Source organism: Rhinolophus sinicus, chromosome 16, assembly GCF_057876585.1.
Source record: "Rhinolophus sinicus isolate RSI-liver-muscle chromosome 16, RSI-T2T, whole genome shotgun sequence".
Taxonomy (NCBI): Eukaryota; Metazoa; Chordata; class Mammalia; order Chiroptera; family Rhinolophidae; genus Rhinolophus; species Rhinolophus sinicus.
The window spans coordinates 45,370,789-45,486,712 of record NC_142516.1 but is presented as its reverse complement, the minus strand read 5'-3'; the positions used below and the strand labels follow the sequence as shown (position 1 = coordinate 45,486,712).

General features: G+C 39.5%; 1 protein-coding gene and 1 pseudogene across 1 annotated transcript; both read left to right on the top strand.

The window, feature by feature from the left end:
* The first annotated feature begins 337 nt into the window (after nucleotides 1–337).
* GDA (guanine deaminase) lies at nucleotides 338–68,268 on the top strand. The gene is made up of 14 exons (XM_019736678.3): nucleotides 338–615; nucleotides 29,122–29,210; nucleotides 34,227–34,398; nucleotides 40,534–40,621; nucleotides 42,972–43,077; nucleotides 44,517–44,544; nucleotides 45,704–45,811; nucleotides 48,112–48,219; nucleotides 49,833–49,930; nucleotides 52,249–52,316; nucleotides 58,760–58,906; nucleotides 62,056–62,186; nucleotides 63,349–63,376; nucleotides 64,238–68,268. The coding sequence occupies exons 1-14, from the start codon at nucleotides 493–495 to the stop codon at nucleotides 64,306–64,308; spliced, it is 1,365 nt and encodes a 454-aa protein (XP_019592237.2). The 5' UTR covers nucleotides 338–492; the 3' UTR covers nucleotides 64,309–68,268.
* LOC109449904 (THO complex subunit 5 homolog pseudogene) lies at nucleotides 9,455–13,262 on the top strand (annotated as a pseudogene).
* Nucleotides 68,269–115,924: the final 47,656 nt, after the last annotated feature.

The window sequence follows — 115,924 nt, the reverse complement described above, 5'->3', positions numbered from 1 at the left end:
GCAGATGTGATTCTAGGTAGGGCAACCAAAGGAAGGTGGAGGAGGTTGGGGGACAGAGAGCAAAAGAAAATGTAGTGACTTATTCAAGGTACAGGACTGGCATCCTGAATCCTCCCGTTTCTTCCTTCATCTCCCGCCCCCTGGGTGGGTGACAGCCACCAAGGGTTAAAAGAACCGCAACGTGTGCGGTGACTGGAAACTCAAAGAGTTAACACACAATCAAAACTAACGCAGGGGAGGAGAGAAACACCACACCCCACAAGAGCGCGGAGCCAACTCCCGAGAGAGAAATTCTATTGGCGTCGAGGAGCAGGGAGCCAGCCCCTGGGCGCGGCTTGCAGGGGGCAGGCGGTCGTTGAGGGAAGCGGAAGCAAGACTAGGCTGGAACCGGTGGCAGCTCCGCAGTCTCCCGCTCCCCGGTCACCCTCTCCGCGTCTCCTCCCAGTGCGCCTGGCTCGGCCCGCGGACTCCGCGCTGCACTTCGCCGCTGACATGTGTGCCGCCCCGATGCCACCCCTGGCGCACATCTTCCGAGGGACGTTCATCCACTCCACCTGGACCTGCCCCATGGAGGTGCTGCGGGATCACCTCCTCGGCGTGAGCGAAAGCGGCAAAGTAAGCGGTCGGGCGGTGGGGCGCACCCCGACCCGCGGGCAGACAGGTGGTAGGAATCCCGTGAGGTGCGCTGCGGAGCCAGGAGTTCGCTCCGTGCGGCGCGAGCGCCGCGGCTCCGGAGTTGAACTTGAGTGTTTGGCTCTTGCGGGATGTCAGAAAAATTCTGGCGCTAGGTTCGTGAGCTGGCCATGAAGTAACGTGCTCCCAGCAGCTGGGAGCCTTGGAGTACGCACATGGGTTGGACGGCCCTTCAGGCTGCAGTGGAAGGGGGAGCAAAGCTATACCCTAGCGAATCTTAAAGAGGTCATTAATAAACCAGAACCTGACTTCATTCATCTTCGTATCTCCGGAACCTGGCACAGTGCCTGACACAGGCTAGGCGCTACGTACACTTATTGTGAAAGAAATAACAGAAGAGAGGTCATTTGATCAGTATTTTTTTAGCCCTGTCAGTGCATAGAATAAGGAAAGAACTGAATTCATTCACCTGATCATTTAACAGACAATATACTTATGATTCAGACTACTTGTAATACTAGAAAGGATAATAGATATTATCCATCCCCCGCCCCACCACACACCGATAGCCCTTTGCATCAAAGCAAGCAGTTCCGTTTTGTGGTTCAACATGTCTTCTATGGGTGTATCTTCTATACTTCCTTTTTTCCAAAATTCAAGACTTCTATAAACGACATGGGTAACTTGATGTCTAATATTTACTATTCCATAACACACCAGTAGTAACTGTATCAGCAGTGGCCTGGCCAATTTGACAAGTAAAAGCTTTTCCCCAGCAGTTTGGTTAGCAAAAGTACAAGTGTTGGGATTTGTCAGCTTAAAGATACTACTCCTGACTAAAGATTCTTCCGAGTCAGTGACGGTTTTGAATCAGGACTCTTACATTTGGGAATAACTAAACCCCTGTTTTTTTACGGCACTTAAAAAAAATATTCTCTCTGTGCATACTCAGGGAGCCTGCTGTTGTGTTTCCAAGGTGATGGAATTCTCAGAGCTCCCCCAAATGGGAAGACTCCCGTAAACCCTGAGACGATGAATTGTTGCCTTATGTACCTGACCCCCAAGTTTCAGGGAACCCTTATCACTCAGAGCAAGTCTCAAGAGGCAAAGGAACAGAGACTGTTAACGGGAAAGATTAGAGGTGTTTGCCTAATCACAAGGCGCTGTTAAACTCTTAGGATTCTTTTTAAAAATTAATTCCCCATATCCAGAATTTTAGTTGGTAAGCTAGCAGACAAGGGAGTGGGTTTGAGGACTGGCTTTCACCAGTGACGACGAATAAGAAAAGGAAGTAATTTATCGAGAAAATTACCTTTTTTGGGTGTTGTACAGAAGAAGAATAAGAGTGTCCCAAACATGTAATTAGTAGTTGAGTCAGGAAGTCTATTCGTAACGAAGGAACATACTGAAGTTATAAATTTAGAAAAATGCCATTTCCCCACAAGAGAAAATTAACTAGGAATTGACTACAAAGGTGAGTTAATCAAGTGGCTTAGATTTATGGTATAAAAATGCTCTAATCAGTGAGTTGGTAACTGCCTCCTGCTCTCTTCCTAGGTGCAAGGCAGTTGATTTCTGCCTGTGTGTAAAGGGAGGGCACGTCATATACAGAGTGTGCCAAAAAAATGTATACACATTTTGAGAGATGTTATGTATATAGCGGTAGTTCGCCATAGTCAGAAGTGTCTGGACGCTGATGGTAACCACTTTGAGCACCTCTTGTAATGGCAGAAGTCAAACGTGACTATATATATTATTACAATTTTCATACAGTTTTTTCCTTTCTTAAAATGTGTGTACATTTTTTTGGCACCCTCTGTATATATCAAGACTTGATTTCCCTCATTTGCCTCTCCTTTAAAGTTATTGGGATAAACATTTAAAAATTTTCAGAACTCTAAACAGAAAATTATATCCCCATGAAATAAATATGAAGAATCATCATGATCTTTACATTTTTACTGAGCTTCTGAAGCTGTTCTCAAACGTTGGGATGAATCATAAACATCTCAGGGTGCTTGTCAAAATGTCAGTTCCTGGGCATCATCCTCAGAGAATCTGAATCCATAGGCCTGGAGTGGGCCCCAAGCAAGTGGCGTTCTAACAAAGGTCCCAGGAGATCCTGATGTAGGTAGTGGGTGGGTTACATGTTGGGTAACCACAGCATATAGGCTGTTTGATGGAACCAGTTGTGGGGGGATCTGCGGTGCTCAGTTCTCCATTACAAGCCCAGGTCTGGGGTAGCGTCTCCGAGAGGGGTCATGACCTCCTCTGTCCTTTTCCCTCTCCCTTCTAGACCTCGTTCCTCATTTCATACGACTTCATTTAGGCCCAGAGAATGGTAATAACTGACCACTTTTGATTCATTAATTAAAGCTCATTCAAAATTAGGTTAATTAAAAAAATTCTCTAGTCAACATTTTAGCATTGGGCATTTTTAATTCAGAGTTAGTTTTTCTACTCAAGGAGCATGGAGCTTTTCAAAAGAAAGATGCCAGCCTGTATAATTCACCTGCAGATATTTAATTCATGTTGAGACAGTGTGTGCTCAAATATTACTCAATTACCTGATTCTTCCCATATGCAACAGAGTCAGGTTGACTTTAGAGATACATAAAGATGCCCAGCATCTCTTACTGCACAGTTACATAGAAGCAAGAGTGAGGAAGAGAATCATTTTAGTGCCCTGGTGTGGCAGGAGAAAGTCCTATGGAGAAACAGAGACCTGGGTTCAAGTGTGGTCTCTACCATTGACCAGCTCGAGACCATGGACAAGACACTTAATCTTTTTGAGCCTCAATTTCCTCATCTATAGAATCAGATTTCCTTTTCTAAGTATTAAATGAGATAACGTATGCAAATGCCTGGCACTTAGTAGATACTTAACACATGCGTGTTTATTGTCTTTTTTCCCTCTGCCCCTAGCAAATGCTTTACCTGTTGCTCACTGCAGAGTTTTTTGTACATTTCCACATGCTGACAGCCACTCCGGCCAGCTGGAAGAGAAGGAAGGCATGGCCTGGGACGAACTATGTGGGAAGGGGGACCTCTGCCGTGCAGCCTCATTGCTCTTGTCATTGACCCACTGGGTCACAAAGATGCATCTGGGAAGAAAGATCGAAAGAACATTTGCTGCCAGGTTGGCTAGCTGCCAGGTTGGCTAGCACATTATTTTCAATATCTTTTTTACTCTTCACAGTGTCATTATTCCCACTTACAGTTGGAGAAGTTGAGAGTTGAGAAATCATGCATCCAGACACGGTGGTGTAGCTGGATTTTGAACTTACATGGACCAAGCCCATGTTCTTTTCCCTATGACAGGCTACTCCCTGAGGCACAGCCCCTGACCTCAGAGAACCTGCACGGTTAGCAAGAGAGTTTAGACTTGCAACTGTAATAAAAGTAGATTGATCCTGAGCCAAAGCCTGGGCTCATTGTTGGAGATACACTGATGAACAAAACATGCAAATTCTGCCCTGTCCTTGTGAGGTTGTACATTACAGAATCTGCTGTAACTGATTAGAACTTCAACTAATCTGGAGGTGGGGAGAAGGCTCTCCTGAATGTGAAGTGACATTTAAATTGTAATCTGAAGGATGAATAGAAGTGAAGTAGGTAAGGCAGGTAGGATTGGAGGTGGGGAAGAGTCTTCTAGGTAGAGGGAACCGTCTGTGCAAAGCCCTGGGGTAGGAAGGAATGAAAGCATCAAGGTTATTAGAGACCAAAGTTCTAGAAGAAGGATAATACCAGGTATGACTGGGGAAGTAGGCAGGGCAAGATCTTGGAGGAGGGCATAGGGAGTGGGGGGAGGAAATGTGCCATGACAAAATTTTGCATTTTTAAAAGATCATACTATATTCAGTCCAAACAGTGTGTTGGAGAGGAGCTGAGTGCATCAGGCAAGGAGATGCGATAGAAGCCTATTGCAATAGTTGAGGTGGAATGGATTGTGGTTTAGAAGAGAGAAGTAGTGTAGTGTATCAATTAAGAAGTTGTCGTGCAGGGAGTCACGCAGTGGGTCTCTGGTCCCGCTCCCCACATAAGAACGCAGGATATGGCGAGGCCAAAAAGGAACACCCATGGAGCCACAGGTAGGGGAGTCATACCACTATAGTCTCACTGGAGGCTGGATCCACACGACCTGCAACCTGCTGTCCGCTTCTCTGCCTGCCAACCAACCGACTTGCTAGCTGCATTCCGCCGTGCTAACTGCAATCGGCTCTTGCTAGCTCAGTCACCATCTTCTTGGTAGCCCCCATTTGCTACTAGCGTAGCCACAGCAGTTATATTAGTGCCCAATGGCTCACTGGTTACAGCTGACGGCCAACTAGCCACAGCTGATGGCCATCCAATCACAGTTGATGGCCATTTACTACCTGAGCCAGCACCTTTCCACCTGAGGCTGAGAGCCTGGAAACTGCACTCCTGGCTCGTCCCCGCAGATGTGAACTCTTAAGAGTGCCTGTATCACTTACAACCTATGTAAATTTGATCAACTTACTTAATTCTATTTCCAGATTTCCTCATGTGTAAAATAATTACCAGAGTCTACCTCATAGGGTTGTTAAAAGGATTAAATGAGTTATAATTGTAAAGTGCATAGATTAATGCCTTGCATGTAGCACATGCCTGATAAACATCAGCAGTTATTATCTGCAATGGAGATGGAGAGAGGTAGACAGAATCAGCAGCTATTTAGGTCAAGTCAACTGTATTTGATGACAGGGTTAGAGAGATGTTTGTGAATGGATTAAATAGTATGGTGGAATACAGATTGGTGGTGATAGGAAAAACTTGATGAAGGAAGCCAAAATTGAGCTGGCCATTAAAGAACACATAGGACTTGGACATGCAGAAAAGGGTTAAATAGCTCTGGAGAAGGGAATTAGTCTATGTTCTTTAATTCCCCAACTGCTGGGAGGAGCAAGAGTTATATTTCCCCCGAGACTGCATCATCATCTTGCCTTGCCAGGAGTTCTCAGTCTAAATCACAAATCTGAGTGGTTCTGTATCATCCTTTCCTTCTGCTTGGGCAGGTGAAACCCATCTTCCTGCCAAGCTCAAGACCTCAGAATATCCCGTGACCTTGAAGAGGGACTTTGGGCTAAGCCATCCCTCCTGAGGCTGCAGAATCAGAACTTTGCTTTCACTAGAAGCATATGTTAATGCCACGTTTTTATCTTGTAAATTCCTGTTTTCTGGAAGGCTAACTGCTTTGTTCAAAATGCTCTTGGCCAACGGTGTTGTTTACACACTCAATAGCTATAACCCCTCCCTCCTTGTTAACACATCTGAATTTGATCAGCCTGTATTGTACTTGGCTCGTGGATACAGCATGGTGTAAGCCAGTCATGGTGATCGGAATCCCATTTACCAGATACAACTTTTCCCTTCATTTTATCTAACAGTGGCCAGTGCTGACTTTCTGGCATGCAGGATGTCAGCTTGGAGGCTTCTTGGAAATGTTTTCCTCCCTAATCTGTAGACAGAGATATGGGAAGAGAAGTCCTTTCTCTTTTGGATGTTCTCATGTGAGGAGTGGAGCTGCTGCTATCACTGTTTGAGACTATGAGGAAAAAAAGTTAAGAGGATTTCAGGGACACCAACCTAGTCCCTCTTTGAGAGTCACTGAATACATACTGAATAACATCATTGAAAACTTACAGTAACTATCACTGGAACTGCCTACTCCCTTCAGACTTCTTTTGAGAGATAATGTAATAGTATCTGTATTGTCTACACCTCTGTTATTTGCAGCCCAGGGTATCTCTAACTATTACATTGCTTTTGCAAAGAATTTTATTGTTTTTCAAAGGACTGCCAGCTGCCTTCTCCTTTTTCCATTTCTGTCTATTCCTTATTGGCAAAAAATGTCAGTGTCTTTTCAGACACCGTATCAGTAGTCAGACCCAGCCAGTTTTCCTCTGGCATGCCTTTGTGCCCACCCCTTTCCATTGCCTTTGGCTCTGTGCAGCTGTTCATTATCTTCTTCTTTTTTTTTTTTTTAATTAGAATGTATTGGGGTGACAATGGGTAGCAAAATTACATAGGTTTCAAGTGTACAATTCTGTAATACATCATCTGTATATCACGTTATGTTTTCACCATCCAGAGTCAGTTCTCCTTCTATCACCATATATTTGACCCTGTTGACTCTCATCTACCACCCTCCCTCCCCATTTACCCTCTGGTAACCTCTAAACTATTGTCTGTGTCTATGAGTTTTTGTTTCTTTATTTGGTTGTCTTGTTCCTTTGTTGCTTTCATTTTGTATACCACATATCAGTGAAGTCATATGGTTCGCGACTTTTTCTGTCTGACTTATTTCACTTAGCATAATAATCTCAAGATCCATCCATGTTGTTGCAAGTGGTACTATTTCATCTTTTCTTATGTGAGAGCAGTATTTCATTGTGTATATATGAGCATACAACATCTTCTTTATCCAATCATCTATCGAAGGACACTGGTTATTTCCATGTCGTGGCCACCATAAATAAAGCTTCAATGAATATCAGAGTACATATATCTTTACAGATAAATATTTTCATATTTTTGGGCTATATACCCAGGAGAGGGATTGCTGGGTCATGTGGTAATTCTATGCGTAATTTTTTGAGGAACCTACACGCTGCCTTCCATAGCGGCTGCACCAGTCTGCATGCCCACCAACAGTGTATGAGGGTTCCTTTTTCTCCACGGCCCCTCCAACACCTATTACTATTTGTTCTTGTTCATTATCTTTTGCCTAAAACATTTCAGGAGCCTCCTAACTGTTTGCTCTCCCCCATCCTAATATCTCCTCCACGTTACTGAAAGTTACTTTTTTGGAGTAGGGGTGCTATTATGTGTCTCCTCTTTTGCAACCACCTATGGCTCTCTGTTGCCTCTAAGGTCCAAATGCCCCGGGAACACATTCTAGTCTTGACATTGGCCCCAGTCTCCTTTTCTAATACATCCTCCTGCTCCATCCTTCTCTCTGGCAAATGGAAGTAAGATGACCATGACTGGTTTATCACCACGAGGTACCCATGAGCTGAAGGCTGTCTATCCATGCCAATTTTTCACTGTTTCCCAGAACATCATGACTTTTTATGCCTCCGCTTTGTTGGTGCCAATCTCTCAGCCTGGGATAGTCCTCCTTTTATATCCCCTTTTCTACTCTGCCTTGCTCAAAAGGAAATCTTGCTCTTCCTTCAAGGCCTAGGTCTGATGTCCCCTTTTCCCCAAAGGCTTCCCTGCCCATCATCCCCCAGTGAGAATAATTACCCTTTGTTCTCTCATAAAATGTTGCGCATCCTATATTCAAACTGTCCACATACTTGGACAACTTTCCTAACGTATCTGAGCCTTGGCAGTCTCATTTATAAAATTTGGGCATCAATAGCACCCTGAAGGAGTTGGAGGCAGATGAGATAGTGTGTGTAAAGCACTTGGCACATAGTAATTGCTCAATAAGTATTGGCCATTGCTATTATTTTTCTTTTGCTGAAGTAATGATTTCATATTTGCCTTTGATTATAGGTGGCTTTATAGATGTTCTCATTCACTGAATTGATTTAAAATTCTTTGACAAATGGGAGGACAACTAGAGAGAAGGTGACAGTTGTTGTCACACTATGTGTCAACCAGACTTTTTGTATACCGACAACGCTGAGATGAGACATCTCCTTCATCATCCCTGCTTTATAAATGAGGAAATGGAGGCTCAGAGAGTTATCTGACTTGGCCGTAGTCCCAGCGAGTAACTGGCAAAGCCAAGATTCATACGCGTGCCTCTCTAATTTCCAAGGTCTCCTGTCACGAAGGCCGAAATTCTCTCATCCTTATTGCCCCTCCACATTGTCTTACACATTGTCTCCACATTGTCAAAGCGAGTGGTCAGGAAAGTATGTTGAATGTAATGTATGATACAAAGACATTCATTTGTGATGTGAAAAATAAAGACCTTTCCAACTCCAGGAAGATTTTTTTAAAAGCATGATTAGACTTATTTACTGAGGCTTTGAAGCAACATTGCTGGACGTTGCTGGCCTTCTGTTTGTGTAATGCGGTCTATTAATTCCTGGAATTTGTTGGCAGTCCTGACTGATTTGGTGCTGTGGCTGTGGGGTGGCCTTGGTGCTGGTGTACGAGTCCGTATGTGCCACAGGCTGGCTGCCTGACGATGCACCGATGGACAGTGTGTCTTAGAGGCCTATGGCATGTCCACTCACGATCTTATGATTTAGGGATAAAGACCAGGTGGGCTTCCCTCACCTGCAAGAGGAGAAATCTAAGTGGTCATATATTTACAACCCACCTTTCTGTAGAAAAGATAGAAAGTAGCTCCAGAGGGCACGGACAAGTAATAATGTTTCTATATATTTAAAGGGAGAGGAAAGAGTCAGTTGTTGACATAAAATGAAGCTAAAAATTAGATTTAAAATGCATCATGAAACAACCCGTACTCTCACTGGCCTCTGACTTTCCTAGGTGCCAGCTGGTAAAGGGATATGTGTTACCTGGTTGGCAATATCTGTACTAAAAGCAGTTGCTCGGGAGAAGCATGTCTGTTCTTGATGCTGAGTTCAGAGCGCAATTTCTCCTAGGTGGACATTGTCTGAAAAATACACTTAATAACTTTACTACACAACGCAGAGTTGTGTAACGTTGCCTCTCTTGAGCACCTTTACTTGAGCTGGAGACTTGACAAAAAAGGAGTCCATGTATCTACACTGTAGGGCTGAGGCCGTGGGGAGGGGCCATGGGACGTAGTCTAAGTTCTCAGGTCTTGGCTCATCTGAAGTGACCTGGATATAGACTTTAGGATGTCAGAGGGGTGACAGGACCACATGTCCTCCAGGCATGCCTCCGAAGAATGGGCCTTTGGATGGAGTTTTGATGAACACCAAAGGACAGGAGCCTGAGTCCTCCTTGGCAAAAGCCTGCGGTGCCACAGTTTTGTGTTGCCAGTAAAATGCAGAAGCACGTGCCTGTACTGATAACCAAGCTTTGTGGATATTGAGGACCCTAACAGAAAACTATTCAGTACTTTTCAATCCTTTTACACTGATGAGAAGGACTCTCCTCTTCTTAGAAGATTTGCCAGTTTTAAACCTGCATGTCTTGTCTTCCGTTTCGCTTGTGCTCAAGCTCATTCTTTGAGGCTCACCTGAAGGAAGAGCTCCAAAATCCCTTTACTACCTCCCTACCCCAAAGTGACCTCTCCCTCCTATAAATCTCTTTATTGTATGTTCTTCTTATAGACTACTTACATACATTTGCTTACCATGTAGCAGATTTGTATATATTTTCGTTCAAATTGATTATAAGTTTCTATTCACATGACGTAAGAAGAAGAAAAGTAGAAAATAGTTACTACTTCTTAGAAAGCCCAGGATGTTGCAATTAATATTATGTCCTCAATAAATATTAAATGAAATAATGTTCTGAAAAATTATAGAAACTGTTGCACAATTTGTCTTAATCTTTGCTGAGAAAATTTTTAAAACCAATTTGTATGTTCTTTAGAAAGCAAAATGTTGCATGTAATTTAATCTTGTCTCAAAGGGGGTTTTATTACACAAAATACAGATATTTAGAAGGGGTTAGTTATGTTGATTAAATCTACTATGGTTTGAAAATGATGTTACTTTTAAGAGGTTTTTGTTTTATGTCAAAACAGGAATTGGAGATTACTTCCTTTTTTGTATTCTGCTACCTGTACAATGCCTTTAATGATTCATTCTGCAAATAATGACTACCAACCATATACTCTGTCTTTAATATACTAAAGGAATAGGTTTTGTAGCCAGCGATGAGGTCACAAGCACTACATCATTCCATCCACAGTGAATTACGGATTTACCAGTTAAAGCCAAATGCTCAGTGTCGCAGGGTAAAGGGTTGTACCCCATTAGTGGGTATGATTATAAGGAACACAAAGCTCAGAGAAATTATTAGTGGCTTGCCCAGCGCTGTCCAGCTAGGAAGGAATGGAGGTGGGATTTGAATCCAGATTATTTCCTCTCCAGCATTTCTTATCTCTCCAGGTTGGATTTAAAGTCCCATTACCCTTTCAGCCACCTGAGCACTTAACTCTCTCAGCCCTGTCTCCTTCCTTGCTGTGCCTTTGATCCTAAACAACAAAGCCATCTTCATGCTGCAGCCAAGTCGGAGATTTTCTGCTGTGTCCTATTAGTCGCCTCCTGGTTCCTTCCCCCTTGAAACTGTGCCATCTCTTTCTTGATCTTGTCCTTCAGTCCCATTCAATGTACTCTCGTCAATAAAGCTATTTTTACATCTCGGTTCTCAGCACCCATAAAACTCAAAGTCTGGAAGTACTCCCAATCGACAGCCTTCCTACAACCTCAAATAATGCAACAGTGATGGCTCTTAAACTAATTTAATCAATATGTGTGTATCTGAATTTACAAAACTGATTAAGAGAGGATACATGTGTACTTTACAAAAGAGTTAGTGAGAGATGGTTTTTACAGACTGATAGAGATAAATTCAATAGGGACTTCAGATTTCTCTTAATCCTGTTTTTTTCTTTAATTAGTCATCCATCCCCACTTTCTCCTGCGATTGTTGCAATACCTACATGTGGGTTTTTCTTTGAGGGGGTTCGTAGCTTTCATCAAATCGCAAAAGAGTCAGTGACTTCAAAATGTCAAAAACCTCAGATCATCTAATCTTGCACCTACATTGGACTATTTCATCCTGGTCCATCCTTATGAAACTCCTCTAAACTGACCAGATCGGTTTCTTCATGAAGAGCAGGGGAGGCAAGGATGTGGCAATTGGGACTGAAGACCTGAGGATTCAGAGCTGTGTGCATTTCATGACTCTAAGGAAGCTTACGCAATTAGCCCACATGACGTTGAAGAAAGGAAGAGATCTGACCCACGAAGACAAGCAGAAAGAGAGCTGTCACCTGCAGCTCCAGAACCTTTGTGTGAGAGGTGCACCTGCCGGAGATCACTACGTGTATGGAGTTTAAGTCAAAGCACAAAGAAATTGATCCCGTGAGTGTAGAGAAGTTTTATAAGGAGGCTCCTCCAGATATCAGCAAGGCTGAGGTCACCATGAGAGACCCTCACCAGCAAACCCTTGGGAGCTGAAGCAGCGGAAAAGGCTGGCGGAGAAGTTCTGTGAATGCCTGACCAATAAGGAAAAGATCCTTAAGGAGACTGAGGTGCAGAAGGAGGACCTCATCAGCCTCCAGCCTCACCTCAGCAGCATCATGCAGGCTTCCCTCCTGGTGCAGGAGAACCTGCTGATGCCGTTCGACCAGGGTCGCGAGCAGTGTGAGACAGCAGACATCTGCAGCTGCCCTCTATGTCCAGGCCACTGCATCTGGACAGGCCTGCGATAAGACGCCGTCTGTGGCGATCGAAGGCACTGTGGACATAGCCGAGGCTCTGGTGAAGCCTCCCAAGGATGCCCAAAATGATGAGAGCAACTTGGATGCCGAGGAGGAGCAGACAACCAGACGCTGGCGACTCACGCTGGGAGTTTGGTGGGTGACAAGTGCAAGGAGATGCTGAAGAGGCACCCACTGTCCATCGTGCCGCACCTGACGTGCAAAGATGACTGTGCTTCACTTGACTTTCTACTGTCTCGTGAACCTCAACATCATGACGGTAAAACTCATAGTGACAAGTGCCACGGAGCTGATCACGCACATCGTGCAGGTGACTTGCTGCCTCAGCTCAGTCCTGAGCTGTTTATATCCTGGGGATCATGGAAAGAAAACTGAATCCAGCCAGTCAGTACCCGTTTGATAAAGTTGGCATCTTGACTTTGAGAGACTACGTCCTTGACCTAGGTCACCCTTATTTGTCGGTATAGAAGCTGAGTGGCCTCTACTTCCCCAGAGAACAGCCCCAGCACACGGTGATTGCTGCCCATTCACTGAGTGCCAGCATATGGAGACCCCCACAAAATTGCTGAAGTCTGGGGTGCAGCCCCCTCTGGCCCTCCACAAACAGTTTGTATCCCTGGAACATGGCATTGTACCAGCTGCCAGTGATTGCCAGTCCCTCTTCCCTGCAAAGGTTGTCTCTTGCCTGGTGAAGTGGGTGACGATTGCCCATGAGGATTGTGGGGAGCTTCATTTCACCAAAGACATTGGGGAGGAAGAACTGGCCGGGGTAACCCATCTCTACTACATGACACTCGTGAAAAGGGGTCTTAGCCAAACTCCAGGCTGCCATGGTGCTGAATCCCAGCTACTCCTCTGTCCCAGCTCTGTCTGAACTAGAAAGGGGAGAAAACCAATGGTGAAGCTGACAGTGTTTGGACCATGGAGAGCAAGGTCCTGGTGTGCTACAAGGAGCTGTGTGGCCCCCGGCCCAGTGAACAGCTCTGGACCACCAGCTGCAGAGCCTGTGAATGCTGCTAGACGTCCAACTGGAGACCAAGAGCCACATGGCAGCATGGAGGAGACCGAGGAATTCCCCCAGGGGTCCCAGCAGGAGGAAGCTGTTTAAATATAACCATCCTCAAGGATTCCATCCTCAAGGATTCCTCAGCCACCGCTGATCACCCACTCAGCCTGGTGTTTCCCCTTAGGCCATAGTACTGCTCCTCTGCTTTCTCCTCTGGTTCACACGCAGCTCTTGATAGTCTCCAAAGACGGTTTTTTTTCCATTTTTTATTTCTAGCCTATTAAAGTGTCACCTGACAAAAAAATAAATAATAAAATGCAAATGTACAATTTAGTGTTCCAGAACATGTTTGTAAATCCAAAGGTAAATCCTTTAAACATGAAGTAATCATTTCCTGTTTTTCTGCTAACCCCACCCTTCAGCAACCACTTGTTTGCTTCCTGTCGCTATAAACTGGCCTATTCTGAATGTTTCATATAAACAGAAACGGATAGGTCATTTTTTGTACCTATCTTTTTTCCTTCAGCCTAATGTGGCATGTGTCAGAACTCCATTCCTCGTTATGGATGAATCATGATCCATTGTACAGATAGACTGCATTTTGCTTATCTATTCATTCGTGGATGGACATTTAAACTGTTTCTACCTTTGCCTGTTATCAGTGGTGCTGCTGTGAACATCCATGGACAAGTTTTTAAAGCTGATTCTTTAAAATTTTTTTATGACTCATTATTGCTTAACTCCAGGATAAATCTAGGCCTGAACTTGCTGACTCTTTGTCCAGCCTTCTGTGTTGCTTATGGCTTTGCATCTTTGTCTCTGCCTCTCCTTTACCTTTCATCTATGGGATTAATATCTTTCAAGATGAACTAAGTATCATTTTCTCAATGACTACTGGCATTGCTCCCATCCTTCTGTTGACAGAGCTCCTTTGTGCCCCACTTTCTGCTTGGCACCTCTTTATGGCTCTTTTGTATCTCATGAGTTTCTCCCATAACGTAACTTTGAAGGCCGGTGCTTTGACTTTATCACTTTCATATCCATAACTCCTAGTCCATGGTAGACACTGAGGTGACTACTTGTTGGATAAATGATGCACAAGATAACCAGGCTGGAAAAGTTAACTTTAGGAGTCAGCAAAATGTACAGACAGCTAAAAATATCTTCCAAATAACCAATAATTAGAATAAGAATTCTGGGTTTTTGTTTGTTTGTTTTGTTAAGTCTGGAGCGTAATACAATATATTTGGCTACTGGGAGCTGTTATTAGTTTCATGTCCCAGTGAATAATCAAGAACCTTAGAAAAGTAGATTTTAATTGGAGCTCTGAGACCTCATAAAATTCTCAAACGCCTTTATCTTGGACTATGTGAAAGATGTGGATTAATGTAGATTGTAAAGGTCTGCTTTCTCCCTTTGGTTTTATATTATGGTTGGTTAAGTGTTCACTTCTTCATAAAATGGTAATTTACTTGAAATGTTTTTTGTAAGTTGCTTCTTACAATTTGCAGTCCTGGAACATGGTAGACCCTCCGTAAACAATAGCTCTTACTGTCCATCTCCTATCCCTTGCAGTGCTTAGTGTTTTAGCACAAAATTGGCATGCAGTAAATGCTTCTGAATGGAAGAATGAATAGAATGGACTTCTAATGCTTTGTACACTATTCCTTAGGGGGCACAAGTAGTTCTGCTAGAGTAGATATGAAATAGTTAATCAGCATTCTCAGCTGGTTGTAGCCAATATGTGTGAACGTGCAACATAAGAAGAACGAGCAACATAATGCCTTCCACAGGCCGGGCAGATTTTTTCTTGTGTACTATTTACCCTAGAAGTTGTTTTCTTCCTGCTGTTTGTAGGGTGGTCTCATGCGTGCCCTAACCCTTTTTTTGGAGAGAAGCCACTCCAGGTCACTAGCCCAGTGGGGGCTAGGTGGTATGGCCGTAGTAGCCCTGTGGGGGTCCTGTGCTTGAAGCTCATAAGAACCTGTAATACCAATGAGCACAGACTCCCAGGGGTAAGAGATAAAGGGTGGACAAAAGAGATGCAGGCCTTGCCTTATTTACCCTCGGAGTCAATGATCAGATAAGCATTGGTAAGTATGTAATTTCTAAAAAGGAAAAATGCAGAGTGCTATGGAAGTATGAAACCAGAAGACTTGGCTTATCTTGATGAGCTAAGTGCTATTTGAGCTGAGTCTGAAGGTTAAGCAGAAAAAGAGGAGATGATTGTGCAAAGACATAGCAAAAAGGAGGAACAAGGAACTCATGTGGGGTGTAGAGAAGGATGGAGAAGAGGTGGGGTCGGAAACAGATGAAGCCATAGAGATAAGCAATAGCCAACTCAGCATCTTGGTGGGCCTTTCCGTTTATCCCCAGAGCAATGGGAAGCCAATGAAGGGTGTTGGATAGATCAGATCTGCATTTAAAAAACACATAAGCAATAATTGAAGAGTAGAGAATAGACTGGTGAAGGGCAAGTGTAGTTGCTGGAGGAGATGAGTTAGCAGGCAGTTGTGCTGGACCATGGAAGAGATAGGTAGGTGGTGGTGGAGTTGGAGAGAAGTGGGTATATCTGTGAGACAATAGGAAGGCAAAAATCAATGAAATTTGGAGACTGGTTGGCTATGGAGGGAGAGGGACAGGCTTCTCCTGGGTTTTGGGCTGATACAATTGGATGGATGTGGTGGCCATCACTGAGTTAGAGAACAGAGGAAGAGGCTCCGCCCAGGGAGGACAGACCCAGAGGTCTGTTTTGGTCATGCTGAGTTGAAGTAGCCTTGTGTTATCTATCTGGAGATGTCAAGTAGGTGTTGGCGTGTAGGTCTGGCGCTCAGAGGAGAAATCTGAGTGCAAGATATAAAATGTGGAGTAAGGGTTAAGAAGAGAACAAGAACTAGATTAACTCCAGTGGTTGAGTTTGGAATAAAAGAGGATAAGCAGGCTAAGAAGGGCAACCCGAAGGCCAGAGGAAAACCACAGGCAGGTGGTGTCATAGAACACGAAGGATGGGGGTACATTAAGACGGAGGGAATAGAACAGATGTCACATGTTACTGAGAAGGAGAAGTAAGAGAAATAATACTGGAAAAATGCCCAGTGGGTTCAGCAAATCTGAGATTATTGGAAGACTTATTTTGGTGGAGAGAAAGGGTGGCAGTCAGCTTGGTTTGGATTTTGAAATGGGTGAAAGATAAGGACAAGCAGATAGTGATCATAGGCAACTCTTTTGAGAGAATGTGTAATATATTTATTTATCATATGAGAAAAATAATTAAGTGCCTTCAATAGAAATAAAATACAAATATGTTACATATATTTTATTCCCCCAATTCTTAAGTGTTTTGAGGACTTCTATACAAACATTTACACTTCTAAAATTTATGTAAGCATGCTGAGATTGCCCATTTGCAAATATTTGAGAAGAAGTCAAAGCATTGGCAACATACAGGTTCTAGAATTAGAATTAGTTGCAGCCTTCTTAGTAATAATTTTACTGTTTTATCTCAGAAATACAATTTAGCATTTCAGTGTCACTGTAAATCTTGGTATTTAGTCAGAATAAAGCTCTTCTCGTTTTATGAAGATCATAAAGGGAAGACATAACCTTTCTGTAAATCTAAGATTGTTTTGGCATTAAAACAACTAAAACCAGTAAGACAATAGAACCACGTGTTTTCTGTATTCAAAAATGCAATTTGACTTTAGGGAGTCATTTTTGGATTTCTGTCTTCTCCAAGGGAATTGAGAAAACCTCACCCCCGCCCCGCCTTGCTGGGTGGGTGACTGTACAGCTTTAATCCAGCTGAGAAAAGCAGCATATAAATGACTCACATTAAGAAGGAAAACTATAACCCTTATGTGTATGAATGGAGGGCTGTACAATCATTCTTTTTTTCTTTCTTTGTCTAGACAATCAAGTAGGAAGGAGAAAAACAAGAAGACTTACCCTAGATATGCCATGGGAATTAGAATTAAAAAAAAAACAAAACCAAAAACTGCCATGTAATCTAGACAGGATTGGATGCTTCAAAAATGCCAAATCACTGGGAAGATAGAGTGAGAAGACAGTAAAAGGAAAAGATGTGATAAGTATTACACTGTAAATACACATCAGTTTACATTTTTTCATGTCTTTGGGCTTCCCCATCTTTTTGTTCACACTCTGAGTGCCCTTACTCCTCATTCTCCCCGATATATTCTTTATTCATCAGCTCCTCCAAAAAATAACCTGACTTTTCTAGTCCTCACTAGAAATGTTCTACCTTCTCTGGGTTATCCCAGTTCAGTCTGTAATGCTGATTTGGCCTCGAGAAACATGCCACTGTGCATTGTCCTCAGTTTCCTGTATGCACATAAATTTTATTTCCTCAGCCAGAGAATAAACTCTTGAAAGGCAAGGATTATTTCTTATACATTTATCCAAATCCTTAGCACTTTGGTGGCATACGATGTACATTTAAACAATATGTATTCCCTTGAATTATTAGTTAAAATGCATTATTGAACATGACAAAAAGTAGGCCAAGAGCACATTTTTTTCACATTTACTAATTCTCTCTGTTTTTATTGAGACAGTTGAAAATAGGTGCAGTCATCATGAGTTTCTTCAGCTTGGTTCAGTTAGGCTAAAGACAATTTCCTACATAACCACAAGGCCATTGTCACACGTTAGAAAGTTAACAGGAATTTCCCAATATCCTCTAATGATCCATGTTCAGATTTTCCCAATTGTCCCTAACATGTCTTTTTAGCTTAAAAAAAAAAAAGGCAAACAAACGCAATTCAATCAAGATTCGTGAATTTGTTGTTATGCTTCTTTTGTCTTTCTAAATTTAGGAGTCCCTGCTTTTTTGGCTGTATGTGTTCCAAGAAGCATATATTAAGCAACTTCTGCCAAATCTTGGCCTTTCTCTCCCCAGCCTCTGTATGCAATGATTTGATTGCCATGCATCCTGTTACAGGCCTTTGGCAAGCCAGCACTGGTGTAACTTTCACAGATGAACCTGGAAGCTCTTTTGCCGTTCTGTGGTGTAAGTCTGCATCCTGAAAGCAGCACACGTCCTGCTGCTCAGCATCACATAGCCAGCCCGCAAGCTCAGCGCCTGTCAGCATCGGCACCTCAGCAATGTTTCAGCATTTTTATAAAATGGTATAAAAGTGAAGATGTGCAGCTATCAAAGTATCTTTTTGCAGCTGTGTGTCCAAGGGACCCAGTGGGACGAAGAGAGATGAACTGTAAATCAGACAAACAGAAGGAAGCATAAATATTTTTTCCCTTTAAAATTAGGGACTATAACCTCATACATTATTCTCTGGTTGCCATAAAAATACAACAGGAAAGTCGGGTTTAGATCCCCAGATTTGACTTGTGAATGCTGTGCTCATGAAAACACGTGATTGTCCCTGAGCTCTTGGAATGAACCAATTACAGTAGCTTTGGGGGACATTTGCTTATATTAATTTTAAAGGTAGTTCCTGGTTGGCAAAAATGATTCCCCTGGTGCTGCATAAAAGATTCAGCAAGAAGCAAGGAATATACATAAAGACCAAAAGAAAATAAAAAGCTTTTTGCTGTCTTCATCCATTACAGATCTTTCTTAGACCTTAATTGGATTTCTGTGGAGCTGGACGTACAGGAGATTTTTATAAATTAAATATTGTGAAAAACTATATTAGGCCAGAAGTCAGGATACTTAAACTAGAGAAGGGATTCTATACTCAAAGGACTGTGAGATCGTGGGCTAGTCAGGATCCTTTGTGTGTGTTTCTTCCTCACTCATTTGTGAAGTGAGTGTGGGGATGTAGTCCTCCAGAAAGGATTTTTATTTTCTTCCGTTGGGTGCTAGGGACCACAGGGTCACCGTGGGTGTCAGCTGAGCTTAGTGCTCACGGCTCCTACTTCAGCCTAGAGCTTCTTTTCAGTCTTCCCTTTTAAAAACAAAAACCAAAACAACCTTCCCTTATGTTCTGCAAGGCTACCAAAAAAGTCTTAATGCAGCAAATAGTTGTTTTGTAATTGGAGGGGCCTTTAGCGTGTCTTGCTCACTGTATTTATGGAAGCAGAAATTGCTGACGTTCTTTAATGCTGACACAATGCCAGGCATTCTTTTTGAGCGTTTTACTTATGTTATCTCATTTAATGTGCACCACAGCTTTAGGAGGAAGGTAGTATTTTAATTCTCCTTTTGTAAGTGAGGAAACAGAGGTCCGGTGAGATTAAGTAATGAGTTGCCAATGTTACACAGCTCATAAATGTTGGAACTGGGATTTCAAAAAAAAAACAAAAACAAAAAAAGAATCCATGCACACGATGGGAAATTCCAAGTGCACAAAATGATATATAGTGGCTAGTAAGTCCCTTTCCTTTTGGTGTCCCCTAGACATGACGTTGCCCCTCCCAATAGGGAACCATAGTTACCAGTATTTTCCTAGAGATAGCATACAAAATATACAAGCTAATGTGTGTGTGTGTGTGTGTGTATACACCGTGTTTCCCTGAAACTAAGACCTAGCCGGACAATCAGCTCTAATGTGTCTTTTGGAGAAAAATTAATATAAGACCTCATCTTATTTTAATATAAGAACGGATCTTATGTAATACAATATAAGACTGGGTCTTATGTTAATTTTTGCTTCAAAAGACACATTAGAGCTGATGGTCCGGCTATGTCTTATTTTCGGGGAAACACGGTATATATATATTAGTTTTTCCCCCACAAATGGTAGTACACTAAATGCACTGTTTAATGTTTTGCTATATATATAATATTTCTTGAATCTTTAGTCCATGCCTGGCATGGACTCTCATTACCTCATTTAATCTTCTGAAGAGGGATTAGTTTTATTTTACAGGTGAGAAACTGATCCTTAGAAAATTAAGTAACTTGTCCAAGGATTTTCAGACAGTAAGAAGCAGAGCTCAGAAGCAAAGTCAGGTCTTTATGATTCCTGAGCCTGTACTCTCAGCCCTCAAATGATGCTACCTTTGGCTTTTTAGATAGATCGACACCCTTAGCCCCCCGGTTGGGGTGAGGGTTAGAGTTAGGGCTGGAGTTAGGGTTCACCTTATAATCACCTTATACATCCCTCCTCCCTTGCCTGGATGTGGCCTGCCCCTGTCTATTTTAAGGTTGCTGGCTCCTGAGGGTTAAATGAGGGCACGAAGCTCAGCCCTGCCCAGGTTCTCTGCATTCATATTATCATTTTCATTTGTTCATGGAGCAGTTTTTGTCAATCACTCCAGTTTGAAACTCCCTCTCTCTCTTTTCTTCTTGTTCTGATACTTCCTTCTTTCCAACCTTTCTGCAAACATTTATTTGAGTGCTTTTGTGGGTCTAGCACTCTGTTTGGTGCCAGAAATCCCAAGGTCCAAGAGCATTACTGTCTTTTGAACTTATACTTTAGTGAGGAGACATATGCCCTAACTCAAAATTATAATACAGTGAATTAAGTGCTTGTATGAATTTTGTATGGCTGCTGTCACAAATTACCACAAACTCGAGGGGTTAAAACAACATACACCGGTTCTTTTAAATTTCTGAAGGTCAGAAGTCCGAATCAGTTTCATTGGGCCAAAATAAGGCATCAGCAGGGCCCTGCTCCCTGTGGAAGTGCTAAGGGAATATCTGTTTCTTTGCCTTTTTTCCAGTTTCTAGAGCTACATTCCTTGCACCCATAGTTCGCTCCATCTGCAAAGCCAGCAGCGCAGTATCTTGCTTCAGTGGTCATGTTGCCTTCTGCTTCTTTGTCAAATCTCCCTCTACCTGTTCCTACTAAGGACACTTGTGATTGCATTAGGGCTCAGCCTGGTAATCTAGAATAATCTCCCCATATCAAGAGTCTTAATGTAGCCACATGTGCAAAATCTCTTTTGCCATAGGAGGTAACATTCACAGGTTCCAAGGGCTAGGCACTGGATGTTTTTGGTGGTCGTTATTCAGCCTCCCACGTGGCTGTTGGCAAATACATGCACACATCGCAAAGGAGCATCTTATTTATCCTGAGAGGGCCCGTCACCAGAGGAAGTGACTGACTCACTGAATCCTTAAATAGTGGGTGAGAGTCCGTGTCCATGCCATTACTTCCCAGTCCTGTCTCTCTGACTTTACTTTGCTGCAATTCCTTTCCTGGCTCTTCTCCCCCTTCTAGAAACTTTAAATCAGCCGCAAATCCCAGGCTTCCCTTGTTGGCCCTTCTCACCCCATCTTCTCTTCCCCATATATGTCAGCCTCTCCCATGGGGTGGACATTCACCTCTGCACAGATGGCTCTGGTCTCCATCTCCAGACCTGACCACCCCAGAGCGTTACTCCTATGTCCACACCTGCTTGGGCAGCTGTATCTGCAAGTCCTCCCCCCTTCTCCATCATCCCTCCTCCACACCAACATCTCCTTTGGCATCCATAGTTCTGTTTTGTTGTCCCATTCTCTGATGGAGATGCGTATCTACTTATATATAACCTAACTGTTCCCTGCAGATGCAGTATACACCACGTTGTATGGGTCCTTCCTTAGCATTCTGCCTGCATGCCACTTCTCTCTGCTCCTTTCTGCACTCGCCACTGCCTCCACCCAGGTGAATTATTCAGATCGTTCACTAAGGGTTCTGTCTCTAAACTCTCCTCCCTACATACCTTACAATCATCGCTCCATTAATTTTTCATATCTGACTCTTGTTTAAACGCGTTTAGAGAATAAATTCTAAATTCCTTAGTGTGACACTTGAAGGTTCTCTAGAGTCAGGACCTACATTACATTCATTTTGTCATTCATCCAATATTCGTTAGGCGTCTGTCATGTGCCAGGCAGTGGAAGTATGATAGTAAGTAAAATTAGACATCTCCACCCTGTAGAATTTGCCATCTAATAGTAGAGACAGATATTAATAAAATAATAATTATGAATACATGTGAAATTGCAACTGTAATAAAACAGTAGCTCAGATTTGTGTAATTCCTGTGATGTGTCTGGAACTGTTCTGAGCTTTTTACACATATTATGTCACTTAATCCTCACAATGTGATCATAACTATTATCCCCAATTTACATAAAACAGGCACAGAGAGTTTAAGTAACTTGCCCAAATTCACCCAACTGGAAACAATTTAAGCCAGGCAGCCTGGTTCCAGATTTTGTGCATTTAACACAATGTTGTATTTCCATACAGAAGAAGTGTCTGGTGCTTTGACAACCATTAATTGGGGGTAGGGGTTTGAATGAGGCTGGGGGTGGGGAATTTGAGCTAGTCGGGAAAGGCTTCCTAAGCAAGGACAGCTAAACTGAAATAGGGAAGATGAGTTGAGGCTGATTGGGTAAAAGGAAAGGAAAGGTGTTCCATGCTGAGAGAAAGTCGTGTGTAAAGGCCCAATAGTGGGGAGAGTAAGGTGCTTACGGGGTCTAAAATGGGACCAGTGTGATGCAACAGAGCATGGGAGACGGAGGAACAAGGCATGGGATTAGGCCAAGAAGGGATTAGGAGCCTGTAGACCATGTTACAAACTTTTCTTGACCCTAAATGCAGTGGGAAGCCATTGAGGTTTTAAGCAGTGGGTAAGAAAGTGATGGGACAAAGTTTTCTGGATTTCCCCCTGAATTAATGTGGTCTCATTCTCTAAAGTAGGGACCCTGGATAGGGACTATCTTTGGGAATAATATCATGGGCTCCCGTTTTGGACTTTGAAGTGTCTTCTGAGAAATACAAATGAGATAGCAGGCAAATGTCAAATATATGGATCTGGAGTGCATAGAAGTGTGGGCTGGACCTTTAAGTTTGGGTGAGCAAATTGTGTCATACTGAAGAAAATGGTTCCTTCATTTATAAAGGGTGGGAGGGCTCAGCTCTTGTTTCGCTGACCGTTTGCAACTGAGTGATGAACTTTTTGACGGAATTTTTTCCTGCTAAAGAAATCTTTAAGACCTCTTTGTGAGATCTGCATTACTCTTTTGCAGCAGATTTGAATGCGGGGTGATAATCAGCCAGAGTGGGAGGAATTAATTTTAGATTCCATCTCTACTTTCTGCTTTTTTATAGCAGAATACCATTAGATAATCGTTTATTCTTCAATGATAGGAACTAGTTTTTTGAAATTGTGGTTTGAGTCTATTAAAAGGAAACGGGCAAAAAGAAAACAAAGCTGTGTGAGCAGGCTTCTTAAGATTGCAATGTATCCTCAATGTTCAGATCAAAATGGATTGTATTGGTTAGCTATTGCTGCATAACAAATCACTCCAAAATTCAGGGGCTAAAATTAATTTGTTGCCCTTACAGTTTCTTTGCATCAGGGATTCAGGAACAATTTAGCTGAGTGGCTCAGGCTTACTATATCTCATGAGATGAGACCATCTTATCAAGATATTTGCTAGGACTGCAGTCATCTGAAGGTTTGCCTGGATCTAAAGGATCCACTTAGAACATTCATTCACATGACTGTAAGCTAGTGCTTATGGTTGTTGGTAGCAATCCTTGGTTTCTCCCCATGAGAACTTCTCCTAGGGCTGCTTGAGCATCCTCATGGCACGACTGGAGGCTTCTCCCAGAATAACAACCAAGAGTGAAAGAGCCAAGTGGAAGTTACCCTTCTATGAGCTAGCCTTAGAAGTCGCATAGCATTGTGAACACTTTGTTCCAAGCACATCACTAAGTTGGCCCACCTCAAGGTTGGGGGAGGGAGCTAGATTCCACCTTTTGAATACAGACGTGTTGAAGAATTTGTGGACATATTTTAAAGCCACCACATGGATGTTTGGAATCTGAGCTGTGGATATAGCCTCCCCTCTCACCCTGTGTAGGAATTAATTTCTGTTACAACATCCCTGACAGATGGTCAGCCAGCCTCTGCTTGGCACTTCCAACTATGAGGAGTTCACTACGTTGTGAGTCACTGAGTTCCATTTATGTCAATTGTTCAAAGCTTCTTTTATTCATGAAATTGAAAACTCTATTGCTGAATATTCCGTTATTGAAGCTAGTTCTGCTGCTCTAGAATGGCACTTTTATGTGGTGGCTTTTTCATTATTTGCAACAATGGTAATCTTGACTTCTTTCTTCTTTAGACAAACTCCTGTCAGTTCCATTCAAAATTTCCTCTCAAGTTTTGATTTCAGGGTTTTTCTGCATTCTTTCCTGTAAAACATTTCAGTTCAGTTCATCCCTCCACAACTGAAAATCAACAACTTGTTCTGTACCCCAAGCTAGATCAAAAGGGATATGACAAAGCAGTAATCACTTTGCACAACAGTGTGGGACTGAAAAAAAGGACCCTGACAACTGAAATCATGCAAAGTATAGGCATACCTCCGAGATATTGCAGGTTTGGTTTCAGACCACCTCAATAAAGTGAGCATCCCAATAAAGGGAATTGAAATCTTTTTGTTGGTGAAGGGGCTTGCCTTCAATGTGTAAAAATACAACATCTGTGAAGCCCAACAAAGTGAAGTGCAATAAAATGAGGTATGCTTATAATCTTAAGAGTCAATGGGGAAATTTTTTATTATTCTGAAACATTTAAAAACTTCTGTTAAAACATTCGAAACTTTCAGATCTAAAATGCGTGGTGAAATGAAAAAAAAATAGTGAAACTAGTGTTTATTTAGTATACCATAATTTAAAACATTAGAAACATTGAGAATTAAAGTGTTTTATTTATTTATTTAAAAACTTGAGTATTTTATCCAAGAGTACTTTATCAGACACTGAAGTTAAAGGAAAAATTGTTAAAAGTTATTACAAATTGAAAAACAATCATAAGATAATTCCTCCTAGAAATGCTAGTATGAGCTATTGGTATGGTTTTCAAATTATTCAACTTTAATTTGCATGCATCTTTTTAGGAACCTGCATTAGATTTTGGCAAACTGTGGCCCACAAGTCAAGTCCAGCCCACTGCCTGATTTTATATGGCCAGTTAACTAAGTATGGTATTTACATTTATAAATGGTTGAATAAAAAGAAGAATATGTCTTAACAAATGGCAATTATATAAAATGTAAATTGTTTTCTATAAACAAAGTTTTACTGGAACATAGCTGCGCCCATTTGTGTATATTTTGTCTATGACTGCTTTTGTTTTACAATGACAGAGCTGAGGAATACAACAAAGACAATATGGTCTGCAGAACCTAAAATATGTACTATCTGGCCTTTTGTCAAAGTTTGCTGACCCTTGTTTTATACCATTAGAGAAGCAGTCATAGAAGTCTGGAAGAATCTCTGGGAAGATGGGTTCAAGTCTAGTAGATTCTCCTGGCTTGCCCTGTGACCTTGGACAAGTCACATTACCTGGTCTGTTTCCTCATCTATAAAATGAGAATATTGGACTTGAAGATCTAAGTCCCTCACACTATACTTTGATGCCTTTGTAACATGAATTTGCTCAATTCTACCTTTATAGGCTGACTTTTTTTGTTGTTTAAAGGCAGTCTCACTTCATCTTTCTTTTCCATTAATCTGTTGGAGGTGAATTGAACTCCAACAGATAATATGGCAATTTTCATCTCTGACCAAAAGCTTCAGAAAGCTTGAGACCTCACATATTTATCTGATTTTTATCTCCCATTGCAATGCCTAAGAGTGGATTTTGTTTATGGGTTGTGATATGTTACCTTATTTTGTTGGATGGCCAAGCTATTTCACAATGGCCCAAAGAGCTGTTTACTCTGTTCCATAGCAACAAGTCTCTTGCCCAAATTTGCCATCTGGTGTTTGAAGCCTCTATCTAGCAGAGATTTTTTTTCATTAGCAGACAGTCATTACTCATCTGCTTTTGGCTTTAGTATTCCTGACATTCTGGTTCCTGTTCATCCTAAATAGCCCCAGTTTCAAGTAAGAGAGCACTTGGGAGTCATTTGCTTAACAGAAAGGATTCAGTTTCCTCATTTGGAAAACAAGGGGGTCAGATGAAAAGGTTCCTGCCAGCTGGCACCATCTATGATTGTATGATTTTGTAAAATGTGGTTTTTAATGACTTCTATATGTGCCTGGACAGCCCACCTAGACTGTGGTCTGTGAAGAGGAAGACCGTGGGTCGTAATGGGCCCTCTTGATGGTGAGATGGTGAATGATTGAATAAGGACGCGAAGGCTAAGTAACAGGCTACTAAACAATGAATGGGTTACCAATGAGCTCAAGGAAGAAAGCAAAAGATATCTTGTTGAGACAAATGAAAATGAAAACACAACTACTGTGTTTCCCCGAAAATAAGACCTTATCAGACAATCAGCTCTAATGCATCTTTTGGAGCAAAAATTAACATAAGACCCGGTCTTATTTTACTATAATATAACAGGTCTTATCTAACATAATGTAATATAAGACTAAGTCCTATATTAATTTTTTCCTCCAAAAGACACATTAGAGCTGATTGTCTGGCTAGGTCTTATTTTCAGGGAAACACGGTACATAAAATCTGTGGGACATGGTGAAAGCATTCCTACAAGGGAAATTCATAGCAATATAGGCCTACTTCAAGAAACAAGAAAAATATCAAATAAACAATCTAAACTTACACTTAAAGGAACTATAAAAAGAACAACAAAACGGAACCCAAAGTGAGTAGAAGAAAGGAAATAATAATGATCAGAGCAGAAATAAAGGAATAGAGTCTAAAAAAAAAAAAAGTACGGAAGATCAGTGAAGCCAAGAGCTGGTTCTTTGAAAAGATAAACAAAATTGATAAACCTTTAACAAGACTCATCAACAAAAAAGAGAGAGGACCCAAATAAAGAAAATAAGAAATGAAAGAAGTGACAGCTGATACCACAGGAATACAAAAGATTATAAGAAAATACTATTAGCAATTTTATGCCAACAAATTGGACAATCTGGAAGAAGTAGATAAGTTCCTAGAAACATACAATCTTCCAATGCTGAATCAAGAAGAAAAAGAACATTTTAACTGACCAATTACTATTAATAAAATGGAGTCAGTAATCAAAAAACTCTCCACAAACAAAAATCCTGGACTAGATGGCTTTACAGGTAAATTTTACCAAAACATTCAAAGAAGAATTTATACCTGTTCGTCTCAAACTATTCCAAAAAATTCAAGAGGAGGAAAGACTCCCAAGCTCACTTTACAAGTCAATCATATTGTAATAACTATGTATAGTGCCAAGTGAATACTAGACTAATTGGGGGATCACTTCTTAAATTATATAAATGTCTAAATTCTATGCTGTACACCTGAAACTAATATGAAATAATATTGAATGTCCACTCTAACTGAAAAATAATTTTTTTTTAAACTTCACTCTTTAAAAAAAAAAAAAAAACTTAAAAAAATAAGTGTATCTGATGAAATAAAAATATAGTGATGATATCTACCTTAATCTATTTTTAAAAAATTTTAAACTAGTTCCTCTTTAATGATCTGAATGCGATATAGTCCCCATTTCTTCTTGAATTACTAATTCTATTCCGCTTTCCTTATAGAGTTGTGCTAATGCAGTATAGTTTTACACGTGAAAGTCTTTTATCCATCAACCATTGCAATAAAATTTGTGCCCATAAATTTAAACTTTAAATTTCCTGGGACCATAAGGAAATTTAAAAACATATATTACACATTTTGAAAGGTGATTTGTTAAATGTAGAATTAAAAGGCTGTTTTTCCTCCAACTAGATAATATACCTATGGGTGAGTGTTATTCAGTGTTATTTATCGGTAGAATGAAATAGGAGCACCATCAATCTTTGTCTTATTTTCTTTTTTTTTGTAGATGTAAGTGCTGAGAATCATTTTGACATAAGTCTAGCAGATGAGGGTGGGATGAGTTTTGTTATAGCAATAGCTCTAAATTCTTTGAATTCCTTCTATTTGATAAAAATTATATGTTTATCACCAAAAAGATTGTTAATAATCTGTCAGTGGAAATCAGTTTGGTCTCCTGTAAGTTTTATTGAATGTATAGACCATAGTGCTAAAGATGGTCTATACAGCTAATGTCTTAGGGTGCCATGTACAGATGTTAATTGGAGCACATCTGAGCTTAATGATAGGCTATACCATTTACCATGTGCAGCCCAGAGAAAGGGACAGTTAGTTGCAGTTAGGATTGAATTGAACAGATGTATGTTGACTACAAGACCTAACATTTAACATGTTCTAAGGATGTCTAACTTCTTTACTCAAATGATCATATTTAGACCTCAAAATAATAGCCTTGTGAAGTGTGTACTGGTGTTCCCCCCTGTTTGCAGATGGGGGAACCAGGTCAAGAGAGATTAAGAGACCTATCTGAGGTTTCCCAGCTGTGACCGAGGGGCTTCAGACCTCACAAGTCTAATGCGTGAGATCACTCTGTTTATGTCTCATACACAGTACTAGAAGAATATAGCAGATTTCTAGCATCAGACCATCGACACACCGTGTTTCCCCGAAAATAAGACCTAGCTGGACAATCAGCTCTAATGCGTCTTTGGAGTAAAATAAGACTGGGTCTTATATAATATAATACAATATAATGTAATGTAATGTAATGTAATATAATATAACATAACATAACATAACATAACATAACGTAACACTGGATCTTTATAATATAATATATAATATAATATAATATAATATAATATAATATAATATAATATAATATAATATAATATAATACTGGGTCTTATATTAATTTTTGCTCCAAAAGACGCATTACAGCTGATTGTCCGGCTAGGCCTCATTTTTGGGGAAACACGGTAGTTCATGCTAAGACTCAATTGTCAACCAATTATGGACATTTATATTCAGTGTTAATAAATTGTGCCATGATACACTGCTACCATAGTCTGGACTTGAGTTTCCCATATTTTCAGGAGTGGGGAAGAAAAACATATCAATTCACTATTTTTAATACTACCCTGTATCTTCAAATTAGAATTTTTGAAGTCTTGCTTATATTTATAGAATGGCAGAAAAAGTGGAATATCATGCAGCTTACTTTTTTCGGTAACTAAAAGCAAATCTCTGCCTTTTTTCCTTTAAACTTGATCCATTTGTTATAAAGTACCTTTTAAAATGAACTCAGCTACAGTATAGTCTCTTTAAAAAAAGATTTATATATTCAGTAACAACAAATGACTGACTCATTAACTTGTGATTCTTTTTCCCCCCTTTTCTTTTAAAGATAATGTTTTTAGAAGAAGCATCTCAAGAAGAAAGGCTGGCCAAAGAATTTGGCTTCAAACCATGTGAAATAAGAGAACTGAGCCAACAGTAAGTCATAGCCAAGTTGTTCCCTTTTGCTGGACGCCATTAACTAATCCCAAATGATCAGAAACCTGCCTTGAGAGACAAAGAGCCTTTTAAAAATTTTTAAGTTGTGAGGTGGGAAGGAAGCTGTAAATAGAGAACAAGGAGCTGAAGGACAGAAACTCTGAGCACTAGAGGCTGCCATCATTCATTTCTTTCTTTTGCAAATATTTGTTGAGTTTACTATGTGCAAGAACTGGGATCTGGAGGTGAAAATGGTCTACCAAAATCTTACAGTGTTCATAGCCCCTGGGGAACACAGAGCAGAAACAAGTGCATAGACACATAAGCATGACAGTGATAGATTACGATACCTTCTATAAAGGAAGTAGAGAGGCAGCGTGATAGAGATAAACTGTTGGGAGGAGAGGAGGGAGATTTGGGGAGCAATAACTGACAGCATGTTTAGGGAAGACCTACCTCCAGACGTGCATTTGCGCTGCGATTTTATGTTCATTCAGTCATTTTTAGTATTTGCTCAAAATGTGTTTCCTGGGCCCACTCTCTTAGCCTACTTGATTTTTGTGGAAATGGGAATACGTTTTTTAAGTTCAGATTTTATCTTGTTGCAAAAGTCAATGAATGTTTCCAAAGTCAATGAAACTTCTAAGGTCAATCGAAATAAGTTTCATTCTAAAAACATCTTTATAACCTGGGAAGTGACTTTAAAGAAATGTAGTGAGAAGAACACTGAACTAGGGATTAGAGCCCCTGGTGTGAATTCTCAGGCTACAGCTTTGTGGCTATTACTGTAAAGCAAGCCACTTCCCTTCTTTGACTTGTCTCCTGGCTGTCAGCAAAAGGATCGTCTTTGGTGGTGTGGCCACCTAGTGCCCTGCAATAGATCTGTAAATGGGATTACCCCTGACCTTGAGGCAGAGGGGCTGGCCACAGTCCAGAGAGACGGGGTGACTGGCCATAAAGTTTTTTTGCACTTGCATTTATTCTCACATCTCCTACTCTCTTACTTCTCCCTACTTCTTCTCTGTGGGCTTGGAAGTATGCCTACAGTGGGCACGGAGATGAATCGAGTGATTTGTGCTGTTACTCTCTGCTTCCTCTCGCTAGATTTTCATGAGGATATATGTTGAGGAACAACTGAGATGTATAGTCACCTGCTTGTGTGCCTTGGGGATAAGGGATTAAAAGAAGGCGTGGGAGGTTGGGAGGGAGGGGGAGGATGGTGAAGTGGATGGAGGATGGGGAGAGGGACAAACACATCTGTGGGTCTTCACATCCTTTTGTCCCTCTTTATGAGGCTGCTTTGGGAGTTAAATTCATCAAACAAATGCAGATGCCAAGGGTCCTGTAAGCACTACACACAGAAAAGTGGTAAGGTAAGAAAAAAACTTGCACTTTGGTGGAAGACCGAAGTCTTTGAAGAAAAATCATATTTAAAATGCAAAGTGATTCGTATATCAAACACCTAAGATACGTATAGGCAGGTGAAGTTCTTTAAGTCAGGATTAAAATACCACAGGAGATAATGTCTCCGACTGTCCATTTAACAGATTCAGTGGATTTATGCGTTCAGGCCTATCTCAGCACAATGTGGATTTAAAAAAAAATAATTAAAATAACAACTCTGAGCAGTGCTTTGATAGGCGTGGGTCAGTCTGTAGCCGTGGACCATAGCGATGTTGGCAGGGCTAGGATTAGGGTGAGATGCCTGAGGCATTCACCTTGGGCACAGAATTTAAGGGGTGGTAAGAGGGCAAAAACCTCAGTAATCAAGATAAATAATAGTTTAATGCAATATTTTTAAAAATCAAAATTAATGTAAAAATCCACAATGAACAACATGCCAACATTTTAAATAAACACAGGATGTCGTTGGTTTCACACCCTTGCTTTTTTGCGCAGCAAAGCAGTTGTTTTCAAACAGCTCAGGTCTCCCAGGCCCATGGGATCATTGCAAACCCTGCAGGTCAGGTTAATGAGGGTTGACATTGGTGTGTGAGCAGATTGGGTAACTCAGGCCTCTATAGACGGTCATATGCATTGATTGTATGGCTTGTATTAATGTTTTCCACTTGGTGAGAAGATGGGTGGGTGTTTTGATAAGTGTATATAGGGGCACATATTGCTCTTTTCCTCTGGTTCCCATACAGCCTGACCATCACTGCAAGTTTGGAATGAAGTTGATGGTTTTCATCTGGGGGCAGTGGAGATTTTCTGATGGAATTATGACTGACTAAGTGAAAAGACAAGGGGGAAAGAAAGCAGAAGGAGCGCTTGCTTTTACCTTTTCTGCTTCCGCTTCTAAGCCCCATCTCTGCTTTGCCTCCAGCTTAGTTTCTGATGGCTACAATTTAGCTGTAAGTGAGGTCTTCAGTGGAGAACTGAGTTCTAATCGTGGCTGGATCACTAACAAACAGCACATCTGAAAATGAGCTTGCCAATCCCCGAGTTTCCTTTTGCTCTCTCTCTAAAATGAGTAGTTGGACTCAGTGACTTCTGTCGTGTGCAGTTCTGACAGTCCACACTCTAGCACGTACTGATATCTGTAATAAACTCTGGACTATGATTGTGTGAATGTTTCTATTACTAAGCCTTTTACAATGCTTCCTGTTTCCTAAAAAGGACTATTAGCTTCCCTGAATGAAAGTCACATTTCGGATGCAATAAATTCCCAGTGTGCTGTTGCTTCTGAAGGCTTTATACCCTGAATTTTCTCCTTTCCTTCTTTTACCTCTGCTACCTTCAGAACATGCTTGGGTTTCTCCTACGTGATAAACAAAGCATGACTTTCACTCCCCGCCAACATTACTGTTCCAACTTTCAAATATTTTCAAAGGGAGCCGTCCGTCTTTCTAGTACTTTCTCTAGCACTCAACTTTCACATTCATGGCTCTCTCCTCCCCATCATTGCTTAGAACTGAGAGCTCTCAGGGTCTTTCCTGAAGCCACACATCCTTGACTCTTACAGTTTTTGACATGAGTCACTGTCCTGTATTCCCTGCCTTCATGGCTGTCCTCAACACCTCTCTGTCCTCCTGACAGTAATGGCCTAGATTGGGCGTGACTTTCTCTTCCTCGGTCTTACTCATTAAACAGAGGGGACTGCTCAAGGTTCAGTTTTGTTCTTTCTTCTACAGAAATCCCTGGCACCACCGAGTCCTAGGGTCACCTACACAAAGACTCTCAAATCTGCATCTCATCTCTAGCTCTTCTGTGACCTGTTATCCCACATTTCTGATTGCTTTTTAGAAACTTGGAGGTCACACTTTGACCTCCAAGGTTTAATATGATATCACTCTTCCCTCTACATGGACTTTCCTTCTAAATTCTCTGACTTTATGTCATATGTTCAGCCTCACATGCTCAAAAACTTACTCTCTTTGACTCATTCTTCTCCTTTGCTTCCTAGAGCTAATGAAAGACCAAGTGCTTTCTCTCGTATTCCTACTTATCCTTTCTGTTCCTATCACCGCAATCTTTATTCAAAAATTTCATGCTTGAGAGATTGAAGGGGTCTTCCCACACATGCCGACCACCACCAGATCTTCTAAACCCAAGGTTTAGTATGTCACAGTTCTGCCAAAGAAAATAAAAAACAAAGAAACAAATGTCCTCATGATTCCCTTCTTCTTAGCTACAGAATAACAAATACTTGTTAATTCACTAAATTGAACATTCAAAACCTTTTCAAAAGACCCTTTTTTGTTGTTGTTTTAGGAAACATTTTAATATAGTGAAATGCATAGATCTTAGGTATATATGATAATTTGATAAATTTTGACAAATATATGCCTATGTAACCAACAGACCAACCAAAATATAAAACATTCCTATCATCCTAGGGAGTTCCCTGTATCCCTTCCAGTCAGTTTCCAGCCACCCTCAGGTAGTCACTGTTTGACTTGTATTACATAGATTACTTCTGCCTACTTTTGAATGTCATATAAATGGATAACTCAATATGTTCTCTCTTGTGTCTGGACTTTTCCATTCATCATAATGTCTTTGAGATGCATCCATATTGTTGTGTATAGCAGTGATTCATCTTTTTTCATTTCTGAATAATATTTCATTGTATCAGTATACCACGGTTTATTTATCAACTTCCCTGTGGTGTTTGGATTGTTTCCAATTTGAGGCTCATATGAATAAAGCTGCTATAAACATTCTTGTACAATCCTTTTTGTAACCATGTGGTTTGTTTTACTTGGGTAAATTACTAGGTGTGAAATTGCTCACTAAAACCTTTTATGTTTTGACCAGATCTACCTCCCCTACCTACACACACATGCACACACACACACACACACACACACACACACACACACAGATGCCCTCATTCACCCCTAACCTCCTCAATTAGATTATAATCTCTTTGAGGACAAGAACATGTCTTATTTTTCTTTGGAGTCCCTGTAAAGCTTAGCTGAGTTTCTTAAACATATTAGCTATTTGGGACATATTATTTGATTGAACAATTTAACTACATAAAGAAGTCATACTGCATTCTATTTTATGGTGGAGACAATAAAAGACCCAAGGACTGAAGTATTCTGGAGAGGTCAGTGACTAATAGCTGAGAGGAATCCATATTGCATCCTTCTCTGCTGTGTAATTCCTCAGCACAGCTCTAGAAGACCGGAAGACCTCCCCTCCCATCTTTTTTCTCTGTCTTACAATCCCCAATTGTGAGAACAAAAGTCATGAAACGAAAACATAACTTCACTCCTTTCTTGTGCTATGACTGCCCTTGCCTCTGCCCAACGCTGTGCTTTTTCCTCGCTTTATCATCTGTGGTTAACCTCACACCAGCCATTCCAACTTAGGAGCCATAGCTCTCTTAGCAGAGCTTCATTTTCATTTCTTGATCTCTAAATCATAGGAGAATTGAGTCGTCTGATTGCATCCGCTCTAAACCTATATGGGGTGAACAATTAAATCATTGTTGAGAGAAAACATGATTTAAAAGATATGGGGAATGACTGCAAATGCCATTAAATTCTTTTCCTCTCATCTTAGTGAGTTCTTCATGCCCGGGCTGGTGGATACACACATACATGCCCCTCAGTATTACTTTGCTGGGAGTAACCTAGACCTGCCACTGCTGGAGTGGCTGACCAAGTACACCTTTCCTACAGAACTCAGATTCCAGAACATCGACTTTGCCGAAGAAGTGTACACCAAAGTTGTCGTAAGTATCCTGCGTGTGAGTGAGTGTCGGTGTATTATGTTTGGTCACCTGGAGAAGCGTCCATTTCTCGGGGCAAATTTTAAGTATAAAACAGACAGTCAAGGCTAGGTGGACTATAGAGATTTCTTTAGTTCTTTCGAGTGAGTTTGTGTCCATCTCACCAACACAGCTAGTCACTAGCAAAGAGAGAACTTGAGTTCAAATTCCCAAATCCCCAGTCTGGTGGGCTCTCATGACACTCTTTTACTTTTTGTGTTTTCCTTTACTAAATTTGGGTTTAATGCATATGTGTGTTCCCTTACTCCTGTCAATCCACAATACTGTTCTGGAATCGCTGCCATATGGAATCGCTGTGTAACCTTTGGAACGTTCTGCGACTCATCTTCCCCATCTGTAAAAAAATAGAGAGAATGATAGTATTTGTTTCATAGGATTGTTATGATAATTAAGCAAGTTAATATTTGTGATGTTCTTAGAATAGTGCCTGACACATGATAAGTGCCCCATGTGTTGGCGCTACAAAAATACCCAAAGGCAATTTAAAATGACAGATTATAGTTAGAAGGATGTCACGTTATTTTGGTAGCTTTGCAGGGAGGGGAAATAGGCTGGTCCCCTATTTCAAAGCATTTGGGAATGTGATGAGCATGAACACCACTAGAGCACTGTGGGGCTAGCTCAGTCTTTGGACCTGGCTGTAGTGTGTGCCAACTATATGTTGAAGGCTCTGAAAATGACCTTCCTTCCACTAGCTCAAGAAATCAGTTCCCTTCTTTCTACCCCAACCCTATGCCCAATCCACTCAGCAACCAGACACAGCTTCTGCAGTTGAGAATGAAAGCTGCAAATACCTTCTTAGTATCTGATGACTACTCCGTAGCATTCAACACACTTTATCTGAACATGCCTGCATTTTTGTTGGACCCATTGTTGGTTTTTCTCCTAAAATGAAGACTATGTGATGATGACAATATTATAAGCCTTATATAGTGACCAGTCCCCCTGCCAGGTTCCCTGGTCTTGCATCATTCAAGCCTTGAAGAATAAAAGCAAGTGCTATCATTTATACACTTGCCTCACTTAATTATAAATTCAGTGTAATTGTGGATCTTACACATTTAGCATGCATCCACATAACACCAGAAAATTGAGAAGGACTAAAGCTGTGTATGAAGTTGCTGCTGCATTGCGTTCATGAACCGTGTTAACCACACCACATCTTTTTATCTTCAAAATTTATTTATACCTTGCATTGTTCTAAAAAGGGTTTGAGATATCTTAAAATTGCATAGTATCCAACAGAAGAAAATGAGTCACGAAATCACAGCAAAGGAAAAAAAGGGAAGAGGAAAAATAAAATAAAACCAAGAGGTAAATGTATGCCATGGCGGTCCACACACTTGTTAGATTTGTCACAAATGTGGCTTTAATTATCTAGCAGCTGACCCAGAAAGGGAAATCAACTTTGAAATGTACACTGTGTGTATATTACAAAAATATAACATTTGTTAAGGTAAAGCATATCTGTTTCTCCTACTGAAATTTAAGAAAATTAATCCCAGTATGTTGATATAGTTACATACTATGTTGTCAAAATATATATTGTCAAGGTGCTATCACAAAAAGTCCAGATATGTCTTTTATGTTTTGAGAGAGTACCTAGAACTATGCATCCTTCATTTCATACTCCATAAATAGCATTTCAAATCAGAGATTTAGTTCAGTATTTGATGCCAGTGAATACAAAATAGGTGTTATCCTCGACAAGTATTTGCAGTGCACACATCCCATGTTTCTGATTATGGGCAGGCCCACACACTTTAAGAACTGCATGAGCCGTGGGTATGGTTGACAGCTATTTCAGAAAGTTAAGATTTGTTAACTAGAGCCTGTCTCTAGGCTGAAGACTGCCCAGGGCAATACAAAGGGGTACTAAGGCAGTATCCATGAATAGAACCAAGACATTTTTGTTTTTGATTTTCTCCCTCAGAAAACAGTCCTCCATCTGTATTTCAACATATGGGCAATCAAGACCCCGGAGTTTTGCACCACAGATTTTGACAGTGCTAAGTCAACCTGCAAATGATTTCAAGTTTATATTAGCAAACATCTCCTGTGATTGTTAAAGCAAAAAAATCCCAGTAAATCAATCCTGGACTATCTCCCTTTAAACATTGCAAACTGGGTGAGAGGTACAGTTTTAAATTGGACTCGAATGAACTAAGAAGAGTAGAAAGTTCAGGAATCTCTCTATATATGTATTTTTTCAGTTTTATTTTTTTAAAATAAATGTATTGGGGTGACATTGGCTAATAAAATTATATAGGTTTCAAGTAATTCTGGCATACGTCATCTGTATATATTGTACAGATTATAGTCAAGGTGACTGGAGAGTGAGATTCTTGGTAAGTGTGCCACGACAAACTAACTGTAAATATTCTCTTGCGTAATAGAATGAATATGCTTACTCTATGGGGTTGTCAGAGATTCAGCACATGACTCGAATTCCAAAGTCCTTAAAGGACAAGGTGGAAAGACAGGGAGTAAGGCCACTCTTTCCCCCTACTTTAGTTCATGGAAATTTTCTAATCTATGAAGAGACTGTTGGCTTACTGGTCTTGAAGCTCATTGTCACCTTAAGTTTGGAATCGAATATTGAGCTTAGAAAGTTTGGCCTCAGAATCCTTTTTGTCAAGCCGTGGAAGGCTGAGAAAAGGTTGGGAAATCCAGCCAACAGTTTGATGTTATTCCTGATAGGTTTTGTTATAAATGGGAAAAATACAAAATTGTCCTAAGTGGAAGAGCCCTTTGGAAAGCTTATGAGAAACTAGGGTGGAATAGGGGCCTAGAAAGCCCAAACAGAACATATGAAGAAGGAAAGTAGTTGCATTTTAGATGGCCCATCTAGTAAGATTTTTAAGCATCACTCTTATTTTTGTTTCAATTACGTATGTCACAGACACGTAGCTAGCTGGCTTGTTAAATGGGCTAAACTCAGTGGAAACAAACAAGAGCAGCTGCGGGGGTCTTTTTCTTGCTTTTTTTCCTCCTTTCTTTTTTTTCCTTTGCGGGCTCCCCCTATAACTATAATTTGGGCAGATTCTTGAAATTTCTAGTCTTTCTAGTTTGAAACTGCAGTTTCTCATCCAGAAGAAACTTTTCTGAATGAGAACCTTTTCTCCCATGACTCAGAGGACAGACCTCTGTCAGTGTCTGCGTAGCACCTCCGTGTTCTCGTTGATAAATAACCAGAATTTTCCATTTTGATTTCATCTTCAAGGCCAGATTTTAGAAACGGGTTTTAAAAGTTTGAGAATTTAGAAAATGTTCAATTACGCTTTTGTTTTCATTTTGAGTTTCATTTTATTCCAGTTAGTAGATGTAACTTCTGTGATTATTTTTCTTGGGAATTAGTTCAGTCTGTTACTTTATGACCTAAAAAAAGGTTAATGTTTCTGTACATTTTTAAAAAGATTGTGTTTTCTCTGTCAGTGTGACTTTTTTATATCTCTATTAGATTAAGTTGTTAAAAGTGTTAAACAAGTCTTCTATCATTTTCCTCTATGTTCTCCCATATGACAAGACAAGAAACTTACATGCTCTTCATTTCTTTATGATATAACCCCGCCTCCATGGTCTATGTTATATTATCTGAGGTTTTAGTTCCAATTTATTTTTTTCAACATCTATGCTTAATGTAAAATAAGTTTTAACTTTTAAATTTAATATTTTAAAACTAATTTAATTTCATTTTGTTATTTTTCAACATCTGCACTTAATTTAGCAATGAACTTTACTTTTTCTTTTGTTGTTTGGGTTCCCTGCCTTCCTTTTGGATTCATTTTTCATTTTCTTGGAATATAGCCTCTGATAATCCTTTTCAGTAAAGCAAGTGATAAACAGTCCACATCCTTGAATTACCAAAAGTGGTTTTACTTTGTTCTGACTCTTGAATGATGCACTTTCTCTGTAGAGAGAATTCTATTTGGAACGATTTGCCTATAAGCATCGGATGTGCTAATGTCAATCTGATTCCCATTTTGGCAATTTGCTGGTCTTTAAGATTTTCTCTTCATTCTTGATGGTCTGAAGTTTCCCTTAGAGATCTGTTTTTCCAGTTCATTCTCTTTAATATGTAGTCCATTCAATATGAGAACTCCTGTCTTTCTTCCATTCTGGGAAATTTATTTCTCTCTCTTTCCTTTGAGTATATTCTTCTCTCCATTCTGCTTTTTCTTTTGGCAACTTCTATTAGAAAAATGTTAAAACTTCTGTATATACTTTTGTATTATATTCTTAAAGAATGTCATGGCCCATTTTGCAAGTCATTAATTCACTCTTACTGTTATAATAGCCTCTTCCTCTTTCAAGGATATAATACTTTATCTTATTCTTTTAAGGATACTAATTTTAGTTCATTTTATGTCATTTGTTGCTTAGTAATTCTGCTTCCTCAGGTGTTCATTCAATAAATATTTACTAAGCACACACCAGGATCTGGGCATTTCTGTAGTAGCCAGAGGTTGAATTCAAGGTGTCTGTGATGGTGTTGGCTTTTCTTCCGGACTTGTGATTCTGAGGCTGAGCTCATCCTTGCTCATAGCTGACTGGCTCTGATCATCTTCTTTCATCAACCAGGTATATGTTATTTCATGTGCCAAGTGTCTTAAAATTGGAAAAGATTGACATAAAAGTCCAGATTTTCCAAGTATCTGGGCATCTGAGACTGACACCACTGGGCTGTCATTTGATTTTTGCGACGATTGGATGAAGCAGAGTAGAGGCTGCTGTCTGAGACAGGGCATGTTCTTCCCCATTATTAACATTTAAAGTGTTTTCTTTTTCCCCTGAAGGTTTTTCTTTTAATTTATCCTACAACCTTTCTATTGACTTCCAAATTTCACTTGTAAAATTTTTACTGTTGAAGAACTCTTGTTCTCGATTTTCATAACATTCTGTTCTTGTTTTGTGGATGTGATATCTTCTTTTATTTCTTTGAGAATGTTCATCATAGTTTTCAGTTTTTACTTGTGATTCCTTCTGATCCTACAGATTGCCTGTTTCTTCTAAGATTTTTTTTTTCCAGGCTTTTTCTTCCCTGTTCTCCTTTTCATAGCAGCTGTCCTCCAGTGTCTGTCAAACCTTGAACATACGTAAGAGTGATGCTCTGAGTTGCCATTTGGAAGATCTGGGTTAGGATAGCACTTGTTGACTGGTGAACTTCATCACAGGATGAACAACAATGCAGTGAATAGCCTTTTCAGTTTCCTGCATGTCATTGTGAGGATATCTTTCTTCTAGAGCTATTCCTCTTTTCTAGCAAATAGTCATTCGGTCCTGCCAGGAGTGGTGGGAATAGTACATGTGGCATTCTTGGCAAGATTACCTGGGGGGCCTGGAGGTGAGCCTAATTTTTTTTTTAAATCACTTATTTTCAGCCTATGCCTCACCTTGTCCTTTGGGGCTTGTGTCCTCTAACTACTCTCCAGTTTCTACAAAGAGTAAATCCCTCCTGCAAGGAACAGGTTAGGGGTGGTTGATTGAGACAATTCCCAGTTAACAACCACTTGCTTCTCTCTCTCTAAGTTGCTTTCAGGTTCTCATCCATATTCTCTGTCTTCCAAAGAGATGTTGAAATGTTTCTGCTATTCATGTCTCTTCTCATGATCTTCTTGTTGGTTAATAAATTTTGTACTCCTTTACTGTTATTTTAGTGGAAATTTGCTAAGGAGATAGATACATGTGTGACCAATCTGCCAGGTTGAACTAGAAATCTGGTTGAATAAATTTACCCTGTTATGGATAGAAAAATCTCATTTATTCACTCCCAGATGCAATAAAGTTTGCATATTCTTAAACAAACTTAAAACATAAGAAATTAATTAGTACCACATTTTATGAATTCTGTAACAGAGAACGGTATGAATCTAGGATATCAAAAATACCAATTTCTCTAGCTCACCTTTTTGGGATATCAATACTTTTGCCATTTACCTTAACTGTATTTCATATCAAGATGGCATACCTTTAAATAAAAACATTTTAAAATTGAAAGCTAGAATTCTATTTTCATCTTTCTATGCCACGTGACATTCTGGGCACATGTGACCCGTGGTTTTTGTGATTTATTTTTAGAGGCGAACACTAAAGAATGGAACAACCACAGCTTGTTACTTTGGAACAATTCACACTGATGCATCTCTGCTCCTTGCGGAAATTACAGGTGAGGAGATGAAAGCATGATTTGTGGGCACATCAAGCAAAGCCAGCCAGACCATGTCTGAAAGTGACTTATGCTTGTGGGTGGTCCTGCTTTTTAATTGTTAGAATTTGAGCATTGCATTTCTTGCAAGTAATTAGGTGTCTGTGTATTACTGTGGCCCTGAATGTTTTTATTGTTTAAGTAATTTGATTATTTACTTACGATTTTTGGTTCTAGAATGTGCGAGTTTGAATTTTATGTATTAATTTAGGGCTTTGGGGAGCAAATTTAATAATTCTAGTTATGGCAACAGTTTATGATAATCAACAGACATATCTTAGCTGTTGATTAGACTCAGGGCACGGAGCTATATGCTGGGAACACAATGAAACAGAACATACCTCTACCCTTGAGGATCCAGACAGGACTAATTGATTGATAACTACACACATTGATTAATAACGTTAGGAACAGCTGTAGTGCTTTTTCTAAGATATCTGATGTTGTGCAGAGCACTCTACATGGATTAGCTCAGCTCAGCTGCAGACAGCCTTCTGAGGGAGTTATCAACGTCCTTGTGTTACAGATGGATAAAGTGATGCTCAGAGAGGTTATATAACATGCATCAATCACACAGCTGGTAAGCAGCACTGGGTCTTGATTGAGGTTGATGATTCTAAAACTTGTACCCAACAGAGTGCCGAGCACAGGGCAGGTGCTCAGTAAATGCTGTTGGCTGATGTGCTGACACTATACTTACTGACAAAGGTAGTTTATGCCAATAGGCCTGAACAGTGATGCTGACAATAACTGTTGCCGTTTTTGGAGGAGACAGTGAGGACCCCGAGCTGGATCATCTGGAAAGACTTCATGGAAGGAATCTTTAAACTGGGCTTGGAAGGGAAGATAAAATGGAGAGAGAGGAAAATGTCCTTCAGGCAGGGGACATGACATGGACAGAGGGTGGGGATAGGAATGTCCACGGCAGACACAGGAAGCAGGGAAGCGAGTAGCTGAAGCTGGAGGACAGGACGCATTGCATGGTGGGTTGAGAGAGGAGGGTAGGCAGAAGGGATGGTTCAAATTGTGGAGAGATTTGAATATGCATCCAAAACTCAAAAAACGCTTTGAGCCATATGAGGTATGTGATGAAGGTGGTGTTTTAAAGAAGAATAATCTGATGGCCAGTTACTAAAATGAATTACAGGGAAAGAGAGAGGTAGAAACACTCCTGAAAGATTCTTATGACACAGGTAGAGACATTGGAAAAAAAGCATTAACGTGGCCCAGTGTAGATTCAACTTTCTAGCTGTAATAGCATTCCTGTAGCACCTTTAAGGAAAACTAGGTTTCTTTAGTGCTGAGCTGATAATAGGACTAAATAAAATTCTTCACCGATAATAATATTGGTGTTGCTACAGTTAAAAATAATATTGATATTGCTTCAGTTAAGAATAAGTATCTGTTCTAAGCTTTATGTGCCAGACACTTTACATACATTACTGGATATATTTCTCGTGACCCTGCATATACATAGCAGAGAACACTGGGAACATACAGGTTATACAGGTTTTGACCTTAAACAAATAATATCCACCATCCTAGAAGTAATCAGAGAAATAAGGAGTCCAATCCAACCGAGTTTGTCGAACTCCAGGGCCCATTTTCTTATCATTAGACTATGCTACTTCTTCTGTAGAACAGAGGAAGAGTATCGAGAGGGACTCCATCCATGGGACAGTGGTAGAGTAGGAGACAGCAGGGAGATTATGAGTTGTGGAAAAGATGAGAAGAAAGAAAGAGAAGAAACAAGGCGTAGCTATGTCGTGGTGTAATAGAGTGTTTCCCCGGGACTCAGGCTGTCCCCTCTCTTTCCAAGTGATAAAAAGGATAGTTATGACTTGAGTGAAAATATAGACAAATTGTATAAGCAAAGGGAAAAGCTGAATAGTAAGTAAACAACACCTGAATGTTACCTGGCCAGCCTAGGAGTTAGGATGGGGGAGGTAGTGGTTGAAATGATGGATGGAAGAATATTCACTACTGTGTTTCCCTGAAAATAAGACATAACTAGAAAATAAGCCCTGGCATGATTTTTCAGGATGACATTCCCTGAACATAAACCCTAATGCGTCTTTTGGAGCAAAACTTAATATAAGACCCGGTCTTATTTTCGGGGAAACATGGTACTTAGAGAACTTAGCGGCGTTTCATTGTTACTGTTCTTAAGTGGTGTGATGATGGATGACCTTTCACATTCTCATTTATGTTTTCATAATGATTTTAATTAAACATGTTTTGAAAAGGCTCAGAAAAGGTACTGTGTGAGAAAGAAATATGACTTTAGATTCTTTTTGTGTCTGCCTCACAGATAAATTTGGGCAGCGGGCATTTGTGGGCAAAGTGTGCATGGATTTGAATAACACGGTTCCAGAATACAAGGAAACCACTGAGGAATCAATCGAGGAAACAGAGAGGTATGTTTGTCTTGATTTGTCTTGTGGGCGGTCCCTCTGCTGCACTGATGGGCTTAGAGATGGAGAGAGGTTCATCTCTAAACTAGGTGAGATGAACATATGTCACTTTGTGGGTGTGCCCAACTTTGTGAAATTAATCTGGTCCTAAAAAAAAAAAAAATGTACGTCAACATTATTTTTATATATCAAATTACATTTTTAAAGCTTCTGGGAACTTGTTATAGGAGTCCTAGGGTAAACCCCTTTGTAAAATGGTGGACTCTTTCTTGAAGTAAATGATTTACCCTAACCCTCTCCTTTATTATAGATCTGAGCTTCTCCAGATCTATAGATTGTACTTGCTTTATGTATATGTGGCCTGCTCATTAAATTACAGTTAACTCTTGTACAACCTGGGTTGGACCTTTTCATCTCACGTTGGGGTATTCTACTGATCCTATAAGTATTTTTTCCTACGTTTCTTTAATGGCTTTTCCATGGTGCCTGAAGGATTTGACAAGGAATTGTGTTGTATGTAACTCAACATCCAAAAGATATACATAGAAGAAATTTCTTTAGATTTAAATCTTCCTCAAGACCAAACATATCCTGATGCAAATTTTAGAAGTCCGTCTTTTCTTTAGTCCCCAGGTCTCCTTCACCTTAAGTGTGTCCTCTGAAAAGGGTGGCTTAGGGGCTGCTGTGTGCTCCCAGACAGAAGGAATCATGCACCTTCCCCTCAGCAGTGACCGTCTGCTCAACTTTTCTACTAATTTGTGTGTGTGGTCAGAGTAAACCTTAATTTACATTTGATTCTGAAACAAAGAAATACCAGAAGGCAGGAAGCTATAGCTAGCACATACTTCCAGCCAGGGCAGAATTAGCTGTTTCCTAGGCCATAGAGACAGCACCAACCTTACAGGTAGAATTGGTAAGATCACCAACACTTTCACAGCCACCACTGGCCTCTTCCTTCTGCCTCACTCCAGCATGCGGGCCTAGTGGGACTCTGCCTTTGGAAATAAGTGATGGGCTTGTGTGAACAAGTAGCTTCCACTTTAGGGAAATTAGGAGCAGAGAGCCCCATGGCTTCTAAACCCCTCCAGGTGCACAGACCAGGACTCAGGAGCATAACATATTGCAATATTCCCCCAAACGGAGCTTAAGCTTGAGTGCTGTGGGAACACTGGTAGCTTAAGTTAGGTGATGTTAGATGACAGCTGATGTTAGATGACAACATCTCATTGCCCTGTGATTTTGCACTCCATCTCTCTGGCTGCAAATGAGAAAGCAGAGTAATTACTACTTGTTAATCTTTAATTAGTGGTGGTGAAACATGTGCAGTGTTAGCAATGTTTGCATGGAAAATAGGACATGGAAGGATCATGTTTTCACCCTTTCAAAATTTTTATTTGAAAATGCCTAAATTTTCTAACTTCCCATTTGTTGCTTTATTTCAGATTTGTGTCAGAAATGCTCAAAAAGAACGTAAGTAAACTTATTGCCCACTTGTTTTTGGATTGCCTTTGTCTTAGTTGTAGGGTTTGGTATTAAGGTGTTTGGTGGAGATTAATCTGTGTACATTTGGCTTATTCCATGCACGCAGAAGTATTTTCCTAGACCCTTAAATTGTTTTCGCAGTGGACCCGTCACCTCGGCTCAATGAGGTCAGGCATTTTTTGCTTTCGCAGTGGTTTTCTCTTCCCCTCCTCTGGGACCTTCTAATTTCACAGGACTGGTCTCTGGGGAGTTGGGGCAGGGCTTCATGGCTGTGACAATTGGTGGCAATTGGAAATTGAGGCACAGTTTGTTGGCTACGTTAATATTGGCTCCCACCTCTTGTACTCCCTGATCTGGTATAACACACAGGTGCTGTCCAGCCCTGATACCCCTGCCACGGGCTGCTTTGGTCCGTAAATGTGTGCCTGTCACATGGCCTGCAGGCACTCAACCAGCCCTGGGGTTGGTGAGCCTGTGGAGGCGGTGCTGTTTCCTGCCCCCATCCCCAGCAGGCTGCTTTGTGGCTCCATGATACAATCTCTTAGATTGGCAAGCCAAACCCTTCCCTTGCCATCTTTTGAGATCTGATCAGAAACCATAGGAAACCTCAGAATTTCTTTCAATCTAACTTGGGAGACCTAGGTGGAACATTCTGGATCCTTATTCTTACCATCCATTTATGAATTCTTTTTTCCTGCTTTGCCCTTCACCTTGGATGATGTCAGGGCAAATTTTTCAACTTAACAGTTCTCATGGCCAGCATACTTCCCCAAGATCTAGAAAGTGGAATAGGCCACCACCACACTTGTAGTCTGCCCAGCACTCTCCTTTAAAGTTTCTTGTTCTGCCTCTCAATTCTCTTCATAAAGGTCACTCGTCTGCGCCTTCATGTGGTTGTGCAGCAGGGAATGTCTATCATTTGGGATAAGATCTTCTTCTACTGAACTTGGTGCTGTAGAACATACTCTCCTTTATCCTCAGCCATGAGCCGTGTCCATGAAACCCAGCACTTCTACCCAGTCTTGGAAAGGGGGACTGTCCCCAAAAATGAAGATATAAAATCATCTTGTATGAAATGCTTTTTGGGATATGCTGTATATTCATGATACCCATAGCTTCCTTCTCAACTGGTTTTTATTATTTCCAGTATTCTAGAGTGAAGCCCATAGTGACACCACGTTTTGCCCTTTCCTGCTCTGAGACTTTGTTGGGCGAACTTGGAAACATCGCGAAGACCAATGATTTGCACATTCAGGTGGGTGTTTTTCTCCTGTTTCTGCCACTGTCCAGACCTGCAAGACTTCACGGTACCCTAATCTCCAATTCTTCTACTGAGATCTCCTAGTGGTATAGCTTCATGGGCCACGGAGGGCTCTTACAGACGTCATCTAAATCCAGTTCATTTGTTTTTTCAGTAAGAAACCTAATGTTCTTTTTACTCTCAATTGTCTCTGATCAGGTTTGAAGAGATCAGGACAACATAAGTAACCAAAGCAAGATCAATGACAGACTGGTTTACCTCTTCTCCGTAGGATATATGTAATGCGTTTCTTTCCTACTTCTCTTTTATTTGATATTTGCTCAGCCTTCTAGTCCTTCATTTTTGAAGGAACCACCTATTATTTGAAAAGCAATAAGAACTTAATTTCCACTTGAAAAAATGCATTTAAAAGCCCTTTTGTTCTGAGTTTCTTAATTTAAAATCAGGAACAAAAAAGGTATATCTTACTTTGTCATCATGCAGTTGCAATTTAGGGATGAAACACTTTTTAAAGCTTCCAGCTGCGTTAAAATTGGGAGTTGGAGGCTCCCCTCCCCCATCCAAGCTTCATTACATACTGCACTAAGATCTTCCCTCTGAAGTGTTGACTATCTTATAACAAAGGGCAAGTCAGGGGAAGGACAACACATTGATTGTTTATCATTTGTAGGGTGGAGGCTGTTTTTGTTTTTAAGATTTCTCTTTTAGGGCTCATTAACTGTTCTCATCTTTCCCCACTTTGTTTACTTTCTTTCTTTCTTTGCAGTCTCTGATATTTAAATTTTTGATTCAATCCCACACAATTGTAGGGGAGGAAAAAGTTTTCCTCTGCCTTCTTAGGGTCCCTGTCTGGGTCTGAAAATGAAACTGACTTAGGGCGGGCACCTCTCACGTGTGGGTTTTATGATCTGTTTCAGGAGAGGAAGGAGAGGTAATGTTAGAGTGACCTTCCTGGTTCTGTCATTTTCTCAAACTCCTTCAGCTTAGTATGGCATATATTTAATATGCCAAGATGCCATATTTTGGGATAGTGTGTCCTGAACCTCATCAACACACAACAAAATCAAGCATAATCCTTGCTGTGGATGTGTGTATGTGTGTATTTACCCAAATTTATCAAAATGACTTAATCATCTGGGTTTTCTTTCTTCTCTTCTGATGCCCATGCATTTCTTCAGTGGTCTAGGATTTCCTCAAGGCCAGGGATAGAGCTCATCCTGTAGGTGGAACACTCGTTTTTAGAACATTGCTATTTTTTCTTTTATTTATGCATACTCTACCTCATGGGCAGAGGGAACCAGCGTTGCCATTTTTGGAAGTGGTAACTTGCTCGTGAGTTACTTCCCATAATATATATTCACCACCAGTTGGTCTGAAATGATTTTTATTTTAGGCGAGGGATTGGTGTGGTTACACTTAAAGTGCTGTGTCTCAAAAACACTTTATGCCCTCTCACCTTTCGTGGTGCTCTGGAGAAAAATTCGTGTGGGGGCCAGGCCTCACTTGTTTTGCTTGAATGTGGATTCCTATGGGCTCTTTCTTGGTGACTGCAGGGTTGTCTTGCTCAGTTATTTTCCAACTGTTTTCTGCAGAAGAACTCATTCTGGAAGGCAAAAAGGGGGACAGAATGGGGACAAGGTCCCAGAGTCCCAACTCTACTTCCTTCTGAGAGGCAGCTGGATTTCTATGAATTTTTATCAGAATAACATTTCCAAAGTTAAAATAATTTGGAAAATCACTCATCTAGTCCAATCTTTTTATTTGAGAGAGAAGCAAATGGAGCCCCAAAGGAAAGAACTAACTTGTCCTAAGACACCTAAGTAGGGTCAGAACTTGAGCTAAAATTCAGCTCTCTTTGTTCAAATTCCAATTTTCTTATGAGTGACCCATGCTATTTGTTCTTTTGATGGCCACTGAACTCTTTTCTTAAACAACCACCAAAGGAGGTAGGTGGTCATAAATAGCTAGACTCTTAAGTCTTCAAGGAATACTGTTTGTTTTTGTTTCTTCTTGCTATAGTTTGGAATTTGAAAAGACTTTTTTTGGAAGAACATTATATGGGTAAAATATTACATGTTTGTGTAATTACCTACTCATAGTTTCTTTGTCATATATATGTTATATACATGATACAGAATTGTTTTAAATAAGGCACATGTACAATCTTCATTGTCTTTCTATGTGGTGCCTCACACAGGCAAGTAGAAACCATCCATATCATTTGGGGGTAGGAAGTATAATTTCTAATGGTATTTTACATTAAAAACTTGAAAATATTATTTCTTTTCTTGCAGAGTCATGTAAGTGAAACTCTTGATGAAATTGAATCTGTGAAAAAGTTACACCCTGGTTATAAACACTATACAGATGTGTATGATAAAAACAATCTTCTGACAAATAAGGTAAATTGCATATCATGACATAACCTGTGTGAAGCAGGGCATATATCTAAATGTGAAAATCTCAGTAGGACTCTTCAGACCTCTATGACAGGTGCATTCCCCAAACTAGAGTAAAGCTCCAAGTGTGCAGGTGAGTATGTGTACATTGCAAAAAAATGCGCCTGAAGTTTCATCCCAGTAAATACATCGAAAAGCTTCATTGCGAGTGCGAAAGTCATTTGGTCCAGGACATATTGAAGTGTCTATTAAAATGTAAATGTGCTTTCCTTTGAGTTAGCAGATCATTTCTAAGGATCCATTCTGTAAGGAATGTGAATAGGAATGTTAATAATATACAAAAGTTAAAACATGGCTATCGTGAGGGATTTTTAGATTATAGAACATCCATAATCAGAATTTTATCCAACATTTACAAAGAATGAGCTATTCTTCCTGAGGGAAAAAGCAGCAGGGTTTTTCACTTTTTATTTTTAAACACTCTTAAGATTGCTTTTTAAAAAAATGAGTATGTGTTATTTTTATAATTAAATAATTTTTAGTTAATTAAAATTAATGTGAGTGTGGAGAGACCTCATTAGAAAAATATACTCCTTGGCCTTCAATGAAATGTACAAACAGCATGGAGAATTGAACGACTGCAGCCAGTGAATTCTTAGTGGCAATGTGAATGGAGATGTGAATATGATTAATTTGAAAGGTTAATATTCTGCATAAATCTTGTAAACCTTCATCTTCCTCCTCCATTACATGTATTTCCATATGATTAATAAATTAACCTTCAATTTGCATGTTAATTTCATTTGCACAGAGGTAAGGAAAATTGTATTTTAATAATAATTCTGTGGCCACTGAACCATGCCCCCCAAGGGAGAAAGGAGGGACAAACAGTTCTGAAAAAGTCTTATTCAGGAAAACCCACAAATATTACCAAGACTGAAAAGTAAGAGAAGTCTCTGTTGTGCGCAGTTGCCTGCCTTCTTGGATCAGTTTTACCTTTTGAATGTGTGCTTATAAGATATTACATTTCCTACTTTTAATGAAAATGTAAATATAGGTGATGAAATAACTAAAGTGTATTTGGTTATATGTACCAAAAGCATTGCTTCCTATAGGTAGCTAGGAGCAGAAATAAAGAACAGCTCTTTCCAGGATCATTTCCATAGCTTCTGTGTTCTGAGAAAGGAAAGCTGACTTCTAGAAAGTTCTGATTAGAATAGGAACAGGTACAACCCCACCAGTTGCTCACTAGACTTAGAAAAGAAAGTAACTTGGTTATTTTCTAAAGTGGAGCTGAAGGAATCAATATGTTCAAACTGGATGGATATCCTGTGTTGTAGATCACCTGTACCAACCCTCCTTACTTTATAGATGAAAACAAGAAAGAGCCAAGATGCACAAATTTGCTGAGACTTTTGTGATCCAATTTTTTTACAGGCCTTTTTGAGATGTGACTTGTAAAGAGTGATTGATACAGACATGTAATCATAAATGTTCTTGTGAAGATGCTAACAGACAAGTCACAGCTTCTATCTGTACCTATAATGTCTCGTGAATGAAGACTAATGTAAACATTTGTAAGTGGTAAACTCCATATAGGACTCTCTTCTCTTCAGACAGTGATGGCGCATGGCTGCTATCTTTCCGCAGAAGAACTGGATATATTCAGGGACCGAGGAGCATCGATCTCGCATTGTCCCAATTCTAACCTATCGTAAGTCGGCAATAATTGATTGATAGGTTATGAACGTCTGAGTTGCAAATTAGCAGAAAACAAATACCTTTGTTTTCTCAATCATTCCTCCAGTATCTCTCTTCTATAGTTATGTTTGATTGGGATGGGAACCAGATAGACAGAGGTGCACGTGTGCTGTAATGGGGAGAAAGAGAGCACGTAACAGGACATTTTTTGCAGAGCATGCATTTGAAGACAGCCACATCTCTTAAAATTTCTGAGTTTGCACAAAACAGGAAATTAGAAATACGATAGAAAGAGTTCAAAACCAAGAGCATTCAGAATTTACAGCTAAGGACTGAAAGGGCACGTAAGTCAGCCAGGTATTCCAAGGAGAGGCTGCTGACTTCCCATTACTCTGTGTTATACACACACTGGAAACGTACAAACTAGTAGAAATGGTGTAGTGCTACTGGAAGAAAACACCCTACAGTATATGTCACACTGCTGGATCTGACAGGAAGTCAGCTCACGTGGAAGGGACCTTGTCCTCTGGTAGCTCACCAGAAAGCCAAAGGTTTATTTATGATTGGTTCTTAACATTTTGAATGGTAATATATCCATAAGTAAATCAGGTGAAAGTTATGGCTTGTATCTTCAGAAATAAATCCAAAAATATAAAAATGCTGCATCTAATTTCAGGGAATCCATAGGTCCCATGATGCTAGGTTAAGGATCCATGCTCCAGGACTAGATACAGAAAGGAGCTTTCATTTCTGGTGCTGGTCAACCCAGAGTAGCGCTCCTACCTCTTAGAAGTAGGTTGGGATGGATTGTTTACATATTCATCCAACAGATTTATTTAGCTTGCTAGATTTTAGGGTTTGTTTGAGGGTTACTTTGTGTTCTCTTGTTTTGAGTTCTTGCACAAACAGATCATAAGACAAGGATTGACATACAAGTAGTTTATTTGGGAGGTGATCTCAGGAAACACCTTAAACGGGGTGAGACAGAGAAGGGAAGGACGTCAAGAATGCATCATTAGCCAAGGTACCACTGTGGGCTCCTGGAATTTAATCCTTTGGGAAAATTCAGGGAGCCAGTGTATGAAGCAGACCTCAACGTCATCCTGCCCAAGGGGTGGAGAGCAGGGATAGTTACATCCAAACACCCATCAGTTATTGGAGGATTGCTGGGTGGGGGTGAAGAGGCATCGATTCCCTGGAGCTCCCGACCTTCCCCAAACAAGGACAGAGCAGGCTATAGCAGCTGAAGAGAGCCCCAGGCAAAGAAGTGGAAGTCCTGGAAGTTAGAGTACAGGGACTTTGTGAATGAGAAAGTGATGTGTTAGTGGCAGTATGGGAAAGGCACAAGAGTCTCGGCGATTTGTTTCTGGAGTGTTTTAAGAGTTTCCAGAGGCTTCTAGTTTTTCGGACAGGTTGGTCACACATGACCAGGGATCTTGCCTATGTACAGCTTAGCGACCTTATTATAGTCTAATGGCCAGGTAGGGGAAGGATTTAACATCCCTTCAATTAGTTCTGTAACATCTAAATTAAAACATGATCCAGTTTTGCAAATTGAGGGTTGAAGTTAAATTTATTTATGGATATATTTCTGTTTAAATGGTCATTGCTACTCTTTCTTTAACAACTTAGAGAGCTTTACTGCATGTATGTTGGGGCATTGAAAATTATAGTTATGTGCATCTTGGAGCAGACCTCTTTGATCTTTGCATCTTTTCAGGATTGCTTTAGTTTTGTTTCTTTAGAAAGGGGGCACATCTGTTAAGCTCAGGGTCACGAGGTCTAGAATTCAGCTCAGGAACCATCTCTCCCAGTGGCAGCTGTCCTCAATGGCAGTGTTTGAACTCAGGCCTTCACTCACCAGTCTGCACCCCCGTTTCCTGTTATACCCCCCTTTTTGGATCTTGCACATTGCTAGTCATTCAAGGTAACAGATGGTTCCAAATTGAGTGGAAAGGCAATGCTTTATAATTTCTACTTCCTAACATAGAAGGATGGATTGGTTAAAAATATATTAAAAACTGGGAAGACTTTTACCAGATTTAATTTCTTCATTAATTTTTCCTTACACATGACCCCCTGCTTCTTCTTCTTGCTCGTGCTTCTTTATATCCTGCTAAGATTAACCTTAGCCCCAGGACTCAAGTTCCTTTATGATCCCTTTTTACTGCAGGACTTAGATGATCTGATTGGGCTGATGTGTTTGTGGCAGCATAAGAGCCGATGTGAAAGGAAACCCCATGTCAGTGACATCACCATCATTACTGTTAGCGTCCTTCTCTTGTTGGAACCACTCGGTCTCCTTGTTCTGACCATTTTCTCTCTCAACAGGCTCTGCAGCGGCTTTCTCAATGTGCTGGAAGTCCTGAAACATGAAGTGAAAATAGGGCTGGGTACAGGTTAGTAGTTTGCCATTTGGAGCTATAGCAAAGTGACTGATTAAGTGCATCACTTTTAATGTGACTAATTTTCAGATTCCAGTTCTATGTTAAAAAAAAATGTTTGGTTTTATTATCTGGTAGTAATATCTTGAGCTAATAAAATGGTGGGTTTGGAAGCCATAGGAAGATGTATGTAAAGGAAGACATTTTGATGTCACTAACTTCCTGAAAGCTTTTACTCACATTTATAGTTCAGACTAGACTATAACAGATAAGCCCTTCTAAAGTGTTTTAGAGATTCTTTTTAAAAAGGCCTTGATTTTTTCCCCTCTTTTGTTTTATCCTGGCTAGGCTTTAATAGTTTGGATTTGTATCTTTGTAGTTCTCGATAACGGTGTGATCACAAATACTGTCTCAAAAGAAAATGATCTGACCTTGCTGTAGTGAACACAAATTTCATCTATGCCGGCATTGAGAACTCTGAGTTATGTTGAGAACTTGCTCTGCTTTTAAGCAGCGTTAACAAAATGAGATTCCATTCCCATGGGCAGTCTGATATTTGCTAGGCTGAAGGACATTCTTTGTGGCTGGTGAATTAGTGATGTCTCTTTTGTCACAGTACATTTTAATTGTTTTTCCTGAGTGTGTGCCATGCTACTCACTTGGAAAGTGTGCGTCAGGCCCAAATATCTGGGCATATCCGCTGTGAGTCTGTGTGAATGAACTAAAAAAACAAAAAGTGGTTGTGAGTCACAAGGACTCATTTTTGGTTCTTGATGCATTTGTCTTCCTGATATTTAAGAGCATCAGGATGTTTGCATGTTGACTGATGGTTTTCATCATTTTCTGCAAGTCACCGTTACTTTTATACCGAGGAATTCACTGATAAGATACACAATTACACAATAATACAAAAAGATTTATTAATGTCTTTAAAATAGGTGTAATACTTGGATATGGACACAGGTATTAAGGCTGAAAACCAGTTATTTCACCTCCCCAGAAAAGCATTATTAGAAAAGAAAAAATGGCCAAGAGGTTTTATTACACACTTTAGTCAATTAATGAAAAATTTAGCAGACATGCAAAAATCAGATAGGTATTCTTTCCAAACTTTCTAGTTTGGGCTCTGTGATTTAAATGCATCACATGACTTCCAGTTCTTGACTTTGGGTTGTATAGCCATGACCAAAAACAATTACTTAAAGCTCTGTCACTTAACTAGCTGTAAGATGTTGAACAAATTAATTTTCTAAGGCTTCATTTCCTAATTTCGGTAACAACAACAATTATGACAATGTCTATCTTGCAAGCTTGTTTTGAGGCTCAAATGGAAAAAAAAATCCATATGAAGTAGTTAGCACATACTTGGTACATTGTATTAGTCGATAAAAATTGGCTTAACAGAGAAAGAGCAATGTTGGTTTATTGACCAAAAGTTTGATTCAATGTGGTGTATTTGCTTATTAAGTTGGACAATGCTGTTGAACTTTACATAGTCTCTGTCGCAGTAGCTACCCTATGCTCCACTATTTCTTAAACATTACTTTTGTGTATCAACTTGTCCTTTACTTATGGACTTTAGAAAATTATTTAACCTGATGCTATGGACAGAGAGTACGTCCAAGAGTGGGTCATTTATCATATCTATAATGAGTGTAGGTGGATCTGGACTTGCTCAAGTGTTAGATAGGGGAAACCCACACAGAGCTTAACACAAATATTGCAGAACAAGAGAAAGCGGTCTCATAAAGTATAAAAAGATGAGCACATTTCTGCAAGCGATCTTCTTCAGGATCCAGAAGAAAAGTTCAGAAAATGACCATCACCCTTGGAGTACAAGAAGACATGGCACTTTGAAAAGACCACAAGTTGTGATGGAAAAGGAAATTTTTCAAATGAGAGGAGGACTGAGAAAAGAACAAACAAACAAACAAGAAGCAGCATGTAGATTATCATTCACAACTGGATGGAGGGTAAATGCTACAACCACTTTGGAGAACTGTTTGGCAGTTTCTTCTAAAGTTAAATATACGTGTAAAAATGAACCAGAAATTCCATTTTGGGGTATATGTACCCTAGAGACATGAACACTTATGTTTGTTTGCAACAAGAGTTGTGCAGGGAAGTTTATACCAGCTTTATTCATAACAGTCCCCCGCCCTCAAAGGCTCTCCTCCAATTTAAGGCAAACCCCAAAATACCCTGAGGTGTGTTCTGTATTCTCTCCCTCTTCCAGTATCTTAATAAATTAATTACTTGGGCCACTGACTCCCCTTCACCATTCATTGTTATCTCCTCCCTACTGGATTATTCCTGTCAGCATATAAATAAATATTCTCTAGTATCTTCGGATCTCTTAAGCAAAGGAATGAAAAAACATATCTCTCTTAATCACACACTTGCTCTGGTTCCTGTCCCACCTTTCTACATCCCTACACAGCAAAACTGCTTCGAAGAATGGGTACCCACACTGCTACCACTTTGTAGGCACTTTTCCATTCCTCCACCCACTTCAGGTAGGCTTCTCGCCTCACCCTCCATGGTAACTATCCTTGACCTTTTTCCCCTGGGCTTTTAACCACTGTGATCTCGTCTGCTGCCAGCTCCAAAGGACACCAGTCTGATCTTATATTGGACTTCTGAGCAGTATTTGCCATGCTTGACTACTCTGTCCTTTGTCCAAACAGTCTTATCTTGGATTCAGTGAAACCACACTGTTCTCATTTCCCTTCTTCCTGTTGCCAGCCCTTCTTTCTCTTCTCGGAAGGCCCTTTCTCCTCTCCTTGGCCATTCAAAAGCTCTCCTCAGGGCTCAGTCCTGGGCTCTCTCCTCTTTTTACTTTATCCTGTTCTTAGGAGACTTCATCCTCAACCTTGGCTTCACATGATTACGTGTTGCAGATGACTCAGCTCTCCAGCTCAGACTCCTCTTTGAATTCCAAACCTGCATTTGCAATTGCTTCGTTTCTCCCTCCTCTTTGTCCCCTCCTCACAGAAACTCCGAAGTTCGTTATACCCCCAAACACATTTAAGCCTGGTTCTCTTAAATGGCTCTCCTTTTCAAGAGAATTCAGTTTCTCAAAGTAGAAATTTGGCCATTGTCTTTGGGGCCCTCTGTGGCCTTACCTCTCCCCCATGTCTAAGTGAGTACAACGCCCAATCTCATGACTTCTTACTATTGCCTGAATATATCCTCTTTCTCTCTGTCAGCCACTACCAGCCGATGGAAGCTGCCATTGTTGCTTGCCTAAATTCCTGCACTAGCTACCTAATTGGTCTCATATTCATCCTCGGCCCTTCTAATTCTGGCTTCTCTTTTCCAAAGAATCACAGTGAAAATCCAACCATTTTACCCCCTCCTGCTTACCACCCTTCAGTGGGATTTTGAGGATGCAAACCTCCTTACAAGGACAACAAAGCCCTGCAAGGTGTGATGCCGTCCACCTCCCAGTTTCATCTCCCACTACTTTCTCCTCCCCACACTGGCTATCTTTAAATGCCCTCTGGGTCATCCTCCCTTCTACCAAAGGACCTTTGTGTATCCTGCCCCTCTGCCTGGAATACCCTTTATGCCTGTCTGTGCATTGCTGAGTTCTTCTCATTCCCGTGTTAGGTTAAGTGTCATTGTCTTAAAGAGGTCTTTTCTGACCATCCCGTCTAAAGAGGCTTCCCACCTCCATCTACTCTGTCGCTAACCGAACACAGTTTAGAGTTAATGTTGGTTTTTTTTATGTCTCTTTTCTTTCTCCACCACTATATAGTTAGCTCCTATGGAGCCCATAAGTTCTATTTATGAGTGTTTAAATGAATCAGGCACAGAGAAGGCTCGGTAAATGACGGTTGATGAATGAATACATAAGAAATGAACACACATATAAAATAATTTCCTTTTATCTTTTCATTGCCCTCTGGCTCAAGTTTTTACTCCTGTCTGGTTTGTTTGTCCTTATGTTGACTCTGGTAAGCAAATGATAGTGCCATTCTTTTTCATGCTGGTAGAGGGGCACAGAGTTGGGGATAGATTTTCTGGGAAAATGCATCCAATTTTTCTCCACCATTCCCCCATGCAGCTTCTACCCTTTGGTCCTCATTTCCCCAGCATTTATGTTACTTAATTGGATTTTTTCAGCAACTGTTAAGATAGATGATGTTATTCCTGTTTTCTGAGAAAATTGAGGTTTACAAGTACTAAGTAACTGACCAAATGTCAACAAAGCAAAAAAGCTCCAGATCCACAGTTTAAAACTAGGTCAGTAAAACATGACATTCGTTATTTCTTTTTTGACTCCATCGCAATGCCTCTTGTTATATGCTAAAGTAGGGATTCTCCCTGCTTTAAATGTGTTGCAGAGGCAAGAGAAGCCACTGAGGCAGGGCAGGGATCAGGAAGTTACTATCACAATGGAAATCCCTGGAAGAAAAGCTTGACTAAATACCACGGGATGTGTGGTCCAGGGGTCATTCTTTGATCTGCACGATATTGTTCCTTTGTTGGCAGTTACTTTATTAACATGACAACTGAGAGAATATAGGATGATTAAATCATCATTTAAGGCAGCAATATAATAAGACAGCTCAAAAATTTCTCAACAAATTTCATAGCATTGCTTCCTAATCTATTCTTACTCTTTCTACGTGGATAGTTTTGATGAGATATTGAGAAAAATACTACTTTCTGTCATATTTTACAAAACCTGTTATTATAACTCGAGTATTTAAATCTTCCGTATTCACATGATCCTAATGGCATTGCTTTTGTTTTTCTGTTTCTTTCCAGTGTTTATGCACAAACTTTTAAATATATATTCAATTTTTACATGTTTCCATACCATATAGTGATAACATTTTCATTTTGCCTATATATTTCACATTTTCTTTGTTCAGGCAATAAAGAAACGGCAGTGGACAAAGTATTTTCCCAAATCCAAAGTGTTATTCCCAAATCTTATTTGTTTTCTTAGTTTGATGCTATGGTAAAAGAAGGTTTACTAGATGATTACTAAAATGGCCTAGTAACTTAAGTAGATGTAATAAAACTGGTTAAGGAAGTGGATGATCTTAACTGTTCTGGTTAAAGGAAAGCATTTTCTGAAAAAAATTTCATGCAAGTTTATCTAAGGACATGCAAGATAGTTGAACATAAAATTGAACTGCAATCTAGCATTATTACTTAATAAGCTATTATTATTACTTTTGCAATATATGTAGGCACTTAGAATTATGTATCTACTTAGAAATGATAGAAAGAATCCTTGAAGTATAAAGTGTATTTTTTTGGCTATACTTTTCCTCTAGTAAAACATGGTAACTTACTTGACATTTATTTATACAAACTCATTTAATAACTCCTATATTTGTTCTTGTCAATGGTAATATGTCAATTTAAGGATTATGAGGGACATCATTTTTTAAATGATTAAAAATCTCATTCCTCATCTGATGATGCTAACATACATATAAAACTGTCTACATCAGCATTGCTCATTTATTGTAATTATTTTCCAGAATGTATCAGTTCATTCTAAAATATCTTTCTCTAAAATTGTCATAAAGAAGTGCCTTTTTAATTCCCAAAGTTCCCATCTGAATTAAAATAGAGGTACGACAGATTTTTAGAGCATAGAACTGTGAGCTTATTTTAAATTTCATATTATGTTATCTAAATTATCTTTAGAACTAGGCAGGCATATTTGACCAATTTCCGTGAAAGTTTAGGGAATATTCAGAGATAATAGTTTCTTCTCTTAACTTTATTAACCATTTATGCATACTGTACTGGGTTGAACTGCGTACCCCCCTCACCCCCAAAAGATGTCTACCTATAATATGTAAATATGACCTTATTTTGAATAAAGGTCTTTGCAGATATAATTAAGGTAAGGATCTCAAGATGAAATCATTCTCAATTAGTGTGGGTCCAAAATCCAATGATGAATTTCTGATAAGAGACATACAATGAGAGACACATAAAGACCCAGAGTGAAGAAGGCCATTTGAAGATGGAGGCAGATATTTGAGTTCTACGCCACAAGCCAAGGAACACCAGGAGCCACTAGAAAATAGAAGAAGTGAGAAAAGAGCCTTTCCCTAGAGCCTTTATAGGGATCGTGGCTCTGCCAACACTTGAAGACTTCTGCCTCCAAAGCTCTGAGAGATTAAATTTCTGCTGTTTTAAGCCACAGATTTTTTGGTAATTTCTTGCAGCAGCACTAGGAAACTAGTACAGGTGTACATTTGATACTAACTGCAGGTTTTGAATTTCTGTAAATGTTAGTCTGTGTCTATTCTATGTTTATCGATAAGATCTTTTCTCTGAAGTATATTAAAGACTAAATATTTGTCACTAAAAAAAACAACAAAAAACGCAAACACACACACACAAGAAAACGCCAACCTTATATACTTAATATTCCATTTATCTCATAAGGTTACTGTTTGTCTTTGTTTTATCTACCATAGATGTGGCTGGTGGTTATTCATCTTCCATGTTTGATGCAATCAGAAAAGCAGTGATGGTTTCCAATATCCTTGCAATAAATAAGATAAATACAAAAAGCCTCACCCTCAAAGAGGTCTTCAGACTAGCTACTCTTGGAGGCAGCCAAGGTAATAACCATTTTACTTCTCTCTCTAACAATGTACAACCATACCAATCTGTGTCTTTGGGTGCAGTATAAAGGTATATGTTAGTGGCATCAGCAGGCATCCAAGATTTTGTTGCATCTCACATGGCATACCCCAAACTTAGCAAGTCAAGTACATGTTCATGCATGTAGTGGAGGCATCATTCTTTCAGCAAGCTCTCTGTCTTTGGCACAAGAGATGTTCAATATAGAATTATCATATTAATTGTTTTAATGGGTATTTGCATTGGTCACACACATGACAAGTTTTTTAAAATAATCAGTTTTCCATTGAGTCAAGTAACACGCTCTCTATTGGCCTGAGTCATGATGATGGTGATGATGATGATAATAAAAGTAATAGCCAAGACTTACTGAGTTCTTACCACGTGATAGGCACTATGCAACATACTTTACGTATGTTGTTATTCACAACCACCGTTATTAATTCCTTTTTACCAATATGGTACCTGAGGGAGGCTTACATAGCTGTCAAGATATAGAGTGCCCTGAAATCAGAAAATCTGTTGCCAGCATACAAGTTCTTACCCTTCCACTGTGATACCTTCCTATCTGAATCCCAGCTTAGACTATGCATTTTGTTTATATATTTAAGTACACTAATTATCCAAGTCTCTTTAAACGGAGAAAGATATAAAAACATAGTTGGTTGATATGCAAATATTGTTCATGAGCTTTCCCCAGTTCTCACATGTAACTGTATTTTTATGGAAAAAATAGAAATTGGTAATTGTATTGCTTTCAGTCACTTTAGTATTGTGGTATAATCTGGATGGATGATAGTGAACATAGCATGAACCCTTAGGTAGCCAGTGAGAAATAAAAATATAGATACGGAGACAGATATCGATATATACCTAGATTTATGATGGATACCTGAGTCTTAGAAATGGAGGATGATGGAGACCAAGAGTAACCTGGGAAGAGAAACTTCCTGGCTCTTCTTTGAATATTTTAGGCTATGATGAATACCGTAAAGAACCTTGTAAGAAAAACAAGTAGAGATCATGCTCTTTGCATTTCCCTAAGCCTTAGGATTTCATTTAAAGTTTCTCATTTTAAGTCACTCATTCTTTTAACAAGTATGACATTCCCCATCCCCATCCCCACTGAGTTTGTGCATCTGAGTCCAAGCATTTGGCCAACCATCTTATTTTCAAGGTGCAAATGAGTTGTATTTAAATAGTGTTTTTTTACTGTTGTTGTTTTTTATTCTAGACTCTCTCTGAGTTGCTTCATCCTGTGGCTGATCAAGCTGGCAAGGGGTGCTTACCAAATCATTGCTACCTTGCTGTGTAGCTTTCAAATCTATTTTCTGGGCCTCTGGGCTTACTGTTATGGAATTTCTTCTCCTTAACTTGTGTCTCTACAAGAGTCTGAGTGCAATGAGATGGATGGATCCCTGTTTGAAGTGTGGCATCTTCCTGGCTTGCCACACTTCATGTTCGACATGTGCATAAACCACCTTCACAGAGCCAACGTTTGCTCCAAAGGCAGCAAAACTGTATTCCCTGAAATGCATTGGAGTTGCTTACCAGCTCAGCTGGATCCTCTTTGCAATAATCTGAATTTAGATCAATTTACAAATTCACTAAAAGTAATTGTGTCTTTTTTGGTGAGTTTATGCCTGAACTCTCCAGGTTCTATTATAACAAATTGCTCCATTAGTTTATATATATTATCAAACTCTGGCAAATGAACCTGGTTATCTGGCCTATTAAACACACAATTTTATGTTGAATACAGTAATTAAAAACTCATATCTGTCATGCTTTTTTGTCGAGGGCAAAAAGAAGTAGAGTGTAATCGGTGAAGGAGGAGAGAATTTCCAGTGATTTTCTATTACATTCAATCCTTCCCCACACAATTAGTAGAAGTCACCCAACTGCTTTTAACACTTCTAATTATTTTTGCACCCATCTTCCTGTAAGAATTATTTCGCTGGAAAGGCTTTCTTTTCTGAGAATAAAAGAGTTACCCTTTAAATAACCTTCTAAGAATAAGTGGGATTTCTAAGTCAAGGCTTAGAGCATTGTCAAAAGAGTTCTGGATATCCATACATAAAAATATAATATACCAGATATTGTCTAACAGGGATATGCAATCCAATATTTTCACATTGGACTATATCCTGGCAGCAAAAGAACAAAACAAACACATGTAACAATTCAAATAAATAATGCTGCATTCCAGTTTACTCTCCCTTTTATGCATGCTTCCATTTACTTCCTTGGTCGTGTACACTTTACTCAAATTACAGGCTTTAAGGAGCTTTACATTTAACACCCTCATTGACCAGGGAAGCCAACCACCCCCTTCTTTTGAAACTCAACCATAAAAATGAAAGATGTTCTTTCTCGGCATCCAATATTCATGGAACATCAATTCTGTCTATGAGATGGATCGAGTCAATGGACGTTATTGACCTATGCCCTGTTTTAGAAAACCATTCTTCTCTGACTACCAGAAAGTCTTTGAGGTTACAAAGAAATAGGTCTGCTTTCAAAAGGATTGGGACTAGTTATGAGGATCTATTTATTTTCCAAAGTAATTCTTTTTCTATTCAAAAGATTTAAACTAAGGAACATACGATGGATATATACCTGCATTGGCAAATATGCAAAAGGGTAATTATTTTATTTACTCAAGGTTCATTTCTCTGCCATGAAAATAGATCTCGTCAGCTATTTCATAGAACAAGAAGAACAAAAAGGGCAAGAAAAGGACTTGGAGTGTTGAGGGGAGAATAGGAGGCGAAAAGAAGAATGATATGTCAATTGTCATGTTTCTCAGAGGGATGAACGAAAATCATAGACCAGCTGGACTGTGAAGTATACACTGATAGAACTGAAATAGAGACACCATCAGAATTATGGTCTCAGTGATAAAGGGAACTTTTTATTCTCAGATTTTGCTTTCCCTGTACTTTCTCACTTTCTATAAGTTGAAGTCTTATAACCTGTTGGAATGAGAGAGCTTTTCTGCTTCACTATTAAAATACTAATTTTTTTCTAGTGACGTGTTGACTGATTCTGTCCTTGCAAACTGGGACATATGCATGGTCTGATGGCTTGAAATACTGACTGTTTATTAATTTATTCCACCCTGTAGCCCTGGGGCTGGATAAAGAGATTGGAAACTTTGAAGTGGGCAAGGAATTTGATGCCCTCTTGATCAACCCCAAAGCATCCGACTCTCCCATTGACCTGTTTTGTGGGGATTTTGTTGGTGATATTTCTGAGGTAAGTAAAAGAAAGTTAATCAAAAGGGATTTATTTCATGAAGTAGTCATAATAGCTTCCCTGTAGAAAAAAAATAGAAATTCAGACATTTTAATGGAATGAAGGAGAATCTTAAAAGGAAAGCTAGGTTCTTTAAGTTATTATAATTTCATGACAATAATGTGAGCAATAATGGTACTAACAAAATACTTGTATTTTTACTATATTTGTATATTTGAATGTATTTGCTTATAAGAAGCCATAATAGAGCTAGCATTTATTGAATACACTTGCTATGTGTTAGGTGGCCTGGCATTAAGCACTTTCATACGCATCATTTTTGTTTAATCATCAAAACTATCCTTATGAGAGGTGGGTGCTGTTGATATTGCCATGTAATTTATCGGTCAGTGGAGCTTAAGGAAGGTTAAATGATTCACCTAAGGACTCATGGCTAGTGATTACTAATTAGTAGACAGAATTGGGATTTCAGCCCCGGACTTTCTGACTTCCAGAGTCTGGGCTCTTGACCACAATGTTACACTGATTTCCTTAATTATAGGAAAATGAGTTTTAATACTTTATTCTTATTATAAAATGATTTCCTACATATAAAATAAATTGGTTCTTCTTACTTTAATAATAATTCTTTATAAGATGTTGAGCTTTTCTAAAGAAATTAATTACCATTTATAAATTGATCCACTTGTGAAAGTAAATGTGATACTAACTATAACATATTGAAGTTTTCTAGAAGAAAGATCCTGGATTATTTGAAGTTGATACCATTTATTTTTATATTATTTATTCTTTTCCTCCTGTATTAGGGTGAATTTCTGGGAATAGAGCTCATTCCCATTCATCCAGTCATTTTTCTTATATTATACACCTCATAAAATATTTGAATTATTTTATTAAATTAATTTATTTAATTTATATGACACTTTTACTTCTAAAGATTTCAAGGTTGTATACCAAGAACTTTCAGGCAATAGATAATAATTTGTTATTAGCCAGTATTTTTTTAAGCAAAAGACCATTTCTTTTTCATTAATAAAAGTAGATTTTGCCATTGAGAAATGAATTTATATTTCTGGGTTTGCCAACCACTATTGGCTATGAATTTACTTTCCTAAATGCATAAAATATTCTTTCTTATTATTACCTTTATTTTCCATTTTAGGCTATTATCCAGAAGTTCCTCTATGTAGGTAGGTAGAAATATATTTCCTGTGCTAAATAAAATCTTCGTTGTCTCTTTCTTGGGTAGGGCTCTCTGCATTTATGATATCATATATTAAACCCTGTGTATGCTCATTTGCCTTGATTTTTTTTTTTTTTTTTTTTTTTTTTTTTTGCATTCCTCAGCATGGAGCACATTTGTGGCACAATATTTAAAGGCACTATTTGAAGCGTGCATGCTTCTCTAGAACATCAGTCATAAATCCTAAACTGAGGAATGGCAGGCCAAGGGGAAGAGATCCTCGTGTCTCTTCCTCCAACACTCATTCTCTGCCCCCCAGCCTGTCCTACCATGTTGTACTTGTGATAAGTATGTGGTGGAGTCTTGCCACACATGCTTTTTCATGTATTCACTGAGTGAGAGAAGTAAATAATGCAGAAGGTTCTACTCTGCCTCCCACTCCGTTAACTGAGCTCTGAGTCCTGAGTGAACTTGAGATGGGAGAGACACATGTGGTATTTCTTGTGGAGCTCAGTTCTTTCTGGCCCTTCATCGCACCTTGCTGACTGTGTTTCTGGGGTGTAAAGATAAGCATCTCCTTTACCATAGGAATTGGAAATGCAAACCACTCACTTCAGCTGAAAGGCCAGTAATGGAGGATTGACTCAACTTTATGTGACTTCTGCCTTAAGTACAGAATTCAGACCCCAATTCTCAAACGTGATGCAGGATCTTCTATTTACCGTATCTCCCTGTCCAGATGATTAACAATCTGAGAGAACAAAGGCACACTTAGAAGTGTGCTTTGCTTTTAACTCTCTCCCAGTAGCAATTAAAATACTTACTGACACACAGCATTTTATGAATGATTCTCTGATTGTTCTTTCAGGAGATGACCGAAATATTGAGGAGGTGTATGTGGGCGGAAAGCAAGTGGTTCCCTTTTCAAGCTCAGTCTAAGGCCTTGAGCATCTACGAGTTCTCCTGGGATAACGTGGTTCTGCATCTCCCTTGTGCCCAGGTGGAGTTAGAAAGTCGAAATAGTACCTTGTTCTTGGGATGATTCTCTTTCTGTGTCTAGTTACAGTATTCACTTGACAAATCGAAGGAAGTTACGCTAATTCGCAACTCTCTGGTTAGGAGGATTCAAAATTTCTCCCTTTTGAGCTGTTCAGATTTACTTTTAGCTCAAACATAAGGGAATGTTATTTCTAGTGGTGTTCTCATTGAGATTTAAGTCAAATCTATTTCATATTTGGAAATGTGGAGAGAAAAGATATTCCTATGAGGTCAGATATTTTTGAGCTAATAAATGTGCAAATTGGAAATGGAAAATGAACCAGTGAATATCTTTTTATGAAGGAGAAAAAGTTAGACTATGAACAAACACTGAAAATCACTTCAGTTTGTGCTTGAAAACTATATACGGAGCATATTAATTTAGAAAGAGAACTTGTTGAGTTTTAAAACATGTTTCTAGATTGACTTTGTGTTCTGAAAATTTGCACTTAATGGAATTTGCATTTCAGAGATGTGTTATTGTTGTGCTTTGCCGTCTTTGGGGATGAATTGTCAGAAATTGAATGCCACTTTCTTTCTTACTATAGCTTTCTGCTTCAAAGTGTTTCACAGAAGTTGGGTATTAAAGAATTAAATTCTCTTAGGAATATTATTCACATAACTACATGGCATAAATAGTTGCATTTTTGTGTATTTTAAATCACCTTAGTATATAACCGTGTGATGCTATTATTGCTTCAGTTTTATTAGAAGAGAAACAAATTCCATACTCCACTGTTGTGTAGACTGAAGTCTTCATAAAATTGGGGCAAATGCTGGGCATTCAGGAGCTGTCAATACTAAAAGGAAGGGTTTCATTGCAGTGACCTGTTCTCCCCAAGAACCCATAGTCGCTGGAAATTTCATACTCCAATATCAATCTGTTAGAACTTTAAAGTTGAAGGACAAAACCTATTAAGAGAAATATTAAAAAATCTTTAAACCCTATATATTGAAAGCACTCTATTTTTCAATTTTATCCTATTGTCCTATTAATTCCTAATGATTTCAGGATATTAGAATTTTGCTATAATGAAAAATATATAGATATCCCACTTACTGTTTATATTAATAAGACTTAATCTATACTAGACATCTAGGAATATTAAAGCAGAATATTTTTATGCTTCCTAACTAATTAGTATTATTTCCCAAAACCTAGAATAAAAAACAAATTATAACTATGGTAAATCCTTAAGCAGTATTGATGCAAATGTTATTTCAATACTATATTTTTCTTGTTTAATTTCAAATACTATAATCTAACAAGGAAAAGGAATAGATTTTCTTAATATAACACTCATGTTTAGGGCTTAGGTGTGACTCATTATTACCTTATAGTAGAGAACTTTATGTTACATGGCTAACTCATATTTACAGAACTAAGAACAAACTTCTTGTACTATAAATTTTACTCTCATATAGTCATACTAATTGAGCAGTAATTTATCCAGTTGTGTTGTTTTTTTGTCCCCTGGAGGAAACACTTTTAGATTGGGTTTGATTGTGTATACACTAGAACTAAAGATAGAACACATTTTTGGTCTTATTTTTTTAAAAAATGACAAGAGTTTTTTAGGATATTAAGTAACTCAATAAATCCAATTTCTAGTCTCAGTAGTTGTTTTTGCAGAATTCCTAGTTCTTGATCCATGTCAAAGATCTCCGCCAAATTTCTCCCCATTTTTCTATAGTGCTGGCGAGTGTTTTCTGCCCTATGTCCCAATCCGTGCCAAAGAAACATGGTTACCTGGTGTCTAGCCCACATGAGTGGGCTTAAGAGTCTGGATGAGATGTACAAAATCCACTGATAGGCAATAGCTGTTCCCAGCCTTTGCAAGATCCTGCATTTTACCTTAATGGTGTACACTTTGATGTTGAACATCAGTTTCCACTTAGACTTAGGACTCATAGGCAGTAAATATAAATAAGTGTGGCATCAGAAGCAGGAAGAACGGCCATATACAACCACTCTGTCAAACTACGGTTAGCCTTGATGGTAGGTTAAGACCTGAATATCTTTTCTAGTAAAAATAAAATGTGTTGAAATGTCTCCATGTGCTTTGATCTCCCTGCATCACTTAGAACTTAAGTGCTGTATTTCTCCAAGTGCTGTGTTCCTGAATGTTGCATATGCTTTCTGCAGTACTGCAGGTATTAGCCATACATGTAACCAGATGTTCTGCACTTTGAGACATTGCCATGGCCTAATGCTGGTTGTCTTTTTGATTGTGGAGAGGCAGTATTCCAAGCTAACCCAATTTGTCATCTTGTGTTTGAGCATTTTGCTCTCTGACAGGAAAGAAGGAATGAAAACTTTTTATCAGCTCCCTCACCCCACCTTGTACTATTTGCCTCAGGTTTCATGGCATTTTTAATGAAATACACGTTAGCAGGTAACAACGTATTCAGTAGGATTGATGCATACATTTAAAAAATATTTTTGCAATCGGAACACAAAAGCAGGCCAATCAGCTAAGGTGAATTTAGTTTTCAAAAGAGAGTGAAACATGGCATTAAGGCATGAGAGACTGTCCTAGTTATCCTAAACTGAGACCAAGGAGACCCTGCTCCCTTATTTATTCTCCCAGATTTTTCTCTGATTTAATTCTCGAAGGTTTTAGTGTCCAAAAGAATATCTTGGAACAAGCTTTCTTCATGACAGGTGGAGGGGAGGTCTTACTAAGTTAATATTGTTAGCATTGAACCTCATTGACTCTCTTTTGTATTTCCATGAGAATACTGTGTGGTAAAGAAAGGAAAGCAGTGGGAAAACACTCCTGTTATGTTTAGCTGACTTTGAAGTATGCCCTTGAATATCCCTGTTGGCAGCTACAGCTGAGATGTCAGAGAGGAAACAATGGGTACGAGATCCAACAATATATTTTGTGTCTTCACTCCCGTCAAGACTCTTCCTATTTTTAAGTTTTTCATCTCAGAACCAGACATATGGAAAGCCTAAAAGGCAAGCTGGAAGGCATGTTGGATCAGTGCTACCTTGTGCTTTATACATGGAAGATACCCAGAATCGCATGCTTCTGTAGCCTACTGAACGTCTTTTCATTGTTGTCCATTTTTTATAGTTGATAATGATGCCAGAAACATTCACATGTTTAAAAAGTGTGTTCTGAATGATTAAAAGGTGGACTAAGAAATGTGTCATGGGCAATGTCGTGAGATAATTTTTAAATAGTGTGGATTGTTGTGAACTTTTAAGATTTGTTTTTTCTGAAGGCTTAAAGGAGAAGTTTGCAATTTCGATCTCTCTAGCCAGTTTAGGTATGACTTTGAACCCTGACACATTTTAATGTCTCTAAAAGAAGCATGGAAAGAAGTGCACAAATGAACGGACACTATTAGGAAACCCTAGCATTGGTCCCCATACATGTTTTCATGCCCAGCCCCTCCTGCCTTTTTCTCCCACAGCCCTGAATGGGAGAGATCAAGTGTTGAGGAGTTTGTTTGTAACTCTAGTCGAAATTTAGTGAAATGTAAAAGTTGAACAAGCCAATGACGACAACTAAATACAGATGCCATGATGGCTTTCCTCGGGGAAGTGACTGAGGTTCAAGTGACTGACTACCAGATGTTATGTGGCAGTAATCGTCCTGTTTTCCCACTCGAAAGCCTGTCAGAAAGCATTCTTATTGAAAACCACCTTACATTGTGGTTAAACTCCTGATTGCTGCTCTGAAAAATGTGTGTGTGTGTGTGTGTGTGTGTGTGTGTGTGTGTGTGTGTGTGTGTGTGTTCATGGGGACATTGTTTTCTCAATATTTGTATGATTTGCTTATTGTTCAGGTGCCAAGTGAGCTCCTTTGTGCTTTAGACAAAAATAAATGAGATTTTGTGTTTACATCATTTTTGTTGTTGTGAATTCTATCAGTTTGATAGAAGGGGGATTAGTCTTACAATGCTGTTCTTTTAACATGAATTTAAAAAAAACAGAATAGAATATTTAGCTGTGGACCAACATGTATCTTCCATCCTATGATAGTCACTATATATAGCTTTTAAAAATTAAGCTATAGTGTTCAGCCCTTTACAATCAGATTGCTATCAATTTTGATGTTAGCATAGCTAATATTATACACACACACACACACACACACACACACACACACACACACACATACTTTAAGCCACAAACCAGAGTGAGAAGTATACTTTACCATCAAGAATTAGTTCACATGGGGGCCAGCCTGGTGGCTCAGGCGGTTAGAGCTCCATGCTCCTAACTCCGAAGGCTGCCGGTTCGATTCCCACATGGGCCAGTGGGCTCTCAACCACAAGGTTACCAGTTCAATTCCTCGAGTCCCACAAGGGATAATGCAACTAAGATTGAACAAGGCACCTTGAGCTGAGCTGCCACTGAGCTCCCAGATGGCTCAGATGGCTGGAGCACATCCTCTCAACCACAAGGTTGCCAGTTCGACTCCCGCAAGGGATGGTGGGCTGCGCCCCCTGCAACTAGCAACTGGCAACTGGACCTGGAGCTGAGCTGCGCCCTCCATGACTAAGACTGAAAGGACAACAACTTGAAGCTGAACGGCACCCTCCACAACTAAGATTGATAGGACAACAACTTGACTTGGAAAAAAGTCCTGGAAGTACACACTGTTCCCCAATAAAATCCTGTTCCCCTTCCCCAATGAAATCTTACCAAAAAAAAAGAATTAGTTCACACATACATATCACACATACATGTATATTTAAAACAAAAGTCTCACAAAATAATACTTTCCCTGTCTGTAATGCCCTGGGCTATTTTCTGTACTATTTTATTCTGTTTAATTTTTGTATGCTGATAGTGATTTCCCAAATTGGTTTCTTGAACCTCTAATGGGTCATTGCCTGCGTGTGGAAGGAGTTCCCAGGGTATTTTGAACTGTATGCTTTACGTTTCCATGACTCCATTCTGTGATTTGGGCATGACTTGAGTGCTTGCCTTAGAGTCCTTGAGGATTAAATAAAATAATACATAGCCAGCACTTAACATAACCTCTGGGACAAAGTGAGTACGCACTATATGATAGTTATTATTTTTAAAATGAATACAGACTGAACAGAAACAAATAATTTTAAATGTATTTTTATCAGTTTATATTTTAGAATCTAAATCAAGTGGTATTAGGGATCTCTCTGTACATAAAAATATTCTGTAAGGATTAAATCTGATTTTTTTGGTGCTGTTATGTTCATTATTTTTTATTTATAGCATGAAGCATAAGAGAATTATAGATTTAGTCTATAAATTTACCCTCAATGTTCTGAGCAACTTACTAAGCACCGTTTTTTCCTCCTAAAGAACAACTTAGTCAAAATACCCAGAAGAGAACTTGGATGTGCATAATCTTGCAATAATTTGTGCCTAATTTGAACATGTGGGCACTGTGAGTTCTGTAACAGACACATGCAAATTATTGCATGGTACTAAATTCAGGATTTAAGTAAAATAAGATTTAGACATAAAATAAATACCTGCCAGTAGCAAAACAGAGCCTGTGATAGGGTGTTTTAAGACTCCATGAGGAAACCACTCAGGTAAATGAATGGGACCCACAAGTGGTTGTCACCAATAGGAGCAGGGTTTTGTTTTTCAGTTTTTTGTTTTTTTCAATCTTGTTTTCAAATAGGATAAGAGAAGTATTCTCTGTTCTTTAAAGGGATAGGACATTATTTTAAAGTGTAATTAATTTTTTTCACTAATTCACATACATCCCCTTTTACCATCAAGCCTTCCTACAACATCATTGTAAATTTAAAATTTCCATACTTCCTGAGTTTTTCAAGCTCTTATCAATATATTAGTTGAGTTCGTATTTCTGGGTAGGAAGAGAGATAGGTCACTAAAATTTTTTCAGTGGTAACTCAGAAATAAAGAAACATTTCTGCCCCAACATAAAAAGTGATCAAGAAAATATAAACAGATGCCATGGAGTTTTTCTTAGGTCACATCTGCCCTCCTCAATTGTGTAGATTCTGCGCATCCCTATAGGAAATTAAGCAAACATTCGTTCTGCCATCTGTAGAAAGAGAGCTCAAAGTCATAGTAGTAAAATCTAACATAAGGGAAATAAAGGCCCTCGAGATTATTATTTAATTAGATGACAAGAGATGCTCATACACATGCTTGAAAACTGAAACTTGTAGCTTCAGTGTGAAATTGATTTCTGTTCTTTTAATCTTGGGCAGTCTCTCCAAATCGGATTTTTGTTTCACTGCGGTCCAATACAGCCACAACCGATAAGTGAGTAACCCAAGGAAGAGTTTTACTCGTTTATTTTAATTTCTAAATTTGTCTCCTGGAGCACCTGAGAGATTAAACAGCTTTGGTGTTTTGTTCTGTTTTGTTTTTTTCTTTCTGCAAAAGTTGACTCCATCCACACCTGAGTTTGGGAACAAATGACAGGGATGGCTTTGTGGTTGGAAAGCACTTTGCAAACCTTGACTAAAGCATATAAACAGATAAAGACATGAGAGGCTTTTGTTATTTTAAAGGATGAATAAAGAGGCTCAGAAAAAGCAGTGAACACACTTCTTTCAATTCATAAACACTTTCCTCCTGGTAGAATATGAAGATGAATCAGGCTTGGCAAATTAAGTATTCTAGATTAATTTATGTAACTACAACAAATCTTTCCCCCATCATAAACATGTCCTGGTATGATGCAATGCACGCTATGTATCCAGTAAGTCTCGTATTTACTGAGTAAAGATTCGGTACTATGGGTGTAAAAGAGAAGCTATGGAATTTAGGTTGTTTGTGGTTGTTTTTGTTTTAAGCTCCGTGATAGATTTTTTGATGTCCAGGACAATGGTGCAATCTCTTGCAAATGGATTATTTATTGTAACTTAGAGGAGAGAAAAAAAAAACACCCATTATGTAGAAACATGTACAAAATCATGTCCTCTATAAACTTACCACACAAATAAAATAAGAAGTAACATAAACACATATAAAGTCGTCATGTAATGTCACTTGTGGTACTGTAAACCACTTAACACAATTGATTCATGGGTTGCTGTGAAATGTACATAGTTGTTCTCTTATGTTTTTCATGTGGTGGTAAAATTGAATACTTGAAATTAATTAGTTGCTTTTTTTTTTGAAAGATAGAAACCCATACATGCAGGAAGCATAAATAACAGCCTATTAAGTAATTTTAATTTACTAATCATGAGGCTGATAAGTTTTAAACCTATTCATTCAAGAGAAATTTTATTAAAGCTACACTAGATATTAGGCACAGGCCAGTTTTAAGTGTTAAAAACATTCATCTCTTTGAGGAACTCAATCTGGGATGATAGGTGAGGGAAATACATAGGCAGGTCAATATATTAAGTTCATGATATATGTATAGAAAGCTAAGGGAGCTTAGAGGGGAAAGCTGGGTTGTGTTGGGTAGATTGTGGGTGGGAAGAACAGAGGCAAAGGACAGCGGTCAATGTTTCACAGAGGAAGTGACAGCTCAGAAGAAGAAGAAGAATGTATTTCCCATGTGAGGACTCTCTAAAGGGTCTTCTAAATGTATTCAGCATGAGCAACCTCAGTCAAGTTCATAAAGAACTTGACATCTGCAAAAAGTAAAATAAGGATGAGGTGGATTAATCCAGTGACCATAAAAGTCACTGGGGGTATTGATATAAAATGAAGGTTTCCTGGCCTTTCTTCCTAAAGACCGATTCAATACATCTGGACTTGCAGCCATGAATCTGTATTAGGAACAAATACCGTAGGTATAGAGTGTAGTGAAGAGGGCCATCCTGGTGAGGACAAATGACAAGGACCAGGTGTGATCATAGGTGTGAGCTGCTGAAGAGAGAAGATGCGACACTGGCTGAATCCAGAAACTGAGCCTCCTGCGCTACGTGGGTCATTTACTTGTCCATGGGACAGATACCTCATTAGCAAACATTGCACAGCGTCACTCCAGCTGGTGGGAATGAAATACCGGCAACCGTTTCCTGCCACAAGAAGAAAGCTGAGAGGGTGAACCCTGGTCATAAACAACCAGAGACCTTTTTCTGACTCTGCGACTGAAGATAGACAGAGGAGCTTCTGGGTAGGGTGACTCCCTGATCCAGTTGTAAATCCCAAGGCTGCCGTGGCTCCTACCGCTCTGTCATTTTGGGGGCTACCTCAGTATCCTATGTTGGCTTAAGTTACTGCAGCCTTCGTTTCTGTCACTTGCAAATCAAAGAGCCTAGGTTAAAATCCTCCCTAGCCTTTTTTTTCTCCCATGATGGCAGAATTCTTTAGAAACAGGTTACAAGCTGTTGTTTTCTTAAATAAATGAATGAATGATAAACAAAGAAACAACTATCACTTCATCAGGCATTTGGCTGCCTCCTCATCTGAAGCTTTCTCAGGGGCCCTATCCTGCACATCCATAGGGGCGACTGTGGCCAGAACCTGCCACCTTCCAGGACCCCTGACCAGCCTCCCGCTTACGGTTCTCTTGTTTCCCTTTGGTAAAGGTACTGGGGACAAATTGCTCACAGCAGAGCCCCAGGATATGCTAGGAGAGTGAGGTGTTATTTAATCAAGTAAATGGTGGGAAGGCCAAAAGAAAGACCGGCTCCTTTTATGATGCTGTGGACTGGAGACCAAGTTCAGGACAACCTGGGGAGCCATAAGCTGAAGATGGCAGGTTCACATGAGGGAAGGAGACTGGGTCACAAAGTCACCAGTGGAGGAGAGTCTCCCCGAGCCAGGAATACATGGATTGAAAGGAGACAAACTGTGTCACAGAAAAATCCATGAACTGTTAAGACATTGCCTTTCTGATACTGAAACAGGGCTGTTAGTTAATACCTTTGTTGAAGCCCTTCAGTGCTCTGCCCCTGCCCACCTGGACTGAACAAACACAAATGGGGTGGGAAGGGGTAGGGAGAGCCTCCAGGGGAGGGAGAGCCCTGTGACCTTTGTGGGCAGGATCAGGTTCCCTGCTGCTGAAGGAAACTTGAATTTAGGCACAGGAGTCCTCTGTGGCAGCATGCTCCCACCACTGTGCCCTGACCTGCTCGTGGGCAGAGAATGAATAATAGCGTGGCACTGCTTTGATCTCTAGGGCTTCCTGCAGTGCCAGGTCAGGACTAGGGGAATTGACATTTTGCAACCATTTGTTTCTTTTGTATTTTTCTTAGCCTTAATTATTCTGTTCAGGCTATTCTTTGCTATTTAAACATTTCTAATTTTTATGCAGTCAAAATGTTTTCATTTATAGAGAAAGAAAATTGCATGTGCTCTCCTGTCAGCAGGCAGTCATTGCTGAATGGACCCTTACAAAGGGTGGGTGACAGTCATTTTCTCCACACAAGATGCTATGCTATGACATCCCATCCCTCACCGTCATAGCTGATTGGACAAGTATTTGCACTTGATCCAAGCTAGACCAATCCAATGATCTCTTCCTAGAGTTAGGATTCAGGATCCAAATAAATCAAGTAGGTTTGCTGCAGGCACTGGATCCATAACGACATTTATATTCAGAGGCTGACTCTTTGGAGCCATCAATGGGCCAGATGAGTAAGCAGATTGAACGTGCATAGAGAAGAAGGAGGACAGGGCAGACTTATGCTGAGAAGCCAAGAGACCACATGGCCCCAGAGAAATAGAGAAGCTGTGTTGGCCCCTTGGTAACTGTTTTCTCCTCAGTTAAAGTTCTCAAGAGGCCTGTGTGTACTTTTGTGGGTCCCATAAGATTTATTGTTTTAAACCTTCTTCAGCTTATTTATTTATTTATTTATTCGTTTATTTATTTATTTTGGTAATCATACAACTCTTGAATAAAGACCTACCTGACATTAAAATAAATGTTGTTATTCCTTCTCAGGCAGCTGTTACCCTGGCACATGGACAACTGATTTCTTAAGGCAGGGCGGGGAGGGGGTCATCTTCTACCATTTTGACAACTCAAGTTAAAGTTAAAATTTTTCATGGGTGAAGCAAAGTAAGACCCTGTTACTACAGACGATCAGTTGGTCTGACTACCTGATTCGTATCCTTTGTGTTCCCACTTAATACCTAGGAAAAACCCCTTTGCATTGAAATAGCTGCCACCTCCTGACTTCTTATCAGCTACAAACCACTAGTAACTGAATGTCTCTTAACTGTTTATGAAAAGGGATAAGTGACTTATGCAGCTGACTCTACAGACCTTGGTAGGGTAGCACCATTTCCCAGAGATACGGCACTCAACCACGTGTACCCCCCACTCTGAGGAGGAGCAGAATTTTATGACTTCCTCTCCTACTTTGTTTTGAAAAAAATAAAAAGTAAAACTGAAAGAATCCTGTTTCCCTGAAAATAAGACCTAATCGGTCAATCAGCTATAATGCAACTTTTGGAGCAAAAATTAATATAAGACCCAGTCTTATTTTGCTATAATATAAGATCGGATCTTTAATAATATAATATAATATGATAATATAATATAAAATAATATAATACCAGGTCTTATACTAATTTTTGCTCCAAAAGACACATTAGAGTTGATTGTCCAGCTTGGTCTTATTTTCAGGGAAACCCGGTAATAACAATAGCCAACACTTAGTGTGTGTTTATTACATGCCAAATGTTCCAAGACATTTATTTATTATTATTTATTATTGTTTTATTATTTTCGGTCCTGTGGATTCTTATACCTAAGCTAAAGGAGTGAGCAACAGCTCTCAAAGCAATTCCTAGGCCCCACCTGGGATCTGCATCTGATGAGAATGGGCCGGAAAGGACACAGTGTATTCTGCAGAATCTAAGAGACTTTGCCTTAGGAGCAAGGAGTCAGGGCACCTAGGTTCTTGTGGAGACATCTCCTCTAACATTTCCTGGTTGTGGGTGTCCCCAGCTCTCTTATGCAAATAGATTGGAAGCCATAGTCTGAACCACACTGGTTCAAATTTATAGTTCCTGTTTATGTCATTATATTTAAGTAACATCTGCCTAGATGGGACAGTTAGTAAGATTTGAATGAAGTCTGTAGAGTAGATCAGGGGTCTGTAAACTTTCTTTGTATAGGGCCAGAGAGTAACTCTTTGAGGCTTTGTGGACCAGCAATGAGAGCACCTTAGAAGTCTCTTTCTCTACTCAACTCTGTCTTTGCAGCACAAGAGCAGCCAGCCACAGACAGTGTGGAAACAAATAAGCGTGCTATGCATGCTCTCAAAAACATAATTTTGGGACACTGAAATTTGAATTTCATATACTTTTCACGTGTTAAAGAGTTCTCAACTATTTAAAAACATCCCTACCTAGCAGACGCTACAGAAAAGAGATGATGGGCATGATTTGACCCTCTCGTCATAAATAGTTCACCAACCCCTGGGTGAGATAACAGTATTGGTCATTGTACTCTAGTTATGTAAGAAAATGTCCATGTGTTCAGAAAATATACGTGAAAGTATTTAGAGATTAAAGTGTCATCCTGTTTCCGGCTTGTTTCTGCCAAGTAATTGTCCAGCCTCCACTTGCCTACCTCCATTGATGAGGAAATCAACATAGGTCATTAGAACATTATTTACTAGATTGAAAGAAAAAATAATTTCATGTGAGTCAAATGCTAGGATAAAAACAATTATTTCAAAGTGAATAAAACTGGCCTTTTGGTACAAAATATAGAACTGTGATTTTTGGAGTACAAGGTTAGGTTGTAAGCAGTCCAGGAAGTGGAGAAAATATTTAACCAGTGCACCACCTAGCGGCCAAAGCTTGAACAGACGGCTCTGTGACAACAAAAGTTCTCCTTCCCAAAGGGCCAAGTTGCAGAAGAAAAGGAGGTTAAATTAATTTTATTTTGACACCCAACAGAATAGAAATTCATGATTTTAATAAAAGTTTACAACAATACAAACATTTTGGAATGCTATTTTTCTAGCAGGAAACTGGACATATTTTTTTTCCTATGCAAGGAAACTAATAAATAATTCGTTAGGCTGAACCCAGACTCTATAATAGACCATGTTAAACAAAATTATATTCTTAAATCAAATAAATGTCATTTACTTACTGTTCTTAGTGAAGACAATTTCAAAAGAAAAAAATTAAAGTTATGAAATCTCAAAAGGCTTGCTTGAGTCACCTCAGTTCTTAGAAGAAACGAGAAGAAAAGCAGAGATTTGTCCATCAGAAAGGAATCTTGCTTATGGCGATACTGCAAAATGATGAATTGCCATGGATGTATTAAATTTAGCTTAAGAAGTAAGAGCATAACACAAAATGTTTTACATATTCAACCAAATATGAAATTCAACAGTGCTGCTTATAGGTTGGTCAATTATTTTAAATTCCTATGGATATATAAATGATTCAAACCATAAAGTTTGCTCTAGCTTATGCAACCCGACTCCAATTGACAGACATCACTCCCTATGCCAGTCAAATGAAGTCATTAGCAAGGAAATTGGAAAGATGCTGTAATGGGCCCACAAAGAACAATAAGAGTCAAGTTTTAGACACATAGGATCTTAAGATTGGCAGGGCCCTAAAGATCATCTTGTCTGAGCTGCTGGCTGACACTTGAATCCCTTCTTCAACATTTCCAACAGTGAATATTAAACTTTGTTTAAGCACTGATAGTGATGGATGCTCAAGGCTATGTCCCAAAGCGCTTTCCATTCTTGGACTGCCAAGTTGGAAAATTCTCTCATGAGCAGAAAAAATTGTTCTCCTTGCAACCTCCCACCCCACCCCACTGGTGACCCTCATAAGCACAAGTGGACCCTGACTGCATGTGACAATCCTCACATACTTGAAATAGTGACTATGTTCCACTGAAGCATTGTGTACTCCAGGTAAAGCATCCCCACGTCTTCGTGTCACACTCTTTTTCATCTTTTCATCACTAAAATCTCTTCCATCTGAATAATATCCAGTTAGTTTATTACCTCCTTTAAATATGTCATGAATTAAAGGTAGGTTTTTAGACTTGGGTGCCCAATAAAGATAAGAGGCAAATATCAATGCCTTAATTCTGGACCAACATTTCTTAAAGTATGTTCCCTAGAACACAGGTTCTGCGAGATGTTTTATGGAAAAAAAAGTTTTTGTAGCCAAATAAATTTGCAAAACATTGGCTCCTTTATTCATATCCCCCTTTCCCTGAAGATTTGCTATTCATAGTAGCATATTATTAATACTGAGAAGTTCTTCAACATGGCCAAACAGTGATTCTATGGCCTAAAAATATTTTTCTAGCATTGTTCATTTATTATTTTCCCAATTATTAGACCACAGAACCCCCTTCCAGTCATTTTCCTCCACAAGATACCTATTAATATTCCACTAATATCTGGGGACTTTCAGAAATTCTTTTTTAGATCTAGTACTTCAACCCATGGAGGCTATGATCGCTTTTTGGTATTTGACCACATGACACAGACTCATATTGAGCTTTATTATCCACCTCACTTTTCATTATTTTGGACATTGCTCTTTTGACATTTCATTATTTTGGCCAATACTGGTATCTCATCTCCAGGGGTGAACTATGTATGACCAGAGGACCAAATCATGCCCACCATCTCTTTCTGTAGGGTCTGCTAGGTAGGGATGTTTTAAAATAGTTGAGAACTATTTAACACATGAAAAGGATATGAAATTCAAATTTCAGTGTCCCAAAATTATGTTTCTTAGATGCATTTAAGTTACGCATCTTTCTTGTTATCATTATTTTTTTCCATTATGAGTTTTAGACCCTAAAGTTGGACTTTTCCTTTACCCCTATTGAATTGCATGGTCTGAGAGTCAGTCTATCCTCACAACATGTTAAGCTTTAGTATCCAGAATTTACTATACCCACCAGCTTTGTACCATCTTCAAGTTTGATGAGCCTACCTCTTTTCACCCATAGCAGGAAGTCACCAAAGATTTTCCCATGTCTTATTTCATCTTTACAACCTTGTTATTAGGCCATGACCTTGAAAATGATGGTGATTGAGATTAAGGCAATAACAATTAATCCCATTTATAGAGGGAAAAAAGTCAAGTGGCCAAACTAGTCTCCAAAGATGGACTTCAATGAACTATGCCTCCAGTACTCCCGCCTTGGTGTAATATTTTTATCCATTCAATCTGGGTTGCACTGGTGATTCATCTTACCCAACAGAATGCAGTAGAAGTAAGGCTGTGCTGGTTCTGGGCCTAAGCCTTAAGGAAGCCTGGAAACATTTGCTTTTGTGCTCTTGGGAGCCCAAAGCCACAATTTAAGAAGTCTGGCTAAAGAGACCTATTAAAAAGACCATGTGGAATGAGCACATAGAGAGGGCGCAGGGAGATGAAGAAGTTCTAAGATTGCAGAGAGAGAGAGAGAGAGAGAGAGAGAGAGAGAGAGAGAGAGAGAGTTCCAGCTTTTCCAGCATCTTAACTGAGCCCAGCCTCAGTCATCTCTGCAAGATGCCATATATGTAAGAAAACTACCTTGGGTGTTGAGCCTTCAGGTGACCACAGCCCCAAATAACCTCACATAGATATCAGCCCAGCTGAGCCCCATTAACCCACAGACTCACGAGAGAAAATAACATGGTTGTTTTAAGCCACTCTGTTTTGGGATTTTTTTTTTTTTCCAGTCCAACAGATAACTCAAACAGAGCATTCAGTGTTATGGCAGTGATAGATTTATTGCCACTCAACTTTGAATTCACGCTTTGTTGCTTGATCTGTGAAAATATAACTGGGCCCTTTAAATACGTGTTCTTGCTTTGTTTGGCACAATGTTATGCTTCATCAGTAGAGGGCGCAGGAGAGACATTCCAAGAGGAAGCGCTCACTGGGTTCTGGAAGAGCGACTTCTTTCCACTATTTGGCCCATTGCTAGATACCTGTGAGACACAACTTTCTCCACGTTTGGACACCATATGTTTTCTCCAGCTCTTGACTGAGGCAGTGGTGGTGTGGCTGTGAATCCAAGATGGGGCAGACCTCCACTGCGCCTGGCTTGCTTCTCCCCACGTGCGTCCCTCAGCCTTACAGTTGATATAGCTAATATAGTACACACACACACACACACACACACACACACACACACACATACGCATGCACACACACGTATTATATAGACATACCGTGTTTCCCCAAAAATAAGACCCAGCCGGACAATCAGCTCTAATGCATCTTTTGGAGCAAAAATTCATATAAGACCTGGTCTTATTTTACTATAACATAAGACCGGGTCATATAATATAATAATATAACATAATGTAATATAATATAATACCAGGTCTTATATTAATTTTTGCTTCAAAAGACGCATTAGAGCTGATTATTTGGCTAGGTCTTATTTGCGGGGCAACAGGGTATATAAATATTATACATATAAATACTATATATACATAAACATTTGCTTACTTCAATGAAGGAGGGTAGGCAAGGAAGTTACTGAATTTAACTTTGTATGTCTTTTATTGTTTGAACTGCTGATTGTCAGCAATGGATAGATACCCTATGATTTGGGCCTCACACTGATCCAGAATTTCAAAGTCTCTCTTTGGTTTGACACACATCTCTGTAGATTTTTGTTTTTACGATCACATACAAGCTGTTCATTAGAGATCACACACAAATCATCCATATCCTACTACTCAATCAAATATGAACACAATCCTCCAAATATACTAATTTAACAGTAGAGAGAATGTAGAGTGACAGTTCATGTTTTTGACACTATGCTTCCCTGGAAAGGAGGAACAGTGAGGGTAGCTAGGACCAAGGGCCTTTTGCCTAACCTATCTAGGCCACCGTTTAAAAGTTTGATATTCAGTTGTCTAAGTTGAGTGTGATTTATTACTGCCCTTTGAGTTAAATCATTCAGCTGATAATGAATGTGACTAATATCCTCCTGTCTAAGAAACAACTGACAATCACAATACTAAATAATGACGAGAATGAGGCAGAACAGAAAGTATGCTGTGCATAGAAATGCAAATTAGACTACATCTGATGTTTTATTCAGTTGGGATATAGCCAAATTTCTGATTTGATCCTCTGCTTCATCTAGTCTTCTGGTGATTTCTTCTAGTACATTCTTCATTTCATGTATTGTAGTCTTCACTTCTGACTGGTTCTTTTTTATGGTTTCTACGTCCTTTTTTATACCTGCTATCTCTTTGTTAAAGTTCTCACTAAGTCCCTTGAGCATCCTTGTACCAATGTTTTCAACTTTGTCTCTGGTAGGTTGTTTGCCTCCATTTCGTTTAGTTCTTTTTCTGGAGTTTTCTCCTATTCTTTCACTTGGATGTATTTGTTTGTTTCCTCACTTTGGCTGCCTCTCTGTGTTTGTTTTTATGTATTAGATAGCTCTGCTATGTCTCCCAGTCTTGGCCAGGTGGCCTTATGTAGCAGGAGTCCTGTGGGACCCAGTGACACAGTCTCCCTGGTTGCCTGTTCCAGGTGCTCCAGGAGTGTACCTTGTGTGGATTGTGTGTGCCATCCTGTTAAAGTTCAGCCTTGATTGCTATTAGCAGGTCAATGGGTGGGATTGACTTTCAGGCTGTTTTGCTGTGTGGTTTGGCCACATCCACAGCTTATGGGCTGCTGTGTGAGGGGCTTACCCCATTGAGTGGAATTCGCCCCAGCAGGCTCCTGTTGAGATCTCCTTTTGTGTGTGCTGTTTATGGGACTAATTGGATGGTGCTCTGCTAAGGTCTGAAGCCAACCTCCAAGTATATTGTTTCTGGGGCCTTGTGGGGACAGAGCCCCAGAAAGCAGTTTCCAGGCTCTCGGCCTCACGTGGAGGAGTGCTGGCTCGGGTAGTAGATGGCCGTCAGCTGTAGCCAGTTAGCCAATTAGCCGCTAATATAACTGCTGCGGCTACAGAAGAGAGAGAAAGAATGGGGCTAGCAAGAAGATGGCGGCTGGGCTGGCAAGCGTGGATGGCGGTTTGCGGACAGTGTGGATCCAGCCTCCAGTGAGAGTATAGTGCCGCCAGAGAGAATATAGTGGTATGACTCCCCTACCTATGGCTCCGTGGGCGTTCCTTTTGGCCTCACCATATCCTGCGTTATGTGGGGAGCGGGAACAGAGACCCCGCAGGTCACCCGGCACGACAGGCCTCTTGGGAGGGGCTGTGGTGCAGGCCCAAGTCACCCACTGACTGTGACTGGCGAGGGACCACCTGGTAGGAGCTATAAAGCGATCCATGGTTATTCTCTGCCTATGCTAAAGCTGGAGGCCCATGGAAGAGGCCTCACTGTGAACCTAGGTCAGTGGCCACCAGCACCTGGTCTGGGGTAACTGCAAAAAACCAGAACACCTGGAGGCCTGCTGCCACCTACTGCCTCCGTTAAGGTTCAGCCACTGATAAAGTCTTGTGCAGTATGCAATTTGGGGGAGGCATGGTCTCAGGCAGTCACTAAAGTGGGAAGAATTTTGGTCACAAGGTTAATGTAAATTCAGGTTTACAGTCAGTTTTAATCCTGGCGTGACTCAGCAAAACTCTCAGAGCACACCTGGGACCTGTTGGCATGCAATAGTTTTCCAAGAAAGAGTGCAATGTGTGTGGGCCTGGCTGCTCTTGAATGCCTCCAGTGGTAGGCAAGTTGGATGGGGCAGGGTCCCAGGTGATACAGTAGGGCGGAGCAGTGGAGTTCACCAGGCCAATCAGATTCAGATTTGGCCTGTGGGGGCAGGCTTAACACAAGCAAGGTGGCGCCCATCTGCTGGCCACACAGAAGGAGGGACCTCTCACCAGGAAAATGCTGACTGTCCTCCAGCCACCCCACCCCCTGAAGTCACACACCTCAGTGTGCACCCCTGCTTGTCTCCAAGGCCACCCGAGTCACCATCCCCCCACCAGAGCCAAGGTGAGTGCCTGCGAGCGAATGAGTCTGTGCACGGGCCGTTTAAGAGTACGTATGGGTTTTCTGCAGCCTTCCATCCCACCCAAATGGTTGGAATCCCCACTGTTTTTCACAGCCACATGTTGTGGTGGCTTCTCTTCCTGGCACTGGTACTCTGGGCTGGGCAATCTGGAGTGGGGGGCTGGGTCCCTCACTCCTCCAGGAGGAAACTCCATGGCCGAGATATCCCTCCTGATTCTCAAGCGCCACTCACAGGTTTGGGGCCTGTTTTGCGTCTCTGCACCTCCTACCAGCCATAACGTGATTTCTTCTTTATATTTGTAGTTATAAGACTTCTGTTCAGCTAGACTTCAGATGGTTCTCCATGTTGATTGTTCTGTAATTTAGTTGTAATTTTATGTGTTCACAGAATGACACAGGCACAGTGTTTATCTACTCTGCCATCTTGTTAAAAATCTGTCTATTCATTCTTTTAATAGTGTCCTTTGAAACATAAAAATTTAAATTTTGATGAAGTACAATTTATTTATTTTTTCTTCTATCGTTTATGCTTTTGGTGTTATATCTAAGAAACCATTGCCTAACACAAGGTCACAAAAATTTACTTCTATTTTTTTTTTTTTTTTTTTGAATGTTTTGTAGTTTGAGTGCTTTCATCTCAGTTCAGGATTCATTTTGAGTTGATTTTTGTATGTGGTGTAAGGTAGGTGGTCCGCTTTTATTCTTTGCATGTGATTATCCAATTATCCCGGTACCATTTGTTGAAGAGACTATCCTTTCTCCATTGAATAGTCTTGGCACCTTTGTCAAAAATCAATTGACGAGAAATGTGAAGGTTTATTACTGGATTCTCAATCCCATTCCGTTGATCTTTCTGTCTACTTTTATGCTAGGACCATACTGTCTTCATTATTATAGTTTTGTAGTAAGTTATAAAACCACAAAGTCTGAGTCATTGTTTTTTTGTTTTGTTTTGTTTTGTTTTTTGCAAAAGTGTGTTGGCTATTCTGAATCCCTTGAATTTCCATATGAATTTTAGGATCAGTTTGTCAATTTCTGCAGAAAAGCAGCTAGGATTGTGATGAGGGTTACATTAAATCTACAAGTCAAATTGGAAAATATTGCCATCTTAACAATATTAAGTCTTCCAATCTATGACCATATTAAATTTATTCCTTTGTATTTTATTCTTTTAATACTATTATAAATGGAATTATTTTCTTAATTTATTTTTCAGATTGTTCATTGCTAATAAGTAGAAATGCAACTGCATTTTGCACATTGATCTTGTATGTTGCAACCTTGATGAATTTGTTGATTAGTTCTAATAGTGTGTGTGTGTGTGTGTGTGTGTGTGTGTGTGTGTTTCTGTTTCTTAGGATTTTTTTATGTACAAGATCATGTCATCTACAAAACAAGATAATTTTACTTCTTCTTCCAACCTGGATGCCTTCTGTTTCTTTTTCTTGTATAACTGCCCAGAAAAGAAAACAGCTAATTCTCTTTAAAGGAATATAATTAAACTTAAAGAAAAAAATTACATTTGAGCTGGGTCTTGTGAGACGAATAGGAGTTTGCCAGCAGCTACAGAAGGTAGGGTAGGGAGAGGATATATTTCTATATTTCCATTACTGCATTTTCTGTTTCCAAGTTTTTATTTTAAAATTTTCAAGAGTTTTTTCTATTTGTTTCTAAAGCATTCTTATAAATAATTTGTGAAATAAAATCCTTTGGTTTAAGATGGAATTTTATGTATACAGAGAACTCAATAGTGTGTTCTTATTTATTCTGGAACTCTGAATGTTCTGGCCTAGCTATATGATTGAAGTTAATCTAAACAGGCAGCAAGACCTATGATTTGGGGGGGGTCTTCAAATGATAATAAAACCTTGTGGGTGTCAGATTGGGACTTCAACAAAACTTCACAGTTCTTCCTAATTTTATTTCTCTCCAGATGTCATGTCACTCCTACTCCAGCAGAGGGCATGCATTTTAAATAAAATTCCTTCACAAATAAGATCCCACATCCTTTTTATTTTTGGTTTATAGACTTAAGTTTTTGTGCATTTATCATTACCATAATTTGCTTAGGATACAGGAAATAGGAAATATTTAAAATAAAATTAATCCTTAAATCAGAAACAAGACATCAGAATGAAAGTAGGTGGTAATGAACGCGTAGCTTTAAGAAACCAGAAACCAGACACAAAGCAGAGTTCAGGAACACAGGGTAAAGTGTAGACAAGGCAAGTATCCAGAAAGCCAAGACAAAAACAATGCCTTTTTTTTCCACATTTTTTTCCTCTTATTAGTTTCAGGTGTACAAAACAATGTAATAGAAGTTTATACCCCTCACAAAGTGATAACCCCTCTCCCCCAATCTATTACCCTTCTAACATCGTATACAGCTGTTACAATTCCACTGACTCTATTCCCTATGCTGTACTCCACATCCTGTGACTATATACTGGTATATATTAAATTATAGTTGACAAATATTATTCAGCTTCAGCTTCAGGTGTACAGTGCAGTGGTCAGGCAAACAATGCCTTTTGAAAGCACTTTTGGTAAATTCATGCTTAGATGACAGTGCTTTGACTTAGTCCATTAATTGCTTAACTTTTTGTATTTAAACATATTTCCATAGATAAACAACAAATGAGCAATCTATTATGACGACATGTTTGCATCATGGCAGAATAAGTATGTCATTAGATGAGGACTCAAGGGATACAACTTGTATTTTTATCTCCCCCCACTACTAGGCTTTAATCACTTGCCTTCTCTAGGTCTCATTTTGCACAAAATGGAGGTTGTATCATTCGCCTACTTCACTGTCTTGTTGAGCTAATCAAGAGAGATAACTCATATAAAGAGCCTTTTAAAATAAATAAGCTGCATGCATGTAAGTTAGTTTTTAAAACAAGAAACACTTGGTCTAGCCTCCTTCTGCTGGTAGGAGACCATATATTCAAAGGCCAAAAGTCTGTGTGAGTTGCATAGCCTTACCTTCTTTGAAGGGAGGCCAGTTTCATTCAAAACTTTCATGTAGAAACCATAATAATTGAGGCACAGGGTCTTATATGTACTAACAGAAGACTTTTTCTCATTGGAACGACAAGCATGGGTCTTGTTAGTGATTCTCTTAAAGGCATATTATCTGTGGAAACTAGCCCCCAAAATTACAGCAGTGATCTAGATATACGTATTTATTCATTTTATCCAAAGCATGTATACTGAGCACTTGCTCTGTGCCAGGCACTGGTTTAGACACAGGAGATACTTCACTGAATAAAACAGACAAAACCTCTGCTCTGTTGGAGCTTTCACTTTTGTGGGGAGTAGGGGAGCAATAGTTATGGGGGTTTTATTTGTTTGCTCCTTTAATAGGATATGGAAAGGTGCCTCATTAGCGCAGTAGGTAGCACATCAGTCTCATAATAGGATATGGAAATGCTTTAGGAAAGTTTGCATTTTCTCTGCTAACATATTTACATAGAAATGATGATCAAATTTCTGGATACTTAAATTAAAATATTGATTTTTTTTCTCACTTTTGGGGGAAGTTTTATTAAGAATTCAGTTTCACCTATGGTCCATACTATTTATTTAGTACCCATTGCAAACAGCCTAACAGGTGGATATTAAATACTTAAAGGGGTTTCTGGTTTAGTCTGCATCTTCACCATTTCCTTCTTTATTTTTCTCTATTTCTTGCAAGTTCTTCCTATTCCCTTTTTACAGAGACTTGAGAGCAGATGGCTTTGTAATAGGCATTTAATAAATAATGTTTTACTGTGGTTTTTAGTTGACAAAATTTTCATCATACATAACTTTTTTTGAAACAACCAGCAGTCCCATCTAGAGATGTTATTTCCAGTTTGCAACTGAGAAAACTGAGATTAAGTGATAATAAGTAACCTACTCAAAGTTGTACAGCTAATTCGAGGTACCACTGAGATTCAATCTCATATTTTCTGTATTCAGATCTCTCAAAGCCACGTCTTTCCTTTCTCTTCAGAAAACGAAAATATCACCTGACTGGTATTTTAGCTCCTTCATAAGCATAGCAAAGGCATCCTGTCAAGAAATTTATTATAGTTATTAAGCAGATATAGGCAGACTTCAGAATTTTTTTCCCTTTAAGTTTGTGTAAATTCCTGCTGAATCCTAGAGTCTAAAGTTTAATGAAATCAATAATTAATACCACTGATACAAACTACATTCAAAGTCTACTTTCTGACTTATCTTCATTTCTCACCTAAGCTACACGTCATATGAAATGAATAGGAGGGAGAATTGCTTCCACTCTACAACAAAAGCTGTGTTTGGTATGAGAACTTTTAACACTGATTCTGGCTTAATCTCTATTTAGGGTAGGAAATATTAATGTTAACTGAGATAGCAGATATGCTCTGAAAGCAAGGAACAACACTGATTATCCATTAAAATAAAAAATTGAGCAAACTCTACTCCAAAAGGCTAAGAATGACCAAGTTAAAGAAAAGAGAACTAGAACAGTCCCTGAGTTGGTTTAGAATGTGAGCCAGAGGTCGGGATTCCCTGACCACAGTGGGATGTGCCTTTGGGTAGGTAGTTCACATTTTTGTAACTCTGAGTAACGGTAACTGTGTTTTATCTTCATTGGTGGCTACCAAATCAATGCCCAAGTTAGACATTGGCTGGTCTTCCAGTCTGTGCGAGGGAGGAATCAGAATGTGGGGGGGGGGCAGGGGGGAGAAGTAAAAGGACAGAAAGACATGCAGTTGGTAAGTACAGCACCCATAGTCCCTCGTTTATGCCGTGGACTTCCTAGCCCGGGGTTAAGAGGAGATGGGAGTCAGAATTTCTAGGTCCTTGTCCTTTCTTGCTTTCTGTCAGACTTTTGTGTCTCCTGGGCCCACCACACCATTTGTGGGGCATAGGGTGAGAATACAAAGATGATCTACATATCTTATGTCTAAATTTTTTAAATGATCAATCAAGCGGACCACCCGATAAATAGTATAGCTTAGCACGTGTACCATTATAATGACCTAGAGGGCTAGGTTTGAATGTAGAATGGTCAGACTTCCCAAAGTTCTACGTTGGAACATGGTGGCAGGGGGAGAGCTGGGCCCCACCACTTGTTCAACCCTTATACCCCAGCTCTACCCTCAACCATGAGTGTCTTTATGCAAGTGGAATGGACACCCCAGACTCCCCTCTGTCCACACCGCACAGGCAGCAGGTTCTTGGTTACCCTCTGGCTAGGGATTTCCACACCAGTAGTACAGTCTACTCTCCAAAGGACCGACTTGGGGATGAGATCTGAAGAAGTCCTCGAAAGTGGCCTGAAGACATTTGATCAAGGTGGGGAGGGGGACAGCTGGATTCCAGGTGGGCACATCCCTTTGGTCCCATGAATTCCTTGCCCCATAAGAAGGGGTGTTGTCTGTGGAAAGCCAGAACAGAACCCTCTAAATTATGTGTCCCAGGAGACAGGGCCCCTCTTACCTGTGTCTACAAGTGATACTGCTGTGTCCTGGTGTCCACTCCAATTTACTAATCATGCAAAATACATGGAATGTTCTCTTTCAAACAGCTTTGGAGGCAGGAGCTGATGTGCTGCCACCCAAAATGTGTACTCATGCATGTGCTATCCTGCTGTTTTGGGTGGACTGTGCTAATACAACATTTCATAAATAAAACCTAGTTTCTAGCATTCTGTGTGGCCACACATCACCTAATAAAACTGTACCTTTTATTGTTGTTATTGTTTGACTTTTGCTGGTTGAGTGTTTAAATGCAGAAATCACAAAGTCTAATTTGTTTTCATCCATCATGGCTGGTGTTTTTTCTCCTGTCTCACTTAAACCTTTGGACTGGTTTCATCATCGAGTTAATGTAAAATTAATTGTACAGTTTCTCTGTTTACTTTGGTAATGTGTAGCTTATTGGTTTAGACACCTACAGGTTATAATGGCATAAAAACACACTGAGAAACCTCGGTTCATTTCTATTCTCCTCAATTATTTTTTAGCTGTTTAGAATAGGGTTAGAACCAAGATACTCTTTCCCGTCAGCCCTTGGGTGGCTGATGAGGCCTGGGTTGGGTTTCTGAGGCTCTGTTTTTTAGAAGCCTCTTTCACTTACCCCAGTGCAAAATCTTACCACTTTCTAAATACTGTATGCTCTGAAGTTAAAGAGGTGAGGGAGCTTTGCAAAAGTAGTTTTGCTTTGCATGTATCTGAGAATAGATGTATTTATTAATTTACTATAAATTACTAATCTAAACAATATTGGCATTTCCTCCAATTTAGCAGTTTGTCTGTTCACCTCAATCTTCTGAAATGCTTTCCTTCCTCTTCCTCTTAATTTCTCCTGGTTCTACTTAACCTTCAATGACCGCCTCACGTATTCGATTATCAAAAGCTTCTATGTTCCAGGCGTCATGCCCACCTTTGCTATGAAGCTTTCCTTGCCGATGCTGTTTGGCCATGGTGCTGTCCCTCTCTGTCTTCAGAACTCATACTGTATTTCATTCCCACTTTTCATTTGCAAACAACACCTTGTCATTTCAGTTCTGTTTTCACATACATAGTCAAGTTTTTCCAATGAGATTATAGATCCTTGAAAGAAACACTACTTCTTATAAATCCTTGTATTTCTCACTTCACTTACTGAAGTTCTTTTATCATCTATTTAAGCTCTGTTGACTAATGGATCATGACTATTGTAATATAAATAGTAAATATCACTTACTAAGCACAGTGCTTAGAGCACAGTTTGTGCACAGTCAGACTTAATTGGATTGAGTCCTGGAGGTTTAGCTTGTTAACTATGCCATCTGCTGACTTACCTGTTTCCTCATCTGTAATATCAAGATCAAAATGGCACCTCCCTCATCGAACTGTTTGAGAACTAAATGCGATAATACCTGAAAGAAATAACTAGAATAGTTAGCAAACAGAAAATGTTAGATGATAATGATAACAGTAATATCCCAGGTGGGGATAAATTCAGTACATGTATTACTATTTTAACTCTTATTATCATCCTACAAAGTAAGAGTTATCATTATACCTATTTTATAGATAGGTAATCCAAGGCTTAAGGAAGATAAATATCCAGCCCAAGGATTTAAGCCCAGGCAATCTGACTGCAGACTCCACCTTCTTACCCACTACAGCATGCCAAGTGGCAAAGATAGCAGTATCAGGATCTAATGGCATTGTCTCCTGCAGGTCATCTGTTGAAGAAATGTGTTGGAAAAGTACAAAGGTTTATATATACGGAGTCCTGCTCTAAACTGGCATTGAGATTCAGATTTGCCTGAGCAAGTGAATGACCTAGTAGTGAGGTCACCAGAAGTCAATGTCAATGAGCTTTTGGGCTGAACCTGCAGTGGGAGGGGTGGCGTGCCTTGGTGCCTGATGTGGCGTGATGAGGGTAGGGAACAGAGCATGGCATTTGGTTCTATACTGTCCAAACCCTCTAGGGCAAGAGGCTGCAGACAGATGATGAAGCAGCTGTTTCATGAGGGACGCTGAGACACAGAGATATAAGTAGCCTGGCTGGAGGCCCAGGGACAGGCTGTGACACAGAGCAGGGAGAGTGGTGGTCTCCTCACTGCATGGGCCTGTCTGTGTGGCAGTGCAGGCTGCAAAGGGGGTGGCACCACCTGGACATCCTCAGCACTAGGCAAGACACGTTGGGTGCAGATGTTTGTGTCCTCACTGAGAGCTCAGGCAGGAGCAGGCTGGAGAAGCCCCCACAGTGGCTTCCTGGGCAGAGCAAGAGTGGAAGAACTTGAAAGCCCTGAGTACCCACAGGATACCTTCTGAGATTCATACTGAGCTGAGGTCCTGCACTATAAAAACGAATACAAGACAGTGCATGCAGGGTTACTACCTCTTTTGGGCTGCATTGTATCCCCCAAACTCATATGTTGAAGTCCAATTCCCAGTGTACCTCAGATTTTGGAGATAAGACCTTTAAAGAGGTGATTAAGTTAAAATGAGGCGGTTAGAGTGGGTCCTAATCGAACATGACTGGCAGCCTTGCAAGAAGAGGAAGAGACTCAAGTGGTATGCGTGCATAGAGGGACAGCCACAGGAACAAGGAGGGAGGACAGCCATCTGCAAACCAAGCAGAGAGGCCTCTGAGGAAACCAACCCTGCCAGCACCTTGATCTTGGACTTCCAGCCCCCAAAACTCCAAGAAAATAAATTTCTATTGTTGAAGCTACTCAACCTGTGGTATTTTGTTACGGCAGCCCTAGGAACCTAATCTCTGTCCTTAAGAAGATCTGTTTCATGCCCCAAAGCTGGCGAGGCCTGGGACAACTTGGGGTTGACCTACATTTTAACTCCTACCATATGCGTTTGAGGCAGGTAGTATCGTTTGTTTTACAGAATAGAAACCAAGATTCAGAGAAGGTAAATAGCTTGCCCTACATCACACAGCTTCTAAGTGATAGAGCCTGGATTCAAATTCAAGTCTTGGTAATATCCCAGTTCATACCCTATGTGACATTGTCTATTTTGTCCCATACTATCAAAGTGACATATTTCAGCCACATACTAATCAGTCGTGATTAGTGGTTAACAGGACTGGCACATCTCATATTGCCCTGCTGATACAAAGAAAATTGATTCTTCATTTATGAACTCACTATAATTGACGGTGTGGTAACAAAATCCAGGAAGATGTGCTAGTAAAGGAAGATTTGATCTCTCAAAAACATTTTTAAACTACTGTTGTTCAATGCCATAAAATTATCTCATTAAAATGACATATTCTCATAAAATGACATTAAAAACATAATTATATGTTATCCCCAGTATTATAAAGTGGAGCTGAAGGAATTAAATAGATATATAGGTTTATTCCTGAGAACGTGTGTTTTGGGAAAGCAGGGGAAACAAAGAACATGGGGCAGGAGAGGAGGTAAGGGTTTCTCTTCTCACAGTCAAAGACGATCTCCTCCTCGTTGTTACGTCCCCCCGGGTCTTGCAGGGCTTGAATACATGGGCTTTTGATGTATACTTGTTACCTGATTGAACAAATGAACAAACAATGAATGAATTCAGTCCTCTAGTGAGGAGGAAAAAAATCCTTAAGCCTATTCAATGACCTAAATTTGTCAAAGTATTTTGGGCTTTTCCTGATTTACTTTCCCTTTCGCTTAATCAGATACAATGGAACTTAAGAGGAAGTAAAGATTGTACTAAAGAATTAAGCCATAGGCCAAAGCAGGGCAAAAAAAGGGGTTTTGCCTGGATATTTAAATAGTATTAATGGAAAGGTGTCTCCTTGTCACCCTTTGTAATCGTCATAGAAATCAGCTTCACCCCACTGCCTCAGGTGAGCTCAGAATGTGTTTACTTCAGGTGGATATTCTTGGCCTCTATATGGTAAACTACAATTAGAAGTGCAGATAGCTCAGACGACAGAGTACAATAATAGTGAATACAAACAGAAGTCATCCAAATCTTATGAGCCAGATATAATTTTTTCAGGCTGATGATTTTTAGAGCTGTCTTCAGAGCTTGTCTGTTGTTTTAATCATGCTAAAAATAATTATCAAACAGATTTTTAGCGCAGTGAAACTATTCTGTATGATACCATAATGGTGGACACATGTCATTCTACATTTGTTCAAACCTGTGGAATGTACAACACGAAGAGTGAAGCCAGAGGTAAACCATGAACTTTAGGTGCTAATCATGTGTCAATGCAGGTTCATCAAATGTACCCCTGGTGAGGGATGTTGCTAATGGAGGAGGCTATGCATGTGTGGGGCAGAGGGTATATGGGAAACCTCTGTGCCTCCCTCTCAGCTTTCCTGTTCACCTAAAACTGCTCTAAAAAATAAAGTGTATTAAAAAATTATCTGCTAAAAAAGTAAATAACACAAAAGCTCCCTCCTCCTCATCCCAATCAAGAAAAGTGGCCAACTAGGTTATGAACAGGGCAAAACAAAGTAAAATGTCCTTAAAGGTTTTAGCTGCTACTCTAAAACCAGCACTTATTTTAGTATCCTTTATTATAATAAAACGCAAAAATTCCTGAGCACTCTATTCAGATTTTGATAAAGTGTTGCAGGAAAAAGGGAGTGTTTTTTCACTCTACCTTGGTATATTACAATTATTAGTGTGATAGCTATAATATCTTGTTTTTCCTTAAATATTATTTATCTACCATGTTTCTCTGAAAATAAGACATAGCTGGACAATCAGCTCTAATGTGTCTTTTGGAGCAAAAATTAATATAAGACCTGGTCTTATATTATGTAAGACTAGATCTTATAATATAAGGCCAGGTATTATACTATACTATATTATATTATATGTTATACCTGATATTATATTATACTATACTATACTATACTATATTATATAAGACCTGGTCTTATAGTAAAATAAGACCAGGCCTTATATTAATTTTTGCTCCAAAAGACGCATTAGAGCTGATTGTCAGGCTAGGTCTTATTTTCGGGTAAACACGGTATTAAATGAAGAATATAATAAATGAGGGTGAGTTACTTTGTGTTAATATCTCCTCGGTGTTCCTTGGGGACAGAGATGTTTCTAGTAACTGAATAATTTTAACAAATATTTTTACTCTTTTTTTCTTAATAAACTCATCAAGTTATTGTTAATTTCTAACTCTAGGGAAATTTTAAGGGCTTTGAATTATAATGTTTCAATTTAACTTGCAATGGAAGATACCTCCATCCCACTATCTGCTATTACTATGAACACAGCTTGAGTCTGAATAATTCAATGTTGATTAGAGGTTCTCAATATTAAACACTGATCTCGTTTTGAAAGTTTAACAAATAACGTAACACATAATTCTCTGGCATGTCCAGTACTTTCATTTTTTATTTATTTTTAATTATTTCCCCCCCAGTTCAAGCCATTGTTTCTCAGTCTAGTTGTGTAGGACACAGCTCCCTGGCCCATGCTGGTGGTATGATGAGCCTTGCGCTCCCGTGGGCTGAGGCAGCCCGTAGCAGCACACAGCAGCCCATGCCGACCTCTGGCTGCTCAGGGCAGCCCAGCTCCAGAGAGAGCCATTGTTCACAATCTTAGCTGTAGAGGGTGCAGCTCACTGGCCCATGTGAGAATCAAACCAGCCACCTCCACGTTAGGAGCATGGCGCTCCAACCACCTGAGCCACTGGGCTGGCCCACATCCAGGACTTTTATGTCGAGCTGTTGAAGCTCCCTCTGTTCACGTGACAAGCAATCAGAATACATACTATAATCAACTGAACAGGCTATGATTAACTTTGAACAGAGCTGTCCCCGAACTTCCTGCAAGCTCCATACTTGTTCTTAGATAAAAATATGGCAAAACATATTTCTCTAATGAAGAGAAAATTTCCAATTAAGAGAATCTGATGTTTCTTATGTTTTAGGTGATTATGAATCAAATTAGCACAGGGCTTAGCCACAATTTTCTCCCCTGTATTATTTTCATTTGCTTTTGCTACATCATTTATGAGGTGCTGGTCTTTATAATGTGGTTGGGACTATTATGTTAATAAATTAATTGAGCAATAACGTAGAGCGCCCATTGTCATTCTCCTGAAATGGAGCACATTCCAGCCACGTCTGTGAAATCAATAGATGCAGCAGTTATGTCCATGTTTCTTGAGTGTCTGCAGATAGTTAACTAGATATTAATAATGTACTTGAAACTATATTGTGAGGTCTGAATTCACGGCACCTCCACAAGCTTGGTTACTTGCTCTCTTCATTGACAATAAATGCTTAAGTTGCAAACTGTAGGCATTGAGAAGCATCTCAGCTGACTTCCCGTGACAGACATTGTCAGCCATTTGATGTTCCCCATACACCCAAAGGTTTAGGTGAGCTAATAATACGTGAAGCATTTAGACCACTCCTGTGAAATGGTTTGCATTCTGTCTGGCTTCAGAACCAACTCTGACCCACTGCACTCTAATGTTAATAATTTCTTTATTATACCAAGCAAGGTGATGATAATTATCTTCTGGCTAACATGCTTCCCCCTCCGGGAAAACTGTTTTTATCGGATGGGTTAATAAGTTGCTAAGTATGGAGAGACTCCCTGCTCAAGGAGGACCTGTCCTGGAGAGTCACTCCAACCCCCCCCCCAAAAAAAAGACCTGGGGGGTTAATTTGTCTAGAATATCACTAGATTGATTGAATTTCAAAACCTTAAATAATATCTGGTGGTACGAATGCTGTGTGCCATGCCACAGTTCCCCCTTTCAGGACCGCAGGATTTATTTCTCCAGCTGTTTCTGGGAAGGATGTCAGCTGACAGTCCTCACAGCTGTTCCATCCAATGTTACATCCCTTCCTGGGGCAGCCAGCATCCAACGGTGCTCCCTCCTCCCAACTCAGAACAACTCTGAAAGGCCATCCCAGCTTCAGCACTCCCTGTGGGGTCACCTCAGGCCTTAGTTTATACTGCATGGCAGCACGTCTTCTTTCCCTTCCCAGACCTCCTTCTTCCTCTGCCCTACCTTTCTCTTGCATAGGTTTTGATCTTGAGAATACTCCCTGATAAATTATTTGCACATTAATCTCCCATCTCAGAATTCATTTCCTGGGGAACCCATACTGCAATATCTGGCTTCCCCTTTTCATTAGTCTATACATACTTTCTGAAATTAGAATTAGTCAGTGGAGAATTTATTGAACATATATACGTATGTTTTTCCACATGGAATTTCTGAGGGTATAGAGCCTGCCAAGGTGGCATGGGGTGGTGAGTATTACTACTCATAGTAAGTGGTACATATCTCATTTGGGGCTTACTAGTAATTTCAGAGGACTGCAAGTGAGTTAAGTCCATTTGGCCATAGCAGTATACACACAGCTATGTTAAACACGGGGGGGGGGGGGGGACACTTGAAAGTGCATGCATTTTGTTCTCTGTTGGGTATGCTAGGGGATGGGCAAACAGACTTCTTGCAAAGCAGTAACATGGAGTAGTTTGTTGATTTTCAAGTTTCTTATTTCAAGACATTTTTGGAAAATGTCTTGCAATTATCTTTTTTATTCTGCATGTAGATTTTTATTTATTGATCTTTTTGGTTCCTGTTTAGTGGATCCAAAGTTAGAATTGGTTGAGAAAACGCTTACTAGCAAATAATGTTATTGTCAAATAAATAGACCTAGGAATAATAAGCTATAATTAGTTGGGGTCACCCTGTCCTTTAAGATCTAGAGGAAATAGGCTCAATCCTTCATCCCAAGATTTGTGGAAAGCCCAAGTTATTCCTGAAAAATTCAGTGAATTTCCAGATGAACTCTGAATCCAAGTTCCTATTCTGCTGAATTAATGTTGAGTTTAGGGATGATCTCTTCATCACCTCTTGTTTTCCTTATTCTATACCATGTTAATATAATGTGGAACCCACCCTGCCAGCCTTTCCCCCACCCTCCCACACACACCATTCACACAAGGCATTTTATATATATAGCCAACTTTTCTAGAGTTTTGGGAAAGTCAAAATTATTTTACATAGAATGTAAAAACGTGAATACAATATTCATCATCCTTGTCTTTAAAAAAACAAGTCTTTTGTCTTTTTGTGCAATAATTTGCATGCTAGCCTCCCTCTCTTCATTTTCTCCTCCCTTGTGTGCCTACTTTCTTTTAAGAGAATAAAAAAATTCCCCTCAGTACCTTATAGATAATAATTTAACCATATCAGAAACATATTAGGTCATTTTGACTGCAAGTGACAAAATACGCAATTCAAACTGGTTGACGCAAGAGATGAAATTAAGTCTTAAAACTTAAAAGTCGAGGGCTAGATCTTATTTTGGGCATGGGTGGATATGGGAGCTCTGCCATGTTAGCAGATCAGCTTTCCTTCTCTCAGTCTGTTGGCTCCTTCTCCCTGATACCGGCTGCCTCTCAGATGTGTTTTGTTCATTGTTGCAAAATAATTGAACAAATTATTCACATCATCTAACACTTAGCACCAACTGAAAGAGTGGGCCTACCTCTGTCCCAGAAATCTCAGCAGTCTCATTTGATTGGCTGTGAGTGAGTCACATGTCTATCCCTTGGCCTATCATTGTGAGCAGGGAAATGCAGCATGCTCACTGGCTTAGGCCTAGTTCCCACCATCCGACTCTGGAGCTCTGAGGGTGGGGTTAGGTTGACTCAAACCATGTGGAAGGAGTAGGTGGCTCCTCTGAGGAAAACCAGGTAAGAGGGCCACAGAAAGATGGCATATCCCAGAGCAACCACTCAAAACAGCAATATCTGGTCCATGCATGGCCCACTCACCCATAATCAGCTTAGGGCCTCCCTTTGAATATCTATAAGGACTCCCTGAAGTTTTAAAATGATTGCATGTTCATGCCTGCCCATTTGAATCTGGGGACAAAGGCCATTCGCCTACCCACTGACAGTTGAGAGTGGGAAGGTTCATTTTTATAGATACTCTGCATAGTCTGCAGGTGTCAGAAATGTTCTATATCTTGATGGTAATGATTACATGGGAGTATACATATATAAAAAATCATCAAACTGTACACTTAAGGAGTGTCTATTTTACTGTATAAATATTATGATACTTTAGTTAATTTTAATTTCCTGCAAGATGGCCTGCAAATGTCTGTGTGATTTTTGAGTGCAATAGTCAAACCTGTTATTTTCCGTCTGGCTTTGTATTAAGTCTTATTCATCCAGAGGTGAAGACAGCCTAGCTGAGGTCCCCATGGTAGGAAAGCCAATGTGCATTTGGGTCGTATTAATATGGGTTTGTTTGCCTGAAGTCTCTTGTGGGACACACATCCCTCAGAAACTCAGTGTATTGACATACACATAAGAAACATTTAAAGACTGAGGATAACCTGAAAGACAATGCTTATAATTTAGGCTTCTAAGCAGTTCCCTAAATTTTCAGGTGAATATATTCAAGGCAGAAAGACAGTTTGACGCTATCATAAATAGAGCTAGTCAGTCATTAGTTCTCAGGGAAATAACCACATCTGATTTTTTTTTTTTTTTTTTAGTGCAGATTATAATGAATTTAGAGTTGGAAGATCCGTGTTCAAGGCCTACCTCATCCTTTACGAGCTGTGTGACTTCGGGAAAGTCACTTATCTGTGTTCCACATCCATAAAATAAAATGATGATAATAAATGAGGTTCTTCTCTTTCAGGGCTGCCCTGAGAAACAGAGATGACATGCACAAAAGATCTTTGGGAAATGTTAAAGTTTCATTATTATTCTGGTCCCCACTGCCCACTGCTTTGGATTAGATTAATCACGTTTTTTTTTGTTTTTGTTTTTCTTTTCTTTTTTCCAGTGCTTATTTTGAACTTATCTTCTTAGGCACTCTACTGAATGGATTTTTCTCTTCATAATTACCTCCAAGATTAAGTAACTCCCAGGAGCTGGTCCAGCAGCCCCTTCCATTTTTGTCTGTACATTAGAACACATTTCCTCAATTCTACTTACATTCTTCACATACGGATCGTATAGCTTCTTCTTGTCTTTCTGGATCTGTTGCAGATCAATCTCCTACTGCACTCTGCTTACAGCATTATCATTCTTTGAAATCTCATTATCGACTGTGGCTAACCCGAGCAAGGACAGTTTCTTGATTTCTCTTCATTTGTTTCAATTATGGGCGACCTCTTTGACTGTACAAGTAAGATGAATAAGGAATAATTGTTGAGGGTACAGAGAAAGTACAACTTTCTTTTTGAAAGGTGGGATTATTCTTATATAAGGAAAGCTTATTGTTTTTCATAAGCTACTTGAAAGAATGATGAGAGAGGTGATTTAATGAGACTTGTAAGAAAATTTGAGAGATTAGCTGATTACCTTAAGTTTATGGATAGAGTATAGGTATATAGCGTGCATAGAGTATCTGCTAGGTAGAAGGCTTTTACTTTAATCCTTATCACCATTCTACAAGTTAGCTATTGTTTTCTCCCTTTTACACATGTTGCAACTGACATTAGCTTGTCCATGGTCACATGGTAGTTTACATGGAAGAGATATATTTGCCTAAGAGATGCAGCTAAATCCAAAACCTGTGCTTTTTTCTTTTTCTTAAGATTTTATTGGGGAAGGGGAAAGGACTTTATTGGGGAACAGTGTGTACTTCCAGGTCTTTTCCAAGTCAAGTTGTTGTCCTTTCAATCTTAGTTGTAGAGGGCGAAGCTTAGCTCCAGGTCCAGTTGCCATTGTTAGTTGCAGGGGGCACAGCCCACCATCCCTTGTGGGAGTCGAGGAATCGAACCGACAGGCTTATGGTTGAGAGCCCGCCCTCCAACCAACTGAGCCATCTGGCCACCCCAAAACCTGTGCTTTTTCCAAAAGGTGTTCTCTAGCGGCCCTCATCTGGTAGAGTTTGGTGGATCTCCAAGCAGGTAAAGATAAGATATAAGCTTTGGTAATACAATCCTGAAGTCAGGATTCGTCACATGGCTTATGTCCAAGATTCATATGTTGCCTTTTAACTAGAGTGAAAAGCAGGGAGGAAAAAACAAGGGAAGAAAAATTATCACTTTTCTTTGCTTATACTGAGGACTGCTCAAGAAAAATTATAATTTTAAAAATACCAGCCTTACATTGCTTCCATAGGAAGGTCTATTACTTTTACTAGACAATATCACAAAAAAGTGGGTTATTCAACATCGGGTTAGACCACCAAGCAATTAATAAAATTAGCCTTAATGAAAATTACAGAGTCTAAGGACTACCTAAAACCAATAATTGTCAACTTCTAGGACATTAGGGAACTGAACTCAAAAGCCTTTTGGGAAGCTATAATTTTATAAGTTAATTACTTCTTTTAATATTAATTTAAATGTAGTCAAATTAAAAACTTTGAGAAGACCACCTAAGTATGTGCTCATAGGGACACAACTGTTTTACAAGTTTGCAAACCCAAAGGCTAGCATGACACAATTGTTGGCATTTAAACTTGCTAATATGAACGTGACTAATATTTTTGACAAGTTCAGATATACAGGGGTACTTATTTATTAAATCAGTATATTGCTAGGAAAAATGTATAATTAAGAGTAGGTAAGAGGGCCTTCCCTCTTTCTTCATTCTTTTGGAAAAGCAGACATTGTTATTCATTGTGAAGTCAGAGACGATCCTTTTCCTAGACGCGGAGGCCCCAGTGGAGCATTAGTAGGTCAGGGAGTAATTTAGATTTACAATCCAAACAAGTTCCTATTCTGAGCGGCTGTGAGCATCAGCTTTCATGTCTCTGCTGTTGAATCATAGCAGCTACCACTAAATTTCTGAGACCTTTTTTAGGCTCTTTCACCTGTGACTCCCCAGATCCATTACTCAAGTTTAATGATATATAACACACAAAGATCAGAGATCAGCTTTGAAATATAAAAGCATTATGTCCAAATGTTAAAAACAGGGTCAGCAATAAATCATGTTGGAAAGAAGCAGAATGTCATAAACACAAGACTAGAGATTATAAATCATAACTCAGAGCATGGGGCTCCAGCATCCTAAAAAAAATTAACTGAAAAGCAATAACAGTGAAGACGATGACAACAAATCACATAGGTCAGGGATCTGAAGTTTAGAAGAAAAAGGCCAAAATATTCAGAGTTCAGAGGAAAAGACAAAGGTCAAAGGTCAAAGGTCACAGCCTAGACAGACTAACTAGGTATCATAGTAATGTTTGTTTGCTTTTTGTTTTTCATCCCGGTAAGTGCTATAATTATAATTACTAGCCTTTTTTTCGTTTGTTTTGGTTTATTCCTGAAGGTCAGTCTAGGAAGTATGATATCAGTTATTTAGAGGACACTAAGAATAAAATCTCATGTGTTCAATTAAAGATGCTCCTAATATATTAGAGGCAAAATTCTGAAAATATTTAAGTAGGCAAGAGTAAACTTACATTGTGTTCTTTTGGTATCATTTGGCAATGCCAAAATATCGTCCAGACTTCTTTCAATATATGATAGCAAATCACTGACAAAAAGAAGAATGATTTACTCTAAGTTACAAATTAGCCACAACCACAAATCTAAGTCAGCTTTCTTGGTCAACTACAAAGCTAATAATGGCGTAAAACTACTAATGACTGTACATCATATTTTTCTTGTGATGAAACATAATTACAATACATTAATATTTATGAAGCACATTGAGGGTCTCAAATGAAGTGAAGTGATAAGTAAATAAATATTACATAAATAAGTAATTATACAAGCAATTAATGTCTCTCAAATTGTGGATTGTAAATTTGAAAAAAACTAATTGCTGTAAAGGACCTAGATTACAGACAACATGGGAAGGGATGCTGTTTAGAATGAAATCACTTCCTCTCCAGTCTGACTTTGAGGCCAAGTGAAACAGAAAGAAGAAACTAAGGTTCTAATCTACTTAATTTTTTTTACATGCCGCTGGATACATTCTGAACACTCAGTGTCAGTTCAATATACTTGCCTTGAGGACATGGACTAGTAAAAGGTATGATCTTTTCTATTACATGTTCATATGCAGTTAGTGCGTGAAAATGAGTTTTAAATGAATTTAAAATATTTAATGACCAGTATAGTGAGAAAGAAATATATCTGGGCATAACTCATTCTTTAGCTCACATTCAGACAAGATGTAATTATTATGTACTGCAACTATCCAAATGTGATTATGAAAAACTTAATTTCTGGATTTTTTTTTAGAGTTATAATAGTTTAATCTTTCATAAATAAGAAGGAAAATGGGGAGAAACGGGGAGCAGGAAATCATATTTCTAGTTAACTATTTTTAAACCACAGCTTTGGAAACTCAAGATTCCAGGTCATTTTGGAAGTTTAAAGATTAAGGCAAGAATAATTTGCCATACAACACACAAAGCATTTGGGAATATCATAAGCTTCTGCCTCCTTCCCCTACTCCCCCCACCCCACCCAGTCAACAATTCCCTAGAGACTCATCTGTAACAATTAGGAGCAGGGAAAATTTTCTTTTTTCTCACTTGACTGCTTCAAAATGACTTAAGGTGAAATGCCTTAAAATTGCCCTAGAATCAAAGGGGTTTTCTCTGTAGTTTTTCACACACACACACACACACACACACACACACACACACACACACACACAATCTGCACAGGTATTATTCAAACCCAAATGAGCTTTGAATCTTGGCCCAGATCAAACACTAAGAAATTTGACCCAATTTTGTTGGCTTCTTTATACTCTCCTGTATTTTCTGAATTTCCTACAATGGACATATATTGCTTTCATAATCAGAAAAAGAAATCACATAAAGAAGTCTAGTTCAGATACAAAACTGACTCAGGGCCAGTAGTAATGCAAGGACAGACTAGAGATAGTAGTGTGAGTTCTACAAGCACCACTGTGGGAGTCTGTATGGCTTTAAGAACTATTTCTTATGTTTAGTAACAAACATTCTGGGTAATGTAAATGGACACTATTACTTCTTCCCCCTGTACTGATGAGCATGTAAAAATGTGTGTACTTACATAATTTTCTTCTGCATGGAGGTTAAAAAATAAATTATTAGCAGCTTTACAAACAATGTGGAGACTGCTTTAAATAAATGTGAAGCTGAGTTTGCTCTGGACAGCGTTAAGCCGTCTGAGATATTTGCTACAGGGAGACTGTCAGACCTATCAAAATAAGCAAGGATAAACGTCTCAGCAGAAAATTATTGTTTTCAGGGGTGTAATAAATATTTGGAGAGATCAAAGCAGCATAATACAGGAGGCAGCTCTGATATACAAACTCTGTGCCCTTGGGCCATTTGTTTTACCTCTCTGAGCCTCTGTTTTTATTTATAAAATGGCAGTGATGATCAGTACCTTTTCGGAGGGTTACTGAAAAGACTAAACTAGGTAAATTGCTTATAGGACATCTACTAGCACATGGGAAGTGCTCAACTAAATGTTAACTTTTATAGAAACCTGGATGGTCTTCTCCACTTATATGACAGTGGTTCTAAAATGAAGAGCAGAGTCTGAATGTTTTGAAATGTATTTATTAAACTGTAGCTTATGCTGGATACCCCACATTCCCTTAACTTCATGCTTCGAGTTTTATTTGGGATTAGAACCTCCAACCAGGCCCTAAAATGATGCCACCTAAATAGTTGCTCATCCTATTGGTTGCAAGTGGAACTTCCTTGTACAGAATTGAAGAGAGCCCGTGTTTTTGTTTAAGGTGTTAGAAGGGCTTCCTAGGGGGAAAATTGTGTTGTTCTGCTGGGGGATAAGAATCTGCTTATAATATTCATGGCAAACTGTTTCAAATGTTCACTGGGAGTGAGAGAGTTGTTAACAACTCACCCCACATTGATTTCTCATGACCACCCTATGCAGCAGGTACTGTTTTAGTCTTTTCTCACTGTCACACAATGAATGAGTAAGCAGTAGACTAGGCACTTCCATGTCTAACCATAAATGGGAACATCCATTTATTTGAGATAAAAACATGTTAACCTCACTCTTTCTTTTAAATGGTGGTGGGGAGGTGGAAATAAACCCACAGAAGGAGAAAAGAACAGGAGAAAAAAAATTCAGCCAGCAATTTCTTTCCTTGGAGGGCAGAAACAACCATAATTGCCCCAGAAGCGAAGCCAAAAGTAGGCGGGCCTTAGGGTGAAAAGAGTCTTTCAGGGAATCTAAGGAGAAGTTGTGCTTTCAAAAGGTGTAAGCCTGTTCCCCCTCTGCCCCACCCCCCCTGCTAACCTTTGTCACTGGGAAATGAAATAGTTTTGGTTTGCAAGCTGTTGCCAGGAATGGAGCAAGACTTGTGTAACAAACAAGAGCAACTGCCAGGGCCCCAGCCAGGCTGCCAAGGAAACCTGGTGTGGTGACAGCAGGTCCATTCAGCATGGCTAGTGGTCACTGAGCAGCAACTCTGGGGAGGATGACCAGGTGAGGCAACCCCCAGCTCACCTAGGGGAAGAGGGCACCACCATTCCTGAGTGTGTAAGGCTTTAAAATCCTTCAGCCTGCATATTCCAGCAACCCCTAGAAATAAGTAATTGTGTGTGCATGCATGTACGTGTGTACACACACACACACACACACACACACACACACACACACACACACACAGAGTTTTCTAGAGGAAAGGTCTTTCAGCAAATTCCCAAGAGCCCAAAACCTTCACTGGAGAAACCACATTCAGGAGAAGCACATACTCTGATCCAGAAAAGAACACCCAGCTCACCACTTTTATTTCTGGAGCAACTGAACCCAGGCTGTCAGCCCACTTTCCTCTTACAAAACCCTAAGGCACTCAAGAGAGACCACAGGGGAAAAAAATAACTCAACCCCTTTTCTAATCTAAACCTAATCCTCCTTAAACCTCGCCTGACCCGGGCTACCAGGAATCGTGCCAGTGCCAAATGATATGATGTTTTTCAGCTCAGGTCTTAGCCCGCTGCTCCTGAGCCACAAAATCAAAAGGGATCCTTCAGCTGCCACCTGCTGCTGAATGGGTAAACAAGGGCCAGTCAGGAGACGAGGACCAGTGTTTGAGGACGATGCCTTTGTGTAGTTCTGGCTCAAATAGGAGCTCGGTTCCTAAGAAACAGCCGTGAGACCTGCACAAATGCTGTGCCAAGTAGTTCAGGAGCCTGGGTACAGCTGTTCTTAATGCACCCTTTGCCCACTGCTGCCCTCTCTAACCACAGTGGGGTGCCCGTGACACCAGTCTCCCTAGAACAGAAAAAGTTTGCAGAGTTACAATTTGTGAACCAGTTAGGTTTGTGTTGGACGAGTTTTTCCCAAATTATTGTCTGAGAAGCTTCAGATCCATGAGGCTGATGTGAAGCTCAGAACATACGGCCTGACCCCCATTTTACCAAAGCAGCTGTTTTGATCTGGTTTATATCTGGGGGATCAGCATAAGATTTTGGGGGTGATGGGGGGGAGAGTGCTGTTGCTAAAAACAGAACTCTTGTAATCAGATATGGCACATCCTTACCTGAGAGGGGCTTGAATGAAATAAATCTTATGGATCCTGAGATCCAGCAAGCTGGTTTTATTCTCAATTTTCTCTGCTCCCCTTCTCTGAACAAATGCTTCCTTATAACTCTTTGTATGTGTGTTTGAGTCAGTATCATCCTCTCTGTAATAATAACCATGAGAAGACTAGTTAATATTTATTCAGGGCCTAATGTGCGTCACGTGACATGCTTGTGTTCAAGTGCATTATCTCACTGGACCCACTGCAGCCCTTTGGGTGAATGACCATTTTCCTTAGCTCTCAGGTGAAGATAGTGAAGCAGAAACACAACTACAACAAACAACAACAACACCCACAACAGTAGCTTACCTCAGTGCACCCAGTGCTTGAAAATGATGGAACAGAACTGTAACCCAGATAGTGACTCAGAGCCCGAGTTATGACTCAGTGTATAATGTCTCCTCTACTGTTTAATGAGCAAGAGTTGTGTGTGTGTAAGTCAACATAAACTATTTTTGCATCTTAAAAATAAATATATTCAATAGAGAAAGTCTGAAAGTAAAAATAGGAAGAAAAAAATCACCCGTCATTCCACCATTTTAAGACCACCAACAGTTAATGCTTGGGCATGTTTCCTCCCAGTCTATTTTTATGCATAATTTTTAGTTCTTTTTTTCAATTTATTTTATTTTTTAAAGATTTTTATTAAAAATATAGCTAAAATACAATTTTTTATTAGTTTCAGGGGTATACCATAGTTATTCAGCATTTATATACCTAAGAAGTGATCACCATGATACGTTCAGCAACCATCTGACACTGTACCATGCTATCACAATATTATTGACTATAGTCTCTATGCTGTACATTACATCCCTATGACTTGTTTAAAATTTTTCAATTACACTTGACATTCAATATTATTTTATATTAATTTCAGGTGTATAGCATAGTGGTTAGACCTTTGCATGATTTAAGAAATGATGCCCTTGACTAGTCTAGTACTCACCTGGCACTATACATAGTTATTACCATATTATTGACTATATTTCCCATACTTTACATCCCCATGACTGTTTTGTAACTACCAATTTGTTCTTAATCTTTTCACCTTTTTCACCCTGCTCCCCAATCCCCTTTCATCTATCACCCCAACAAATCTAGTACCCATCTGACACCATACAGTTACTACAATATTATTTACTATATTCCTTATGCTATAGCCTACATCCCCATGATTACTAAGTGACAACGAATTTGTACTTCTTAATCCCTTCCCTTTTTCACTCACCTCCAAACCCCCTCCCATCAATGTGTTCTCTGTATCAATGAGTTTGTTTCTGTTTTGTTTTTATTTTCACATCTAAACAAAATCACATTGCATCTACCTTTCTCTGTCTGACATACTTCACTCAGCACAATACCCTCCACATCCATCCATGCCACTGCAGATGGCAAGAACCCATTACCTTCCATGGCTGAGCAATACTCCACTGTATATGCGTATATGTACCACCTCCTCTTTATCCATTCATCCATTGACAGACCACCCAGGCTGCCTCCCCATCTTGGCCATTGTGAACAATACTGCAATGGACATATGGATGCACATATGCCCTCGAAGTAGGATTTGGGTTTCTTCAGATAAATACCCAGAAGTGGGATTACTGGGTCCTTCTTTGTCTTTTGTTATAGCCTTTGTTTTAAAATCAAATATTTTGTCTGGTATAAGTATAGCTACCCCAGCTTTTTGTTTGTTTCCATTTTCATGAAATATCTTTTCCCTGTCCCTTTACTTTCTGTCTATGTGTGTCTTTCAGTCTGAAGTGACTCTCTTGGGGCAGCATAGGCAAGGGTTTTGTTTTCTTATCCATTCACCCTCCTATGTCTTTTGAGTGGAGCATTTAATCCATTTCCATTGAAAGTAATTGTTGATAGGTATGTAGCTATTGCCACTTTATTATTCATAATTTTGATCTTTTTTTTTTTTTTTTTCCATCTTAAAGAAGTGCCTCTACCATTCCTTGTAATACTGGTTTGGTGGTGATGAACTCCTTTAGCTTTTTCTTGTCTGAGAAGTTCTTTATCTGTCCTTTGATTCTAAATGATAGCTTTGCTTGGTAGAGTAATCTTGGTTGTAGGGATAACAAAATCTGATGATGTTTTTCCTAACATTTCACATTCTCTATCATTTTTACTGACTAAAAATTTCTTAGGTGGAGCAATTCAGTTTAACAAACAAAACATTTATTGAGTGAAAAATATGTCCCAAATCTTATGCTAGACCCCAGGAATAGTTCTTTTCTTCAAGAAACTAGCAGCCTAGTATGGGGCAAAGAAGATAAATAGAGAACTATATAGTTATAATAATAGCCAATACTACTGAACATACATTATGTTCCAGGTACCATTCACATGAATGAATCAATGAATTCTCACAGCAAACTTATGAATAGAGATGATCTCTGTAGACTTTTAATAGAGGTCAAAGCTGAGGCACATCTTGCTAATAACAAGATGGCGTTTCCAGATGTGGTAGGTAGAATAATAGCTCCCCGAAGATGTCTACCTCCTAATCTCCAGAATTTGTGAATATTATTCTACATGGAAATTACCTATAAGGTAAAATGGCAAAATGGAATATTGCCTTACATGGAAAAGGGATTTTGCTGATGTGATTAAGTTAAGGATTTTGAGAGGGGAAGATTATCCTGGATTATCTGGGTGGGTCCAATGTCATCAAAAGGGTCTGTATAAGAGGGAAACAGGAATGTCAAGGTCAGAGAAGATGACAATGAAATCAGAGTAGTGTGTGTGTGTGTGTGTGTGTGAGAGAGAGAGAGAGAGAGAGAGAGAGAGAGAGAGAGAGAGAGAGACTTGAAGATGCTACACTGCTGGTCTTGAAGATTGAGGAAAGGGCCATGAACCAAGGAATATAAGATGGCCTCTAGAAGCTGGAAAAGCAAGGAAACAGATTCTCCTCTGGAACCTCCAGAAGGAACATAGGCGTACTGATACTTTGATTTCAGGACTTTTGACCTCCAGAGCTGTATAAGTTGTTTTAAGCCACTAAATTCGTGATAATAGGTTTGTGATTATGGGTGCTGTGTTACAGCAGCCATAGGAAACTAATACAACAGGATTTAAACTCAGGAAGTTTGACTCTAGAACCGTCATTCTTAAATACCATCATATATGTTGGGTGAGGTAATTAACTATGCCCAGGGTGCTGTGAAAGCCCAGAGAAAGCCTACTTAGCAGAGCATTAGGGAAGGAGAGGCAGTATCAGGAAGATGACCACCTGACTCTTTAAAGCTGGGTAGGTGTCATGAAGACCATGAAGAAAGGATGAGGTGTTGAATTAACATAGGAAGATACCCAAGATATCATGAGAAAAAAAAATCTAATATTATGTATAATAGTTTTCCCATTTCTGTTTAAAAATATATATGAGTATGTACTTATTATCATATGTGCAGGTGATACACTTCCACAGTTATCTCTGGGGAGTGCGTTTGTGGGTAAATGTAAAGGGAGATTTTCACTTTTTACTTATAAATTTTTGTATTTGAAAATTTCACCAGACATGTATTTTGGGTTAAAATATTTTTCAAAATAAATAAAGTACATATAATATACTATTTTTAAAATTGGAGAAAATAATGTACACCATGGGATGGAAATCACTGTGCACAAAGCTTTGTGTTTCTGTAGGATGATTTCCTTAGTGTAGAAAATCCCTGGAGATAGAATTGCTGAACCAATGGATAGAAATGTTTGGAAGACATATATATTAAAAAATAACAGAGATGGTACACAGTGAGTAAGCCAAAATAAAATGTATGAGGAGAAAGGGGATATTTAACCTGGTAAACATAAGACACGATAATCGTCTGTTCATATGTGAAGGATGGTATATGGTATATTAGTTTGCTAGGGCTGCTATGACAAAGTACCATAGGTTGGGTGTCTTAAACAACAGAAATTTATTTTCTCACAACCGTAGAGGTTGGACGTCCAAGATCAAGATGGTAGCAGTGTTGTTTCTTCCTGACGACCACTCACTCCTTGACTTGTAGATGGTCTTCTTCCCATGTTTTCACATGGCCTTTCCTCTGTGTATGTCTGTATTCTAATTTCGTCTTCTTATAAGGACATTAGACAGATTGGATTAGGGCCCACCCTAATGACTTCATTTAATTTAATTACCTCTTTAAAGACCCTATCTTCAAGGAAGATATCACATGCTGCAATACTGGAGATTACAACTTCAACATATGAATTTTGGCAGGAGAGAATTCAGCCCAGAACACATGAAAAAGAAAACTCTAGAGAAATGAATCAATACCAACGAAGAGAATTTCTGTTCACTGTGAGAAGGAAACTGTAATATTTTAACATTTCCCATAATGGAACAGAGCTAGAGAATGAACACAAAGGTTACTCCGGTTATAGGCTCACTCTTTATTCCCAACCCTGCCCCAATCCCCATCCTGGTCAGCTGGGCTGGGCCACATGCAAACTGCATAGACCCCCTCTCTGACCTTTTCCTTTGGAAACTCAAATCTAAATCTGCTCTAAACAACTGCATGACTCTTTTCCAGTACCCACCCTGGTCCCACATTGTTTCTCCAATCTGTCTCCAAAGACAGCATGAGAAGGAGAGAATAAATCATGACTAAGAAAAGAGTTTGGTTTCCTTCCTCCTCCCAACAAAAGCTCCACTATAACCTCTATGTGCCCTTCATCTGTCCTTGATTCAGATCACAATTTTCTCTTGGAGTGGGAAAAGAGAGTGAGGCTGGGATCTTGAGCTTTTTCTTGAGGTTGGAGTACATCACTAATAAAGAGCTTTGTGGAGTCTAAATCAGGAGTTGCAAACATTGGCAAACATTGGCAAACTGTAAAAAGTAAACATTTTAGTATTGTGGGCCATAGGATTACTGTTGTGACTGCTCAGCTCTGCCACTGTAGCCCCAAAGCAGCCACAGACAAAACATTTTTAAGAGCATGATTGTGTTTCAATAAAATTTTATTTATAATCTGCAGGCTGTAGTTTGCCATAATTCCAAAAAAGTTGACTATATTTGCTAGGGTGAACAGAAAAATATGTAGTGATCCCAGATTGATCAACAATGAATTGTACTGATTTCTTTAATAAATTATGTATTTATAAGTGTAAATCATGGTCTGTTTCCCTTTAAACACTTTCTGTCCATTTTTATTATAAAAAGGAAAGGTCTGAAAATAAAATGATAGCCTATTTCTGAACCTGAACTTTACCTTTTAAGAAAGTTTTTGCTACATGATGCTTGGTTAAATTTGCCACAGAAGTGACAAGATCACATGCTATAATGACAAAATTAGGGACAAGATAAAGGTCAGGGTACATCCTGAAGAGTAGGTGTTTCATTCTGCCATTTGTTCAGCCAATATTTTCATGTATGCTATATGCAAGGCAGCTAGAGCAACTGCTGTGGAGAATTCTAGCATGAAATAGACATGAACACTATTTTGTAAATCTTTGGTGTTTCTCTCCAAATAAAGTGAGACTATAACCCCCCCCTCCGCCCCCACATTGGCCATGGTGATCACATTAAGGGAGAACATGTGATCAAGTTAGAACTGGCAGACTCTTCCTGTGGAATCTGAATCTAAAGTAGAATACTGTGGCTGTAAGGGCATGAAACTATTTCACCAAGCAACCTCTCTCCACAGTTATCTTCTTAATTTACATTCTGTACTGTCTTCATATTTTTAAAATTGTGGTTAAACACACACATATAACATAAGATCTACCCTCTTAACAAAAATTTAAGTGTACAGTACATTATTATTAAATAAGTACAATGTTGTACAGCAGAGCTCTAGAACTCTTTTATTTTACATAACTTAAACTTCATACTCATTGAACAGCGACTATCCATTTCCCCCTCCTCCTAGCTGTTGGCAACCATCATTCTACTTTCTGCTTCTCTGAATTTGAGTACTTTAGGGACCTCATATAGGTGGAAATATGCAGACTTTGCCCTTCTGTGACTGATTTATTTCACTTAGCATAATGTTCTCAAGTTACATCCCTCCTATCATATATGGCAAGATTCCCCTCTTCTTCAAGGCTGAATAATATTCCATTATATGTATAACTGCCTTCAAAGACTCATCTCCTCTCTCAAATCAGGTTATTTCTCACAAATACTTAGACTAGGGACTGATTCATATTTACTCCATTTGGGAGCAAGTAACAAACAAAATATACAGATTTGTCTGTGGGACGCAGTTTGGATCCTTTATTTTTTCCCTCCTCTTTAACTCTTTACTGTAGAGTGTTGAGTTCCACTTGAAGACCCACAGATTCTCTGGGGGAGAGATGAGAGAATCTACATTTTTAACAGGCTTCCCTGGCAATTCTTCCCCATGCTAAAGTTTGAGAACACTGCTGCCAGCATTTCTAATCTCATTTCCAGTTCATCAGGGAGTTATTTTCTCCTTCATGGAAAAAAAAAATCACCAATTTAACAATCGCTGCCCAGGGCTGCCTTATTAACTAAAGGGGGCATAGACTCAACTCTCAATGGTTGGCAATTGTAGCAAGGTAATTCCTGCCATTTTTCCTTCCCCCAAGGGGCAATTTAGTATCAAATGGCTCACTATTAACTTTTTTCCAATTAACTAATTGAAAAAAAAATAAAACTAACAACCAACTAAATTTGGTTTTGGTTCGTAGAAGTATTGGCTGCCTATATGGTGCATCGTGAAGGCCAAAGAAAGGCTTATTTCTGGAAATATCTCTGCCATTACAGTCTACTGGGGGGGCCAGTCTGTGGTTTGGATGCTCCTAAAATTCCAAATATGTAATCTAAAAAGAGTAATAAGTTATACATTAACACATTGTGATTCAACCACAGCTTAAAAAGGGTTGCAAAATTAACTATCAAGTAATTTAGCAAATAACCAAATAAGGCCTTAACAGAGTGAGATTCAGAGCGGTATATTTAGATGGGTAGTAAAAGACTAGGCAAAGTCAAGAGCGTGGGCTATTACAAAGGGCTGAGTTGGTATACCAAACCAGCATGTCTTCCACTATTTGCTTTTATGCCTCTTACGTTTCCTCTAAAGCAGGAGTCAGCAATCTTTTTCTGTAAAGGGTCAGATAGTAAATATTTTAGGCTCTTCAGTTATATGGTCTCTGTCATACTGCCATTTTAGTACAAAAGCAGCCATAGACAGTATGTAAATGAACGAGTGTAGCTGTGTTTCAATAAAACTTTATTTATAAACTCTAAAATTTGAATGTCATATAACATGTCACAAGTTTTTCTTCATCCTTTGAGGTTTTTTCCAACTATTTAAACATATGCAAAACATTTTTAGTTTGGGGGCCATACAAAAACAGATGGCAAGATGGATGGATCATAATTTTCAGACCCTTGTTCTAAATCAAAAACCACTTGCTATTTTCAATGTCTATCTCATGCTATCTCACTTCTCTACACTTGCTCCTGCTATTTCTTCTACTTGGAATGTAATTTCCCTTCCCTAGCATGTATTTCCATATTTTACCCATCACCTGGTTCAATTACAATCTCCCTTCCAAAGTTATCTCTCACCCTGGAAATGCCTTCACCTGTACCTCTCTGATAGCCTTGATCATTAATCATTTGCATTACTTTGTGGCCAGGATGTTTCATTTGTATATCCTCCATGGCACTGAGCCTAACAGTTAGCACTCAGAAATGTTTCTCGAGTTAAGGCAGGACCATCAATCAGCATGTAGGAAACAGTATAGGGATATGAGGTATCCAGCCATGAGTGGAATAAGAACAAAGTTGAAAGAGAAGTGAAAGGACGTAGTTAACACCTGTAGTGGTGTGAATGGTGGTCTCTGAAAAGCTGTGTCTACCTTCTGATACCCAGATCCTGTGAGTGTGACCTTATTTGGGAAGAGGCCCTTTGTAGATGTAATTAAGTTAAGGCTCTTGAGATGAGATCATCTGGATTACCCAAATGGGCCTTAAATCCAATGACAAGTGTCCTTATAAGAGATAGAGACAAGGCCCACAGAGAGGGCCATTGAGGATAAGGCAGGGACCGAAGTGACGCAACCACAAAGATTGCTGACAGCCACCAGAAGCTGGAAGCGGCAAAGAAGGATTGATTCCCCCTTAGAGCTTCCAGAGGGAGTGCAGCCCTACCAACATGTTAACTCTGGGCTTCTGGCTCCAGAGGTGGGAGAAAATGCATTTCTATTGCTTTAAGTTCCAAAGTTTGTGCTAAATGCTACGACAAACCTCAAAAGCTAATAAAATCTTCCTTTTCCCATTTAAGTATTAATATAGTAATAGCTAATATTTACTTAGTATTTACTATGTGCAGCTTTACATAGATTCAACCACAATTGTATTCCATTTTCACAGCACCTTATGAACTTGGCACTATTCTTATCTCTTGTACAGATGAGGAAACTGACATTCAGAGAAGTTGGGTAACCTGCACAAAGATCCACTCAGCTAGTGTTTGTTAGAGTTTTCTTAATTATTCTCCTGACATTTCACAAACCCTAAAAAAAGGGGGGAATGTGTTAGTTAATGACTTCCTTCTTTGGAGGATGAAATCCCCCAAAGTGGACTTCTACTATCACAACAGCACATTCTTGACGAGCAGGGATAGGATAGTCTGCTGCTCAGGCTAGGACAATAGAGTCTCAGTCTCTCTCTCTCTCTCTCTCTCTCTCTCTCTCTCTCTCTCTCTCTCCTTCCCTCCTTCTCTCTCTGATTTTAAGGTGGAAAAAATAGGACTCTGGTCTCCTTTTAAGGGGTCTAAGCTTCATGAAAATCTGTCTCCCCGAGCAGCTTTATCTGAATGCGTTTAACAACCTGAGCTTCTAATTTCCACTATGGAAAATAAATACGAGGAAACACAGCTCCAGGCAGCAGTGGGAAGACGTCAGCAATGGAAATGTCAGCATGTTGCTGGGTGAGTCATGGAGAGTACAGGGCCGAGCTGCTCTTGGGACCCTTCCATAGGAAAGGCTCTGTGGGCCAAATGCTGGCAATGCAAAGGGACCCACAGTTAGGGTGCACGAGGGGAGCCAGCTAGCACAGTGTTCAAGAGCATGAGTACAGTTGGGTCTAGGCTTGACTACATATCCTGCTATTGGCACTGACTAGCTATGTGACCTAGGCAAATTAACCTCCTTGAGTCTTAATTTTTTTTCATTTGTAAAGTGGGGATGATAACAGCATCTACTTCATAGTTAATAATCATGTAAAATGGTAGCACATATAAGCACTCAGTATTATCAAAGTGTTAACATTTACATTGTTTATATTAAAGCCTTGAAACGAGTGAGGGATATCTTAACTCAGTGCCTTTCCTTCCACCTGCCCCGACCACTCATTCTCTCGCAACCATTTCTTTGTTACTAGGTGTAACTTTGCCACTTCATTAACTTTTGAGTAGTTATCTGAAAGCCAAAAATGAGTGGGAAAGAACAAAAATAGAGAATGCCCAAAGCTCACACAAACTCTCCTTTAAAAAATAATTACAAAATAAAAGATGCTTTCAGAGAAGAGATATTTTATACAACCCGAATGAAGAGCTTTACCTTGTATTCTAAACTAATTCAGATTATTTCATAAATCTATTACAAGAAAATCTAGATAGGGCCATTTTCATCACTTAATTCCTCTCATTCCCCAGCCCTGCTGCCTCCTAGTAGCATTCATTATCTCAAGATAATTTCACTGATTATTGAGGCATTATTATTCTGCCACTTCTACTGTGACCTCTTCATTCCTGAAATCACTGCTTTGCTTCAAAGATGACACACTGGTAAGAATACTAATTTTTCCCTACTCCTCTATTAACCAGGTCCCAGAGCCCCAACATTTGAAATTTGAAAAACCAGAATGTATAATATCATTAGTGGAAAGTAGCACTTAGTAGCAATCATTGCAACAGTCATTTTGCCAATAGTGCTTAGCCCTTTCTTACCACTGTCTTCTGTTATTGTTACTTTGAAAGCATTTTCTATCTACTTGATATAGATTATATATGTATGAATTATTATATACATATATTTCTTATGGTAGTGGTTATGGAACGTAGTGTTACGTACTCTTTATATTTGGTATTATTTGTTAAAGGATTCAGACCCAGGAGAGTTAATTAACTGCCTAGGCTGGCACAGTGAATTCATTGCAGAACCCTAAATCCAGAATCTAGATTTGATTCCTCAGATGTCCCAAGTTTATGCATTCTTGAGATGATAGTAGAACTAAACTATATGCCTGAGCCTTTCCAACGAACATTTAATACCATTGCATATATTTTTACATAGTTACCATAGTAACTCTGTTTCCTTAGTTTGCTTAATTATGCCCCATCCTAAAGGCCTACCCTGATTTCTCCTTCCTGCGAAAATTTCCTTCATGGCTTCATTCTTTCCCTTAGGCCACTGGAATTTTATTCTTGCCTCCACCACTCTACTAACTGTTATTATCTTCAAGGTCACTGATCAACTCCTTGTCAGATCTAGAGGCCCCTTCTCAATCCTCATCTTTACTGATTCTATATCATCTGAGATGACTGAGCATGGCCATCTCCTCAAAACTCTTTTCTCAATATTTGGCCGTCCTCGGCTCTCCTGACACTCCCTGTGACCATGCTTCCTCTAACTCTTTTGTTAGTGAAGATTGACTGAACGCTTACTGTAGGACAGACATCATATTAAACACTTGACATGAGTAACTCGAGGCTCAGCCTTTCTATCTTTCAAGAATCATCTTTCTCTAATTTATTTTTTGAGGTAATGGGGATGTGTCATATTCTGCTCTTGAGCTGGTCTGTGCTACTGCCTGCTTCACCTTTCCCACCAGCACCTAAACGTAGTGAAATCTGAATACAGCTAGATCCCACTTTGGTGGGTCCCAAAATTTGTAAATCAGTTATTTGGAGATTTTGGGGGTAGGGTGGTGGGGGGTAATGGATGTGGGAAATGGTAGCCAGGTCCTTATAATTGCACACAAAAGACAATTTCACTCATAACAAAATCGATCCATAATACTGTAGAGCCCAGCCACACTTAAAACAGCTTCCCTGTGAAAACTCATTTATAAAGATTTGAGGGATGTACGGATGAGTATGTAGAGTTTATTCTTACATGTTAAGATGTTGTCCTTTCTTCATTGAATTTCTGCTTAGAGACAAAAAAGCAAAAAAAAACAAAACAAAAAAGCCCCCCTCTCCTCATGTTACAAGGACAAGCTCTTTTCTTAATGGGGAACCAGGTAATGAAAGCTTAGGTGGGAGGTTTGAGTAGCCCGTCTTGGGTCACTACACTCCCCAGAAAGGGAGAGGACACAAATGCCCTTAGGGATGTGCTCAGTCCATGGGAGAAAATCCCATGCTGTAGGTGTTAGAACCCCTTCTACTCCCCCCACTCAATTCTTATTATTCTTTGCTACCTCAACTGTCCTCTTTAACAATGATTCCAATGTACCCCAGGCCTCGGATAAAGTGTCTGTTCCTTTGGAGCAGAAGAAGTAATTATGCCGTCATAGAAATGGGGGGTGATGTGAGAGAACCAGGTTTTGACACTGGTCTCCTCTCCTTCCAGCTTCTCCGTCCTTTCATTCCTTGCAAAGAGATTATTCTTGCTTTTCAGTGTCTCTAGAGTCAGACTTTAAATGTAAGGGAGCAGTTGGGGAGAGATTGTTAACATGCTCAGAAATGGCTTACCCCTGGTCAGAATTCTAATGGAATCCCTATATATATATATATATCAATGT

Coding starts and splice junctions, on each gene's coding strand:
- GDA (XM_019736678.3), top strand. CDS start 493: ATGTGTGCCGCCCCGATGCCACCCCTGGCGCACATCTTCCGAGGGACG. Junction 616..29,121: donor GCGTGAGCGAAAGCGGCAAA/GTAAGCGGTCGG, acceptor TTTCTTTTAAAG/ATAATGTTTTTAGAAGAAGC. Junction 43,078..44,516: donor TCAATCGAGGAAACAGAGAG/GTATGTTTGTCT, acceptor GCTTTATTTCAG/ATTTGTGTCAGAAATGCTCA.